A 144179-nucleotide genomic window follows, 5' to 3' on the forward strand; every position below is an offset into this window, starting at 1 on the left:
GTGCCCGGGATCTGAATCCAGGCTGCCAGCAGCAGAGCGCATGCACTTAACCGCTAAGCCATGGAGCCAGCCCAGAGGGATTATTTCTTGTTAGAAGAAAACATTTTCTAATGTTCTGCTGTAGATATATATGAGTTTTTAGTTTTTAATGATTATCTGAATATTTGATAATTGCTTTTGTAAACATAGTTGAACAAGTAGCATGATGTTACAAATCTGAACTTGTGGAAATCTAATGTATAGACTCTAATATATCTGTATTGCTGGACCCAGAGAAATTTCCAAGATATTATTTTTTTCTTTTTTTGGTGAGGAAGATTTGCCCTGAGCTAACAGCTGTGCCCATCTCCCTCTATTTTATATGTGGGATGCCTGCCACAGTATGGATTGTTAAGCAGTGAGTAGGTCTGTGCCTGGGATCCAAACCTGTGAACCCCGGGCCACCAAAGCTGGAGCGCATGAACTTAACTGCTACTCCACTGGGCCGGCCCCCATATTTTTCCTTTTTTAAAACAATGACAGCATCTCCCCCATGATTCTAGAACTGGATAAAATTTAAGGACTGTAAGTCTTTCCTAAACAAAAATTAGTCAAACTCTGCCCTTTAGCACTAAATTTCAAAACAGAGGTTATATCTATGTTGCCATACCCAGTAAAGTAAAAGGTTGTAGCTACCTAGTAAATGTAAAACTGTGTACCACTGGAAAAGAATGAAAAAAATACACCACTTTGGTCAATAATTATGAATTTATTCGGTAATTTTATAACTCTCTATTGGCCTATACTTAATATGTGAAACTAAGAGTTCATTTACGCAACAGAAAAAGTATAATTACCATGTTCATAAATTTTGGTTTTTTACATTTCAATTCCCAAAGCAAACTTCATTCAAGTTGGTAGTTCTTCCTTAACTGTGACATTCAGCAAGTGAAGCTATATTTTATTTAATAGAAATTTCAGAAGTCTTGAGAGAGAATTCATAACAAGTAACAAAACTCAGGTACTATGTTACTAACTAAAAATCTTAAATATTCAACAGAAGCGTCAGCTTACCATACTTGGGGAATAAAAGTCAAGAAAAACAATTCAGCAGTTTACTAAATTTTCTTCCCTGTCTGAGCCCTGACCCAAGTTCTGCTTTGATAAGGAAGACAGTACTTTAAAAAGCAGAGGCAACAGGAAGGAGAGTGTTACTTCAATTTTAAGGTTGCTTTTAAGTCAGAAGTTGCACTTTAAGTTCTCAATGTTTAGTTTAGATAAAACAACTGCAAAAACAGTGAAATCTGACAGTTGTACTAACTCCAGACACATCTGATCTCGAAACTAAACAAGTGACCCTCCATCAGCCAGGCCTGTAGATGAGTTCTGGTGCTTAGGGGCAGAGGGCAATCTAGTCAGGTAGGACAGAAACCCACATTGGGGCAGTTTTAAGGAAAATTCTGCCTGTTTAGGTTTCTGACACATTTTCTAGGACTCTAGCTATTTTTGAAAGTATCAGCAAACATTTGATAGGTTAATAGAGCTTATTGGGCTTAAAGGCTTTCCCCTCCCCAATCCCATGAAGTTACTTTGAATACTATGAATACAAAAGGCTATCCATTAAAACAGTTATATAACACAAAGTCCAATATAAATACACAATTGCAGACGTCGTTGTAGTTCTTTAGATTGTGTTTTCAATGAGATAGTGCCTTTAAATATGAGTTTCACAGCCGTCATCCACTACCATTCAGTCATCCATTTGTTCATACAGGCCTCCATTTAGTTCAGATAACACAGAGGTGGAGATGGAGAGAAATCAGGGGGGTGGGGGTGGGTGGATGTTGGGAGATAAGGAAAGGCAAGATTGCAGCTCTTGAACAGAACAGATGAGGAAAGAAAATAACAGTCTTGGGCCAGCAGAGGAGGAAAACCTTCCCTGTGGGCCTACAAAATGTGCCTGCCTGAGGGGCAGCTGGACACCCACAGCCCAATCTATCACGTACAGATGTGCGCCTACAGGCTGAGGGTTACATGCTCTCCTCTGTTGTTAGAGCAATTGACAGTCCTTTCCCACGGACAGCGCATTCTAATATCCATGACCACACGTAATCCTCACAGGCAGTGTGAGCAGTGTTCCCCGTTTTACAGATGAAGATACTGAGGCTTAAGGGAGACTGACTGGCCCAGGATCAGACAACCAGTAAGAGGGCAACAGAGGAAAGACTCAAACCCAGATCTTTCTTCAAATCAGGAGCTTTGTGCACAATCCTATGCAGTCTAATTAAGTTATTCAAGTCAGATTTATCACAGAACGTCAGAATTGGATAGAAGCTTAAAGCTTAAGTCTAGGCCTTTCATTCTATAGGTGTTGGAAAGGGGTCCTGATTTGCCCTAGCTAGCACGTAACAGACACGGGATCAGAACTCTGGTTTCTTGACTGTTTCCAGTCTTTCCACTCTACCATCCTGCCTCAAAATTAAAAGAAATACAAATGTTATACATACAAATTAGGGCACGCCAAAAGGTCACTGGAAATCACACAGCACACACCTATTCCTTTGAAACTCACCAGGAAAGCTGGTGGCGGCAACATCTCTATTGCCAGGAAATTTAAGGCCTTGGAGAAATGATAATAAGCACAGCCACAAAAACAGAGCTGCCGAGTAATCCATTCAGAATCGGCAGCCAGCCGGGGCACGTCATATGCCTGTTATGTTAAACTTATTAATAACTTTCTTCACAGAGAAAAGTCCTTATCCCTCCGTCCACTGCAGTTGATCACTAAAACTGCACGTCAGTGTGGTTCTCACCTGAAGCATATTTACAGGTGGGTTAGATGGTTGCATAAACAATCACATTTTAGAGCTTGCTTTAAAAGTAATGAGATTTTTTAAAAAACACCTAGACTGAGAATCCATCTACCCACCCAGCCAAGAACTGACAAAGCAGCAGTTACTGCTCTAGACAGATCTTCATGAGATTATCAGATAAATCTAAGAGACTTGCTGACATGACCTCTCAGGCACGCAGTTCTATCCACACGTAGTGAAGTCCTCCTGCCAAGTAAACTTGGCACTTCCATATAAGACACTTGTTTCCACAAACCTGTTAGGCAGGAAATTGTGTCAAATCCAATCAGTATGTACTATACAGAACAAACTCAGTTCTAAAGGATAATCAACACCCCAAAGGATATTCTGTGTTGGAGGAAGAGCTGTTGGGGGAGTTACAGTAGATGCTTATAAACATTTCCTGAGTGACTAAATGAACTAAATGAATTTTCCTGGCCCTTAGCAATAATCCTATGAGATTCCAGGAAGAAAACTAGCTTATTTATCTTCAAAGAACAACAATGAAATGATTCAATATGAATACTGTAATTCCGAACTTTGCCCCCTTCACTCTTGGCTTTTCGCCTGTGGAACTCCCCAAGTGGACACGAGTGACTGGGAAGCTCCCTGTTATATATGCATCACTGTTTCCAACTGTGCAAACTTAACCTTGTCAGCTTAGGAGCCCATGAAGGGAAAAAGTCTTGTAAGAGTTAAGTCTTACAACAGAAGGCAAAAAGAAGTTTTGAGGTTTAGGAGGAATGAGCGCAGGAAGTGGTGATCTACCCTGTGTATCTGGGGGTGAAGCTCTTTTCCCTCATCCTTGGATGGGGAGGGAAAAACCCCAAACACGCTGAGGCTGAGGGGAGCCAGAGCGCTGCCCCCGGTGCTCGGGCTTCACGGGAACCTAACCTCACGCCACCACCGAGCACAGCAGCCGCAGAGGGACGCCACCTCCAGGAACAGTTCCAGGAGTGACCTCAGGAATACACTATAAAAGATGGGACCTTGTTCTTTAAAAGTTCTACTTACTGAACTTTTATCACCTTCTAATGAAACCAGGGAAGATTTGTCCTTGTGTCAACTGTAACAACAGGACTTCTGACCATGTCATGCAGAACACATTTTTGACTGCAAGTCAAACACACCACAGAGCAGTCCACAGCCTGCATCTGGAGAAATCACATTCCCCCAGGGAACCCTTCTCTCCTCCGCAGCTGGGCGTCACCGCCCAGCCACAGTGAAGGCTCCTCCAGCTGCTCCTCCCCGGCTTTACTAAGGGGACTCCTGCAGTAAGCCCGCCGTGCTGTCCTGGTGGCTGGAGACCCTCCAACAACTCCGTGGCATGTCGCTGCCTACAATACACGTGCACGTGCACACAGTTCATCTTTTTAAGAGAACGTTGTCTGTGAGACCCAAGCTACCCTCACAGCCTCACAGGCTGTGTCAGGAATTCTGGTCAAACTCCTTGAAAAATACTGCTCAAAAACCAGGGATTTTCTAGGACTTCCTTTTCCAAGAAATAAGTGAGTTTACACTATTTTATTTGAAAACACTGAAATCTAATTCTGGAATGCTAATCCAATCAATACATCTGTGTATTGTATCAACGCGAATTTTTCAGTAACAACTCCAAAAATTTGTTTCCTTTTATATTATACTAACGTATATTTAAAAAAAAAAAATCTCCTGCCAACAAATTGGACAATCTAGAAGAAATGGATAAATTCTTAGACTGATACAACCTTCCAAAAGTGAACCAAGAAGAAATGGAGACTCTCAATAGACCAATCACAAGTAAAGAGATTGAAATAGTAATCAAAAACCTCCCCCAAAATAAAAGTCCAGGACCAGATGGCTTCTCTGGTGAATTTTACCAACGATTCACAGAAGATTTAATACCCATCCTTCTCAAACTATTCCAAAAAACAGAGGAAGATGGAACACTTCCTAAATCATTCTACGAGGCCAACATCACCCTGATACCAAAGCCAGACAAAGACAATACAAAGAAGGAAAATTACAGGCCAATATCGCTGATGAACATAGATGCAAAAATCCTCAACAAAATATTGGTAAACCGAATACAGCAATACATTAAAAAGATCATACACCATGATCAAGTGGGATTTATATCAGGGACGCAGGGATGGTTCAACATTCGCAAATCAATCAACGTGATACATCACATCAACAAAACAAAGAATAAAAACCACTTGGTCATCTCAATAGATGCAGAGAAGGCATTTGACGAGATATAACATCCATTTATGATAAAAACTCTCAACAAAATGGGTATAGAAGAAAAGTACCTCAACATAATAAAGGCTATTTATGACAAACCCACAGCCAACATCATACTCAATGGGGAAAGACTGAAAGCCATTCCTCTGAGAACAGGAACGAGGCAGGGCTGCCCACTCTCACCACTCCTGTTCAACATAGTACTGGAGGTTTTGGCCAGAGCAATTAGGCAAGAAAAAGGAATAAAAGGAATCCAAATAGGCAATGAAGAAGTGAAACTCTCACTATATGCAGATGACATGATTTTATATATAGAAAACCCTAAAGAATCTGTTGGAAAACTATTAGAAATAATCAACAACTACAGCAAAGTCGCAGGGTACAAAATCAATCTACAAAAATCAGTTGCATTTCTGTATGCTAATAACGAATTAACAGAAAGAGAGCTCAAAAAGATATTACCAGGGGCCAGCCTGGTGGTGCAAGTGGTTAAGTGCGTGTGTTCCGCTGCGGCGGCCCGGGGTTCGCTGGTTTGGATCCCGGGCGTGCACCAACGCACCACTTGTTAAGCCATGCTCTGGCGGCGTCCCATATAAAGTAGAGGAAGATGGGTGCGGATGTTAGCCCAGGGCCAGTCTTCCTCAGGAAAAAAGAGGAGGATTGGCATTGGATGTTAGCTCAGGGCTGGTTTGGATGTTAGCTCAGGGCTGGTCTTCCTCAGAAAAAAAAAAAAAAGATATTACCATTTACAATTGCATCAAAAAGAATAAAATATCTAGGAATAAATCTTACCAATGAGGTGAAAGACCTATACGATGAAAACTACAAGACATTATTGAAAGAAATTGATGATGACATAAAGAAACGGAAAGACATCGTATGCACATGGATTGGAAGACTAAACACAGTTAAAATGTCTATATTACCTAAAGCAATCTACAGATTCAATGCAATCCCAATCAGAATCCCAATGACATTCTTCACGGAAATAGAAGAAAGAATACTAAAATTCATATGGGGCAACAAAAGGCCCCGAATAGCTAAAGCAATCCTAAGAAAAAAGAACAAAGCTAGAGGCATCACAATCCCTGACTTAAAACATACTACAAAGCAATAGTAATCAAAACAGCATGGTACTGGTACAAAAACAGACACACAGATCAACGGAACAGAATTGAAAGCCCAGAAATAAAACCACACATAAACGGACAGCTAATTTTCGACAAAGGAGCTAAGAACACACAATGGAGAAAGAAAAGTCTCTTCAATAAATGCTGTTGGGAAAACTGGACAGCCACATGCAAAAGAATGAAAGTGGACCATGTGCTATCGCCATTCACAAAAATTAACTCAAAATGGATCAAAGACCTGAAGGTGAGACCTGAAACTATAAAACTCATAGAAGAAAATATAGGCAACACACTATTTGACATTGGTCATAAAGGAATCTTTTCAGATGACATGCCTACCCAGACTACGGAAACTAAAGAAAAAATAAGCAAGTGGGACTTTAGCAGACTAAAGAGCTTCTACAAGACAAACAAAACCAGAATCAAGATGAACAGACAACCCAACAGCTGGGAGAAAATATTTGTAAAACATATATCTGATAAGGGGTTAATCTTCACAATATATAAAGAACTCACACAACTGAACAACAAAAAAACAAACAACCCGATCAAAAAATGGGCAGAGGAAATGAAGAGACACTTCTCCAAAGAAGATATACAGATGGCCAACAGGCACATGAAAAGATGTTCATCATCACTAATCATCAGGGAAATGCAAATCAAAACAACACTAAGATATCACCTCACGCCCGTTAGAATGGCTATAATCACCAAGACAAAAAAACAACAAATGTTGGAGAGGATGTGGGGAAACAGGAACCCTCGTACACAGCTGGTGGGAATGCAAACTGGTGCAGCCTCTATGGAAAACAGTATGGAGATTCCTCAAAGAATTAAAAATAGAGATGCCCTATGATCCAGCCATCCCACTACTGGGAATCTATCCAATGAACCTGAAATCAACAATCCAAAGAGGCTTATGCACCCCTATGTTCATTGCAGCATTATTCACCATAGCCAAGAAGTGGAAGCAACCCAACTGTCCCTCGACTGATGATTGGATTAAGAAAATGTGGTATATATATATATATATACAATGGAATACTACTCAACCATAAAAAAAGACAAAATTTTCCCATTTGCAACAACATGGATGGGCCTGGAGGGTATCATGTTAAGCGAAATAAGCCAGAAAGAGAAAGACAAACACTGTATGATCTCACTCATATGTGGCATATAAACCAACACATGGACAGAGAAAACTGTATTGTGGTTACCAGGGGCAATGGGGGTAGGGAGTGGGCACAAGGGGTGAAGGGAGACACATATATGGTGATGGACAAACAAAAATGTACAACTCAAAATTTCACAATGTTATAAACTATTAAATCATCAATAAAAATAAAATTTAAAAAATCTCCTTAACTTTCAAGGCTTAAAAGTCAAAGAATTCCCTTTCTCTGGATCCCATAAGTCATAACTGTTATCATCCAGGCTCAGGACTAATTTTGTGTAAAACAATAAGCTTTTTAAAATCAAGTAACTCTCCTCTAGAACAAAAGGGCTCTGGGCCTCTGGCCAGGCCAGGCAGGGGAGCGCAGTAAGACTATGTAAGTCTCTTCCAACGAACTACCTGGAGGGAGGCGGGTCGGGGGGCTGTGTGAGGGACAGGAGTCTAAGCACGGTAATGGTCACGACTCCGTTTCTTCCCTCTCAGGGCTGTCAGACACTCTTGGGTGTCAGAAAGAACCACTCCCTGCGGGCAGAGACAGGTCTCAGCCCCTGGGAGAGACAGGTGGCTATAGTCCTGGCCGAGTGGGGGTGCAGACACAGGCAGTCAACCCTAAAAGCTGAGGCCACGTGTGAAACTCAACATAAAAGCTGCTTTGATCTGTAAACTTGCACTCACAAATACTAACCCTCAAAAGAGAAGTCAGTACATTTCTCAACAAGTCTTTTCAACAGTGATACGCAACAGTCTTCCCCTTGGAATCGGTGCTGTTAAACAGATATGTACTAAACAGCCATTTTCCAAAGCAACACGAGAGCTGAGGCCAGGCATCTGAGGCAGTTGGTGGTGGGGGAGGGGTCACACGGCTGCTCCAGGGAACACATGCATTAGGGTCTGACGAGGATCTTACTGAGGATTGAGTCATAGTAGGGACTGAAGACCATCTTGTTATAGTTGACCAGGCGAACAAATTTAATAGCAACTTCCTCCAGCTCTTTCTTAACCAAGCCCAATCCCCCGGGTGCCGTGGGCAGTGGCTTCTGGTGACCTGAGGCAAGGTAGGACCCTAAGAAGGTCAGGACTCGGACATCTGTGGTAGAAGAGAAAGCAGCTGGTTGTTTCTCGTTCAGGGTGACTTCACAAACTTCTGCTTCTGCTTCAGCTTTTAGCTTAAACATCACCTTGTTGGGAAAGTCTTCCTTGACCAGCCCTGAACCACATACTGTATCACCCTGCACGTCTGAACATTCCCCCATTTGTGTTGTCTCCTCCCCCTCCAGATGGCAGTTTCCTGATGGCAGGAACCATGCGCGTCTTGGTTGTCATTTTCTCCCCAGCACCCAGCACAGTGCCTGGCATGAAACCTGCCCCAGCAAAAGCTGCAAAGACATGTGGGAAGCAAGAACTAATGTATGAATAAACCAGGGGGATGAGAGTGCTAACAGGTTCTGCTCTCAGAGGAGCAAGACATGCTGAGACCGTCAGCCACCGTTGAAGACCACATACAAATGGGAGGAAAAATAAAGCAGGAGTTATAAGTTTAGAAAAGAAGATTCCAGGGGCTGGCCCGGTGGCATAGTGGTTAAGTTTGCACGCTCTGCTTCGGTGGCCTGGGGTTCACAGGTTTGGATGCTGGGCGTGGAGCTCCATACCACTTATCAAGCCATGCTGTGGCAGATGGCCCACATATAAAGTAGAGGAAGATGGGCACAGATGTTAGCCAAGGGCCAATCTTCCTCAACAAAAAGAGGAGGATTGGCAACAAATGTTAGCTCAGAGCTAATCTTCCTCACCAAAAAAAAAAAAAAAAAAGAAGAAGATCCCAGCACTGTTGGCTTGTGATCTATCTTTTCCTACTCTGCCCACAGGAAAGAAGCCTGAGCTTCCTTCTTTCATGCCTACAACGGGGGGCCATGGAGTCGGGGCATCTGCAACCCTGTCTGACTCCAGGGATGCTTCAGGCTGATGCTGGCTCAGCCACTGCCCTCAGCAATGCTTTTGCACTCTCCTGTGTATCTTCATCAGCCAAAGAAAAGTGTGTATGAGCCACACTTCTTGCAGATTTTATTACAAAAGCAACATCGACATTGATATTGAACGGGCTTTTTCAAATAACATGCCCACCTCCCGCCCTGGGGGACCCTCTCAGGTGCAAATGACTTACATCCTTGGGAACACCATAACACACCACAGAGAAACTGCTGACAGGAGGGGTCCGATCATCCTTGTTCCAAAGTTAGTTTGGTTTTCTAAGGTCCCCAGAGCTGGAAGCCTCACGCAGAAGTGGAGATCCTGGTACCATGCTACCCAAGCGCTGGTCTATACTCCGTCTATAACTGGCTGTTACTAAACAGCCGAGATGCAGGACAAGGAGCAGCCCGTCAGCCAGCGGTCTCTCTGCAGGCACTCTCTGGGATCTCAGCCAAGGTCAGGAAGAGTACCCTTGACGAGCCGAGGGCCCCCAGTACCTGCAGGAGGCTCCTCCGGAGCGACTCACAGATGAAACTGTGACCAACTCGGGGCTGGGATGGAATAATCGGATTTTTAAAAACCACTGATCCTTGTAACTCTTTTTTCATAAAGTACTTAAGAATAATAAAAAAAAATGTCAGTATTAGAAGCAGGCTTGTGCCCCTGGTGCAGCCTTCTACTCCAACCTGAAATCTGATAACTACAGATAATTCAGCTTTTGCCTGAAGCCTGCTAATTTTTCATTATAGTCATGCGCCACATAATGATGTTTCAGCCAACAACAGACCACACATACGACGGTGGTCCCAGAAGGTTAGTCCCAGAGAGCCTAGGTACATAATAGGCTGGACCATCTGGGTTTGTGTAAGCACACTCTATGATGTTTACACAACGACGAAATCACCCAATGATGCATTTCTCAGGATGTATCCCTGTCGTTAAGGGATGCATGATTGTATTTACATGTTGAACACCTATCTGGTTTCACAAAGAAGTTGAGGAAGGACTTCAACATTAATTAAATTACGCTAAAGATAAATCTGAATTTTTAAGATTAGATAAACATTGTATTCCTTGACCAACCAGCGAACAGAATTGTTCATCATACCACTGCTGTGATGATGGAAAGTAACAGCTGATATGGTGGAGTGTTATTTCCAGTAACAGCTCCTCTTTATTGGGTGCTCACGCTGTGCTGCCAGCACTATCCCCTGTCGTCTACTCAGCAGCCTTATAAGGTTGCTGGTATTGTCCCCCGTTTAGAGATGAGAAAACTCAAGTGTCATGTCACTTGCTCCAGGTCCACAGCGCACGTCTGTGAGGAGGACTGGCTCCTCCTGCACGAAGCCCGCTTCTCCTGTGCTCTCCGCCACCACCACGTTCCCACACTTCCCACACCAGATGGGGGCTTTCCCACACCAAGCAATTCTCGGTGACACCAGCTGGGTGTCCTACCCCTGTACTGAATTCCAACATCACCTGCAGACAGCATCAGACCTCACAGGTAAAGGGCTTGGTCCCACCAGACTGCCCCCACTTCAGATGCCAGTCACAAGTAGTAGGTCCCCAGGTGACCCAAAACTTCTGTCCAACTTGGCTAAAAATTGGAGCGTCCCATGATCTCTTCTCCCTCAGAATAGCTCACAGAACTCAGGGAAACACTTATGTTTACAGGTTAATTATAAAATAAAGGATGTGATAAAGGACACAGATGAACAGCCAGATGAAGAGACACACAGGGTGAGGTCTGGGAGGGTCCCAGGGGCAAGAGCTTCTATCCCTGTGGAGGTGGGGGGTTACGTGGACATGTTCACCACCTAGCAGCTCTCCAAACCCTGTACTTCTGGGATTTTTATGGAGGCTTCATCACAAAGGCACTTCTAGCCCCTCTTCCCTCTCTGGAGGGTGGGGGTGGGACTGAAAGTTCCAAGCTTCTAATCATGGCTTGGTCTTTCTGGTGATGAGCCCCCATCCTGAAGTTGTTCAGGAGCCCACCAAGAGTCATCTCATTAGAACAAAAGAGACCCCTATGACCCAGGAAATTCCAAAGGATTTGGGAGCTCTGTGTCAGGAACCAGGGTCAAAGACCAAATACTAGAACAAAAGATGCTCCTGGTGCTCTCGTCACTCAGGACATACAAGGGTTCTAGGAGCTCCGTGCCGGGAGCCGTGGGCAGAGGCCCATGGACGTGTGCTCTCACCTCACAGCACGGGGCAGGGCTGCAGACCAAGGCCTGTGATTCCACAGTCAGCCCCTCAGAACAACAATGGCTGCTGGTCACTCGTCCAAACCTTTAAATTGCCCGCATTGCCACGTGGTGATCAATCACTCTCCTCACTCATCAGCACTCCTAATCCATCAGAACCCTTCTCGATTTCTTCAGAGGGCCTGTCTGCCAGCCCACCTGATGACACAGCCCTGCTGCCCACCTTCCCCCAAACATACCCATGATCCTGCGGATGGGGTCGTCGGGACTGGCCACGGCCTGGATCTGGCCCTTGAGCGCGGTCTCCTTGTCCGTGGTGAGGGGGCTGAACCCACACAGGGCAAGGTGGCTGTTCACCTCTAGGCAGACTTTCTCCCCAACGCCACTCAGGGCATCCTCCAGATGGAAGGAGCTTGAGAGAGAGAAGGGAAAGGAGAAGCCAGGGAAGACAGGGCCTGTGAACGAAGCGCACATCCTCCTGGCTCACCCACACCGAGAGTCAAGGGAACCAGTGCAGGGCCTGCCGTGTCCAAAGGGAAAACATGCGCCCTCCTGCCCGCCTGAGCTCTCAGGCTGGGGACCCTGGCTGGGGCCCTCTCTCGCTCCCTCTCTGCTAGAAAGGACGGTGGGAACGGGAGGGCTCAGACTCTACCAGGACCAATGAACCCAAACCCTAATAAACTTATTAGCACCTGTGTGGCGAAACAATCGTGGAACTGACTTATGAATACCTTGAATACCTCTGGATCAAAACATAAGAAATCAGAAATTTTGTAGCTGTGAGACAGGAGTGGGAGAGAAACTTTTCATTAGATAGGCTTTTAATTTTGGAAATATGTCAGTGTATTAACTACTTTAAAAGAATAAGTAAAATTGAAATGCAAAAGTTAAAGAAAATCAGCACCTCGATTCCCGAGGTCCCCAGGCTTCCAGTGTCTGTGGGGAGCCCTGCTGCTGCGGGGACTCCAGGAGAAGGCAACTCTTTTGTACAGTAGAATCAGTGGGAGCAAACATGCAATCCCAGAACTCACTGCTGGTGCCGGCTCTGGGCCAGCTCCTGACCGCCAGGTGGACACAGCAGAATAGGGCTGGACTTCTTGGGCAGCGCTGCACAGGGGCCCCCCGCAGTAGCTTTGACAGAGCACTTCTCCTGGAGAGGGCACAGGTGACAGCCCGGGGCTACCCCTGTGCAAGGGCCTTAGCTCAGCAAACACCCTCCCGGCCTAAGTCCAGACTGTTGAGCCCTAGTCACAACATGTAGACACGCCCGTCATTGCCATGAACACAGGCACGCTTTGTGCAAACTCAGCAGTAAAATTCCTCCATTTTGAAAGGAGGAGAATGTTTGGGATATTCCCCTTGAAGAGTCCTCTGCATTGGACCTTGTCAGATACAGTGCTAGCTTAGAACCATTCAAAACCATTTCATATGCCGTAAACCACGTAAATCCCCTAATCTGACTTCACCGCAGGAGCAGTTACAGTAGCTGCCCTCAAACAAGTATGGACTAGTGCTGGTTGATGAAAGAACCCATTTATACCCAGCACAAAACGTCTACAAGCAATGTGCAAAGGCCAGAAGACTGTAATCCGAGTCTGCGTTCCGCACCTGCGGGTTCCGCACCCGCAGACTCCAGCAGCCGCGGGTCGAAGGCCCACAATGGTCCCCCCTGCGCTGAACACGTCTGCACTTTTCCTTGTCCTTATTCCCTAACCAATGCCGTATAACCACTATTTACATTGCATTTGTTAAAAAATTTTTATTTATTTATTTTTCCCCCAAAGCCCCAGTAGATAGTCGTACATCATAGCTGCACATCCTTCCAGTTGCTGTATGTGGGACACAGCCTCAGCATGGCCGGAGAAGCGGTGCGTCGGTGCGCGCCAGGGATCCGACCCCAGGCCACCAGCAGCGGAGCGCGCGCACTTAACCGCTAAGCCACGGGGCCGGCCCTACATTGCATTTACATTGCATTAGGTATTATAAGTCATGTAGAGATGATTTAAAGTATACAGGAGAATGTGTATAGGTTATATGCAAATACTACTCCATTTTATATAAGGGACTTGAGCATCCCCGGATTTTGGTAACTGTGGGGGTCCTGGAACCAAGCCCCACACAGATACCGAGGGACGACTGTACGTGCAACTCTGAGGACATAGCCTGTCTCTCACATGACCTTTCCCCAGGGACACACTGGCCAAACTGTTGGTTGTGAAAGCAATTCAGTGGGTAGCAACTAGTGTTTTGTTTTTTTTTAATGGAATGAGAATAGAATAGAAACATCAGGATGTATTAAGCATAGTTAGGGTAAGTTTCACTTTGTGAAGTTTTTATTTTAGTTGCATATGTGTCTAAGTGTGTACTAGGTCACAACAGAAAATGAATTTCTTGCTATGGGTCCTGGTCACAAATACTTGGAAGCCACTATCTGAGAGCCTTGCAAACCTTAGAGTTGACTCTAACTTTGACTGTATGGCTGTTAGTAAATTCCGCTGAGGTGAAGAAAGTTGGAGAGCAAGATTTCCTCTCAGTTCCTAGAGAGTGGTGCTGGATTCTGCCTTTCACTGGGAGACTCGCATTCGAGTCTGCTCTCTGCCACCCGCTGCCTCCCATCCACCCATCCCACTGCTCTCAGCCACTCACGGCAGATGCATATCTGTCAGCAGAATCTTCACAGTTGTCTTGAGTTTCTCGGCAAAGTCGGCCTGGCTAGAGACTCCTGGGGCTGCCATGCTGAAAGTGACCAGCAACACGGCCCCCAGCACGGTCAGGTGCCCCAGCTGCAGCTGGAGCTCTTGGAAGCGAGCCTGATCCATCAAAACCGTCTGTAATGAGCACAACAGGAATCATCCCTGAGCTGTCAATCTGGGCTGGCCAGCAGAGGGCGCTGGGGCCACACCCCACAAGCACCCCGACGTTCCCTCAGGATTTTCTAGTCATTTCAGAGCCATGGGGGAGTCATATGTGAACTCTCCTTCCATTGCACAGCCACTTCATCCTTAGAAAGACTGCAGTGGAGCACGCTCATTAAGAACATGAGACAGACGGTGTGTGAATCCAGACACCGTCATTCAATAGCAGCCTAACCTCAGGCAAGTTTCTTCAATGCTCTGAGCCTCATGCAAAACGGGGATTCCTACTTCACAGGGCTGTTGTAAAGATGCAAGAAGACTGCGTATATAAAGTGGCTGGCAAAGCCAACACTCCATAAACAAGAGTTCTATCGTTAGACAGGAAAGAGTAATCAGGTACACAGCTAGGGTGACCAACTCATCCCAGTCTGTCCCGGTTTTAAAATTGAAACTCCCAAGTCCTGTGACAGACCAGACAAGTCACTCCATCCAGAGTGAGCCCCAGAGGGAAGTGGGGAGAAATTCCTTGAGCACAGAGCATGCACTCGTTCATCTTGGCATCCCCCTCGGTACCTAGCACAAAGGAGGCTCTCAGGAATGGTAAGTGAATAAAGAAAGAGAAAAATAAATGGTAAGGAGAAAAAGTAGGAATGACCAATAACAACCCAAAGCCACTAGAAAGCAGTCCCTGAGTGAATTTCCACGACTGTGTCCCCACGTGAAAGACACCCCTGGGTCCCACCAGGCCCAAGTCCCCCGTGTGGGAGGAGGGAAAGGACAGTAGCAAGGCTGAGGAGATACGACTTCTGACCTCAGTTTTCACAGGTTAATCAAATAAACTTTCAGGACTTCTTCCTATAAGAAACTGACACACTAAACCAAGACATTAACAATTTGAGGTCTTAGCCTAGAATTCTTCTAAAGAAGTAAACCTATTTTTGAAGACTGAGACTCCTCTATCGGTAAACAAAGGTGCTTCAACAGACCCATCATCGGCCTCTTTGACCTCACTCTGTGACATGGCGGCCTCCTTGCTTTACGGCCTCCCAACGGCATGCTGTATTTGAGTTCACGATGCAAATAATTTGAGAGGATCAATTCTGAGAGCAGACATGAAAACATCAGCTTCCCCAGGCTATTTTGTAAGAGAAATGTCAGGCTGAGAACTGCCCTCCAGGAGAGAACACGCCCCTCTGCAGAAAGGAACTCTCCCCACCCCCACAATTCAACACCCTCTCTAGAGCCTCCTCTGGCACAAAACTGGGAACTCAGAGGCAAGAGGTGAAACCTTAGGCTTACAACGTCCTGAAAGGAAAAATAAGGAACTTAGATGAGAAAGACATTTAGAGAAGTAGCAGGACCTAAGGCTAGAGATAAGAAGCCTGAGTACCCTCAAAAAATATGGGGGAGTCTGCACACCAGACCAGCTATTTGCAGACAAATGGGGGAATCCCTGTTAGTCATCTCCTCTCAGGACTACTGCAGTTAGAAGTCCTTACTGTGAAAAACATGAAAAGAAAACAATACTGCTCCCCATGGAAGGGGAAGAAGTTTCTTCAGATAAAACTGAAGAGCAGGTCACCACTGTGGTTTTAATCAAAATGAATAAAAACAGGAGAGTAATTCAGCAGCACAAATTGGAAGCCCATACCTTGCTGGTGGGACTGTAAAATGGTGCAGCTGCTTGGGAAAACAATTTGGTAGTTCCTCAAAATGTTAAACTTAAGAGTCACTATGAGACCCAGCAATTCTACTCCTAGGTACATACCCAAGAGAACTGAAAATGTGTGTTCACACAAAACTCTGTACACAGATGTTCAGAGCAGCACAATTCATAAGAGCCAAAAAGTGGAAACAACCCAAATGTCCATCAACTGATGAACGAACAAACTAAATGTGGTCTAGCCATACAATGGAACATCATTCAGCCTTAAAGAGAAGAAATGCTGACACACAACTACAGCATGGATGGACCTTGAGCACATTACGCTAACTGAAATAAGCCAGGCACCAAAGGACAAAGACAGTATGATGTCACTCATATGAGTGACCTAGAGTCACCCAAGTCAGACACACAAAGTAGAATGGTGGGTGCCAGGGGCCAAGGGGGAGGAAGAATGAGGAGTTAGTGTTCAGAGAGTTTCAATTTGTGGAGATGGACAAGTTCTGATGATGGATTGTGGCGATGGCTGTACAACGTGTGAATGTGCTTAATGCCACTGAACTGTGCACTCAAAAACGTTAAATTTTGCTATGTATATTTTACCACAACAACAAAAAAAAACAACTAAAAAAAAAAAGGAATGAAGCACTGATACATGTTACACACAGATGAACATTATGTCTAGCGAAAGAAGCCTGACACAGAAGGCCAATATTGTATGATTCCGTTGATACGAAATGTCCAGAATAGGCACATCCACAGAGACAGAAAGTAGATCAGTGGTTGCCAAGGTTGGGGGGAGGGGGAAAGGGTAGTGACTGCTAATGGGGACAGGGTTTCTTTTTGGGGTGATGAAAATGTTCTGAAATTAAATAGCGGTAATGGTCACATAACTCTGTGAATATACTAAAAACCACTGAATTATACAAGTTAAAAGGGGAAATTTTCTGGTGTGTGAATTATATCATAACAAAACTATTATTTTTTAAGTTTAGCGGCACAAAAAGAAATGAGCAGTTGAACTAATCTGAAGCACTTACTTCAGGGAAAGGTCTCCGGAGGTGGTCCCATTTCAGAAGCTTCAGGTACGCATAATCCTGGACAGCCACAGGGTCTGGCCTGGGAGCGTCTCCGGAGCCAGCGGCCCCTCCCCCAGCTGGCAGGGCGTGTTTATGCTTCTGATTCATAAGGTCATCGGTGGCTTCTTCCAGCCACTGGGTGACAAAGTCCAGGGAATCTGTGGAAGACAAGGCTGCAAACATTACTTTGACTCTCAAGAGGGAGGTTCCCAGAGGGACTTCAGGAAGACGGTCTGGAGGTGTGGCGTAGGACAGAGCAGGGCTTGGGAATCGACAGAACTCAGTTCCAATCGCAGTACTGCCAGTTACCAGCTGAGTGATCTCAGGCACGTCAGGATCTGTCTGAAGAGCAGATGCTTTACTTTTTTTTATAATGCCAAAACAATATTTTATTTTTTAAATTTTTTATTTATGTCATGGTAGTTTATAACATTGTGAAATTTTAGTTGTACATTGTTTCTGAGTCACTGTATAAATGCATCCCTTCCCCCTTTATGCTCACTCCCCAACCTCCTTGCCCTGGTAACCACCAAACAGTTCTCTCTGTCCGTGTGTTGGTTTATCTTCCACATACGAGTGAGATCATGCAGTGTCTGTCTTTCTCTCTCTGGCTTATTTTGCTTAACATAATACCCTCCAGGTCCATCCATGTTGTTGCAAATGGGACAATTTTGTCTTTTTTATGGCTGAGCAGTATTCCCCTGTATATATATATACCACATCTTCTTTATCCAGTCATTGAAGATCAGATTCTTAATATAAAGAAACGTACAGCACCACTTCCTAGGCTCTTGTGAGGATTAACAAATAAATAAGACAGTGACTAGGAAGCACCTAGCCAAGGCCTTGAAGCATACAGATGTTCAACAAACCGTTGCTCTCTTCTCTCCCACCCTGACCAACACATGAGACGTGCCTGGAAGCTCTGATGACTCCTGCTGAGCAAGATAGCAAAACTTCTTGCCCAGAGACCGATGGGGAGACACTGGCTAGAGTTTCCCAGTGTAAAGTAGCCTCCACACTGGGGATGAGGCTTTTTCCTTGTCTAGATCTTAATCTCCTCTCAGTCTGGTTTACTCCAGGCCTGCAGAAGGTGAGCTCCAGAGCTCTGTCGTGGAACCTCAGTTGTCCTTCATCTGCTATCATTTCCTCCTACCTTTCTGAGCTGAGGAAAGCACCAGGGACTCTGAGATAAAAGAGAGAGATGAGGAGGTTCTTGTCCACAGTATCTGAGCAAAAAATGCCTCTCTCAGGTCCTGGGAGGTATTGCAGCTCTGCCAGTGGAGACTACCCTAAAACCAAGAGGGCAGCTAAGGTCATGGCTGGAGTCCTCTTCACTGCTGGTTCTGTCCACACACTGATCACACTGAGCTCTTGGTTTTGAGCTTCACTCTCCCGTAGCCTTCCGCAGACAGCATTTCCGTAACCCCCAGCTTGGGGAAACCCTGGCTTTTATGCTGTAAGAACCACTAGACTTGGAAGGGGTCGGGATGTAGCAACGCTTCCACTCCAGTGACGTCCTCACTGGGCCCGGCCTGGCACCAGGCTCACATACTAAGGCTCTACAGCCTAGAAAACAGCAATCCCAGACGTCTCCTGAGGGCCAGGACGATGCTGGTTAGGAAAGTGAGCTGTGTGGTCAATCAATTCTGGTCAAAAGTCTCTGAAAAGCTACTTCCAGGGGCTGGCCCAGTGGCGCAGTGGTTGAGTTTGTGCACTCTGTGTTGAAGGCCCGGGGTTCGTGGGTTCGGATCCCAGGCACGGACTTACACACCGCTCATCAAGCCATGCTGTGGTGGCATCCCACATACAAAATGGAGGAAGATGGGCACGGATGTTAGCTCAGGGCCAATCTTCCTCATCGAAAAAAAAAAATCTATTTCCATATCTGTAAAATGGGGTTAAAAAACAGTGCTGACCTCATGGGCTTCCATGTGAGGGTCATGTACAGTAATGCACACACACCCTTAGCACAGCCCAGGTGTGTCACGAACATGAGCCATCGTCTTTTACTGCTCCTCCTTTGCTCTTTCCTGATTCTTCCTGGCCCCAGCACCACCTCGATGTCTCTGTCGGGGGCTGGACAGACTCAGGACACTGCACTAACTATTCTGGTCAGGCAACACTGGAAATGTCCGTCCAGATGCTGACATTTCATCTTGTTACCAGCAAAGTCAGAGGCTACACAGAACTCGGAATAAATTGGACCCGAAGACCACAATTTACCCAGAACCTCAGCTGCCTGTGCAGAGACCAAAAAAAGCGCCTGAGAAATGCAACATTGTTTTGGATGCTATGGTCACCTGTTTTCTTGCAGTCATCTGAGAGGTTCATAAAAACGAGACTTTTTCTGGATGTGAAACCAGAGGATTTACGCATCTAGAACGAAGCAAACTGCAATTTCTTGATGCACTTCATAAGGAAGAACAAAGGGAATTAAACAGTCACAAGAAGTTTGTCATGATTTTAAAATTAATCCCAGAGGGGGGCGGAGTCAAGACAGCAGCGGAGGCAGACTCTGAACTCACCTCCTCCCGCGGACACAGCCAATTTACAACTACTCGTGGAAAAATTACCCGAGACAGAACTGAAAACTGGATGAGAGGAACTCCTGCAACAACGGACAATCCTAATTGGGGTAGAAGAGGCAGAGACTCCCTTCCGGAGAGGAAAACGCCGCCTTCACAAGCCGCCAGCTTCACGGCCTCCGGGAGCAGCTCACAGGTACGCACCCTCCCTGGAGGCGCGGGGCCCTGAGCCAGGGAGCGCCCCCGCTGTGGGCATTTTGTGGACCCAGCACAATCGAGACCAGCGGCATAATATCTGACTTTGCCTGCTACTAAAACATTGGGGAGCACCCCCAGAAAACCCGGTTCACAAAGAAACTAAAACTGGCTCTTAAAGGGCCCGCGCACAAACTCACCCGTTTCAGAAAGCATCCTAAAATCACCAGAAAGAAAGGTGCACAGTGCTTTGGTGACAAGAGACTCACCTAATAGGCCCTGAGTGCATCTCGGTGAGGGGTGAGACCTCTCCAGGGACTGGGACATTGGCGGCAGCCATTGTTGTGGCCTGGTGTGAGCGTGCTGACACAGACGCCATTGGAGTTCTCCCTGGGGCCTGCTAGCCCAGGGTCTGCTCCACCAGCTAGGGCACCGATTTAATCCAGCTCAGCCAGGGCAGGCAGCCCACCCTAGAGACTGGCCCCACCCAACAACAAGCCCTCAGGCAACGTGTGGGCCTGCATAGATTGGTGACTGGATTCTCTGCAGCCTGGCAACTGAGCCGACTTGAGCGGGGCAGGGTGTGCACAAGGAGCGGGTGGAGAGTGTGGGGCGGTGGCGGAGTGTGTGGGGCTCCCGCTGTGGAGAGACTGGGTCCGCTTGGGGAGGTCGGGGCGCTCACACGGGGCAGGACTGTGTTGATTGTGTGTGTGGACCTGTGGGCAACAGGGCTTGTCAGCTGCAGAAGACTTGTGCTTCTCAAAGACGCACATAGGAGGTTTGCCCCACCTTCCAAAGCCTGAAACAATTGGGTGTCCCTGTGCCTGAGGCCAGCCCCACCCAGCTGCAATCCTCAGAGAGCTGACAAGAGACATAATAGGCTAGAGGCTTGCAGCAATTGTAAGGCCCTGAGCCTAACAACCTGCCATACTGGGGGCCTACTCACTTAAAAGAAATACTGCAACACAAATGTGGTATTAGAACTTACAGCCAACTGTGCTGGGGTGCCCCACACCTGATAAAGAGACTGAAGGGCCCACAACAATTACAAGCAGCTGAGCATTACAACAGCTGGCCAGGAGCATAACTCAGCCTCCCTGGGCGCCTATAGGGAGAGCTAACAGGCCACAATAGAAGGACACACGTAGCCCACATAGGGGCCACCCCTGGAACATTGAGAACTGAGGGAAGCACACTGGAAGCCTCCTAAGGCATCACTTACATAAGGTCACCTATCCAAGAGCAGGAGACATAGCTGACCTACCTAATACGTAGACACAAGCACAGGGAAAGAGGCAAAATGAGGAGGCAAAAGAATACATTCCAAGTAAGGGAACAGGACAAAACCCCAGAAAAGGAACTAAGTGAAACAGAAATGAGCAACCTACCTGACAGAGAGTTCAAACTAAGAGTGTTAAGGATGCTCACTGATCTGGGGAGAAGAATAGATGAACTCAGTGAGAATGTCAACAAAGAAATGGAAGATATAAAAAAGAACCAATCAGAAATGAAGAATTCAATACTGGAAATGAAAAATTCATTAGAGGGACTCAAAAGCAGAGTAGAGGATACAGAAGAACGGATCTGTGAGCTGGAAGAAAGACTAGAAGAAATTACCCAAGGTGAACAGGTAAAAGAGAAAAGAATTAAAAAGAGTGAGGACAGTCTAAGGGACCTCTGGGACAACATCAAGCGCACTAAAATCCGTGTTATAGGTGTCCTGGAAGGAGTAGAGTGAGACAAGGGGGCAGAGAATCTATTTCAAGAAATAATCGATGAAAACTTCCCTAACCTAAGGAAGGAAACAGACATCCAGGTACAGGAAGCACAGAAAGCCCCAAACAAGGTAAATCCAAAGAGGCCCACACCCAGACACATCATAATCAAAATGTCCAGAATTAAAGACAAAGAGAGAATCCTAAAAGCTGCAAGAGAATGTCAAGTTACATACAAAGGAAACCCCCTAAGGCTATCAGCTGACTTCTCAGCAGAAACCTTACAGGCTAGAAGAGAATGGCATGATATATTTCAAGTGCTAAAAGGAAAAAACTTACAGCCAAGAATACTCTACCCAGCAAGGTTATCATTCAAAATGGAAGGAGAGATCAAAATTTTCCCAGATAAGCAAAAATTAAAGGAATTTGTCACCAAGAAACCAGTGCTACAAGAAATGTTAAAGGGACTGATTTAAGGGGAAAAGAGAAGACCACAAATAGGAAAAATTATCTATTTCCATGATTAGAACGTAATGGATACAAATGCACAAAAAAGAGGTTAGATATGATATTAAAAACATAAAAGGAGGGAGGAGGGGAGTTAAAGAGTAGAGCTTTCAGACACAGGTCAAACTAAAGTGACCATCAATTCTGCATAGAAGAAGTAAGGAACAGAGAGGACTACTAAAACACTGAGGAAAAAAAAAAAAAAGTTAAAAAATGGCAGTAAGTACACACTGATCAATAGCTACTTTAAACGTCAATGGACTAAATGCTCCAATTAAAAGGCATAGGGTGGCTGACTGGATAAAAAAACAAGACCCATATATATGCTGCATACAAGAGACACACTTCAGACCTAAAGATACTCACAAACTGAAAGTGAAGGGATGGAAAAAGATACTCCACGCAAATGGCAATGAAAAGAAAGCTGGGGTAGCAGTACTTATATCAGACAAAATAGACTTTCAAACAAAAACTGTAAAAAGAGACAAAGAAGGGCATTACATAATGATCAAGGGAACAATCCAACAAGAGGATGTAACACTTGTAAATATCTACGCACCCAATGTAGGTGCGCCCAAATATATAAAGCAATTATTAACAGACATAAAAACAGAAATAGACAGTAACACAATAATAGTAGGGGACTTTAACACTCCACTTACACCAACGGATAGATCATCCAAACAGAAGATCAATAAGGAAACATTGGCCTTAAACGACACACTAGAACAGATGGACCTAGTAGATATATACAGAGCATTCCATCCAAAAACCGAAGAATACACGTTCTTTTCAAATGCACATGGAACATTCTCCAGGATTGATCACATATTAGGCCACAAAACAAGTCTCCATAAATTTAAGAAGATTGAAATAATACCAAGCATCTTTTCTGACCACAACGGTATGAAACTACAAATCAACTATAGGAAGAAAATCAGAAAAGCCACAAATACATGGAGATTAAACAAAATCTACTGAACAACGACTGGGTTAACAAAGAAATCAAAGAAGAAATCAAAAAATACCTGGAGACAAATGAAAATTAAAATACGACATGCCAGAATTTATGGGATACAGCAAAAGCGGTTCTAAGAGGGAAGTTTATAGCGATACAGGCCTATCTCAACAAACAAGAAAAATCTCAAATAAACAATCTAACAATGCACCTAAAGGAACTGGAAAAAGAAGAACAAACAAAGCCCAAAATCAGTAGAAGAAGGGAAATAATAAAAATCAGAGCAGAAATAAATGAAATAGAGACCAAAAAAAAATAGAAAAAATTAATAAAACCAAGAGCTGGTTCTTTGAAAAGATCAACAAAATTGACAAACCTTTAGCTAGACTCACCAAGAAAAAAAGAGAGAAGGCACAAATAAGTAAAATCAGAAATGAAAGAGGAGAGGTTACAACAGACACCTCAGAAATACAAAAGATTATAAGAGAATACTATGAAAAGCTATATGCCAACCAATTCGACAATCTGGAAGAAATGGATAAATTCTTAGAATCATACAACCTTCCAAAACTGGATCAAGAAGAAGTAGAGAATTTGAATAGACCAATCACCAGTAAGGAGATCGAAACAGTAATCAAAAAACCTCCCCAAAAATAAAAGTCCAGGACCAGACGGCTTCCCTGGTGAATTCTACCAAACATTCAAAGAAGACTTAATACCTATCCTTCTCAAACTCTTCCAAAAAATTGAGGAGGGGGGGAAGCTCCCTAACTCATTCTACGAAGCTGACATTACCCTGATACCAAAACCAGACAAGGACAACACAAATAAAGAAAATTACAGGCCAATATCACTGATGAACATCGATGCAAAAATCCTCAACAAAATACTAGCAAATCGCATACAACAATACGTTAAAAAGATTATACACCATGATCAAGTGGAATTTATTCCAGGTATGCAGGGATGGTTTAACATTCGCAAATCAATCAACGTAATACACCACATTAATAAAATGAAGAATAAAAATCACATGATCATCTCAATAGATGCAGAGAAAGCATCTGACAAGATACAGCATCCATTTATGATAAAAACTCTGAATAAAATGGGTATAGAAGGAAAGTAACTCAACATAATAAAGACCATATATGAGAAACCCACAGCTAATATCATCCTCAATGGTGAAAAACTGAAAGCTATCCCTCTAAGAACAGGAACCAGACAAGGATGCCCACTGTCACCACTCCTATTTAACATAGTACTGGAAGTCCTAGCCAGAGCAATCAGGCAAGAGAAAGAAAGAAAAGGGATCCAAATTGGAAAGGAAGAAGTGAAACTGTCACTATTTGCAGATGACATGATTTTATATATAGAAAACCCTAAAGAATCCACCAGAAAACTTTTAGAAGTAATAAACGAATATGGTAAAGTTGCAGGATACAAAATCAACATACAAAAATCAGTTGCATTTCTGTACACTAACAACAAAGTATCAGAAAGAGAAATTAAGAATACCATCCCATTTACAATTGCAACAAAAAGAATAAAATACCTAGGAATAAACTTAACCAAAGAGGTGAAAGATCTCTACACCAAAAACTATAAAACATTTCTGAAAGAAATTGAAGAAGACACAAAGAAATGGAAAGATATTCCGTGCTCTTGGATTGGAAGAATTAACATAGTTAAGATGTCCATACTTCCTAAAGCCATCTATAGATTCAATGCAATCCCTCTCAAAGTTCCAACAACATTTTTCACAGAAATAGAACAAAGAATCCTAAAATTTATATGGAACAACCAAAGTCCCCGAATAGCTAAAGGAATCCTGAGAAAAAAGAACAAAGCTGGAGGTATCACACTCCCTGATTTCAAAATATACTACAAAGCTATAGTCACCAAAACAGCATGGTACTGGCACAAAAACAGACACACAGATCAATGGAATAGAATCGAAAGCCCAGAAATAAACCCACACGTCTATGGACAGCTAATCTTTGACAAAAAAGCCAAGAACATACAATGGGGAAAAGAAAGTCTCTTCAACAAATGGTGTTGGGAAAACTGGATAGCCACATGCAAAAAAATGAAAGTAGACCCTTACCTTACACTATACACAAAAATTAACTCCAAATGGATTAAAGACTTGAATGTAAGACCTGAAACTATGAAACTTCTAGAAGAAAACATAGGCAGTACGCTCTTCGACATCGGTCTTAGCAACATCTTTTCAAACACCACATCTGACCGGGCAAGAGAAACAATAGAAAAAATAAACAAATGGGACTACATCAAACTAAAAAGCTTCTGCACAGCAAAGGAAACCATCAACAAACGAAAAGACAACCTAACAATTGGGAGAAGGTATTTGCAAACCATACATCTGATAAGGGCTTAATCTCCAAAATATATAAAGAACTCATGCATCTCAACAACAAAAAAACTAACAACCCAATTAAAAATGAGCAAAAGACCTGAACAGACATTTCTCCAAAGAAGATGTACAGATGGCCAACAGACACATGAAAAGATGTTCAAAATCACTAACTATCAGGGAAATGCAAATCAAAACTACAATGAGATATCACCTCACACCCGTCAGAATGGCTATAATTAACAAGACAGGAAACAACATGTGTTGGAGAGGATGTGGAGAGAAGGGAAGTCTCATACACTGCTGGTGGGAGTGCAAACTGGTCCAGCCACTATGGAAAACAGTATGGAGATTCCTCAAAAAATCAAGGATAGAACTACCATATGATCCAGCTATTCCACTGTTGGGTATTTATCCAAAGAACTTGAAAACACCAATTTGCAAAGGTACATGCACCCCTGTGTTCATTGCAGCGTTGTTCACAATAGCCAAGACTTGGAAGCAACCTAAGTGCCCATCAAGGGACGAATGGATAAAGAAGCTGTGGTATATATACACAATGGAATACTACTCAGCCATAAGAAAAGATGAAATCCAGCCATTTGTGACAACATGGATGGCCATTGAGGGTATAATGCAAAGTGAAATAAATCAGAAGGAGAAGGTCAAATACCGTATGATTTCCTTCATTAAGTAGTAGATAATAACAACAATAAACAAACACATAGGGACAGAGATTGGATTGGTGGTTACCAGAGGGGAAAGGGGGAGGGAGGAGGGTGAAAGGGATAATTCGGTACATGTGTGTGGTGATGGGTTGTAATTAGTATTTTGGTGGTGAACATGATGTAATCTATGTAGAAATAGAAGTACAATGATGTACACCTGAAACTTTTACCATGTTATAAACCAATGTTACTGCAATAAACAAAAAATTAAAAAAATAAAATAAAATAAAATTAAATTAAATTAAGCCAAACCATATATATAATTTACACCAAACTGGTGGTTTCATGAAAAACACATTTACTTTAGAACTTTATTGTTCTTTTAAATTTCTATTCTTATATCCTATTTATATTTCTCTTGTCTCTCAATTAAGTTTTCTTTTCAAGTCCTAACATCTTGGGCTTTTCTGTCTTCAAATTAGACTATTCTCATACTAAATTTTAGTTCTGCTTTGAAAACAATATCATTTGCCACAAGCTACAGCAACTAAAATGAGCAGACGCAGACCACGAGAGAACACCACGCTACAAACATACTGGGCTGCTTCTCCAGAAGCTCCTGGAACTTCTTCCTTTCATATTCAACCGACTGCTGCATAAGGTGCGGCCTAATGCTACTGACCGCAAAGTTCGCCATGTCCACCTTCATTAGGTCCAGCACAGAAAAAATTGCCCTGAAAGACAGAGATAAAAGGATTCAGAACTGGGCACCTGTCAACATTGTTTTAAAGGAAAGAGATGAGCTGATTTGACATCGTCTTCTCATCTCAGAAATGTAGCAAAAAAAGTTAGAAAAATCATGAGAAAGTAGATTAAGAAAAACAAATTTAGAAAACAGAAACTTAAATAACGATGTGAAAAAACTAGTGTTTTCATATTTTTAAGCTGCTTTCTGGCCCCGCCCCTCCACCCCTTGTCCCCAAGCACGCGCAGTGCCCCTGGCGGCTGCCGAGACCAGAATGTGTTCCTGGGCTCTGGATCAGCCCTCACGCAGCCACAGAGGAGGACGGAGCCCAGGATCTGGGGTTAACGGCAGACAACTCACCACCTGGGGCCCCACTCTCACACAGGTTAATTCACTTTCCCAGGAAAGAAAGAAAATTAACTCTCTCCTTTCTCCTCCCCGGCTCTCTTAGTTTCAGGGTATGTTTCATGTTCTAGTTCTGGTGGCATAATTCCTAGTTCACATTCTGAACGTACCCAAGGGGCAGACCTGACCCGATGCCAAGGATGCCTTCAATCCTGCCTGTCACACACCATAACCACTCTCTCCACAGGTCAGCAGCTGCCCAGAGACCTACTTGCAGGAAGTGGTTAAGAACCCAAGGTACAGGTTTAGGTGTGGCCCTACACAGAAATAGGCACGGGATCAAATGTCCTCCAAGTCCCCTGACGCCCTCTGGGACTGACTGGACATCATAAGACAGAATAAACTCACCAGCACACAAGGTAATTACGTATGGGAACCGCTGCCCCGCCCCGCCCTCCCCGGTCTCTCCACCTCCCTCGGCGGTCTCTCCACCTCCCAAACACATGGGGCAGTTAGTCTTTCCTGGACGGCATTCTGCCTCTCCTTTCAGCATTCCCAACAGCTCCCTAAATCCACCTACAGGAAACCAGAGACACCGGAAACTGCCAACTGGCGGACCACCGACTGGAAGTAACTCAGAAACATGTTCTGTGCTCACACACAGTTTTTAAAAACCTCGATTTCCTGCTTCTCTTGAAAAATCAAAACATCTGGCCCTGTGGGCCCACATTCCATCATGGCCACAGTGACCTGGCACTAGGAGGCCACTGCTGCCTCCTTTCGACAGGTGTGTGCCCCCAGTCTGCCAGCCTCCCCAGTCCCTCCTCTTTCCAGTAGCAATTAGGCATTAGGAGTTAGGTTGAGTTTGCTACAAGCTATTTCCCCAGAGAACCCTCTTCCCAGGAATTCCTCATTCACCTTGGCTGGATTATAAACTCTTATTGACTGTTTTATTTCTAATGTTGAGCACGATGCCTAGCACATAAGAGGTGCTCAATAAGAGCTTGCTGAATGAATGAACAAATCAATAACTACTTTAGGAAGTCTTTTCAATGCTCTTTCTAAACTCTGAGGTATCAAATGCAGGGAATTTTTGTCTGCCATGAATACTGATATAATGATATCAAGAAAGCTGGAAATGAAAGCGAACTTTTTTGCCTATAAAACTTTTGTAAAGCAACTTGGTAACATGCAATGAGTCTTAAAACTGTTCATTATCCTCTGACATAGTAATCCCATTTTAAGAACCTATCTTTAGGAAGTAACCTAAAATACAGAAAAAAGTTTTGTGCACAAAGATTTTCACTGCAAGGTTAAAGAGTATATAATTATACATAATCTAATTGTCCATCTTAACAGAGAAATAAGTAATATCTATGCAAATGAATATTTTGCAGCCATTGAAAATGCTTATGGGGAGTTTAAAAAAATAATAAAGTTGGTTATTGTGAAAAATAATAACGGGAAACCTCATTTAAGATGGAATTGAGAGGCCAGAAGGGGGAGTGCCCATGCACTCCAAGTCAATTACAGGAAAGATAGTCAATTACAGACCCCAACAGAAGTCCTCAACAGGAAAGAATTGTTAATTATAGGGAGAAATGTACATTGCACCCCAAACAGAAATCGACTACCTCAGCAAGTCAGCCAATGAGAAACCATCACCATCCTGAACTCTTGCTTTTCTCCAATGGACTTTTGTTCCAAACAACCCCTTCCAAATTCCTCCTTTGATTGTTGGATTTGGCTATGGTCTGCATATCCCGAATTGCAATTCTTTGGCTATTCCCAAATAAACTCACTTTGCTGGTAAAATAACTGGCTGTTTTATTTTTAAGGCTTATGTTATAAAAGGGCAACACAAGACACCTGTGGTGTTGGGACTGTTCAGCATCTTAAACGTGGTGATGGATACACGAACTTAGGTGACAAAAGTGTATAAAAATTAATGTACATACACACACACAAAGGTATACAAGTAAAACAGAAAATTGAAATGAGATCAGTGGATCATATCAATGTCAATATCCTGGCTGTGACATACTACAGCTTTGCAAAATGTCACCATCAGGGAAACTGGATCAAGTGTACTGTATTATTTCTTACAACTCCATGTGAATATACAATTATCTCAATGACACTTTCAATTAAAGAATAAGTGAAATGATTAGCGTATAATGTTGGCAAAGAAAGTCAGGCCTGCAAGGCCCACCAGGAAGTCTTAGGTTCAACTGAACATTCAGACTTACAAGACTACCATAAGCCACAGGTCTGGCATCGTCTGTTCACACAGTTTGCCAACAGGGCAGCACCAAGCATTCCTCTTCAGCAAGAGTTACAGTATTGTGACTGACCAGGTGCCCTGAGAAACTCAAAGGTGGGTTTGGAAGCATTTTCCAAGTTGTTTTTTTCCCTTTTGTTATGTTAAGGAGATGCAACCACCAACCACCCTGAACCAGATCAAGCCCCACCATGAGAGCTACGCCCATGACCTTTGCTTCATTTTTAATGCTAAGTCTCCTCTCTGGGAGGAGCTTAGGCCTTGTTACCATAACCTGCAGAGTATGTGGAAGCATGTTTTCCAACTGAGCCTGTGCGGGTAAATACCCACCTTTCCCTTTTGAATATTCATTCCCTATCAGAAATAAAGGTCCTTGCTTCCCTTTGTTCGGGGACAGCCATGACTTTGGAAATGATTCCTCATGACCTCCTATTTGCTGCAAATACACTTGACTTTGTGAGACAACTTTTTTTAACTCATCAGGAGGCAAGCCCAGTTGGTTTGGTAACAGCATCAGCCAAGAGCAGACAACTCAGACAGGAGGGAGCCACTTGGCTTTAAAAGCCTCCTGTCCCAATATATTTGGTAACAACTCTATGGTTCAGCTTCTAGGGTCTCCACGAGAGGCATGCCGTTACAACAGTTACCCTACTCCACGTGCAAAGTATGGTGTCTCATCCAGTATTTATAGTTCATTATCATTCCTTTCAGTCCAGATGCAATTTACCAATTAGAAGTCATTTTCCCAGCAAGCAATGTTGCCTACCGACATTTTGATACATAACACCTTTACCTGTTTACAGGAAACAGAACGAAGCAGTTAACCAAAAATCTAAATTCTCAAGCAGCATCATGTCAATCCTTTGCCCATATTGGCATAAAAATTATATAAATTTCGGGGCCGGCCTGGTGGCATATCAGTTGAGTTTGCATGCTCCACTTTGATGGCCCGGGGTTCACGGGTTCGGATCCCAGGTGTGGATGGACGCACCGCTTGTCAAGCCATGCTGTGGCGGCATCCCATATAAAGTAGAGGAAGATGGGCACGGATGTTAGCCCAGGGCCAAGATTCCTCAACAAAAAGAAGAGGACTGGCATTGGATGTTAGCTCAGGGATAATCTTCCTCAAAAAAAAAAAATATATATATATATAAATCTCATCACAATTATATATATTTAAAAATAAACATTCAAAAGAAGTATATGGGCTATATATTAGTTAACAGTGTGGGAGATCAAGATTTGGCCACCCTGAAATCTATCTCTTTACCTTGGTTGTTTTTTCTGAGGACATTTGACCTCCCCCACTAACTGCCTAAAGAATTTGACATGGTAGCTCCTTCCTGGAACAGATCTATCATGATGGCTGTAAAGATAACGTAGGGTAAATGTTATAATAGGAAAGGCACCAACAAGCCCCTCTTATCAGAAGTTCTGTCTCTCTGGCCACATTTTCTGGATGACCCTGTGAAGAGTTGCCAGACAATCATTTACATTTATAAGGGAAATCTCCATTTGTAAAGGTATCTCCCTCTCTGTTTAGAGAAGAGAGGGGGATGAGCTCATTTTTAGTGACTTATCAATGTGGAAGGTGAGGCCTTGAGCTACATAATAAACCTTACTCTTGTTTACTGTGCTTTAGCGGTAATCTCCTGTAACTGACTCCCCCCACCCCCAAAATCCTCCTTTGTCATTGGCTGAAAATGATATTTAAGATGAGAATTTCTGCTATTGTGTTGAGAAACGCAGTGTCCCTGCTTTCTCCCATGTATACATGTTATTAAACTTGGTATTATTTTCTCCTGCTAACCTGTCTTGTTAATTATTTGGCCAGCCAGAAGAACCTTAAGGGAAAGGGCAGAGGGAGATTCTCCCTCTTCCCCCGACAGTTTTGGCGAGCCAGCCAGGAGCCACACTGGCTGGCAAGTTGCCTTCTCTGGCTGGAAGACCTGCCTTCTCCCTGGACTACTGCAGATGATGAGATACGGGAACGCCTGACGAAAGCCGGCAAAAGGTAAGACTTCTTACCACGTCAGCCTCCCGGAATCTCTATCTGCGGAGTCCGGCGGAAAAAAATGGTGAAAATTTTTTCTCTTTCTAAATTTAGATTGGCAGGAGAAAATATTTGGGAAACTAGTTTCTTGGGCTTTTAGTGACTCTTGGTTTAAATTTGGTAGAGTACTCTTGGTTATGATCTTGATCCCTTTTCCTCCCAGAGTAGTCTCTGTCTTGTTCTATGTCCTGAGAACTTGGCTTTGTGACCAGTGAGAATATTCTCCTTGGTCTCCACCATACGGAAGGTGCATTTACCGGGGTGCACCTTGGTGGCCGGTCGAGTAGACTGGGGTTCCGAACTGTCTCTTTGTCCAGCTGTGCCAAGCTCTCAGGGGAGTTTGTCATAAAAGGCCCAGTCCATAAGGGCTTTTGTCGTCTTAACCATCGTTGCTTGTTAGTGCTGGAAAAATCCCATTCCAGTATCGCCTGCCGGGTGTCACAGATTAGCAGGTCTGTGACGGGAGGCGTCCCACACTATTGTGGGAGACTGGAGACACCGTTTTCACTACACCATCCTTACCGCCTGTGCAACGAAGGTCTTTACTTTTTCTGAATATCTTTGGGAGTGAATTCTGTGGATCACGGGGGCTACATCATCTGCGCCCTCACCAGGGACGCCTCTTTGCGTCCGTGGTAGATTTATTCTAAGCGTGGAAAGTTACCTCCGGGTCTTTCCTTAAAAAGGCTTATTGGTTCGAGTCACTATTGGAATAAATATACAATTGAAGATCCTACTCGTCAATGGCCAGACGACGGATCCTTTGAATTGGGAAAACTTCTAAATTGGTGGGAAAAAAATGTTTTGAGTGCTCTCACATAATTGTTTAATTGGTACCTAAGAAAAAAGGCCAAAAAAAAGGAAGGGAAAAATTTGACTAGCCTTAAGACCTTGACTCAGGTTACAATTAAATTGAGAACATGGAAAAGTATAAGTGTTGATAAGATTATAAAGGTTGGAATGTTTGAGTTAATTTTATATAAAGAGGTTACATCAACTTTGCCTGAGTATGTTTTAAAATGTCTGACTGGGAATGCTCCCCTGGTCCAAAATTATAAGACCAAGACCTATTGATAAAAATTTTAATAATAACTATGTTTAAAGGTATAAGAGGTGATGAAATTTACATAAAATTTTGCAGGAAGAAAACTGATGTTATTTCTATTACAGAACTGGTTAACAAAAATAGTAATTTAAATGATGGCTAATTTTATCTGATGTCTTATAAAGTCTTATAGGCAATCTAAATAATTATTGGAAATAAGTAACTAAATAGTTGTGAAAAAGATAAACGTTGGGTAAACTTTAAACAATAATTATGTGTTTTGGTGGTTACAGCTTCCAAACTCTTTTTGGTGACTTAAAACTTGAGAGTTTTGCTAAGTTTTATGATAAAAATTCTCTGAGTATCATCATTTCCAAATAACATAAGATATTAGACATTGATTGCTAAATGTATGTTTGTCTACTTTTGACTTTTCATTACAGGAAAACTAAAAGGTGTTTTGGGTCTATTGGTAAACATGTGTTTTATTAAAAGATTGTACTATAAAGTAACGTTTCTAGAAGTTATGAAGTGTTCATAAATTTTCCAAGCCACAAGATACTAATGTAAAAGAAGTTTATAATTGTTTAGTTTTTACTTACAAATTGAGGTTTCTAAAGGTTAAAATTTCTAATTAGTATATATGATTAAAAATTAAGAAAAATTAAGAAAAATATGTCTGTGTACAAGGAAAGTAAGACGTACAAAGGTACAAAGAATGGAAATGTTTTGTTTGGTTGATTAAGAAAGATAAATTTGTCCTCAAGTACTAGGAGGGAAAAGAAAGACATGGGACAAATTCTGAATGTAAAAAGAAAGTTACAAAAGGTTTGTGGAAGAGGAATTCTGGAAAAGGAGTTTTTACATGGTCAAGTTGACTAAGATTGAAATGAATTTAATTAAGTAAATGAGTTGTAATAACAAAAGTAAGCTGGTACAAAATTATAATTTGGTCTTCTGTCTCTCAAAAGGATAATTTGCTTAAACTTGATAAAGAGGTTATAAAAGATTTTTCTTTACCTTTGAATAAGCCTACCAAAAAAAAAAAAAACCTGTTAAAATAATTTCCTGTGTTCAAAAGACTGAGGTCTCTCTATTAAGGCTTTTTAGACTGTTAATGCTCTGTTTGCTTTGACTGTTTATATTTTTGACAAGCTCCACCAAAATTCATATCTTAAAATAAGTCTTTTTTTCTTTGAGAATTTTCAAAGGGCCCTGGAACTTCTCAAAGAAATTTGCTCTCTTCCTATAAGGAGGAAGATACTAAACTTATTAGGCTGATTCAGTATGTTAAATTACATAGAAAACACTGTCAGACAAGTGATGATAAGCCTGCTTAGGTGCTATTATGTGGGCAAATGTTATTGACATAGGTGTTTTAAAATTGGATAACATTACTAAAATTCTGATCTGTCCTGGTTATCAGTCATAATTCTGGTTATTATTATTTTAAAGTGTTGTATGTCACAAAATTAACCAAATTTCTTTGGCAATTGCCATTTTGAGGTCTTGTTGTTTACAGACATTTCTTTGCTCTAACGCTTTTGCAAAATATGTTTCAACTTCAGAAAAATTCATGGAAAGGACTCTGATATTTACACTGGAATACAGGTTTCTGACAAACTTTCTGATCATAAAACTGAACTTGGTAAGAAATTACAGAAATCTGATGGAGAAACTGACTTCATGAAGCTGCTCACAGAAAGACTGGGATCAAGAATGGATTACACGGGACTGAATGAACTGATAAGGATGATTATAATTTTTATGATTTTTCATTTGAAGTACTGCTGAATTTTTAATGTTTTGTTTTTTCAGATTTAAGGAAAACTTTTTCTCTTTTCTCCTGAGCTAGCTATGACTTATAGCAATTTGGTAAATGATACTTTTGTAAGTAAAATTGAAATATTTATCTTTTTCTCTCTACCTGATCCCTCGAATTTAGAAACTCTTAGTAAGTGAGTATTGTTGTTTTCATGGCAATATAGTTATTTGCATAAGTTCAATAAAAATCTGTTCTCCTTATAACAGGACACAATTGGAAACACTGGTTATGTTACCAAGGCTGTGACTGGAACATCATATTTGCGATATAACCATACAGCTTTTGAGGAATGAAGATTGGACTTTATGGAATAAAGCCATGTGGAAATATTGGCCTAGTACCTTATGTTCCAAGCAGCACTTACCAGGATAAGTAAAGAATGTCACTTATCTGGCAGGTACAAGGAACCTCGAAATATTTTGGGGGAACCTCGGAAGAGAGGAATTCACCCAAATCTGTAGGTATTGCAGGCAAAGTCTGATGACAAAATCCTTGGCTTGGCTTTCCTGGCCTCGAGAGGCTTTTGAAGTTCAATGTGAGATTCCTTACAAAAAGTTCCAGCAAAGCAGATTTAAAAGAGCCTATATGATCAATTGCTATTCTTGCTGTACTTATGTAAATAATTGGGCCAACTCTATTGGAACTAGACTTATTTTGCAAACTAGTTTTAATTTGCTATCTTAATAAAAATGAGGGTGATTTTAGAGAGAAAAATTATATTTCAGTAAAAACTATAGTATACATTTGCGGATATTAGATCCTAGTTTTGTTAATTGTCTTTTAAGGTTTTTGTTTTATATCTGTTGACTGGACTAGATCCTGATTTCTTCTAGTCTCCTGAAATATCTGGCTACAGATGTCCAAACTAACATTTTTGATTTTTTTCCATCATTTTCATTTGGAATCACTGAGAACTGAACCTGCCCTTTTTCCTGAAGCCTTACAAACTGAAGCTGATGGACTTGATATAAACTTGAGATGACCTGACGACACCATCCGAGACATTTTAAACTGCAAAAGATGCTTTGACGCTGACATCTAAAATTCTTCTTCACTGGCTGTCCTCTGAACTCAAAAACTGCTTTACAACTTGCTCCAACCATTAACCTTGTTTTTCTTTTATAGAAATGCTTCTATTAAATACTTGATTGCTTGCTTCCACAATATAGGCGTAACCTTGAGAGCCCACCTGCATCACCACCTTCCAAAGGGAACTTAATTAAACTGATCTATTATCAGGACTAAGAAATGTGTTCAGTGAGATGAAACAATCTACCAACTCAGCTTCTGGACTATGAAACTTGTTTAAGTTTCAAAAGGACTGTGAAACTTTTAGTTTCAAAGGCGGGACTGTGGGAGATCAAGATTTGGCCACCCTGAAATCTATCTCTTCACCTTGGTTGTTTTCTCTGAGGACATTTGACCTCCCCCACTAACTGCCTAAAGAATTTGACATGGTAGCTCCTTCCAGGAACAGATCTATCATGATGGCTGTAAAGATAACGTAGGGTAAATGTTACAATAGGAAAGGCACCAACAAGCCCCTCTTATCAGAAGTTCTGTCTCTCTGGCCACATTCTCTGGATGACCCTGCGAAGAGTTGCCAGACAATCATTTACATTTATAAGGGAAATCTCCATTTGTAAAGGTATCTCCCTCTCTGTTTAGAGAAGAGAGGGGGATGAACTCATTTCTAGTGACTTATCAATGTGGAAGGTGAGGCCTTGAGCTACATAATAAACCTTACTCTTGTTTACTGTGCTTTAGCGGTAATCTCCTGTAACTGACTCCCCCCACCCCCAAAATCCTCCTTTGTCATTGGCTGAAAATGATATTTAAGACGAGAATTTCTGCTATTGTGTTGAGAAACGCAGTGTCCCTGCTTTCTCCCATGTATACATGTTATTAAACTTGGTATTATTTTCTCCTGCTAACCTGTCTTGTTAATTATTTGGCCAGCCAGAAGAACCTTAAGGGAAAGGGCAGAGGGAGATTCTCCCTCTTCCCCCGACAACAGCATTATATTAATGTTAAATTTCTCGAATGTCTTGGTTGTATTTTGATCACGTAGGAGAATGTCCATATTCTTAGGAGGTACTTGCTGAAATATTTAAGGGTGAAACTGATACTGAACCAAGTGGGCTCGCCTCCTGGTGAGTTAAATAAGACTCTGCACCAGTGGAAGTTGTCTCACAAAGTAAAGTGTATTTGCAGCAAATAGGAGGCCATGAGGAATCATTTACAAATTCATGGTGTCCCCGAACAAAGGGAAGCAGGAACTTTCATTTGGTTGGGGAATGAATATTCAAAAGCAAGAGGTGGGTATTCGCTTGCACAGGCTCAGTTGGAGAACATGCTTCCACACAATGAGGCCTAAGCTCCTCCTGGAGAGATCTTTGCATTAAAAATAAGGCAAAGGTCCTGGGCATTGCTCTTGTGGTGAGGCTTGGTCAGTTTCAGGATGGCTGGTGGTTACATCTCCTTAACACACAAAAGGAAAAGAAACAACTTGGAAAAACAGTTAATTGCTTCCAAACCCACCTTTGAGTTTCTCAAGGCACCTAGTGGGTGACAAAAGGTCACAAAGTCTGCCATTAACCTCAGAAGGTTCAGGGGGAAAAAATATACACATATGCATACATACTCACATATATATAAAAAGATAAAGCAAATTGACAGAATGCTAAAAACTGATGGATGTAAAGGATATATGAGTGTTGACTGTGCTGTTTTTGCAACTTTTCTATATGTAGGTTTGGAATTTTTCAAAATACAATGTTAAGGGAAACAAAACTAATACACATCAACATGATAACAGTGATTGTGCCTTTGGATGGTAAAATTATGGGTGAATTTTCTCATTCTTTCTACTTTTCTATATTTTACAAAATGTTTGCTTTTTATTTTTACTTATTTTTTTGGTGAGGAAGATTGGCCCTGAGCTAACATCCGTGCCCGTCTTCCTCTTTTTTGTATTTCGCATCCCACCACAGCATGGCTTGATGAGTGGTGCATAGCTCCACACCCGGGATCCGAACCTGTGACCCGCCCCCAGGCCGCTGAAGCAGAACGCACAAACTAACCCAGTACGCCACCGGGCCGGCCCCAAAATGTTTGCTTTTTAAATTTTCTTTTTAATGCATGAATATGTACACTTGAGGAAGTCTAAACTTGAAGACAAGCTCTGTATTTTAGGTGCACACGTGATGAACACAATTCCCATACCTGAAAAGGGGCACTATTTCCTTAATGTCCTTGAGTTTCTTCACTTCCTCATCTCGAGCAGGTGCACACAGTGTCCCCATCATGCCAATAATGAATTCTGCCAGCTTGGAAATGTCTAGGGCTCCATGCTCTGCCTCCTGCTTTATCAGATCCAGATCCAAGACTTCTCTTATCTGGTTTCTCAGTCTAGTATGACCAGGCAGCAAGAAAGATAAGAGAGTCTACAAGAGAGTACAGTAAAGTTCAATCAAAGGAGCTTAGTCAGACATCATCTCTGATTATATGTAAAGGAATTTACAACTATCCAAATAAGAACTTACCAATCATCACTATAATGTTGTACATACTTTAACCCCTTATTCAACAAATCTACAGAAAAACACATTTACAAATCATGTAGACTAGCTTACTTAAGCTGCCATTTAAGTGCTAGGTAGCAATCAACTGGACACAAGAAGAAAAAACTGTTAAAAGTGAGAAAAGGAACACACATTAATTACTGTGAGCCTGTAAGCCAACCACAGACGCCAATCTCCATGATATGCTCTTTCTCTGATGCTAAAGGTATTGCAGAAACAGTCCTGCCTTCCTCTGAATGCCTTCTCGATCCCACAGACTGAATCACTTTTTGGCCATTATAAATTGAAAATGTCCACACCTATTAAAAATTTTATAAATCACCTATATTTGGCAAAATATTTTAAAGAAAATTCTGTTTTCTTCAAAAAAATTTTTTTTTTTGAGGAAGATTAGCCTTGTGCTAACAACCCATGCCAATCCTCCTCTTTTTGCTGAGGAAGATTGGCCCTGGGATAACATCCGTGCCCATCTTCCTCTACTTTATATGGGACGCCGCCACAGCATGGCTTGACAAGTGGTGCGTTGGTGTGCGCCCGGGATCCAAACCTGCAAACCCCGGGCCGCCGCAGTGGAGCACATGCACTTAACTGCTATGCCACCGGGCCGGCCCCCGAATAATTCTGTTTTTAAAATATGAACCCTTTCTTCCCTTACAAGAGTAATATCTTTAGGTTATCATAGCTCGTTTGAAATTTTTAAAAAGGGCATTAAGCCAAAAATACTCTAAATCCACATTTCGGCAAGTAATTTAACTTCTTGATCCTTTGATTTCTTTAAAGTCTTCAGCCAAGTAACACAGAGAGGTTGAGGAAACACTCCGCACACCAGGCCAGCACTGCACGGGCTCGGCCCTCACCTCTTTGATCTCTCCAAGCAGTCTGATGGCATGGTCATAGGCTGGGGGGTCTTCACTGAGCTGGACACTCAGGCAATCCCAAAAAGCTTTATGTACAATATCCTTTACTCTCTTCTCCAAGCTGGAGGCAAATGAAACAAAAAAAAAAAGCAAAAACAAAATATCTGAGCCTCAAATCACTTTCAAAAGCACAAATTCTATGGGTTTAGGATGAGAAATTTTTAAAATAATTTGGATGAAGGAAAGATTTTCCAGACATACTTAAACCAATCACATACCTTATTTTTAGCGATTTATTTCAATAAGTAGCTCATTGAAAAGAATAACTTTCAACTAATTCGACAGATGACATTAGTCCGTGCCATATGATAAAAAGAATATTGGAAAGTTCAGAGCTGTTAATTTTTAGTTCCCTGATACCAATAAGTTTTCTAAGATATTTATGATTAAGTAGTTTAAGATAACAACTCAGCATGTATATAGGTTGCAAGATTTTATTTCCTAAAAATATACTATTCCCATGTGATATATGGGACAACTGCTTAATTAGGTACCAAACTATAACCACTTACATATAAAACCTCATTAAAACTAGTGTTTATGGGGGCCGGCCCAGTGGCACAAGCGGTTAAGTGCGCGTGCTCCGCTGCGGCGGGCCCGAGGTTCACCGGTTCAGATCCCGGCGCGCACCGACGCACCACTTGTCAGGCCATGCTGTGGCAGCGTCCCATATAAAGTGGAGGAAGATGGGCACGGATGTTAGCTCAGGGTCAGTCTTCCTCAGCAAAAAGAGGAGGATTGGCAGATGATAGCTCAGGGCCGATCTTCACAAAAAAAAGCCAAAAAAACCCCACTAGTCTTTATGTCATGAGAGCAAAACAAGTAATTCTTCATGATTAATGTGAAAAAGTACTATCTTTGCAGAACATACAAAAAATGTTTGCAAAGTCCTATTTAGAAGCCTCATGTGAGAGACACCACAGCTTGCCAACCCAGGAGCCATTCCTCCTTTGTTAACAGAATCCCAACGTTTTTCATGGCACTTCCACAATTGTAATGGGCAATGTTTTTTCTTTCCTATGATAATACATTTTAAAAGGTACACCTTCCAATCAACAGAGTTTTAGATTCAATATATGTGCCAGGCTCTGGGGATACGGAGAATCACGCACAGTCCTTGTCTTTGTAGTTTACAGCCTGGTGAAGAGCACAAGTAAACTGGCAACCACAGTACAATGTGGTAGTTACAACGAAGAAATGAATGAAACAATGCAAAGAAGACACAGATGAGGCAGCAAAATACTAGGGAGTAGGGAGAAGCTGACATGAAAGATTTCCACAGGAGATTTCCAGACCTTTGATGTACATTTTGAAGGATCAGTGGTTCTGAGATCCACTTTCAAACTCCAGTAGTTCTAGTATAAGGAATATTTTTTAGCAACAACATACAAAAGGAAAAATATATGTGAATATATTGACATCAAGTGAAGAAAACATTTCTAGAACTGGGAAATGGCAGTGTTCTACTAAACAAGATAACTCAGTAACCACCTTACCTGTCTTCTGGTAATTCAACTGGTTTAATCCGAAAGTTTCCGTTTACAACAATTTCATGGGCTAGAGCCATGTTAGTGACTCCTTTCGCTGTCTCTAAAAGTTCTTCCACCGTCACAAATCGAGGAGGACTAGCTGTAACAAAAACCCAACCTAAGTGATTTGCTTCTCTAGATTAGAATTGCTATTAAAGTAAGGAGAAGGCAGTGGTTCTAGTACCAGCTAATAATGTCAGTTACACCTCTATTTATGAAAATATTCTGGCAACTTCAAACAACAGAGTTTTACCTATTTCATATTCATGCTTTCTTTTAACCTAGCATCCTAAAAGCAGACATCATTTACAATACTCAAAACATCGGTTTTTCACTAAGACTGGTCAATGGAAGATGATCACAGTAAACTGAGACTTAGAAAAACTTTTTTTAAGTTACAGCCTATCAGTTTTCCAACAAGCTTAGGGTTTATCTTCCAATCTCTCTTCCTCCAGTGTATCCTAAACGAAGAAAAGGAGACACCAGATTTAAGAGCTCCTTTTTGCTCCCATCACTGTTGACACCTTGCTCCACACTAGCACTGTGCCACGAATGAACCTCCCCACATTAAAACAGCACTGAGTACTTGACGGTGTCAGGTGCTATTTACACAATGCTGAAACCACTACCCTGGCCACAGTTCTGAGACAGAACATGCGAGTTCTGCAATGGACCAATGAACAAATCAGAGGGTGGGTGACACAGAATTCCGCGGAGTGCAGGCCACAGAATCAAAACCTTCAGAGTCATCTCTGCTTCTCTCTTCCCACTGCCCCTTCTCCAGGTCCTGGAGCCTTGACTTCTGTAACAACTGCTGCCATCGCCTCCTAGCTCGTCTCTGCTCTCTTTCTTTAGATAAAGCTTGAGATTTATCTTCCAGAAAGTTCTCATACTCCCCAGGTGCTCTGAGCCAAGGAACAAAGAGTAATTCCTATTCTTAAAAAGTCTATGATCAAATACGTGCATTTTTTGGTATATCAATTATACCTCCACAAAGCTGTTTTTTAAAAAAAGTCCATGATAGTAGTTTTTTAGCGGCTATCAGAATCAGAGGGAGGGCTGTGAAAACAGGTTGCTGGCCCCCCTCTCAGTGTTGCTGATTTAGCTGGTCTGGGGTGGGGCCAGAGAACCTGCATTTCTCACAAGTCTCCAGCTGATACTGATGGTCCCAGACCCCGTACTTTGAAAAACACCGGCCTAGAAGGTGACTATATTAATTTTATGTGATAGTGATACGATCTGGGCTTAAAAAATGAGATAAATAACGTCACTGGTTTGCACAGGGTTTAATAGTTATAAAGATCTTCTTAGGTTAGTGAAAAGCTATTTTCCTCCTTATTTTTTCCTTTGCTCACTGAAAAAAGGAACCAAATCTAAGAGCTGGTCATATCCTGTCTCATAAAAATCTTTATTTGGTCACATAAGGGAAAGTCAGGAAAACTCACAAAATTCTTCTCAGCATTTCCAGAGAATATTAATAAAAATACTAAATAAACAATAAAATTTGCTTAATGGATATTGGTAAAATATAATAAATATCCAAAATCAAAGCCGAGATAGATCTTCTCAATTCTCAATATTATTAAGATGTCAATTTCCACCAAATTGGTCTATTGATAAAACGCAATCCCAATCAAAATCCTTTTTTGTTGAAACTGCTAAACTGATTCTAAAGTTTAAAAGGACATGCACAGGACGTAGAAAAGCCAAAACTATTTTGAAAAAGAAGAATAAAGTTGGAGGACTTATACTAAATGATTTCAAGACTTACTATAAAGCTACAATGAGGCCAGCGTGGTTTTGTCATGAAGACAGATATCCAGATCAACTGAACAGAGCAGAGGATCCAGACGCAGACTGACACAAACACACCCACGTGTGCATGTAGTCAAGAAGGGAAGATTAGGGTTTCTATCAAATGGTGCTGGAACAATTAGATATCTATGTGAAAGGATAGCCCTTCACCCTCACTTAACACGATAAACAAAAACTAACTCAAAATAGACTGCAGACCTAAACATAAAAGCTAAAACGATACAACTTCTAGGAGAAAACATAGGCGAAAATCTTTATGATCCTGGATTAGGTAAAATTTCTTAGATAGGATTAAAAAAGCTCAAAATATAAGAGAAAAAATTGATAAACTAGACTTTATCAAAATTTAAAACTTTTGCTCTGTAAAAGATTCTATTAAGAAAATGGAAAAGCATGCCACAGATAGGAGAAAATATTTGCAAAACATATCTGATAAAGGATTTTTATCCAGAATATATAAAGAGTTCTTATAACTAAATAAGAGAAGACAACCAATCAAAAGTGGGCAAAAGATTTGAAGAAACATTTCTCCAAAGTAGATATAAAAAATGGCCAGTAAGCACATGAAAAGATGCTCAACATCATTAATCATCAGGGAAATGCAAATGAAAACCACAGCGAGATACCACACCTACTAGAGTGGCCGAAACGAAAGAGACTGATCATACCAAGCATTGGCACAGATGCAGAACATCTGGAACTCTTACGCATAAGTGGTGGGAATGCAAAATGGCACAATCACTTTGGAAAACAGTCTCTTGGTTTCTTATAAAGTAAAATATAACTTACCACATGACCCGGCAATCCCACTCCCAGGTCTTCACCCAAGAAAATTGAAAACATATGGCCAAGTGAAGACTTGTACTCAAATATTAATGGCAGCTTTATTCAAAAGTCAAAACCTGAAACTAATCCAAATGTCTATCAGCTGCAGATTGGAGAAACAAATCATAGGATAATCATACAATGGACTACCACTCAGCAATAAATAAGGAATAAACTATTGACACATGCAAAAATATGAATGAATCCTAAAAGCATTATGCAAAGTGAAAGAGTGAGATACAAGACTATATATGAAATTATATAAAGGGCAAAATTATAACAACAGAAAGCAGATCAGTGGTTGCCAAGGGCTCGGAGTGGGGGGAAAAGATTTACTGCTAAGGGACACAAGAATTTTGAGGGGTGATGGAAATGTTCCAGCAGCTCATAACTGTGGTGGTAGTGATGCAATTGTAAATGTATTTGTCAAAACTCATCAAATTGCACACTTAAAATTGGTGAATTTTATTATGTACAAATTATACCTCAATAAAGTTAATGAAAAATTTTAAGGCACTCAGTAGCGATTTGATAAATACATACTGATTATTAAATTTCTTCAAGCTACTATTATCTGTTACCACTTATTAGAAAATGGAACTTCCACTGTGGTATATCAATGTCATGCATCAGGAGTTATTAAACTCCATCAAGTTCTAATCTCTTAAAAAGAAATGTAGAGATTGTCACCAGGGCTTCCAAGTTTTGTTTCAACCTTGGTTTTGCAAAAATATTAAAATGTCTGATCATCTTAAATTTATGAAAATAAAAGAAACACACCAAGTTCTCTCAGTAAATTTACTATTTTTCAACAATTTTAGGCATTTGGGTAACGATAAATGGACAGCGTTTATATGCTGCCTGGTCATGTAACGCAGTGGACAGAGCAAATCAGGAAGAAACTCTGCTTCCTCTAGTCTCTGTAGAGTGTGACCCTGAACGAGTCAGTTAAATCTCCCAGGGCCACTACTTCCCAATATGCAAAAAGGAGAGAAGAAGACTGAAGGATGTTCCATGAAAGATGAGACTCTTCCAAAGCCTAGGCAAGTGTGTTCTCAGTGTTTTGGGCATATTTGGGACTAAACAGCTTGTACCAAGTGCTGAGAACATCAGACAACCAGGAAGGTGGTGGTTTTCAGGAGCTGTCCAAGTTAGAGACTGCTTAGAATCAGACTTAATCATGAGGGTACCTGATCAAGAAAGATAAAAGCTACAATTCTAAGATATGATCAGGATGTGTTGCAGATCTACATACACAGGAATTACTCATTGCATGCTAATTATAGGGTTGTGGGGTGGGTTCTTTTGTTTTTGTGAAAGTTCTCAAATTTACCAATTTCATAAATGAGAACTTATAAAGATGCAATTTGGTGGGCAACCTGGCTTACACGCAACTTGTGAAGAGAACCTGAGTTGTCATGAGTGCCACGAAAAATGGTAAGGTTACATGTATGTTTCCCTGGAATTTATTTTACTACGCAATATAAAGCTTAAGTTGTTGCTAAATTCTGTTAAGAGAGTTTGTGCACTGATGACCTGTTAGAGAAACTGGAAACCACATTAAGTTAAACACGCCCTTTGGAAGGCTGGAGAACAGATTCCAAAACAGAACCAAGATCTAATTTAGAATGGTCCTACTCTACCTTTCTTTACTGAGGTATTCTGGGATCTGAGAAGTCTACACATTCTAAAGAGATGCTTCTAGTCACAAAAGTGGATGAACACTTACGGAGGGCAGATGGCAAACATCACCCAAACAGCTCCTACCCAGTGAGTCGGTGAAGCTTATCCACAGAACTTATTACATTGTGTGGAAACTTGGTCTTGTTGCTTTGTCTTTCTCACTCGACTGCAAGCTCCATCAGGACAGAGACCATGTGGGATGTGCCTGGTTCACTGCTAGGTCCCTGATACACAGTATGCACTCAATAGCCACTGACTGATTGACTGAATATAGGGACACTGTAATTCAAACCCTAGTCATAAGCTTTAGAAATGTAAGAGCTCAGTGTCATCCATTTATCTAAGGATGATGGGACCTACTAATTAAACTCACAAGGACTTTATATAATAAACCAAAACGCTAAATGGTAAATATTAACTGGAATAACAGTTGATGATTTTCATCTGAATACGGCATCTTTTACTGGTCAATGAGATGATTAAACACTAGAGCAGATAATGCTTTGTGAGCAGAGAATTAAAGTATACAGAAATAGATGATCTCAGAGGAGACATCACCGAGTTATAGTTACCAGTCCTTACTCTGAGGATCTCTCTGTTTAAGGAACAGATCATCTTTCAGAATCAAACCAACACCTCGGATTAGGCAAGGTTTTATCTCCACACCACCAAGCAATTTTCAGACACCAGCTGGGGGTCCTAACAATTCAACTCAATTCTGACGCTATATGGAGATAGCGTCAGATCCCACAGGTTAAGGGCTCAGTCCCACAAGACTGCCCCCACTTCAGACACCACTCATGCCAATCACAAGTCCAGGTTGTCACCTGTGAGTCTAACCAACTGGCTTTGTATGGGAGGTTCCCATGACCCCCTCCTTGGGTTCAATTAATTTGCTAGACCAGCTCTCAGAACTTAGAGAAACATTTTACTTACTAGATTACTGGTTTATCATAAAAGAACATAACTCAGGAAAAGCCAGGTGGAAGAGATGCATAGGGTGAGGCGTGGGGAAAGGGCACAGAGTTTCCATGCCTCTCCCAGCGCCCCTCTCCCAGCACCTCCATGTACTCACCACCTTGGAAGTGCAGGCTTCATCACATAGGCTTTTTTGATTAAATCATTGGCCACTGGTGACTGATTCTACCTTCAGCCCCTCTCCCCTCCCTTGAGGTCTGGGGTAGGACTGAAAGTTCCAACTCTCCAATCACATGGTTGGGCCCCTGGCAATCAGCCCCCTTCCTGAGGTTACCCAGGGGCTTTCCAAAAGTGACTTCATTAACATAACAAAAAACACCTTTATAGTTCTCATTACTTAGGAAATTCCAATGGTTTTAGGAGCTCTGTGCCAGAAATGGGGTGAAGACCAAATACATGTTTATTATAAATCACAATATCACAGTTACCAATAGCAATTCTACCCTTAAAATATTACTCTGTGGGCTGGCCCTGTGGTGTAGTGGTTAAGTCTGGTGCGCTCCACTTCAGCGGCCCGGGGTTTGTGGGTTCGGACCCTGGGCATGGACCTACAACACTAGTCAAGCCATGCTGTGGCGGTGACCCACATACAAAATAGAGGAAGACTGGCACAGATGTTAGCTCAGGGCTAGTCTTCCTCAAGCAAAAAAGAAAAAAAAAAAAGAGGAAGACTGGCAACAGATGTTAGCTCAGAGTGAATCTTCCTCACCAAAGAAAGAAAAGATTACTCTGTATTATAACTTGCAAGACTAAAGGTTATCTTTTTGCTATTTACATTTTAATTTGTTTAATTCCAGATGTGATTTCAGAGTTACTTTAAACTCAGGAGCTACACATGTACACAGTGTGGGTGAAATGTCTGCAGCCAGCTAATCCCCATTTTGTAAATGTATACTTATGTTCTGTGTGGGCAGTGATGCCTCCTGACCTGGTCCCGAGACTGCGGGGTCTTAGCTTTACCACTGGGGCCCACAGCCCTGTACCTCCCTATTACTATAAGGAGAAAGAGCAAGAAAGCCAGAAGGAAGATTTTAGGGCACCAATTTTAAACCTCATTTTGGTATGTACCTCTATGAGAATTTAATGAAAGCTTCCATGACCTTCTTCCTAGAAAAAAGAATATACACACAAATGTTGATACACTGTTTTTGGCTGTTTCTGGATTCCCTAACACTTGATCATGGGTCCCCAGATAAGTATTCTTGCCTTAAGGACATAACTACATACAATTTCAGATAATGTCATCTAGGGTTGGTTTGACATTAATTTGGAGTCATGCCATCAAACCGACAGGACACCAAAGGCAAGGCCATCCATCAAAGAATGACTAAGATCTACACCAAAGGTCCCCCTTTCTCAGAAACTGCGGATGATAACAGCATCGTGTTGGTCATCCACACCTACGGCACAGCAGGCAGTCTCAGTGTCTCTAATCGCAACAGACGACACGTTAGTAGCAGTAGTATTAACAACTAATGTTTATTAAGCATTTATGATGTGCCAAGCACTGTTCTAAATGCTTTACATGAATTCATTTAATCTTTACAACCATCCTAAGAGATAAGTGTATTTTCCTCATTTTAAAAATGAGAAAACAGAAGATTTCTAACTATACGTATTGGAGACAAGGCCTGACACATGCATTGTCCCTGAACACAATGAGACCTAGGAGTGTACTTATCAAAATCCATGTGACAATAAACCACAATAAAAGGGGGTCCGCTAATGTCTGCTATAAGAATACTATGTTGACTAATAAATTACCTGGGAAAGGCTTTCATAATTTTAAAGGAGACACACCTCAAACCCAAAAATGTTTGCCCTCCAAAGACGGAGAATTACTGATCATCTACACTCTAAAGAGACAGCATCAACACTGACATTCCTAGACTATGACACTCACTCTGAAAATTTTCATTTTTAGACTCACTTCAAAAAGGGTAAGTATTCTTAATAAAAGACATGAGTTGGGGCACTGCTGGGAATATATGCAGAAAGCGGCACCCCCGCATCTAGGAGGCCTGCTCCCCACCAGGGAGCTGAAATGACTTCTTCACACACTTTCAGCAAAGTGAATCCCCTCAACCTCATGGGAACTAAGCCCCCAGGCAGGGAAGTTAGATGTGGTGAACTCACTCACATTCAAAAATCGTTTTTTTCCTAACATACACCAACACAGTCCTGGCTGGAACCTGCCTCAGACTTTTCAAACACTTTTAATTAAAGCTGCGATTTGGGGCCGGCCCCCTGGCTTAGCGGTTAAGTGCGTGCGCGCCGCTACTGGTGGCCCGGGTTCGGATCCGGGGCGCGCACCAACGCACCGCTTGTCTGGCCACGCTGAGGCCGCGTCCCACATACAGCAACTAGAAGGATGTGCAACTATGACATACAACTATCTACTGGGGCTTTGAGGGAAAAAAAAAAGGAGGAGGACTGGCAATAGATGTTAGCTCAGAGCTGGTCTTCCTCAGCAAAAAGAGGAGGATTAGCATGGATGTTAGCTCAGGGGTGATCTTCCTCACAAAAAAAAATAAATAAATAAAGCTGCGATTTGCACTCCACCCTCCTATTTCTCAGAACACTTCAGAGAAACTGGAATGTCACAGAGGCTAGAGGAAGACAGCAACATTCTGGACATTATTCTAAAATCTTAATTTCTCATGGAATTGAAAACCCACAAGTGACTAGGCTGCCAGCTGAGAAACTGCTGCTCTTCTTAAATGCTAATTATTGGCAATGTTATCATATTATTAGAACCTAGCTCAGGGCCACCTGTACAAGGAAGCCTAATAAAAATATCATCTGAAAACAATGACAATATTGCTTCTAACCAAAGTCAGATTTGCTTACAGTGAGGTCTTTGCACTCTCTGGGTGCTGGGAGAGCCCGACTTTATTTTTTTCTGTAAAGCTTCTTCAGAACCTTCCACAGTATCTTCGAGGCCTTGTTCAGAATCATTTGATTTTGATTTTCCTGCTTCATTGATATTGGACTTGTCAAGGTTTTCAGACATTCTCAATTAAGTTTATTCACTTTCCTAGGAAAGAAAAAAAATGAACCAAAGTATTCTAGCTCTGTCATTAACTAGCAGTGTGACTCTGGGCAAATCACTTAATCTCTTTGGCTTTCAGTTTTCTCATCTGCAAAAGAAATGGGCTTGCTAAGATCTTATCCAGCTATAATATTCTACTTCAACGATTCAACAGATATCTGTAAAATCACACTTGTAATTGATCAAATTTATGGATCTGCACCCGAGAGAGAGAGTAAGAAGCTTGAATATTTCTGTCCCACTCCTGAGTACCACGCCACGAGAACATGGGGCCTTAAACTGTTAGAAGATAACACTATAAACTGCCTGCTTCTATTTTAATCAAAGGATGATTCAATTCTTAAATGCTTTACTTTCATTCCTAAAAGCTGACAGGAAAACTGTCAGCTTTGGAATACATGCTTTTGGAAACAATGCTTTTAATCAGGCTTCCAAGTGAATATACTGGGTTGAAGAGTTGGTTCCCTGATCTTACTATGTGGATAAGATACCTGAGATGACAGATAAAAGAGAGAATTTTAAGAAGAATGTGTGGGGCAAATATTTTTGTTAACTCCTTGCCAATCAGCAGGAAAAGATGGTGAGTAAAGTAGGAAGCTGCACACAACCATAATATATGCATTTGGGTGGGGTTTTAACTTTTCTAGCAGCTGATTAGAATAGGAATAATGTTTCCAACTAAGGGAGAAGACAGACACAATGTTTCCACATTTATAATACTAAAAATAATTAGCATTTGTACTATTAGCACTTGAAGGCCAGAAAACATTTTCATAAACACTATTTAGACTTTATTACACACCTGGAAAGTAATCCATGGATCAAAAGAAATGTCTACTGCTTTCAGGAGATTTGGCAGACTCTCTTCTGCACATTAGACAGAGGAGAACAATCACTTGACATAATTATCTGAAATTTCAGATACCTCCATTAAATAGAATTTAGTTACTGGAACTGACATTTTACTGAATCACAGTTACTGAATGACAGGCCTGTATTATTAATATAAAGGTTGCTTTAATATACTGCCCTTTTACCTTCCAACATCCTACTCCAGACACCCATCTCCTCTCTGTCCTAAATCCCATTTGGCTCTGAAAATGTTCCAAGACCCAAAACATAACATTACCAGCATATTCTATGAGAAAGGACAAACAAAAACACTTCTAATTTTATCCTCCTCAAACGCTGGGAATGAGCTCAGGAAGGATGAAGTAACTCACTCAGCGCAGTGAGGAGGAAAGGCAGGACTTCCAGGTCTCCAGCGCTCAGCTTAGCAAACTAACGCCATCCTTTTAAGATGTGGCTCAAGTCCCAAACTCATCAGTGTTTGCACCTTTCTCTGAACTCCTATAGGGCTGATGACTAGACATTTGGCTTTCATCACTGCCTTAAATCCAATTCAAAATATGCTTATTTAAATACGAATAGAAAGATGAGAAGGCATGGTCTAGAGGTGCAGAAAGACATGCTTACAAGGACACAGAGTGAGACTTAAGCCTTAACGGCAGTATGAAATCACTAAGGGAATATAGCAGAAAAACTAATTCCGACTGGAAGGAGGCTGGGATAACCTACCCGGAAAAGGTGACATTTGAGCTGGTCTTTTTGGAAAGAGTAGGATTTCACGCAATTAAAAAATGTCTGGAGAGAGAGAGGAGGTGAAAAAGGGGACATTTCACTCAAAGGGCAAAGTGAAGGCAAACGAAAATAAGTAGAAGTAAAGAAAAAGTGGCAGGTGATGAAGATGGAAAGACGGGTTGAGGCCAGAGTGTAAAATTGCTAGTTATTTTTAAAAAACTCTCCACCTAGATTTTTAACTTCTTAAAGGCCAAGACCAACCATATTCCCCGCATATGCTCCATGCGTGTAAGTCTATCCCCCAAAGAGATACCCACTAAGTATTTGTTGAGAGCTGTGTCATCTCTGTGATGTCAGTGTATGTGGGAGGGATGGGCGTTGGTCTCAGACATACCTGGGTTCCGAATCTGGCTCTTTCCTAGCTGTGAAACTTCAGTTTCCTCATCTGTAAAACGCAGCTATCTACCTCTTCGGTTTGGGGGAAGTTTAAACGACAGAGCGTGCCTAACAAGAGCTAGCACACAACGGGCTTCCCATAAACGCTAACTACAGCTGTGGGGCGACAGGACGCAGCGAGGAGCCATGCAGTTGCTTACGGTGTGCTCATTCACTCCACGACACCCGCCTGCTACGCCTGGGAGGGAACCGAGGTTGGGAGCTCCTCGCACTCGCGGTGAAGACCGTCTCTCCGAGCTGCACGCCGGGCCCACGCCGCATACAAGAGCCCCCCCGCAAAAAGGGTCTTCCAGCCAAAGAAGGGCTCTGCGCCGCGCGCGAGTCGCTCCGTCTGGCGCGCAGGGCCGCGCAGGGCAGGCCCGGACGCCGTTGTCAACAACTGTTCGGGCGGCGGCGGGGCGGGGCGCGCCCGAGCACGGCCTGGAGGCTGGTCAGGCCGCCCTACGCCCCGGCCGCCCGCCGTCCCTGCGGCGCCTCGCCTGCACCCGGCACCGCCGGGCCGACCGACGGGGCAGGGCCGAGAGGCCTCTGCGGCCGGCCTCGCCGCTCGGGGCGTGCGCCCTCCTGCCGCGCGGGCCGGGACCGGGCGGGGAGCAGGGCGGCTCCGCGTCCGCCCCTCCGAGGCCGCGGCCCTGGCTGCCCGCGCCCGCCGGCTCGGAAGGACGGCGGCCGCTCAGCGCCGAGAGGGGCGGCAGCCCTCTGCGTGGCGCCCGCCGCGAGCAGGGCGGCGCCATGTCTCCGTACGGACGGGCGGAGGGCGGGCTCCGCGCCGGCCGGGGCCCCGTGGGCGGCGCCATGCCTCCGTACGGACGGGCGAGCTGGCGGCGGGGAGGGACGCGAGGTCAGGTCACAGAAAGGAGCGGCGGGTCGGCCGCAGCCGCTGTCAGATGGCAGGATCACCTCGTGTTGCGTAGCGGCGCGGAGTACGTTCGGCGCTGCTGTGGGCTGTTAAGGTCACGCCCACCACCTGGGCAGCCGCGCCTCCCTTGGACGGCCGGGCCGGGTTCGGTTGAGGTCGTCTCTTATCTGAGTGACGGCCACGCTGTCCCTAGGAAGAGCCAGGCTTTAGTCCCGGGAAGACGAGGGCGGGGTTCCTGTCGGGGGGTACTCGGAGCGTTATGCTCTGGCGGGGACATGCCCCGCTCAGACGGCCGCTCCGAGGCTCCTCTCCCTCCGTCCCCGGCGAGGGGCCGTCGCTGTGTCGGCGCTGGGCGACTGGGGGCTGCTCCGAGAAAACCATGCTTGTCTCGGCCTGGAGCAGTGAGATAGCAAACTACACAGTAGGAATAGTTTTTTTTTTTTTTTTTTTTTTACATTTTTATTGATATTTTAATGGTTTCTAACATTGTGAGATTTTGGGTTGTACATTTTTGTTTGTCCTTCACCCCATATATGACTCCCTTCACCCCTTGTGCCCACCCCCCACCCCCACTTCCCGGGTAACCACAGTCCAGTTTTCTCTGTCCATGTGTTGGTTTATATTCCACATATGAGTGAGATCATACAGTGTTTGTCTTTCTCTTTCTGGCTTATTTCACTTAACATAATACGCTCCAGGCCCATCCATGTTGTTGCAAATGGGACGATTTTGTCTTTTTTTATGGCTGAGTAGTATTCCATTGTATATATATACCACATTTTCTTAATCCAATCGTCAGTCGAGGGACACTTAGGTTGCTTCCACTTCTTGGCTATGGTGAATAATGCTGCAATGAACATAGGGGTGCATAAGCCTCTTTGGATTGTTGATTTCAGGTGCGTTGGATAGATAGTAGGAATAGTTTTTGTGCCTAATCTTAAAAAATAAACTGTACGTGACTCTTTACTGTTCATTTGTAAAAATGCTTTAAGACAGAGCATAAGTCATGTATGCCTTAAACAAAAGGAAGGCAATAATCAAATCTCCTCCCTGTAGCCAATAAAACTTGTTAAATTTAAATAACTAGAACAAGATGGAGCGGAATTAGCGCGTTCAAACGCCACTTCTAAATAAATACGTGGGCAGTTATTCCCAAAGTATTGAAAGCTGAGCGCAATACAACACCCTCAAACCATTCACTAATGAGGGCATTAAAGTACGTATTACTCCTTAAGCACACACACACACTTCTCAGGTGAGGATTTAATTTAGGAGAAAAAAACCCTTAAGATACTCAACCGGAACTAAGATTCACGAAGAAAACATTCAGTTCTCACTCCTGTGTCCTGCCTAATGTGCCATTGAGCCTCCAGGTGAGTGGTTCTCAGCTCTGACTACACCTGAGACTCTCCGGGGGCCAGTGGTTCCCAAACTACCATCTGAAACTCCGAGGTGGGGAGGGGTGTTGCCAAGCAAAAGTTTTTAAGCTTGAGGGGTGATTCTAAGATGCAGTCAGGCTGGAAGACCTCCTTAGCCAGATCCACGCCCCCACCTCCACACCCCTAGTGAGAGTCCCCCACCTTCCTTGAAGGATTGATGTAAACAATTTTCATGTGTAGATAGGACACTGTGACAGTACCAAAACCCTGATTTGACTTGCAATGGCTTACTTGTAATCTTTTGATATACTTTGAATTGTTTCCTTTAAATATTAAAAACATATTGACACATGTTCCAGTCTGATTTTTGGCTGCAAGGACTGGAAACTCAGATTACCTCAAGGTAAAGAGAGTTCACTGCAAGGCTCCACAGCGAGTGGAAGGAGAAGGCTGGCAGCTGCTCTAGAGATAGGACCACTCTATCGTCTCCCCAGGACACACAGGATCTCTCATCACCTCTGCTGCTTGCTGCAGGCTACTTCACTCCTCTCTCTGCACTGGAGACTGGTGTTTCCATTTTCTTAGTTGTTGTTCCCTCATAATTTAGATTTTTCTATATAGAATTTGATTGGCCAAGCTGATTTTTGTGCCAAGTCAGTCTTATTTGCCTACAGGTAGGCTGCCCTTGGATCAGTGCTTAGCCATGGTCTCCTCAGCTAGGGTGGTGGCGAGCCTCACAGTCACCTAGGCATCAGGTGGATAAGTGGGGATGGGTCCCCAAGAGGGCATCATGGATGAGTGAATGAGGGCACACAGCAAACTACGGTAACAGATCTGGTGATGCAGGAGGGTTGCCCAAGGCATTCAGGAGAGCACCAGACCTGGAGTTTAAAACTTTGACAATGCTTGCAGTAAACATGACTGATTTTTCTTAAAACTTTATTCTATTCTTGCTTATGAAGTTATGATAATTTCCCTGAAATTATCATTCTATTAGAAAGTTGCTTCTTCCAGGACCATGAATATAACTAGGCAGTTAGTTCTGCCTTCCCCTGGAGAGATGTTAGTTTCGGTTGCCAAATAATCATGCTGTTCAATTATGTGCAAAATCAAGGATGCAAATCAGATAGTACACAAACAACTGCTCCGCCAACTATAGCCTCATCACAGTTTCAGTAGTTTCTGAAAACTTCCTCACACTTAAATCACGAACTATCTTCTCTTCCACTTCATTGTAAGGAGACCTGCCTTCCCTTCTTGCCTATGCAAAAAACAAACAAAAACTGACAGTTATTCCGTTTTTTTTTTTTTGTGAGGAAGATTAGCCTTGAGCTAACATCTGTTGCCAATCCTCCTCTTTTTGCTGCGGAAGATTGGCCCTGGGCTAACATCTGTGCCCATCTTCCTCTACTTTATATGGGACGCCGCCACAGCATGGCTGGACAAGCAGTGTGTTGGTGTGTGCCCAGGATTGGAACCCGAGAATCCCAGGCTGCTGCAGCGGAGTGTGCCCACTTAAGGGCCATGTCACCAGGCCGGCCCATCCCTGTTTTATTAGAATTGGTATTGTAGGTATATTATAGATATGAGTCCTCAACTTTCTCCGATTTGAAGACTACTCAGTATCAGTTATATCTTAGAAAATAAGACATGCTAGCATATTGGTGCATTTCAGTTTTCCCTCTCATTGAAAGTCTAAGTTTAAATAGATAAAATTGAGTCTCCAAATTTTAATTTTTTGGCTTTATTATTGTAAGGATGAACAATTTCAAATTGTTATTTTTTGGCTTTATTTTTGTAAGGATGAACAATTTCAAATTGTATTGTATTACACTGCTTGTCTATTTACCAAATATATCTTGACACTGCAGTAGTTCCAAAATAATCATTAACTTGGATAAAAAGTTGCCGAAGACTTTTAGATCTAATGACCAATTTACAAGAAATACAGGACACAGAAGAACATGACAAAGGATAGCACAGGCTTGCAATCAGCAAAATCCAGACTCTGGGAAACTCGAGAACAAATGACCAGGTTTATTCAACAACAGACAGAGACAGACAGAAGGAAGAGGAGCAGAGTGGAGAAGGGATAAAGAAAAGAACCTATAGATTTTTAAGGGACTTAAGCACATTAACCAATTGCAATTTATGGACCTTATCTGGATCCCTATTTGAATAAACTGTCAAAAGCATTTGAGATCAGAAAATTTGAACACTGACTGGATATTTGATGATATTTAAGGAACTGTGGGTTTGTATTTGATAATGACATTGTGGTTATGTTTTTAATGTCCTTGCCTTTTATCCATACACAGTGAAATTTTACAGATGAAGTGATAGGATGTTTGAAATTTGCTGGAGTGGGAGCAAGGAATGGGTCGGGGTATAGATTAAACAAAAAAAGACTGGCCATGAGTTGACAGTTGTTGAAACTGTATGATGGATAGACGGGAGTTCATTATTCTCTTCTCTCCGTTTGTATGTATGTTTGAAACTTCCCACAATACACTTTAAAAGATGAAGTTTTCAAAAGCATTGGGAAGTTAGATTTCTGACTTGTCTATAGTTTATGGTAATTAGCAAATTCACTTTATCAAAAGAGCCTAAATTTCTATCTTGTATCTTTTTTTTTTTTTGTGAGGAAGATCAGCCCTGAGCTAACATCCATGCCAATCCTCCTCTTTTTGCTGAGGAAGACTGGCTCTGAGCTAACATCTATTGCCAATCCTCCTCCTTTTTTTCCCCAAAGCCCCAGTAGATAGTTATATGCCATAGTTGCACACCCTTGTAGTTGCTGTACGTGGGACACGGCCTCAGCATGGCCGGAGAAGCGGTGCGTCGGTGCGCGCCCGGGATCCGAACCCGGGCTGCCAGTAGCGGAGCGCGTGCACCTAACCGCTAAGCCACGGGGCCGGCCCTCTATTGTATCTTTAAGGAGTACCTTTCAAGGTACAAACCACACTGCTATTAACTTATAATTACATACTTCCTTACTGTTTAATGCTTTCTTATGTAAAAATTGCAATATCCTATCATTTAAATTCCTATGATGTTCTATAAAGTATTGTGCACAGTAATTATAAATCGGCTCACTTAAGTCAATACTTAACAGCAATGCACCATCTAATACTCAGTTTCAGACATGAAAGGGTATACAAAAAAAGTTTATTAAGTACAGTTTCATATTTAGAAGAACATCTAAGATTAAAAATGTGATTGGACATTTAGGATACATAATTTATTCTTAAAATACACAATTTATATACAGACGTTAGAAACTCAGTGTCCAAAATACTCAATAAAGATATTTGGGTGACACTTATAGAACTGTCCTAGCAATTTTTTCTTCTCTTTGGCAGACAGTTTTGAATCTTCATCAATAGTTTTTAGTAAATTCAATAGCTCATCCTTGGTTGTCTTCTGTGTATGGTCAGAATAATCACTTTGATCAATTCTCTGGCAATAAATATATCCTTAAAGTTTAAAAGTAAAAAGTTCAGTTAATGAATCTATTCCTCAGATTTAACTAGAAAAATCAAGCAATATTGTTATATTTATATTTTTATTCCCCATTTTATAAAGTGCATTGACGATGCTAAGCACTGCTGACTTTCTAACCCTGATCAAGTGGCTTTTGGACATAAGGAGGCTCTCTGCTAAGTCTGGATAATTCTGAGGGGACTGTTGAGAGTTTAGTTGAAATTCAAGTGCAACTTACAGCAAAATACTTTCAAATAAAAACTAGGAATTTATCTTTGGAAGATCATCAAAATAGTATTTCTCAGATTACCTGTGTCTCTATTTGGATCTCTTCCCTTCTGAATGGCCACGAGCTTAACACTGACAATTTTATATAGCGTTCCAGGAATCTGAAAAAAATGAAGGGACATGGGACATTATTCAAACGCATTTTAATCTAGTAATCTATTACATAAGCTCAACTTAAGGACTTGCAGCGTTTTACCTTAAAAACATCTTCTTGATGATCCATTAAAAACAATACCAGAAGATCAGTTTTGCCTTTGGATAAGTTTTTATTGTCAACAATGGCTTTTGAGAATATCCTTTTCACAACCATTCGGTTGTCACTCTATAAAAACAAAAAACAAAATACACTCAATAGTATATATTTAAAGGGATAAGTTTAATATAAAAGAAATGTTAAATATTAATAGCTATTATCCATTTCAGCATACTTGATGCTGACAATGGAATAATTTGGCACGTGGGTCCTATAAGTATTAAGGAAACTGAATACAATTAACATTTAGACAAAAGACTTACTTCTTTATGTAATTTAAATTCAGAAGGATGTGCTGCAACAGCCATGAAATATAGCAGTCTTCTAAATTCTTCTCTATTTTGGGAATCCAAAAGCTTTACAAAGAGCTGAGTAGCTTCTAATGCTATTTCAGTCTTCCCATTCACTTCAGCCAAAAGAAAAAACTGCTTTTAATTTTGACCAAATGACTATATTAATGGGAACACAATTCAAGTTAAAGCTTAAGCTAAACAGTAAATTTATTCAAAGCTATTTTCAAAAGGAAAACAAAACAAAAAGACGAGAATTACAATGAATGACCAATACCATCAAGGGAGCCTATCCTCAGCTTGGCAACTAATACCCTAAGTCCTTGTCATATAATAATCGTAGGATGTTAACTCTAACTCTTGGCTTTGGAAATAAATTCCCAGCCTATGTTTTTCATTAATTCAATACATTTTGAGGTTACACTATGTGTACAGTACTGATGTAGCCAACTCTACCTGGGAAAAATACAAAGGATTCTCTGAAACCCCCTCTCTGTTTTCAACAAACCATGTGGACCAGTCTGGCTCACCGGCAGAGGGACAAAGCAGAGCGTCTGCCATGCTGAAGAGACTGCAGGGGGAATGGTGGTGGTGCTGGGGATGCCTTCTGAAGAAGAGAATTGCTACTCTGTGCTTAGTCACCTTCCAGTGAATGAGAACAGCCCTCTCCCGTGGCAACCAGAAGCTCCTGCACAACTGCAGAGTTTGTTAAAGCCTCTTTCCAAATGAGCCCTACAAGTTTTGGAATAAACATAACTTCCATGGATTAATCCAGATCCACTCCTAGCCTGAAGTAGTGTTATTTTGGTTAATTTTGAGGACAGTTAACTTTTTCCTGTTTCCTCCAAAAGAAATTCTAATACCCAGTAAGACCCTACTTACCCAAGAGTTCTGCAATTCCATTATGAACATCGCATAAGTGACATAATAGAGGCTCCCTACTACTGTAATGTTTGCCAATGACCTCAAACAGAAGTTCTTTCACAAGGTCTGTCCTATCTGGTTGCTCAGGTAAGTTTCTGCTTATGTTCACCACCATCTGGTCTGGAAGGTATTCCAGGCAGTCAATTGCTGCAGAGAGCCACTCATCTTCCCTATGGGGGAAAAAGAATTTAAAAAAAGCAAAGAATAACAGATATACACACAGCACTTAATTTACTAGCCATTTCAAGTTTGCCACCAGGATAAATTTTTATACACTTAAAGATATGTGTAATTCTTTTTTACATATAACTAGAGCATGTAAAAACAAAACAGAAGCTATCCACTACATTAAAAAGACATAAAAATTCAAACTCGACTCTTTAAATTTACAATGGAAGCCCAGAAACTCTAAGTTACTTGCTCAGGGTCCCAGGCAGGACTAGATCCCAGATCAGATCCTAGACTGGTATTTTTCTAGTAACAGTGTTGCTTACTTCAGAGCTCTGTGTATGATCTATCATCTCTCACTTTGGCTAGGAGAGAACGGAGGAAGATAAGGTAGGGTTTCAAAATAATTACCATTTCTAATAAAATGCCAGCTGGGTAACTTCAGAAAAACGCTACATTTCAAGAAATAAAGTGACTTTTAATATTCAATTTGTTAATATATATAGTTGTTTTAAAAAACCCAATTGTGTGCTCTACTGCTATGGACTCAGGACAACTAATTGTGCCACCGCCCAGGTGCATCATCGTGGGCAGGTCACTTTGCTCTCTGAGCATCAGCTTCCTCAGGTTATAAGATGTGGCTAGCAAATCTTTAAGGTCACTTCTAGCACAATTTCTGATTCTGTTTTTAAAATTTAAGGTAATTATAAAATGTTTTCACATGTTACTTTAGATGGTAGAAATGTAATTTAAATTCTTGTAGACTAAGCTTCCTATTATATATGCAGAGTTCAATAACTGGTATGTTATTGAACATACCAGTTCTCACATCAGGTTTTCCACATCATGTTTTAAGCCACCTTTTGACAAGTTATAAGGAACACAGAACACTTCCTTAAGGGAAAAAATCATAATCACCTGAAGTTAAGCCTTCAAACCTTAAGATTTATACTCAGGAGAATGGTAGTCAGAAGTGAGAGCAACAGTTACTTTCATTATATTTCTTTAATAAAACTAGTTAATTAAAAATACGTATTTAATAGGCATTCTAGAGGAGTATAAGAGCATTTGTAGTTAAAGGATTCTAAGAATTTGCCAAATCTGTTAATTTTGTTCCAGGTCCCTTTGAAGACCAGACAGCCCTACATTTCAACAAAGAAGATGGAGCATAATCATTTTCTTCACTTGATGTGCAAGTAAGTTATACGTGAAACAAAAATGAATATGAAAAATAATAAAATTTAAATCTCTTTTTCTAATTTTGACCAAGGTAGTTTTGTTCTTCACTTTCCCAAATACTGATAATATCAACTGACGATATGTATGTGAGCCTATGGATGGAAGAATTCAACAAATTATTTTAAAACCATTATGTATAATCTTCCTACAAACACACACAAATTATTTCATGCATTTTCACATACTGAGAATCACTATAAGCCTTGAGAATCCGTCGATCCAGATAGTTACTGTGGTTGACCAAGTCAGGCTGCCTCTTAGTTTGAGGAACTTTGGGTACAATCTCTTGCTGTTTGAGTAAGGAGTCAAGAAAAGGAAGGTCTATAAGTTGTAGTAGACGCCCAATTGTTTCTTCTCGCCATACTTCATTAATAACTACACAGGAAAAATGACAAGGCGAAAAGTAACGATTAATATTTACTAAATGCTCACCACAATATATGTGTAGGCAGGTCTAAGCTAGTAAGTTTGTGGCTAAAAAAAAAAAAGAAAAGGAAAGAAAGAGAGAGAAAGAGTCAACCTTATGAAGTGGTTTCTTATAACAAAGTAAAACAATTCAAGATTTGTTTAAAGTGCACGGGAATAGACTTTGAACAACAGGAATTCTTTTCATTCTTGTGCTGTAAAAAGCAATATGGCAGAGATAGGAGATCAAGTCATATAACATGTCAGCAAGGACTTTGGAAGAAAGAATGATTCATTCAATCCGAAAACTGGTTTGAAACTATTGGCTGCAGATGATTCCACTCAGGGTTTCCACAACTGGTGTGGGGGAGGGAAGGTGGAAATCAGTCATTAAGTTACATTCCATTGCCACAGACAAGGAAGAACACAAGAATTCTGTTAATGTTTTAATGTAATTTTCAAATTTTTATTTAACCTAATAAAATCCTAGGGAAAGAAATATCTGAGAGCATGTTTTAAATAAAAAATCTGCATGCAAAACATTTCAGATTTGAACCTCTGCCAGCTGATAGGACAAAAGTCAGTGTTCAAGAATTGCAACACTGATCTATTTGTTAAAGATAATAGACCTCTGTTAAAACTTAATATAAACAGCTTTAATACAGTGTGCTCTTTCTTCGTGCTTTGAATATTTAAATTCTAATAAAGGCTAAGATTGAAAACTCTGAAATCGCTGTATCTGAAGTTGGTCGTCTACTACTTACTGGCAGCAGCTTCAGCGTACCTTGTGGAGACAGAGTTGCAGAGATGCTGACATGAGGGGAGTCGGCTGGCTTTAAACTCAGGTTTGCCCACAGATCCTCTAAACTCGCCGATTTGATATCAGATGACTTAAATAATGTATCTGCATGCCTAAAATTAATTTATTTCATAAATTAATGTTTATTAGTAAGCCCACAGAAATATTTTAGTATTTGAGAGCTAGGAGTTCCTAGAAAGTTTATGTATTTCAGAGCAAAAAGACAAGAAATGCAAATTCTAAGAGTGGAATAAAATACAGAAACACCCCACCCTCTTTCTCAAGCCTAAATATACATACTCTAAATAAATTCTCCTTTGAACATTTAGATTTAAGTAATTCAATGACTAAAATTTTAGTCTCCAATTTTAAAACATAATCAAACTTCATTATGCTGTTTTTATCACTTATCTCCATTTCTGGGGCATTCTTTAGTGGACAGTGCTCATCATTTTCCAAATGCAGATCTACAATCCTTTATCCACAATTCTGAAAACCCAAAAAACTCTGAAAGATCTAAAATTTATTCATAACTCCTGTGACGACGAAACCTGTCCTGAAACCCCCATGGCCTTTATTTATCCCAGCTGGTAGAAATGTTTTCTTTACTGAAGAAATATTAATGTTTGATGACCAGATGCTTTCCCAGATCCCTCTCGGAGTGTTATCTCACATGTATGTACAAAATTACCTTTCTAAAATCTCTGAAGTTCCAATTCCTAAACACGCCTGGTCCCAAGAGTTTCAGATAAACCATGTGGACCTGCATCTGGAAAACTGCTGACTGTGCCTTATGTTATTCAGCTTTCCCTCCTACATAGAGAGGTGAATTTTATTGTGTTTTAAATATAGAGTTTTAAAATATTTGAGAGTCTGTTCACTAAAATTCTGACTTTGGGTCAGATCTGAAGGATAAAAGCTTCCGTTACACGGTCACCTCTACAGTTTAGCTGAGGGGAACAAAAGGGAAACGTTTTTTTTCAAGACAAATAACTCAGTTCATTATGTACTTACCACCTACATCCATTTCAACCACTGGGCTCTACAATTCTGTCCCCCAGTCTCCCTTTAAATGACGCCCTCTTCTCCACCACTGCTGCTTACTTCACCCCCATCTGCAGACTGCAACACTACAACAGATTCTTAACTAGCTCTCCCCATTAGGCTGACCACACAGCTGCCAGGATGACCTCTCTAAAATACAATCTCATCATGTGCAAATCTTTCCGGGGCTTCCCCCACACCTGTATGATCAGGTGCAAACTCCTGAGCATGTGCTATGAAGCCCTCTGGGTGCTGGCCCCTCAAGCCTTTCATCCTTCACATCCGCCATCTTCTGGACTCCAGGGATAGATGCCCTGCCTGCCCGCCTCCACTGCTCCGTTTTCATACCACTTTGTGTATAAACTCTTTAACATTCTTTACACTATAATTGGAACTTGAAGCAGGAAAATCAAAGTTTGTTGACTGTTTCTACTAAATATAAAATATGAATAAACAAGAATTCTAAGACATACGAAATTTAAAAAAGTTCACTGTACTTGAACAAATTTACCCACAGACCCAGATTTTAGCCTAATTCATTGTTTCAAAAGTAACACAAAGCCAGTCAGCATCTCATTAAAGAGCAGACAAAATCCTGCCACTATCCCCATGATCACTGACATGAGACACTCACTTGGAAGGTAAGCACAGTGTGTTCTCTTTGCCTGACTGACTGTCTTGGTTAGCTATCGTTGTGAATCTATAAAGGCTGCAACTACTGTCTTCAAATGTAGGTTTTTTGTCTTTTCCAAAGACTTTGGTTGGAACGGCTTCAAATACTTTGTAGTCCATAAGTGCTTGACACACTCTCACCACTTTGGCCCGAGGAATATCTACATCACCAAAGTATTTATTCTGAATTAGGTGAGAAAAAATGACATCCACAGCTTCCGAGCCGACAAAGCAGTCATTGTGTCTCTTCAAATGGTGCCTTCGTCTTTTCACCTCCACTTGTGTTTGCAGAGTGTTTATGATGCTGCTCCATACATACGTGGCTCCAAATGGCCTCTGGGCCACACTGAAACCTGGGATGGGAAAAATCGCAGGGTAACTTTGTTCATTTGAAATAAGGTCTAAGCAATCCTTAGGCAAAAAGTGGCAATTTCTGAAGTTATTAATAAGGAACAATGAGGAGGGCAGCTTGTTACTTAAATATAAATTATTAATAGCAATTCATTTAAAAATTTAGTGCCTACTATATGGTAAATACCGTTCTATGTGCTAGGATTCAACAGTAAGCAAAATGAAGTCCCCGTTCTCATGGACTTACAGTTTTGGGAAGATACAGACAATACGTATGTGATAGACCAATGCTAAGAAGAAAAATAAAGGCAGGTAAGGGAGAGAATTCTATTTTAGATGAGATGTCAGGAAAGACCTCTCTGACAAGGTGGTATCTGAGCAGCAGCCTGAGTAAAACAAGGAAGCAAGCCATGCAGATATCTGGGGAGAGAGCAAAGGCCCTGAGGAGGGAGTGTGCTCTGCCAGCAGAACAGAAAGGAGTCCAGCATGGCCTGGGTGGGTGACCAAGAGAGAGGACAGCAGGCAGTGAGAGCAGAGAGGAGTGGAGATGGGGTTTGAGGTGGGGGGCGCTGCAGATCAACTAGGAGCTTGTGGCAGTTACCAATTATGTGCACGGAACTCTATTAAGTGCCTTACATAAATGGTCTCATTGTCATAATCTTCAGCCATCTGAGGGAGATATCATCTCTATTTGAGAGGTGGAAAACAGATTCACAGAGATTAAGTGTAACTTCCAGACATCATATTGTAAGAGGTGGGATATATACAGCTAAATAATAGGGATTTGGCTCATGGCCTATATGATTTCAAATTTTCATTTCTCAGTCAGATAGACAGATACAGGTCCAGTTACAGATACACACACTCACAATGGTTGCTGGAATAAACTAATATTTTTAAAGCTTCCTATTATGTAGGCTTGTGAGGTAAGTACTTTGTAAGCAGGATAAACTAACAGTTCGGTTCCTGCCCAATAGGAGCTTACAGCCTATTGCAAAGATAGGAAATGCACAGAAATAAAGCAAGAATTTAGCCAAACAGAAAAGAAAGAAAATACACTTTCAAAGATTTCTTACCATATTTTTCCTCAGTTTAATAAACTGATATTTGGCAAAACTACAAAGAAGGAGAAAAAATTAAAAGGAGAGAAAATGGACCTTAGGGTTTAGAACGCTGATGGAACTGGGTCTAGCTAATCATCAGCATGGTGGCTGGCTGGCTCTTTTTACAGAGACAGAGCATGCCTTCTTGTGTGTTACACTTTTCAATGATCCTCTGAATATTCAGTGCTTCTACTTTTTTAAGCCCCCATTTTTCTTAAGTATATTACCTCCTTATTTTTAGGATATTTTGGCAGAGAAATTGAAAAGATATCACTTCCCTCAAGCTAGTCTAAAAAGGAAAACAATATGCATCAGTACAATGGTGAGGAGTAAGAGGCATTATTATAATTACAGACACTGCTACTTGAAATCACCTGCCTGCTTTTTTAGAGAAAACAGAATGTGTAAGATGAGAGCAAAGGTAAGTTCCTGGAGGACATCACACTTCCACTCAATGCACTCGAGTCATACATTTTAAGTAGGTCATTTGGAATTTCATCTTTTGTGTTGCAATAAATATAAGGAGTGTAGTGAACCATTACACTGTATTCTCTTATAGTGTAATTTTATAGTTAATGTAGCTTACCATGAAAATTACTAACACACATATGCAAAGCCCTTTACTGTTTATTTCCAATACCAAAAGTAGGTGGGCAATTTATCATCTACCCACTATTAAAATGTTAGTTTAAAATAATCAGCAAGATTTTTAATTATCAAAATTATATTTAAAATTCAAGATATTTCATAATCCCCTATTAAACAAAGGAGGAAAAATTGATGCCAGTTTTCCAAATATCATGTGAGCAGTTTTAAGAATTGAATTATGGAGAATCAACTAGATAAATCAAGCTAGAACTAGATTTACCACTGGTACAATATTTAGTCTCCACTGAATACACTGAGCCAGAATCAGGCGATTGATGGAATCTCAAAATACGTCCAGGTCATTCCTGGTGCCAAGAACTGTGGAGTTGCTGTAATGTTTCCAACCACAATGACTAAATAAAAGGAGTGTTAATTAATATTTTTAACTTCCTAAAATATCAGAGATTATAGCTGAGATTTAAATGAATTTAATGTTTGCTCTTTAGTCTTTTTTCAAATCTTCATTATATTATTAATAATAGCTAACATTTGAGTACTTAAAATATTGACAAGCTCTGCCTTCTCTCATTTAATCCTGTTAAACCTCTGAAATAGTTATTAATAATCCTATTTTGAGGAAATTGAGGCTCAGTGAATTAAACAAACTTGCCCTCAGTTACACAGCTAATAAATACAGACTAGCTGTTCCTGGTACTTAAATATAACTATATTGAAAGTCAGCCACGAGAGAGTTTTACATTAACCTTTCATTGAAGACTTGAAGTGAGAGAGCTTTAAGTGAGCCAATGAGATCAACAGAAACAAACAACTTTAAGATTTGTGAGCCCTTAACTAAGCTATTTAAAAACACTTAGTAGTCATTACCCCTAAAATAAGGTAGGATATCATAAATTCTAGAATATATACTATCCACAGTACACAGGGGTAAGACAGGAAAGGAAAATAAGCAAGATTCAAACTTGTAGAGGTCAGATTGCTTTTTTTGTGTGTGAGGAAGATCGGCCCTGAGCTAACATCTGCCAATCCCCTCTTTTTTGCTGAGCAAGACTGGCCCTGGGCTAACACCCGTGCCCATCTTCCTCCACTTCATATGGGACGCCACCACAGCATGGCCTGACAAGCGGTGCTTCAGTGTGCGCCCGGGATCCGAACCCCAGGCCGCCCGCAGCGGAGCACACGCACTTAACTGCTACGCCACGGGGCTGGCCCCCAGATTGCTTTTTAAGTACCAGTGAAACAGACTTCTGGGCTTGTGATAATGTTAAAAATGAAACAGGTAAGTCATAACAGTCAAGCTACAAGTAGGTTAGCATACAAATCCTAAAAGATAAGGCCGAGTCACTTACTAATTTGTGACCAGTAAGACAACTGAAGGGGGTGAGAGAGAGAGGATAAACAACCCCAAGGACGTGGAAAAGGCTAAAACCAGATTTCCCCATATTAACTTGCTGCTTAAATATGGGAGATCCGGAAGTTTTGCAGGCTGGATAACACAGTATAAAAGATTAAAGAACAGGTTAGAGCAGGACAGCAGGCACCTGTGAGCCACACAGTGTTTCCAGAGTCCTCCGGCAGGATACACTCCAGCCCTTTCAGGTCCCCTCTGTTCTCACTGACCATTAATTCCCAACCATTGCATCCTGAGATATTTCCCCTCAAGCATCACTACCCACAGACCCAAACTAGCTCCTGTTCATACAGATACTTTAACACACAACACATCCTGGAGTTGACAAGTCAGTGTGCCAAAACCCACACCAGGATAACCTGTTTTTTTTAATGCTGACTTCACCAGTTTAACACAGATCCCCCACAGGCTGGTTTGAAACGTGTTATTTATCATTATCTAAGAGCTGAGATGAATAGTGGTAGAGCAGACCATGGCCCAGTAAGATGAATTACTGTGCTTTCTAAACAGGATCCAAGAGACCGGAAGTACACAATGAAAGCTTTTAAGTCTAGCAATCAGAATTTAAGCTTCAGCCTGTCCTCAAACCTCACTTGGATATGAGCTGGACAATTCTTTAAAAGTCATCACTACCTACATCTTGATGCTTCCTTATTTACATTTGGTCAAGCGTGTTCTAAAAGCATCGTGTCCAAAGGGTCAGAGTCTGGAGACCAGCTGCGATAATCCTGGATAAGAGAATTAACCTCTATGGTTGGTTTCTTCATTTACTGATTCAAGAGTTGAACACTATGTTTCAGGTCTAAACTGCTGACTATAGGATCTTAGAGACTGAAATTATACTTCTCTCCAGTGAGATACAGACATTGAACACCAAATAAAATATGGTAAGAAAGGAAGCCTAAGAACAAATTTGACCCTATCAGATAAGAAGCCTTTTGGAAGGTAGCCTAACAAGAGGCTGACATGGTTTTAAAATAGATCTATAACATACTACACATGCTCTTAAGCACCATATAAATCTAGGATAGTTAACATTCATTTTCCAAGCAGTCTCATCGTTATCTGCTTGAAAACAATAGCTATTCTTCAAAAGCAAAGACCTGCCCTTTGCGTGTATGTCTGCCAAAAAAATTTACCAACAATAAAAAAATTAAACTTCCAATATTGAACTCTGATATATACATTTGTACTGCTACTAACAATCCTCTTCACTTCTAAAAATGCACACTAAATAATCAAGTCATTACACTAATAACTTCCTACAAATCAAGTCGTAATGCAGACCTGTCAAGAAATTACATTTACTCAGCAGTTACAAGGGGCCGTCAGCATCAACCGTGGCCCTGCTGTGAAAGCCTACCTGAGGGCAAAACAATTCTATACTCACTTCAAATAATGAGATTATAGTAACTTCTGAGAAAATCAATATACACATTATAAAACTGGCTCCCAATGTGAGGTAAACATACACACAACATTATTACTAAAACATTCTACTTCTAAATGAACATGTAATAACTATTTTCATTCTCAGGCTTTATACTGGCTCCTCCAAAAAAAGAAAAGAATTCAGATAGCTCCTGTTAGGCAGTTTTCCATAAAACTTGAAGAAACAGTGAGTTAGTGCCTTATTTCTTCCCAATTTCCTTATAGTTTGCAGAAGTTCAAATTATGTAATTGCCTTATGCCTAACATAATACAGTTAATTATTCAATACTTGTTGAAGATTATTGCCAACTAGTAAAAAATTTTGAAGAAGGGTTAATGCGGTGGTTCTCAGTGGGCGATTATACTCCCTACCGGACATTTGGCCATGTCTGGAGAAACTTTTGGTTGTCACAAGCTGAGGAGGGGGGAGTGCTCTGGCATTTAGTGGGCAGAGGGGCCAGGGACGCTGCTAAACATCTTGCAGTGCACAGGCCAGCACCCACAACACAGAAAATGTCAACAGTGGCCAAGCCAGAAGCCCTGGCTGACTGAATACTGCTCACACATGCGAACCTGTGTGGGCACAGCAGGCACGGTGCTTGGTTCCGTGAGATCCAACAGTAAGACAAGAGCATGGGGTCCGGAGTCGCAGAGACGTGGGTTCCATGCTTGACTCCATCATTTACTCACAATGCAATCTGGGGCAAAGTGCCTAACTTTCTGTCACAAAACAGAGCTAATTCCACTTCTCTCAATTACTGAGAGGATCACACGAGACAATACATGTATGGCTAGCACAGGACATGGCAATGAACACATGTGCCACTAAAGAGAGGGGAAACCGCCACGACCTAGAAGAGCCCAAGGAGACACGGACTCGGCGTGGTGTAACATCCTGGATGGGGTCTTGGAACAAAGCAAGGACGTTAGGCAAAAACTCAGGAAATCTGAGTCAGGTACAGACTTTAGTTACTAATCACATCAATATTGGTTCATTGTGACAAATGTACTATACTAATGTAAGATGTTAATACGGGAAACTGAGTGAACGGCATATGGAAACTCTATGTACTAACTTCGTGACTTTTTGTAAATCTACTCTAAAATTTTAAAAGTTTATTTAAAAAGTAAAAAGGGGGGCCGGCCCAGTGGCGCAAGCGGTTAAGTGCGCGCGCTCCGCTGCGGCGGCCCGGGGTTCGCTGGTTCGGATCCCGGGCGCGCACCAACGCACTGCTTGGCAAGCCATGCTGTGGCGGCGTCCCATATAAAGTGGAGGAAGATGGGCACAGATGTTAGCCCAGGGCCGTCTTCCTCAGCAAAAAAAGAGGAGGATTGGCGGATGTTAGCACAGGGCTGATCTCCTCACAAAAAAAAAAAGTAAAAAGGGAGGGGATCTTCTTCTTCCTTCCTCTGCACTAAGAGGACACAGTCCTCACCCTCAGAGAGTTTGTCTTTTACCTATCCCTACCACCCGGGTGATGATGGCAAGCTCTGAACAGGATTCAACCAAATAAAGAGCACTAGCAGATAAGAAGACAAGATGTGACATACACCAGAGCATTTAACTCTTCATCACAAAGTAACAAATATATAAATCCTAAATCATTTAGGATTTAAGAGAATTTTATTTAAGAATGTTTTTTCAAGAGGTTTTAAAATATTATGCAACAGAATTGTCAAGACAAAGGAAAAGGACTACATGTATTGGACATTAAAAACCTCATGAAAATACATAATGTTGAGAACTGTATTTTGGGCATTAAAACTAGGCAGCTGTGACTGAGTGAGAAAAACTTCGTATACATGGATACCCACATTGCAACACTCTTACAGCTTACTGGTTTGGGGAGTCCAAAGTTTGTTTTCCTCTTACATGGCACTAGAGATGTCCTGCTGAAGACTGAGATTGCTTCTGAAAAGAAGGCTGCAGGCAGGAAAACTAAGTAAAATAAATCTCGACTAATAAGAACAATTAAAAAATATGTTAAGAGAATTATCAATAAAAGTAGGCATTGGCCCCGGCTTGAATTCACAGAGATTAATGAGACAGCATATGGGAAGTACTTTGAGCTCCCTGGAAAGGTGATACCAGGTGAATTCAACGAATTAGGTTACAGTATCCAGGGATAATGGGAGAACATACCACTTTCTTGTTTATCTAGAGTAAAAGACAAATGTCTTCGAAGGACTTGTTGAAGGTTAGCATACAGACTTTCTTTCTTCTGCATAAATCAGGTCCCTGGTAGTTACAGCCCCTTTTAAGGTATGGAAAAGTTACTGATAGGTAGAGAAACAAAAGTACACAGCTGCTGCCAGAGCACACGGATACGGAATGGCAAGGAACCAAGACCTGGAGGCTTCTATTACTGTACTAACTAGGATGGTGACAAAGCAGCTATAGGGTGGAAGACGGATGAACAAATGCTAGCAGGCAGGGTTCCAACTGCAGCAAGCAAAACAAATGAGGAAAGGCAGTGGGCCCTTCTCCGCCCACTCACTTGTGGTGCAGGACCCAGGTCTTTTCCTTGGGTTCAAATCTGATAACCAGCACTCAACTCTTCCCTCCAAGAGTCATCAACTCTATTTTGAATATATATTCCCTTACACCATCTAAGAACCTGTTCACAAACAGCCCAAAGCTCAGAATTGGTATTGCAGCTGTTACAGAAGACAGAGTGCCATGTTTTTAATCATGTAAAATTTGGGAATTTCTTTCACTCAAAAAGTGAGCCTAAAGATTTCTCAAGACTGTTTCCAATATCACTTGATTTTAAATTCCCAAATGATGTATTTCCTTTCTCTTCACAATGTAAAACAAGGAGAAATTCTGAATGTAGCCATCATGTGTTTATCTGAATCCTTCCAATTGAAGCGGAAAAAGTCAATATTACCATCCTTAGAAAACTACAAATGGAAGGTAGTTCTCTATCACAATTTATCATCAGCATTTTGAAGATTAAAAGAAGCATCAGTAATTCTAAGTCAAACACAAGACTGTGGCCACTGAGATGCACCCATCTGACCGAAGTCAATTCAGCGACCACTGACACCTTGAGGAAGGAGTCACAGTGTCACGGGTTGGTGTTTTACAAACGAAAGACTTCGTCAGAGAGGGAACCAACACCCCACACTGTGGCTACATAAAGGGCGAAAAGTTCTAACTTATCTAAAAGGAAGAGAAAAGCTGTGTTACCCAAATAGCTTAATTCTATTTACTGAGATGTAGATATGCTAGTCAGAATTTTAGAACTGATCATCCAATTCCGTTCAATTGTTTGGACATTTAAAGAAACCAAGATACTAAGCAAACTGCCCCCAAGATATTATGAAGTGCTAGCAGAACTCACCGTCTCTCATAATGCCATATAGCAGTTAAAAAAAAGTCAGACACTTCTATCCACTGAAATACTGCTTATCCAGAAAGTATAACTAATAAATACTTTTTATGCCAAGTTCCTGCTAGTAGAACTTACTATAACAGAAACCTCTCCTCACTCCCAGAAATAGTCCGGAGAACATAGTGGGCAAGAGGGGGACTGGGCCCCTGACCATGCCGTGGGGTCAAGGTCTGTGGCTGAGGCGGGGGCCAAGAGCTGTCTTTGTCACCATAACCAAGTGGAGCGCGTCAGGAGATCCACTCAGAGCGCCTGGCCCGCAGCGGGCACACAGACGAGCGCTCAGACGCGCGCGGTGAAGTTCAGGTTCGGGTAACTCAGGGCACGGCCGGATGAGAGCGGCCGGGTCCGCGGGCTGCTGCCCACCTGCGGGAGAGGGACCGACCCGCCCACACGGCGCGGGCGCCGGCTAAGTGCCCACAGCTGCAAGGGGCTCGCGGAGCCGGCTGTACCGGGGGTCCCCGCCCCGCGCGAGAGCCGCAGCCCGAGTCCCCCGCCCCGTGACCCCACCCGCCCGGACGGGGTCCTCAGCACCTACCAGGAGGCCTCTGCGCCGCGCTGTGCAGGGCCGCGAGGTCCAGCGCCGCCACCTTTTCCCGCACTGTGGCCATGGCTGCAGCCGCCGGGCGCCAGCTCCTCCGCCGCCGCTCCAAGTGCGCGCCCGCGCCGCGGCCTCCAGTTACCCGGCCCGGGACGGGCGGGGCTCCGCAGGCTCCGCCCCCAGGCTCCCCCGCCCCGCCCAGGCCCCGCCGCCGCGCGCAGCACGCGCCGGTCACGTGTCCGCCCAGCCGAGGGGCACAGGCCTCCTGCGGGCGAGGAAAAGGGGCGGGCCCCGCGCTTAGGGCCTACGCGGCCGGTGCGGATGCGAGCGTGGCGCGTGGGGCGTGTTGCAGTGCGACGGTCCTTCCTTCTGCGCCCGCTCCGCGCCCGCGTCCGCCGCTGCTCAGCAGCGCCCGGCGCCGGCGGGGTCGTCGCCGCAGGTCGGACCAGCTGCGTGCAAACCGCGTCCCCCCGGAGGATAGCTTTGGGCCTCACTTGTGACGCGGGGGTAGTGTTAGTGCCCACTTCACGGAGTTTGTCATGAAGATTACACGATTACATGTTCAGAATCTTAGTAGTGGGTCTGGAACATATGTGTTTAAAATTGTGTCACGCTGATAAATGCATCGGGCTTTTCAAGTTGTAAAGAACAAACAAATCTTTATCTGGCCCAGGAGAGCAATGTCCAGAGGTTCCAGTCAGGAGGGCAGCTGGCTGGCCTTAGGGCTGGCTGCCAAGGAAAGCGGTGCCGCGTCTAAAGTCACTCTGGGTCGGGTGGTTGGGGACAGTTTCCTAGAGAAGGGGAGTGAGGGCGAGGAAAGAAGAGAGGGAGGGGTGGCTGGTAACGGGAAGTTGAGACGAGGGAATCCAGGGGCACAGTGCCTGGGGCACCTCTGGAAAGATGAGTGACCTGACAGAACGATAATTCAGTTGCCAGATACTTGCTCGTTTTTTCAAATTTGGGAGTTTTGCCATCATTTAAAACCTTTTGTACATAAAATAAATGTCTTAGAAGGAGGATGTCTTCCTAGAAGGAGGTTATAAATTACAATAAGTGGGACCTCATTAAGTGGGAACTCATTAATTAGCTTATTGGAAGATGCTCCTACACGTGGTTGTTTCAGAGAGTACATCCTAAGAAGAATACATACATGTGGTTGTTTCAAAAGATAAGCTGTGACCCCAGGGACCCAAGTTTAGTGAGTGGGACAATTGCTGTTCCTAAGATTTAGAAAAGGCTGCCAACAGGTTTTTAAAATGTGCTTTCTCGCCCTAGTGGTAGTAAAGCCCGGCCTCACTTCTGTTCGAAGAATAAATGTGCTTTCTCCCCCTAGTGGTAGTAAAGCCCGGCCTCACTTCTGTTCAAAGAATTTCGTTTGTAATTTCTCAGTTAGTTATTGCTCACAGGAGATAAGATACAACTGAGGACCGGTTATTGCTCACAGGAGATAAGATACAACTGAGGACCGGTTTCAGACACCCAACACTGGTTAACTGTAGTCTGTCCCAGGCTGCACAACTGAATGAACGCAAAAGTCCATCCTCACGACTTGGGAGGAAAAAAGCTGATCCTATTTCGGAAAACAAATCTTGACCAACGCTAATATTGGGTCTTTTGAAAAAGGTCACCTCAGTGACCTTTTTGATAATTGATAGAACATTTCAAAGAATTTTTGCCAGCTTGTGCTATATTTGTCTATCTCACCTGAAATGCTGTTATTTCCTCTTCTCTACGTAAGGACCTTCTGTGCACCCTGGAGGCCTAACGCAGCTCCACCTTCTTCACTGACAGATTTTTCCAGATTACACTGATGTAGTCCTTCTTTGACCACGAATGGCACTTAGCATATTACTATGTACATATTACTATGTAGCGCCCCCTCCCCCCGGAAATAGATACTACCTAATTATTTCACTACACACATTTTGATTACCTAACAAAATTGGAAAATTGTTCAGGGCACAGAGAGCATTTTAACCTTTCAGATTTCTTTCAGTATTGGTAGTGTTGGACACATGATAGGTGTCTTAATTATCTTCATCAAAATACAGAGCTTTAAAAAAAAATCAGCTTCATACTTTTTAAAGTTTAATGTTTGGGGACCTCTAGTGAAAAAAAACCTCGTAAAATATTCTTCTCATATCTAGCAAGTTATCATCATCACTTTATGACATGAAAGGAAATTTTTTCCATCCCTTTCTGATTAAGCCGGTGTACTGCTGCACAGCCAGCAGACTTTTTCCTTTCTTTTCTGTGCTGTAAAACTACCAGCAGCATGCACCCAGGTTGTAATTTTTGCAGTTTTTTTTCCCCACTTAGCACTTTGAAATCACTTTTATTGATTATTTCTCAAACAAGTCAAGCCAATATTCTGTTTAGCATGTGGGAAAACTTCACTTTATCTAAACTTGTCTAAGCCAGTCAAGAGATGGGAAACAGAATGGAAGTTTATGATTCACTAATCTGTTCTGGTGCAATCCTAGGTCTACACACAAAAAACCCCACCCTAAAGCAACCAACCCACACTTTCAGTTTCTCTAGCAATGTCAATCAATAATGAGGAAAAATCTTTTGGAGTTTTTAAAAACAATTTTGTTGTTAAGGTGGCAATTTAGTGCCACTTTTTCATTTTTAAATCATTGAAGAGTGTAATTTTTAATTTTCCACCTCAAATTTTGGCCAAATCAAATTTCTGGGTCTTAACCAAGGCTCGCCCCACAAAAAATTGCCATAGTAGACTGTGTTTAGGAAATTTATCCATCTCAGGTTCACTCCTATTTTTGGTGCCAAGTGGTGGGGGAAATGAGGAGGAGGGCACTGAAAACAGAAGGGAATTAAAAACTGTTTTCTGAAAAGAGTCTGAGGCATGAGTTATAAATTTGGTGTGAACTGCAGTTAGCAAGTTACCTTTCCCAGGGGTCTTTCTATTTTAATATTAATTTTTAATAGAGTGCAGCCAGATTGTCCTCCATTAAAGGAATTTTGAGCAATAACACATTACATGATGGATGTATCTGGGGGACAAAAGAACCTTGATAGGAGACAGCCTTGAGGCTGACATTTTAAATGATGATTGGATATTATAGGGTAAAAAGGTTCATAATTTCTTTCTCTCTCTCTTTATTTTATTTTTTCTTTGTTTATTCATTTATGCTATTACAAAGACTTAAAAGCTTGAAGGATAAATATACACCATACTGAAAATATCCTATTCTGTTCCCTAAGAAGATTTTCCTCAGAGGCAGTTTGCATTATTTGGTATAGATTCATGTCAGTTCAAATGAGTGCATTTAACAGATTTGAAGCCATCTGCTCATAATTTTGAAGAAAAAATTAGATTTGCATGTCCTTAGAATGGGCTTTTAGAGGAGACCTGAGTCTATGAGGACTTTATACTCTAAAAATCACATTCTAAAAAGGTTTTTTTACTGGTAATGGTTTCTACCATTACGCACTTAAAAAAAATAGAGGTCATAATAGTTTATAACATTGTGAAATTTCAGTTGTACATTATCATTTGTCAGTCACCATATAAATATGCCCCTTTACCCCTTATGCCCACCATCCAACCCCTTTCCCCTCTAGTAACCACTAATCTGTTCTCTTTGGCCATATGTTAGTTTACCTTCCACGTATGAGTGAAACCATACAGTGTTTCTTTCTCTGTCTTGCTTATTTTGCTTAACATAATACCCTAAGGGTCCATCCATGTTGTTATGAATGGGACGATTTTGTCTTTTTTTTTTTATGGCTGAGTAGTATTCCATTGAATATATATATCACATCTTCTTTATCCAATCATCAGTCAGTGGACATGGGTTGCTTCCAAATCTTGGCTATTGTGAATAATGCTACAATGAACATAGTGGTGCATAAGTATCTTTGAATTGTTGATTTCAAGTTCTTTGGATAAATATCCAGTAGTGGGTTAGCTGGGTCATATGGTATCTCTATTTTTAACTTTTTGAGAACTCTCCATACTGTTTCCCATGGTGGCCACACCAGTTTGCCTTCCCACCAAGAGTGTATTCGAGTTCCCTTTTCTCCACATTCTCACCAACATTTGTTATTTTTTTGTCTTGGTAATTATTGCCTTTCTAACCGGTATAAGGTGATATCTCAATGTAGTTTTGATTTGCATTTCCCTGATGATTAGTGATGTTGCACATCTTTTCATGTGCCTATTGGCCATCTGTACATCTTCTTTAGAAAAATGTCTATTCATATTCTCTGCCCATTTTTTAATTGGGTTCTTTGTTTTTTTGTTATTGAGTTGAGTGAGTTTTTTGTATATTTTGGAGGTTAACTGCTTGTCAGATATATGATTTGCAAATATTTTCTCCCAGTTGGTGGGTTGTCTTTTCGTTTTGTTCCTGGTTTCATTTGCCTTGCAGAAGCTCTTTCGTCTGATGAAGTCCCATTTGTTTATTTTTTCTTTTGTTTCCCTTGTCCAAGTAGACGTGGTATTCGAAAAGATCCTTCTAAGAGTGATGTCAAAGAGTGTGCTGCCTGTATTTTCTTCTAGGAGTTTTAAAGTTTCAGGTCTTAGCTTCAAATCCTTGATCCATTTTGAGATAATTTTTGTGTATGGTGAAAGATAATGGTCTACTTTCATTCTCTTGCATGTGGTTGTCCAGTTTTCCCAACATCCTTTATTGAAGAGTATGAAGAGTCTCCATTGTATGTTCTTAGCTCTTTTGTTGAAGATTAGCTGTCCATAGATGTGTGGTTTTATTTCTGGGCTTTCAATTCTGCTCCATTGATCTGTGTGTCTGTTTTTGTACCAGTACCACACTGTTTTAATTACTATTGCTTTGTGGTATATTTTGAAGTCAGGGATTGTGATGCCTCCAGCTCTGTTCTTTTTTTCTCAGGATTGCTTTAGCTATTCGGGGTCTTTTGTTCCCTCATGAATTTTAGGGTTCTTTGTTCTGTTTCCGTGAAGAATGTCATTGGGAGTCTGATTGGGATTGCACTGAATCTCTAGATTGCTTTGGGTAGTATGGACATTTTAACTATATTTATTCCTCCAATCCATGTACATGGAATATCTTTCCATTTCTTTATGTTATCGTCGATTTCTTTCAATAATGTCTTATAATTTTGATTGTATAGGTCTTTCACCTCCTTGGTTAAATTTATTCCTAGTTATTTCATTCTTTTTGTTGTGATTGTAAATGGGATTGTATTCTTGAGTTCTCTTTCTGTTAGTTAATTGTTAGAGTATAGAAATGCAACTGATTTTTAAAGTTGATTTTGTACCCGGCAACTTTGCTGTAGTTGTTGATTATTTCTATAGTATTTCAATGTATTCTTTAGGATTTTCTATATATAAAATCATGTCATCTGCAAACAGTAAGAGTTTCACTTCTTCATTGCCTATTTGGATTCCTTTTATTTCTTTTTCTTGCCTAATTGCTCTGGCCAAAACCTCCAGTACTATGTTGAATAAGAGTGGTGAGAGTGGGTGCCCTTGTCTTGTTCCTGTTCTTAGAAGGATGGCTTTTTAGTTTTTCACCATTAAATATGATGTTGGATGTGGGTTTGTCATATATGACCTTTATTATGTTGAGGTAATTTCCTTCTATACCCATTTTATAGAGAGTTTTTTTTTTTTTGTCATAAATGGATGTTGGATCTTGTCAAATGCTTTATCTGTGTCTATTGAGATGATCATGTGGTTTTTATTCCTCATTTTGTTAATGTGGTGTATCACATTGATTGATTTGCAGATGTTGAACCATCCCTGTGTCCCTGGTATAAATCCCACTTGATTGTGGTGTATGATCCTTTTAATGTGTTGTTGTATTGGGTTTGCCAATATTTTGTTGAGGATTTTTGCATCTATGTTCATCAGCAATATTGGCCTATAGTTTTCCCTCTTTGTGTTGTCCTTGTATGGCTTTGGTATCAGGATGATGTTGGCCTCATAGAATGTGTTAGGGAGTGTTCCATCTTCTTCAATTTTTTGGAATAGTTTGAGAAGGATAGGTATTAAATATTCTTTGAATGTTTGGTAGAATTCTCCAGAGAAGCCATATGGACCTGGGCTTTTATTTTTTGGGAGATTTTTGATTACTATTTCAATCTCTTTACTTGTGATTGGTCTATTCAGGTTCTCTATTTCTTCTTGATTCAGTTTTGGGAGGCTGTATGAGTCTAAGAATTTATCCATTTCTTCTAGATTGTCCAATTTGTTGGCAAATAGTTTTTCATAGTATTCTCTTGTAATTCTTTGTATTTCTCTGGTATCTGTTGTAATTTCTCCTCTTTCATTTCTAATTTAGTCCATCTGGTCTAGTGTTTCATTTAATTCCAGTATTTCCTTGACTTTCTGTCTGGATGATCTATCCATTGATGTAAGTCAGGTGTTAGGGTGCCCTACTATTGTTGTATTGTTGTTAATCTCTCATTTTAGGTTTGTTAATAGTTGCTTTATATATTTTGGTGCTCCTATGTTGGGTGCATATACATTTATAAGTATTATGTCTTCTTGGTGGAGTGTCCCTTTTATCATTATATACTGCACCTCTTTGTCTCTCATTGCCTGTTTTATCTTGAAATCCACTTTGTCTGATATAAGTATGGGAACACCTAGTTTCTTTCATTTGTCATTAGCTTGGAGTATCACCTTCCATCCCTTCACTCTGAGCCTGTGTTTGTGTTTAGAGCTGAGATGTGTTTCCTGGAGAAAGTATATTGTTGGGTCTTGTTTTTTAATCCAAGCAGCCACTGTGTGTCTTTTGATTGGAGAATTCAATCTATTTACATTTAGAGTGATTATTAATATATGAGGGCTTAATGCTGTCATTTTATCACTCACTTTCTGGTTGTTCTGTATTTACCTTGTTTCTCTTCCCATGTATTTTGGATTACCAATTCAGTTTGGTAATTCTGTATGCTGGTTTTCTCAGTTTTCTCTTGATATATCATTTGTGTCTCTGTTCTGATTATTTGTTTAGTGGTTACCATGTGGTTTGTATAAAAAATCTCATAGATGAGATAGTCCATTTTCTGATAGCTTGTTATTTTCTTATTCTAAGCTGATTCCATCCCTCACCTCTTCCCCAAGTTATGGTTGTCACAACTTATTCCATGTTGTGTTGTGAGTTTGTGGTTTAAATGACAGGATTATAATTATTTTTGATGTTTTCCTTCCCTTTATCTTTAATGTTACGATTATTTGCTAACCTGTTCTGATAGATAGCTGCAATTTCCTGATTTTGTTTGCCTATTTATCTCCTTGCTTAAGGCTTTGTAAACTCTTTCCTTTTTTTTTCAGGTATGAGGGCCTTCTTGATCATTTCTTGTGGGGGGGCGGGTCTTGTGGTGATGAACTCTCTCAGCTTTTGTTTATCTGGGAATGTTTTTATTTCCCCATCATATCTGAAGGATATTTTCACTGGATAGAGTATTCTCAGCTGGAAGTTTTTGTCTTTCAGAATTTTGAATATATCATTTCACTCTTTCCTGGCCTGTCAGGTTTCTGCTGAGAAATCAGCTGAAAGCCTGATAGGTGTTACTTTGTAAGTTATTTTCTTCTTCTTTGCTGCCCTTAGTATTTTTTCTTTGTCTTTAACTTTTGCCAGTTTTACTACTATATGCCTTGAAGAAGGTCTTTTTACATTGATATATTTAGGAGTTCTATTAGCTTCTTCTACTTGTATTTCCAGCTCCTTCTTCAGGTTTGGGAGGTTCTCAGCTATTATTTCTTTGAACAAGCTCTCTTCTCCATTCTCCCTCTCTTTTCCTTCTGGAATATCTATAATCCTTATGTTGCATTTCCTAGTTGAGTCAGATATTTCTGGGCAAACTTCTTCATTTCTTGTTAGTTCTCTCTCCTCCCCCATCTGAAGCATTTCTATATCTCTGTCCTCTAAGCTGCTAATTCTGTCGTCCATAATATCAGATCTGTTATTTAGGGATTCCAGATTTTTCCTTATGTCATCCTTGTGTTCTTCATCTCCAACATTTCTGATTGGCTTTTCTTATAGTTTCAATCTCTTCTGTGAAGAATTCCCTCTGTTTATTAATTTTGTTCCTGATTTCATTGAACTGTCTATCTGTATTTTCTTGTAACTCATTGAGTTTTTTTATGATAGCTATTTTGAATTCTCTGTCATTTAGATTGTAAATTTCTGGATTTACAGGATTGATTTCTGGGTACTTGTCATTTTTCTTCTGGTCTGGAGTATTAATATATTTCTTCATAGTATTGGAAGGCGTGGATTTGTGCTTTCACATAGTGATAGTATTCGGTTGCAGATTCCACCAGCTGCCACTTGGGGGGTGTCAGGAGCTGTGTATTCTGAGCCCACCACATCCCTGGTGTCTGTAGCTGCTGCTTTTCTAAAGTGTGCATGGGTGCTTTGGCAAACTGGCTGAGCTGGAGTGCCAGGCAGGGGGAGGGGCACTTCCTTTTGCGTGCATGATCCTGGGGATGTTCTTACTCTGCCCTTGCTATTTGCTCTTCTGGGGTGCTGGCTTGATGAAGGCACCCCCACAATAGCTTGGCCTCTTCTGTTGGGGCTTTCCCACTGGCTGTGTGGGAACTTGGAGAGCGAATGCATTCCTGCGGAGAGCTGCCCCCGCTTCTTTTCTCAGAGCTGCTTGCCCATGGCCCTGCAGCCTGGGTTGCTGTTGGGGAGGGAGAGGAGATCCCCTTATCTCCTACCACTTCCTCCTGGGGGTCCAGTACCTCCACCTTCAGACGTGTGGCTGTGTGGGTCTCTCAGATGTCTTTTGTGTTGTGCGAATGTCCTCTGTTGGTTTATGAATGTCCTTTTCATTGTATCTTGGGGGAGTATAAGGGAAGAGCTCTCTCTGCCATGATGCTGATGTCACCTACCATTATGCACTTTAAAAAAATGCAGATTCCTGTCCCCCACCCCACTTTTTGATTTCCTACTTCTGGGGTGGTGTCCCTGAGAATCTCCATCATTTTAGAAAATAAATCATTTTTAACATGCACCCCTGATAATTATAATGCAGAATGTCAGAGAACCACATTTTGAGAAATACTCCTCTAACACCTCATAATGTTTCCTTTTACTGACAGGATTTGTTTCCTAGGATGTGAGTCCCTTGACAGCAGGGATTTTTGTCTTTTCACTGCTGTATCCTCTGCACTGAGTTCAGAACATGCTTCAAAATTGGCTGTCAACAATTTTTGTGAATACCTGAAGAAATAAAATATTTCAGATGCAGTAAGTATCAATCAAAAAAATACATTCAAAATATACAAATTTCTGTATATGTAGTATACTTGATATAATGGTGTATCCTAAGATTTTTTTAAAAGAAGCATAAAAATTTTAATGTAAACTTCTGTACAATTTATCTTGGATATTTAAGTCATAGAAGACTGAGGAATAAATTGGTGTTAATAATGAATTGCCCATCATGTGATTTCAAATACAGGACTTTTAAGTTCTCTTATTAGTTAAAGACTGTGGGTGCTGTGAAAGAATTAGTATAAATCATGTGTACCATGAGTATTTTGTGGAATTATTCCAGTTACCCACAGTCCACTCCGTTTGTTCTTTATATAAACCATAAATCAACAATGAGCCTTCTCATGGAGTGATGAAATACATTAAACAGTGGTTTTACTCTTTCATTCTATACAAATTTCAATTAATTAAAACTAATATATATCATTACCAATATTTAGATTGTAATAATGTCTGTAATAAAATTGTTTGACTGTTTTGGGCTGGTAAACTAATAAATACAGATAAACTATGACTATTGTTGTCATAGTTTTACTGATGTCCCCAGAATTTGGCTGAGATTGACTGTTTTCTCTTTTACAAATAGTTTCTTTTTCCCCCCACAAAATAGATATAGCTTTATTTATCTTCTGAAGTAATATGTACAAAGTCCAAAAAATTACCTCTGAATATTTAAAGCTATAAAAATTTTCAGATTCATAGCATTTAATTTCTCTAATTAAAAAGGAATAATTCAAGTTACCATTCATATATTCCCCAAGAGTCAACATCTGGTTAAGAATAGCTTTTGATGATGGCCACAAGATATAAAGAAAATACAAAGCTGTGGACTTGGCTTCCATGACACTGAATCTCTCCTGTCTCACTGGTTGTTACTCCTCAGCCTCCTTTCCTCTTCTTCTCTCCACCTACTAATGTTCAAGTGTCCCTGATCTCAGTCTTTTGTTCTCTTCTCTATTATTCACTCTCTCATCCAGTCTCATGTTTTTAAAAACAATTTGAGGACTCCTAAAATTATATCTCTACTCTAAAAATTTCATTAAAACTTCAGTCTCACTTATCCTTCTGCCAAATCTGCATCTCCCCTGGGATGTCCAGGAGGCATCCCAAGCGTAGCATGTCCAAAACCAAATTCTGAATCTTCCCCCTCTATATCTGCTGCACATGAACTTCCTCCAGCTCAGGTCATGGCAACTCCAACACTTTAGTAGCTCAGGCCAAAAATCTTGGAGTCATCTTTGACTTCTCTCTTTCTCTCACACCCTACACCCAATTCATGAGGAAATCTGTTGGCTCTATTTTCAAAATATAACCAGGATATGACCATGCCCACTACCTCTGTTCCTACTACTCTGGCCTGAGCCACTATCATCTCTTACCTGGATTACTGAAGTAGCTTCCTAATTGGTCTTCCTGCTTTTCTCTTGGCCCCCACCATTCCAGCCTCTTTGAACAAAGCAGCTAGAGTAATCCTTAAAACATGAGTCAGATTATGCCACTGATTAAACCTCTGCAGAGGCTACCCACACTCCACCCTTCCATCATTCTCGTCCAGCCATGCTAGTTCCACCTGTTCTGTTAACATGTCAGGCACATTCGTACCTTAGGGCTTCTGTACAGCTGTTTGCCTGCAGTACTCTTTTCCCAAATAAACGTGTGGGTAACTCTCACATATTCTTCAAGTTTTGGTTCAGATATCACCTCTCAATGAGGACTTCTTAACCATCCTGTTTAAATGCTGCAGTCGTGACCACATCTCCCACAGCTATCCCTCAGCACTCCAGGTCCTCTTTATCCTGGTCTGTCTCTCTTTTCCAAATTTCTTATCCCTTTCTTTTTTTATATATATATTTTTCCCCCAAAGCCCCAGTAGATAGTTGTATGTCATAGATGCACATCCTTCTAGTTGCTGTATGTGGGACTTGGCCTCAGCATGGCCTGCGAAGCGGTGCGTCAGTGCGTGCCCAGGATCCGAACCCGGTCCGCCAGCAGTGGAGCGTGTGCACTTAACTGCTAAGCCACGGGGCCATCCCTCTTATCCCTTTCTAATACACATACTTACTTTAAAAAAATATTTGTTGTTTACTGTCTGTTTCCTCCCTCTTCTCCAATGTAATCTCCATGTGGGCAAGATTCATTGACATATCCCAAGCCCCTGAAACAGTGTCTGGCACACAGTAAACACTCAATGAATATTTGATGAATTAAGAAGTGAGAAGTAGACTTTATCCTCCTTGCTTTAGGTTCTCTTATTTACATTGCAGAATTGTCCCCTATGCTGCATTTCTATTTTTTTTTCCATCCTTGAAAGAGGTCTATTCAAATCTAATATTTTCTTAAAAACAGGGAAAGGATCCTTCTTGGATCTCCACATCATCCACTGTTGTGTTGTTGACTACCTTCTCTCCAGTCTTTAAGCAGGAGAGCTCATTGGTGTAAATTTACATGACTAGGTCTATAACCCAACAGCCCAAGAGTTTCTTTTTTGTGTTTGGTGAAATCTCTGTACCACAGTCAACTTTCTAACATTTTATTTGGTCCAGCTCCCACTCCATGTACACAGGGTGACTGTATTCAGTGACTTTCCTATTGCAACTTCCTCCTAGGTGGGGAAATACCACATCACATGCTGGCTTATGTTTGATGTGGGAGTGTTTGCCCTGAGGTCTTCCAACTCCTGTGGCTTTCCAAGGCCTTTTAAATGTGGGGAACGTGTTTCAGTTGGACTGCTCCCCTAAAGTCTTGTGACCTATCTTTTCCTTCACTCTTTATTTCTCTGAATTAGGGGTTGGATTCTGCCAAGATCTCCTCTACAAGCATACCTTGGAGATATTGTGGGTTCAGTTCCAGACCACCACAATAAAGCTTAGATTGCAATAAGGTGAGTCACACACAGTTTTTGGTTTCCCAGCGCATATAAAAGTTATGTTTACACTATACTGTAGTCTATTAAGTGTGCAATAGCATTATGCCAAAAAAACAATGTACATACTTTAATTGAAAAATACTTTATTGCTAAAAAATACTAGCCAGCGTCTGAGCCTTTAGCAAGTTGTAAACTTTTTGCTGGTGGAGGGTTTTGCCTTGATGTTGATTGCTGCTGACTGATCAGGGTGGTGGTTGATGAAGGTTGGGGTGGCTGTGGCAATTTCTTAAGACAACAAAGTTTGCCACATTGATTGTCTCTTTCTTTCATGATCGATTTCTTTGTAGCATATGATGCTGTTTGATAGCATTTTACCTACAATAGAGCTTCTTTCAAAATTGGAGTCAATCCTCTCAAACCCTGCCACAGCTTTATCAACTAAGTTTATGTAATAGTTTAAGTCGTTTGTTGCCATTTCAACAATCTTCACAGCATCTTCACCGGGAGTAGATTCCACCTCAAGAAACCACTTTCTTTGTTCATCCATAAGAAGTAACTCCTCGTCTGTTAAAGTTTTACTGTGAGCTTGCAGCAATTCAGTGAAATCTTCAGGCTCCACTTCTAATTCTAGTTCTCTTCCTATTTCCACTACATATCCAGTAACTTTCTCCACTGAAGTCCTGAACCCCTCAAAGTCATCCTTGAGGATTGGAGTCAACTTCTTCCAAACTCCCATTAATGTTGATATTTTGACCTCTTCCCATGAATTATGAATGTCCTTTTTTTTTCCTCCCCCAAAACCCAGTGCATAGTTGTGTATTCTAGTTGTTGGTCCTTCTAGTTCTTCTATGTGAGCCACCGCTACAGCATGGCTACTGACAGACGAGTGGTGCGGTTCCATGCCCGGGAACTGAACCTGGGCTCCTGAAGCAGGGCATGCCAAACTTTAACCACTAGGCTGTCAGGGCTGGCTCCATAAATGTTCTCTTTTTGTGTGTGTGATGAAGATTGGCCCTGAGCTAACATCCATTGCCAATATTCCTCTTTTTACTGAGGAAGATTAGCCCTAGTTAACATCTGTGCCCATCTTCCTCTATTTTGTATGTGGGATGCTGCCACAGCATGGCTTGATGAATGGTGCGTAAGTCTGTGCCTGGGATCTGAACCTGCAAGTCTAGGCTGCTGAAGTGGAGAACACGAACTTAACCACTATGCCACTGGGCTGGCCCTTCTGTGAATGTTCTTAATGGCATTTAGAATGATGAAACCTGTTTTCAATTTACTTTGCCTAGATCCATCAGAGGAATCACTACCTATGGCAGCTATAGCCTTATGAAATGTACTTCATATATAAGAAGACTTGACAGTCAAAATTACTTCTTGATCCGTGGGCTGCAGAATGGATGTTGTGTTACTGGGCAAGAAAACAACATTAATCTTGTTGTACATCTCCATCGGAGCTCTTGAGTGACCGGGTGCATTGTCAAGGAGCTGTAATAGTTTGAAAGGAGTCTTTTTTTCTGAGTAGAAGGTCTCACCCATGGGCTTAAAATATTCAGCCAACTATGTTGTAAACAGCTGTACTGTCATATAGGCTTTGTTATTGAATTTATAGAGCACAGGCAGAGTAAATTTAGCATAATTCTTAAGGGCCCTAGGACTTTTGGCATGGTAAGTGAGCATTGGCCTCCACTTAAAGTCACCAGCTGCATTAGCCCCTAATGAGTGTCAGTCCTTTGAAGCTTTGAAGCCAGGCATTGACTTCTCCTCTCCAGCTATGAAAGTCCTAGATGGCATCTTCCTCCAATATAAGGCTTTCATTTACACTGAAAATATGTTGTTAGCCACCATCATGAATCATCTTAGCTAGATCTTCTGGATAACTTGCTGCATTTTCTACATCAGCACTTGTTACTTCACCTTGCACTTTTATGTTATGGAGAGAGCTTCTTTCCTTAAATCTCATTGACTAACATCTGCCTTCTTTAAACTATTCTTCTGCAACTTCCTCGCCTATCTCAGCCTTCATAGAATTGAAGAGATTTGGGACCCTGCTCTGGATTAGGTTTTGACTTAAGGGAATGTTGTGGCTGGTTTGATCTTCATTCAGACTACTAAAACTTTCTCCATATCAGCAATAAGGCTGTTTCACATTCTTATCACTTGCATGTTCACTGGATAGCACTTCTAATTTCCTTCAAAAACTTTTCCTTTGCATCCACAACTTGGCTAACTGTTTGGCCCAAGAGGCCTAGCTTTTGGCTTTTCTCAGCTTTCGACATGCCTTTCTCACTAAGCTTAATCATTTCTAGCTTTTGATTTAAAGTGATAGATGTGCAGCTCTTCCTTTCATTTGAACACTTACAGGCCATTGTAGGGTTATTAATTGTCCTAATTTCAATATTTCTGTGTCTCAGGAAATAGGGAGGCCAGAGGAGAGGGAGAGAGATAGGGGAATGGGTGGTCGGTGGAGCAGTCAGAACACACACAACATTTATTGATTGTTTGTCATCTTTTATGAGTGCAGTTCATGGTGCTTCAAAACAATTACAATAGTAACATCAAAGATCACTGATTACAGATCACCATAACAAATATAATAATGATGAAAAGTTTGAAATGTGAGAATTACCAAAATGTGACACAGAGATGCAAAATGAGCAAATGCTGCTGGAAAGTGGTACTAATAGACTTGCTCAATGCAGGATTGCCATAAATCTTCAATTTGTAAAAAAATGCAATATCTGTGAAGTGAGATAAAATGAAACACAATAAAACGAAGTATGCCTATATTTATTTACCATAGCAACATCCTGCTTTCTTTGGAAGAGGAGTTGAATGTCATCTCTGGTGTCTTTCTTTAATCTCATCTCATTCAACACTCCGTTTAGCAGAATTTTTAAAATTTTGGAGCATTTGGATCATACCTACTTATTGATGCAGATTTTTCCCTTTGTTTTTAAGTTGCTTTGCCCTTTTCAGTTGTAGTTTTGTAGGAACCAGTTATAAATTTGTACTTGCAAGTCCAAAGAGCATATAACTTAATAGTTACCACTAGAATGTGTACAAAAATTTTCCACCTCTTTTGCTTTTGGAAATAAGCTCCCTAAATGATTTTAGGATGCAACCAGATCTGGGGACTGCTGAAATTGATGGTCAATGAGGCTTATATTTAGGATTTTGATAAAAGGTGAAACCTTGTGCTGACTGCAAATGTACCCGAGACCTTAAGCAGCATCCTCAATTGGTCACGACTTAGCTGCTTTTTTTCTAGTAGTTCATTTTTTTTCAAAAGCAGAGGACATGACCCAAAATATCAGGATACTGCAGACACCAAATTATTATCACTGCCTGAGAGGTGTTTCAAATTAGATTTCTTTCCTCATAATTTTCCAGTGTTTGAAGGGAACCATTCTTTCTAGGATTCAATGTCTACTACCATAATTTCATTAGATCTTAATTATGGGATCTAATCATTTATTCATTCAAAAAATATTTGTTGATATCTTACCATGTGCCAGTACCAGAGGTGGATCCAGGTTCTGCGAGGTCCAAAATTTGTTGCAAATCTGTGGGACCTCTTTAAAAAAAAAAGAAGGAAGAGAAGGGGAGGAAAAGGGAGAGGGGGAGGGGGAAGAGGGGAACAATACAAAACTGTAATTTCAAAATTATGTACAGACTTCTGTTTCTGGGAAGATGGACCAGAAGTATATTTCCCTATTCCTCCTCCTAAGTACAACTAGAAACTCTAGATACTAAAACAAACATAAGGAGCCTCTGCAGGGTGGAGACAAGAAGGCAGACCGGCTAGGGGCCTTGGGCCCCAGGAATGACATGGTGATGAGTTTTCTTTTTGCCTCATATATCCCAGATTTAGAGCTGAAGAAGCCAGCAACCTGGATACAGCAATGGACACAGACAGAAAAGCCCCAACAAAAGCCTGCTTTCTCTCACCAGAGAAGTAGGAAGACTTGAAGGTAGAAGGACTTGTTTCTAGTCCTGGCTCTGCCTTTATATACTGTGACTTGGTAAACACTCTCTCTCCAGCTCCCTGTTGTCAGCCAATAGCTAAGTCCAAAATTATGATTCCAAATTAGGAGAGGATAAGAATAGTGTTTTAAGCCAAGTTTACTTTTCACTGCTTAGAATAGAAATAATTGCACATTGTAGAACATTTCATATTAAAGAAATGTATAAAGAAAAATCCCACCATCCAGAAGCAATCACTGTTGACATTTGAGGGATTTTTAAATGTTTTTAAAAATAATGCGTGTATTTTATGTATTTGAGACTCTACTGTATATAAAATTTTATATTTGCGGGCCAGCATAGTGGCATAGCTGTTAAGTATGCGCGCTCTGCTTCGGCAGCCCGAGGTTTGCAGGTTCAAATCCCAGGCACGCACCTACGCACTGCTTGTCAAGCCATGCTGTGGCATGTGTCCCATATAAAGTAGAGGAAGATGGGCATGGATGTTAGCCCAGGGCCAGTCTTCCTCAGCAAAAAAAAAAAAAAAAAAAAAAAAGAGGAGGCTTGGCATTGGATGTTAACCCAGGGCTAGTCTACCTCACACACACACAAACTTTTATATTTGCATATTTTGTTTAATGCTAAAAGATATTAAAAACCTTTTATAAACATTTTTATAAGCTAAATACTCTTTTATCACATAAATATACCAAAATTCACTTAATCATTCCATTATAAAATTCCTAGTTTTATTCTAATTGAAACTATTTTTAAAAACCTTCATTCATGGCAACTTATATTTAGCCTTTTGTGACATTTATATGCATATTACTTTTATTTTATTTTTTTTGTGTTTCTAACTACCTTTTCCCCATATCTGATTTATTATTATTTTTAAAATTTTTTGTTTATTGCAGTAACATTGGTTTATAACATTGTATACATTTCAGGTGTACATCATTATACTTCTATTTCTGCACAGATTACATCATGTTCACCACCCAAATACCAATTACAACCCATCACCACACACATGTGCCGAACCATCCCCCTTGTCCTCCTCCCTCCCCCCATCCCCCCCAGCAACCACTAATCTGAACTCCATCTCTATGTGTTTGCTTATTGTTGTTACTATCTACTACTTAATGAAGGAAATCATACAGTATTTGATCTTCTCCCTCTGACTTATTTCACTTTGCATAATACCCTCAATGTTCATCCATGTTGTCACAAATGGCTGGATTTCATCGTTTCTTATGGCTGAGTAGTATTCCATTGTGTATATATACCACAGCTTCTTTATCCATTCGTCCCTTGATGGGCACTTAGGTTGCTTCCAAGTCTTGGCTATTGTGAATAACACTGCAATGAACACAGGCGTGCATGTATTTTTACGCACTGGTGTTTTCAAGTTCTTTGGATAAATACCCAGCAGTGGAATAGCTGGATCATATGGTAGTTCTATCCTTGATTTTTTGAGGAATCTCCATACTGTTTTCCATAGTGGCTGCACCAGTTTGCACTCCCACCAGCAGTGTATGAGAGTTCCATTCTCTCCACATCCTCTCCAACACATGTTGTTTCCTGTCTTGTTAATTATAGCCATTCTGATGGGGGTGAGGTGATATCTCATTGTAGTTTTGATTTGCATTTACCTGATAGTTAATGATTTTGAACATCTTTTCATGTGTCTGTTGGCCATCTGTATATCTTCTTTGGAGAAATGTCTGTTCAGGTCATTTGCCCATTTTTTAATTGGGTTGTTAGTTTTTTGTTGTTGGGGTGCATGAGTTCTTTATATATTTTGGAGATTAAGCCCTTATCAGATGTATGGTTTGCAAATATCTTCTCCCAATTGTTAGGTTGTCTTTTCGTTTTGTTGATGGTGTCCTTTGCTGTGCAGAAGCTTTTTAGTTTGATGTAGTCCCATTTGTTTCCTTTTTCTACTGTTTCTCTTGCCTGGTCAGACATGGTGCTTGAAAATATGTTGCTAAGACCGATGTCAAAGAGCGTACTGCCTATGTTTTCTTCTAGAAGTTTCATAGTTTCAGGTCTTACATTCAAGTCTTTAATCCATTTGGAGTTAATTTTTGTGTATGGTGTAAGGTAAGGTTCTACTTTCATTTTTTTGCATATTGCTATCTAGTTTTCCCAACACCATTTGTTGAAGAGACTTTCTTTTCTCCATTGTGTCTTCTTGGCTCCTTTGTCAAAGATTAGCTGTCCATAGATGTGTGGGTTTATTTCTGGGCTTTCAATTCGATTCCATTGATCTGTGTGTCTGTTTTTGTGCCAGTACCATGCTGTTTTGGTTACTACAGCTTTGTAGTATATTTTGAAATCAGGGAGTGTGATACCTCCAGCTTTGTTCTTTTTCTCAGGATTCCTTTAGCTATTCGGGGTCTTTTGTTGTTCCATATAAATTTTAGTATTCTTTGTTCTATTTCTATGAAAAATGTTGCTGGAACTTTGATAGGGATTGCATTGAATCTATAGATTGCTTTAGTAAGTATGGACATCTTAACTATGTTAATTCTTCCAATCCAAGAGCACGGAATATCTTTCCATTTCTTTGAGTCTTCTTCAATTTCTTTCAGCAATGTTTTATAGTTTTCTGTGTACAGATCTTTCACTTCTTTGGTTAAGTTTATTCCTAGGTATTTTACTCTTTTTATTGCAATTGTAAATGGGATTGTATTCTTAATTTCTCTTTCTGATACTTCGTTGTTAATGTATAGAAATGCAACTGATTTTTGTATGTTGATTTTGTTTCCTGCAACTCTACCATATTCGTTTATTACTTCTAAAAGTTTTTTGGTGGTTCTTTAGGGTTTTCTATATATTAAATCATGTCATCTGCAAATAGTGACAGTTTCACTTCTTCCTTTCCAATTTGGATCCCTTTTCTTTCTTTCTCTTGCCTGATTGCTCTGGCTAGGACTTCCAGTACTATGTTAAATAGGAGTGGTGACAGTGGGCATCCTTGTCTGGTTCCTGTTCTTAGAGGGATTGCTTTCAGTTTTTCACCATTGAGGATGATATTAGCTGTGGGTTTGTCATATATGGCCTTTATTATGTTGAGGTACTTTCCTTCTATACCCATTTTACTCAGAGTTTTTATCATAAATGGCTGGTGTATCTTGTCAAATGCTTTCTCTGCATCTATTGAGATGATCATGTGATTTTTATTCTTCATTTTATTAATGTGGTGTATTACGTTGATTGATTTGCGAATGTTAAACCATCCCTGCATACCTGGATTAATCCCACTTGATCATGGTGTATAATCTTTTTAACATATTGTTGTATGTGATTTGCTAGTATTTTGTTGAGGATTTTTGAACATCATCGATGTTCATCAGTGATATTGGCCTGTAATTTTCTTTTTCTGTGTTATCCTTGTCTGGTTTTGGTGTCAAGGTAATGTCAGCTTTGTGGAATGACTTAGGGAGCTACCCTTTCCTCAATTTTTTGGAAGAGTTTGAGAAGGATAGGTATTAAGTCTTCTTTGAATGTTTGGTAGAATTCACCAAGGAAGCTGTCTGGTTCTGGACTTTTATTTTTGGGGAGGTTTTTGATTACTGTTTTGATCTCCTTACTGGTGATTGGTCTATTTGAATTCTCTATTTCTTCTTAATTCAGTTTTGGAAGGTTGTATGATTCTAAGAATTTATCCATTTCTTCCAGATTGTCCAATTTGTTGGCATATAGCTTTTCATAGTATTCTCTTGTAATCTTTTGTATCTCTGAGGTGTCTGTTGTAATTTCTCCTCTTTCATTTCTGATTTTACTTATTTGAGCCTTCTCTCTTTTTTTCTTGGTGAGTCTAGCTAAAGGTTTATCAATTTTGTTTATCTTTACAACGAACCAGCTCTTGGTTTTATTAATTTTTTCTGTTGTGTTTTTAGTCTCTAGTTCATTTATTTCTGCTCTGATTTTTATTCTTCTACTGATTTTGGGCTTTGTTTGTTCTTCTTTTTCCAGTTCCTTTAGGTCTGCTGTTGCATTGTTTATTTGAGAATTTTCTTATTTGTTGAGATAGGCCTGTATTGCTATAAACTTCCCTCTTAGAACCACTTGTGCTGTATCCCATAAATTCTGGCGTGTCATATTTTCATTTTAATTTGTCTCCAGGTATTTTTTATTTCTCCTTTGATTTCTTCATTGACCCAATTGTTGTTCAGTAGAATTTTGTTTAATCTCCACATATTTTTGGCCTTTCTGTTTTTCTTCCTATAGTTGATTTGTAGTTTCATACCGTTGTTGTCAGAAAAGATGCTTGGTATTATTTCAATCTTCTTAAATTTATGGAGACTTGTTTTATGGCCTAATATGTGATCAATCTTGGAGAATGTTCCATGTGCATTTGAAAAGAATGTGTATTCTTCGGTTTTCAGATGGAATGTTCTGTATATATCTACTAGATCCATCTGTTCTAGTGTGTCATTTAAGGCTAAGGTGTCCTCATTGATCTTTTGTTTGGATGACCTATCCATTGGTGTAAGTAGAGTGTTAAAGTCCCCTACTATTATTGTGTTACTGTCTATTTCTTGTTTTATGTCTGTTAATAGTTGCCTTACATATTTAGGTGCTCCTATGTTGGGTGTATAGATATTTAAAACTGTTACATCCTCTTGTTGGATTGTTCCCTTGATCATTAAGTAGTGCCCTTCTTTGTCTCTTGTTACAGTTTTTGTTTTAAAGTCTATTTTGTCTGATATGAGTATTGCTACCCCAGCTTTCTTTTCTTTGCCATTGCATGGAGTATCTTTTTCCTTCCCTTAACTTTCAGTTTGTGAGTGTCTTTAGGTCTAAAGTGTGTCTCCTGTATGCAGCATATATATGGGTCTTGTTCTCTTATCCAATCAGCCACCCTATGCCTTTTAATTGAAGCATTTAGTCTATTGACGTTTAAAGTAGCTATTGATAAGTATGTACTTACTGTCATTTTTTAACGTTTTTTTTTCTGGGTATTTTAGTAGTTCTTCTCTGTTCCTTTCTTCTTCACTTGATCTCTTCCCTTGTGGTTTGGTGGCTTTCTTTAGTATTATGTTTGGGTTCCTTTTTCTTAGTTTTTTGTGTATTTATTATAGGTTTCTGGTTTGTGATTACCAAGGGGTTCATATACAGTAACCTATGTATATCCTATATATAGTAATCTATATTAAGTTGATAGTCTCTTTAGTTTGACCTCTATCTGAAAGCTCTACTCTTTAACTCCTCTCCTCCTACAGTTTATGTTTTGGACATCATATCTAACCTCTTTTTTGTGCATTTATTTCTGTTACCCTCTTATTATGGAAATAGATAATTTTTCCTATTTGTGGTCTTCTCTTTCCCCCTTAGGTAAGTACCCTTAGCATTTCTTGTAGAACTGGTTTCTTGGTGACAAACTCCTTTAATTTTTGCTTGTCTGAGAAACTTCTTATCTCTCCTTCCATTTTGAATGATAACCTTTCTGGGTAGAGTATTCTTGGCTGTCAGCTTTTTCCTTTTAGCGCTTTAAATATATCATGCCACTCTCTTCTAGCCTGTAAGGTTTCTGCTGAGAAGTCAGCTGATAGCCTTATGGGGTTTCCTTTGTATGTAACTTGTCTTTCTCTTGCAGCTTTTAGGATTCTCTCTTTATCTTTAATTCTGGACATTTTAATTATGATATGTCTTGGCGTGGGCCTCTTTGGGTTTATCATGTTTGGTGCTCTCTGTGCTTCCTGTACCTGGATGTCTGTTTCCTTCCTTAGGTTAGGGAAGTTTTCAGCAATTATTTCTTGAAATAGATTCTCTGCCCCTTTGTCTCACTCTTCTCCTTCTGGGACACCTACAACATGGATGTTAGTGTGCTTGATGTTGTCCCAGAGATCCCTTAGACTGTCCTCATTCTTTTAAATTTTTTTTCTTTTATCTATTCAGCTTTGGTGATTTCTTCTAGTCTTTCGTCCAGCTCACTGATCTGTTCTTCTGTGTCCTCTACTCTGCTTTTGAGTCCCTCTAGTGAATTTTTCATTTCCAGTATTGTATTCTTCATTTCTGATTGGTTCTTTTTTATATCTTCCATTTCTTTGTTGTCATTCTCACTGAGTTCATCCATTCTCCTCCCAAGATCAGTGAGCATCCTTAACACTCTTTGTTTGAACTGTCTGTCGGATAGGTTGCTCATTTCTGTTTCATTCATTTAGTTCCTTTTCTAGAGTTTTGTCCTGTTCCCTTACTTGAAACGTATTCCTTTGCCTTCTCATTTTGCCTCTTTCCCTGTGCTTGTGTCTAAGTATTAGGTAGGTCAGTATGTCTCCTGATCGTGGAGAGGTGACCTTATATAAGTGATGCCTTATGAGGCTCGGCCGTGTGCTTCCCTCTCCTCACCCATTCCAAATGTTCCAGGAGTGACCCCTGTGTGGGCTACATTTGTCCTTCTGTTGGGGCAGGGTTGCTCTTCCCGTAGGTGCCCAGGGAGTTTGAGCTGTCCCCCTGTCTAGCTGGTTGTAATGCTTAGCTCTATGTAGTTTTTTTGGCCCCTCAGTCTCTTTATTAGGTGTGGGGAGCCCCAGCACAGTTGGCTGCAAGTTCTAATAGCACATTTCTGTTGCAGTATTTCTTTTAAGTGAATAGGCCCCCAGCATAGCAGGTCCTTAGGCTCAGGGGCTTACAATTGCTATAAGCCTCCAGTGTATAAGTCTCTTGTCAGCTCTCTGAGGATTGCAGCTGAGTGGGGCTGGCCTCAGGCATGGGAGCACCCACTTGTTTCAGGCTTTGGACAGTAGGACCAATCCCCTATGTGAGTCTTTGAGAAGCGCAAGTCTTCTGCAGCTGACAAGCCCCACTGTGCACAGGGTGACACACACAGTCAACACAGTCCTGCCCCACATGTGTGCCCCAAACCCCTGAAGTGGACCCAGGCTCTCCAAGGCTGCAGCCCCACACACTCCACCAATATCCCACACTCTCTACCCACTCCTTGTGCATGCCGTGCCCCACAGAGGTGGACTCAGTCACCAGGCTGTGGTGAATCCAGTCACCAATCTATGCAGGCCCACAAGTTGCCTGAGGGATTGTTGTTGGGTGGGGCCAGTCCCTAGGGTGGGCTCCCTGCCCTGGCTGAGCTGGATTAAATTGGTTCTCTAGTGGGTGTGGCAGAGCCTGGGCTGGCAGAGCCTGGGCTAGCAGGCCGCAGGGAGAACTCCAATGGCGTCTGCCAGCTTCTGTGTCAGTACGCCCACATCAGCCCACAACAGTGGCCACTACCAATGTCCCAGTCGCTGGGGTGGTGTCACCTCTCACCAAGATGCACTCAGAGCCTATCAGGTGAGTCTCTATTCACCAAAGGACTGTGCATCTTTCTTTCTGGTGATTGTAGGTTGCTTTTGGAGACTGGTGAATTTGTGCATAGGCCCTTTAAGAGCCAGTTTTAATTTCTTTGTGAACCAGCTTTTCTGCAAGTATTCCCCAATGTTGTTACTAGCAAACAAAGTCAGATATTATGCCTCTTGGCTAGGTTGTGCTGGGTCTAAAAAATGCCTATAGTGGGGGCGCTTCCTGGCTCAGGTCCCTACTCCTCCAGGGGAGGCTGCGTACCTTTGGGCTGCTCCAGGGCAGCCATGAAGCACTGTGGTGTGTGAAGGTGGCATTTTTTTCTCTCCAGAAGGGACTTTCTGCCTCTTCCACCTCAATTAGGATTGTCATTTGTTGCAGTGGTTCCTCTTATCCAGTTTTCAGTTCTCTCTCAGGGATAATTTTTCCACGAGTAGTTGTAAATTGACTGTGTCTGTGGGAGGAGGTGAGTTCAGAGTCTGCCTATGCTGCCATCTTGACTTCTCTCCCTTGTATTTTGTTATAGCAGCTAATAGGTTGGTGCTCAGCAACCAGTCATAGTGACTGCATAGCTCAGCAACCTCTCATCTTTCTCATTTGGATGGCAGAGTGTTGGTTAATGAGCAGTATGGGTATACTAAAAGAAGGCAAGTTTTTGTTTTGCAATATTTTTTGAATGGTGCTTTAATACATAATCTTTTTCATAGTGAATTGTTTGCAAACTCCTGTGATAATGTTAATGTATTTTGCATTAGCACTGGCTGTGAAAAACCTTAACTTCCTGACTTCTACTTAAGTCAAATAACATTATCTTATAATAAACTCAATGGAGGACTGGCATTGAAGAGACCTTATACTGATTGGCCCATTAACAGTTTTTAAGTATTGATAAAGAGTCTATGTAAACAAGATTAATTTTAAAAATTCATTCTAAAGCCAGGTTCTTTCTGTTAGGTTATTGCTAGTGATTTGTATTCTCCCACCTCACTGCTTAGAGACACCTGCTATCTGATGATAGCCCATTCACCTCCATAGATTAAATGGAAATTAGTGCTAAGATGTGTTTCCTGAAGGCAGCATATTGTTGGGTCTTGGTTTTTAATCCATCCTGCCACTCTGTATCTTTTGATTGGAGAGTTCAATCCATTTACATTTAAGGTAATTATTGATATATGAGGGCTTAATGTTGCTGTTTTGTCACTTATTTTCTGGTTCTTTTGCATTTCCTTTGTTTCTTGTTCCATTTGTTTTGGACTGCCAATTCAGTTTGGTTGTTTTGTCTTATGATTCCTCTAGTTTTCTCTTTGTTTATCATATGTGGTTTTGCTTTGATTATTTGTTTAGTGGTTACCTTAAGGTTTGGGCAAAAAATCTTGTGTATGAGATAGTCCATTATCTGATGGCCTCCTATTTCCTTATACTAAGTCAATTCAGTCACTTTCCTCTTCCCCTTCTAAGTTGTTCTTGTTATACCTTATTCTATCTTGTGTTGTGGCTGTGTGTTTACAGTGATGAGGTTAAATTTATTTTTGGTGAATTTCTTCCTTTGATCTTTGAATTTAGTATTTAAGTGGTTGCTAACCTATTCCAGTAAAGATCTACTATTTCTCTGATTTTGTCTACCTACTTTTCTCCTTCCTCCAAGCTTTGTGTTCCCTTTCTCTTCTTTTTTTCAGGCCTGAGGGCCTTCTTGAGTATTTCTTGTAGTGGGGGTCTCGTGGCCATGAACTCCCTTAGCTTTTGTTTATCTGGGAGAGTTACTATTTCTCCATCATATTTGAAGAATATTTTTGCTGGATAGAGTATTCTTGGCTGAAATTTTTTGTCTTTCAGTATTTTGAATATATCATTCCAGTCTCTTCTAGCCTGAAAAGTTTCTGTTGAGAAATCCGCTGAGAGCCTGATGGGAGTTCCTTTGTATGTTATTTTTTGTTTTTGTCTAGCTGCCCTTAATATTGTTTCTTTGTCGTTGACCCTGGCTAGCCTTACCACTAGGTGTCATGGTGAAGGCCTTTGTCTGTTAATATATATAGGTGTCCTGTTGGCTTCGCTTACTGGTATTTCCTGCTCCTTCCCCAGATTTGGGAAATTCTCAGCTATTATTTCCTTGAATAGGCTCTCTGTTCCTCTTTCCCTCTCCTCTCCCTCAGGAATACCTATAATTCTTATGTTACATTTTCTAATAGAGTCAGATATTTCTCGGAGTTTTTCTTCATTTCTTTTTAGTCTTAGTTCTCTCTCCTCTTCCATCTGGAGTATATCTGTATTCCTATCCTCTAAAGTGCTAATTCTTTCCTCCATATTGTCAGCTCTGTTCTTTAAATATTCCAGATTCTCCTTTATCTCCTCCATTGTGTTCTTCATCGACACCAGCACTGATTGGTTTTTCTTTATGATTTCAATCTCTTTTGTGAAGAAACTCCTAATCTCATTGAATTGTTTGTCTGTGTTGTCTCGTATTTCGTTGAGTGTTTTTATGATAGCTATTTTGAAATCTCTGTCATTTAGTTTATGGATTTCTGTGTCTTCGGGATTGATTTCTGGGTGCTTGTCATTTTGTTTCTGGTCTGGTGATTTCATATATTTTTGCATTGTGGTTCCTGTGTTGGTTTTGTTTTTCCTCATCCTGGAAGTCTCTGGTTGCAATTTCCACCTGCTGCCACTGTCTGGTGGTAAAGGGCTGTGTAGTCTAAGCCCCCTGCACTCTGCCCCAGTTTTTCTGCTGTGATCCGCAGTTGTTTTTTTTTTTTTTTTCCCCTCTGGGATCCACGGTTCTGGTCGTTTGATCAGGTCTGCCGCGGATCGCTAGGTCTGGTCTGGTCAGTTGAGCTGCAGAGTCTGGCTTGCGGGGAGGGGGAAGATCTCTCTTTTGCCCTCTGGGTCCCTGACATGGGAGGCTTTTCGTTTGCCCCTCTTTATCCGCTCTCTGGGGTGCTCAGATGTTGATGGTAGCCCTGTGGCTCCTCTGAGTCCTCTCTGCGGGAGTTTCCCACTGGCTGAGAGAGTCCAAAGAACCACGGTTTCCCCCCCGAGGGCCGTCCCTCCCCCCTCTCTGGGAGCCGCTGGGACCAGGATCGCTGATCTGATGGGGAGGGAGAGGAGTTCTCCTTACCTCTCCCCACTTCCTCCGGGGGCCCAGCACGTTCCTCTCTCAGATGTGCGGCAGTGTGGATCCCTCCGCTCTAGGTTTTCACTGTCTGGGATTCCGTTGTTGGTCTGTGACTGTTGCTTTTGTTGTATCTTGTCAGGGGAAGAGTTCACGGGAAAGCTCACTCCGCCATGATGCTGACGTCACCCATGTCCGTTATTTTTTATTCTATGTCTTAAATGATTTGCATTGTTGCCTTATTCTAAATACTTTAAGGAGCTAAATTAAAGAACGTTTATATTTGATTTGGGTAAAAACAATAAACTCTCCATGCATCACAGGTAAGTTATATGTAAAACATGTTATTTTTGCAAAGAAATATCTTGACTCTTGATTAACATCACAAAATATATAAGATTTAACAATAGATAGATCTAATGGTAATGATATCTTTTTATTTGAAGCCAGTCAGCTTTAAACTATTCATGCTAACTGATGAACAGATATATACATAACCTAAAATTATGAATAATCCAGATTGCTTTTATTTCACTTTGGAATGTGCTTTTTAATTTTCATTTAAATATGGGTATCTCTGAAATCTAGGAAGGTCACACCACAGAAAAGGGCCAATCCATATCCCTAATCTTTTTTTTTTGTTTGTTTATTGCAGTAACATTGGTTTATAACATTGTAAAAATTTCAGGTGTACATCATTATACTTCTATTTCTGCATAGATTACATCATGTTCACCACCAAAATACTAATTACAACCCATCACCACACACATGTACCGAATTATCCCTTCTACCCTCCTCCCTCCCCCCTGCCCCTTTGGTAACCACCAATCCAATCTTTGTCCCTATGTGTTTGTTTATTGTTGTTATTATCTACTACTTAATGAAGGAAATCATACGGTATTTGACCTTCTCCCTCTGACTTATTTCACTTTGCATAATACCCTCAATGTCCATCCATGTTGTCACAAATGGCTGGATTTCATCGTTTCTTATGGCTGAGTAGTATTCCATTGTGTATATATACCACATCTTCTTTATCCATTCGTCCCTTGATGGGCACTTAGGTTGCTTCCAAGTCTTGGCTATTGTGAATAACGCTGCAATGAACACAGGGGTGCATGTACCTTTACAAATTGATGTTTTCAAGTTCTTTGGGTAAATACCCAACAGTGGAATAACTGGATCATATGGTAGTTCTATCCTTGATTTTTTGAGGAATCTCCATACTGTTTTCCATAGTGGCTGGACCAGTTTGCACTCCCACCAGCAGTGTATGAGAGTTCCCTTCTCTCCACATCCTCTCCAACACATGTTGTTTCCTGTCTTGTTAATTATAGCCATTCTGACGGGCGTGAGGTGATATCTCATTGTAGTTTTGATTTGCATTTCCCTGATAGTGATTTTGAACATCTTTTCATGTGTCTGTTGGCCATCTGTATATCTTCTTTGGAGAAATGTCTGTTCAGGTCTTTTGCCCATTTTTTAATTGGGTTGGTAGTTTTTTTGTTGTTGAGATGCATGAGTTCTTTATATATTTTGGAGATTAAGCCCTTATCAGATGTATGGTTTGCAAATATCTTCTCCCAATTGTTAGGTTTTCTTTTCATTTTGTTGATGGTTTCCTTTGCTGTGCAGAAGATTTTTAGTTTGATGTAGTCCCATTTGTTTATTTTTTCTATTGTTTCTCTTGCCCAGTCAGACATGGTGTTTGAAAAGATGTTGCTAAGACCGATGTCGAAGAGCGTACTGCCTATGTTTTCTTCTAGAAGTTTCACAGTTTCATAATCCCTAATCTTGTGACCCATCCCGTGTTGGGAACTGAAAGCTTGTTTTACGCTGATGTCAGGAGTTAGTAGAGAGAGATTTATACCTTTTTCTTTATGCTTTTTCATATTCTTTGACTTTTTTTTAAACAACAAGCATGAGTAGCTTTATTATCTTTCTGGTTATAAAAATATTTCCATATGGAAAACAAAGGGTAGAAGTATCCTCTTTCACATATTCCTTGAGAAGGGTCAGGTTCAATAATAGAGTTTAGAGAGCTTCTCTGAGATACAAAGTACATTAAAAAATACTGATAAAAAGAGTCTTATAGTAACAAGACATTAACAAAGCAGTGTTCGATTAAGTGCTATCATTTAGGCTTGCATATGGATAATTTGAATAATGATTATTTTCTAAAATATTTTGTGGAAAATTCTAAAATGAACAACAATTTTAGCAACCAATGGAGAACAAAACAGGGATGTTACAGAATTTTGAAACATTTTTTGATAGAGATCATTGATTACATAAAAGATTTATTTTTGAGCTGCGTAAAATAAATCAAGGAATAAAAAGTAACTGCTTTTACAACCAAAACTAATTAAAACATTGCAAATATGCTGAAAATATTTTTTTTGCTGACAATATTTTTACTTGAAATACTTAATATTTTGAAAAATTATATGATGCTTAAAGCAGAATGTTATTATTCTGAAAATTAAAGGATCAGTCAGGACAAACTCCTTTTTACCCATTCAAGAGTTTATATAGATAACAAAAAATATCTTGATATTAGCAATCACTTCTAGCTTTGCACTGCAGATCTTCTGCCACTTATGGAGTTACATCTTGATAAACCCATGGTAAGTTGAAAATATCATTAAATTAAAAATGCATTTAATACATCTAATCTGCTGAACATCATAGTTTAGCCTGGCCTATCTTCAGTGTGCTCAGAACACCTACAGTTGCCTACAGTTGGGCAAAATCATCTATAATTTTATTTATTTATTTATTTCCCCCCCCAAAGCCCCAGTAGTTAGTTGTACGTCATAGCTGCACATCCTTCTAGTTGCTGTATGTGGGACGTGGCCTCAGCATGGCTAGAGAAGCAGTGCGTTGGTGCGCCCCTGGGGTCCGAACCCGGGCCGCCAGTAGTGGAGCGTGTGCACTTAACCGCTAAGCCACGGGGCTGGCCCAAGGGCAAAATCATCTAACGCAAAGCCTATTTTTAATAAAGTGTTGAACATATCATGTAATTTATTGAATACTGTCCTGAAAGTGAAAAACAGAGTGGTTGTCTGGCTGCAGAATGGCTGTAAGTGTGTCAGTCATTTACCCTCGTGATGGCCTGGCCCCCTGGGAGCTGCCTCTGTCCAGTGTCATGAGAGAGATCACAACACATATTGCTAGCCCAGGGAAAGATCAAAATTCAAAATTCGAAGTATGGTTTCTACTGAATGCATATTGCTTTCGCACCATCATAAAGTTGAAAAATTGTAAGTCGAACCATTATAAGTTGAGGACCATCTGTATTTTCAAATAAAAATTAGAAAGGTGACAATGGATTTATACTTCTTTACAGATGTAAAAGGGCTAAAAGAGTTGTATCTTAGAGAAACACTTAAGTATTTTCTGATATTGTCAGCTGAGGCTGTATAATTCATCAAATATTGACTTAATCATTTAAGAAAATGATGGGTGGACCCTATACCATTTGTACCTTGTTGCTTTGTTTAGGACTGTATAATATGGTGTGTGTTGTGTGGGGAATTCATAACATGATGATTCTTTTGGATACAATACTTCAAAAAAAATACTTAAAAAAAAACTCCAAACATTCTGATTTTGTTGTCTTAAAAATTGTTTTTATTTTAATGATCTGAGTTAGTAACAGATATACAAAATTGTCTTTCACATTTCCATACACTGTATTATGGACCACTTAAAACTTGGTTTTGTGGTTTCCTTGTATTCCTAACTTCAATTATTGTCACTTACAAATAAAGTCTGCAAAAATATGTAATTGTGAACACAGATGCAAAAAGTTGTGCATGTAAGTTACTGCACAACCAGTAGTGTACATTGTTCATTTGTGCAGTTATGTGTCAAACAGCTGACACAGTTAGCAGCAGTTATCCTGGGATATTTCACTTTATTTGAAAATCCTTTTTGAGAAACAAGTGGAACTACAGTTTAAAACAAAAACTGTATTCTACAAATACAATAAAATTTACAACTTGTACATTTGAAGCAACTTTTGGGACCCAAAGCTGATTCAATAACTCTGCTGCTATATTGGTTTTATGAGTATATTTACAAAGTCATAGGTTGGAAAATAACTGCTGTAATGAAAATAAATATACATATTAAAAGGAAAGTTAGGGGCCAGTCCCCGGCCTAGTGATTAAGTTTGGCATGCTCCACTTCAGAGTGGGTTCATGGGTTCGGATCCCAGGCATGGACCTACACCATTTGTCAGCCATGTGTGGTGGCAACCCATATACAAAATAGAGGCAGATTGGCATGGATGTTAGCTCAGGGCTAATCTTCCTCAAGCAAAAAAAAAAAAAAAAAAAGAAGAGGAAGATTGGCAACAAATGCTAGCTCAGGGCAAATCTTCCTCAACAAAATAAAAGAAGGAAAATGAGACTTTAAAAAATGTGAGGAAAGCTCTGAAAACAGTAGTAATGTATGATTCATCTATAATTTTAATTTTTAAATTTTAGAAATTTAAATGTAATCAGAACATTTTCTAAGCCATTTTAATTTTTTTCTCATCTTAGCAATGTTTTCTATTTGATAGCATAGAAAAATGGACAGTTTCTATTGTTGACTTACTAATAATTCACAAATCATTATAAATTTATGACTTCATTAGAGGACCAAATAAGCAGAAACTGGGTTATCACACAAATGAGAACATGGAGGCCACCTCTCCAACCACTAATCTGAACGAGAAATAAACACCAACAAAAAGTGATTTTTTGTATTAAATTATTTCCAGATATCTGTGGGTGGGAAAATCCGGTCTTTCTTAAAAATGTTTTCCTGGTTGTGGCAGCATGTGATTTACCTCTTTAACTCAATTTACAACCTAAAGTTATTTCTATATTATAGATTTCATACTCCCTGGCAAGGCATGTGAATGCTAACCAGCTAGGTATTTATTCAACTTCATGCCAAGAACAAACTTATGTATGGTTGTCATAATAACTGTCCCACTTTTCTCTGAGGCCTGGGTTTGATGTCTATGACTATGCTACATGGATCACATGAGAGAAGAGCATGCAAAACATCTGGGTATCCTCCAGGCAGGGTCGTAGACTCAGCCTGTGATGTTATGAAAACACTTTTACTAAAATAAATACAACTGCAAACAGTTTGAGGGCAACTGCAGTGGAAAAGAAAATGGGTTATTTTCTATAGGAAACATCTCCATTTTCTAACAGCCTTGTCATGAAGAAAATGTTGGAAGTGATTTCCAACATGTACTTCAAGAGTTACCTAAATGCAAGATGGCTTTTAAAGATATTTAAACCATCAATGATTCAGGAAAGTAAGCTGGGGGAGTACTGTAAAAACATGGACTTATAACACTACATTAGAAAACCTAGTTACCTACTCTGCACTTTGGAAATGAAAGAAATCAATTCGGTCCAGAGTCAATATCAGAAAGAAATATGACTGCTTCCTACTCTTCTCCACTTAGCAAAATTAATTTTATGATGCTTTCACTGCTGATATTCTCTCATTTGAGATATGCAAAATGAGTCTAATAAAGGTTCTTTTGTTTTCAAAATAAGCTGCTTAAACAGTGTTTTTTTTTTTTTTTAATTTTCAGAAACGGAACATTAACTCTTGAGAGAAAATTCTATTATTGAGTATCTTGTCTAATGGCAGGTACAAGGATTGTTGGATTAAGGATTATTGCTTTTAAAAAGATAACCATCAGAAATAAATATGTAATTCTTTGCCAGTTTATTGAGGTTTTAATTATAAGAAGTTGGCCTAACTCAAAATCAAGACAATAACAATATCCACATACTCACACCTTATTTGGGCCTTGAGCAGTAACACTGCTTTCTTGATAGGACTAGAGGCACTAAAGGGTGGTAAAATAAACAAAAGTATGATGATTCTTTAGAATCCTAAAAAAGACAATCATGTAGAAGGACACTAGTAAATCTTTTTCTCCAACAAATAAGGCATCCTGTTGGCAAACACAAATAAAACACAACGTCTTGTAGGACGTAATGCGTTCACTGTCTCAGCTAAACTACTGGAAACACTAGCTGCCAAACTAAAGCTCCAATAGCCTGTCTAAAGTTTGGAAAGTCACCCGAAGGAGAGCTCTGCCTGTTCCAGTTCTCAGTGTTAGGGAAGCCGTATTTAACACTTCATGTACTCTAATTATAAAGTTTATTCTTCAAAATGTATAATGTGGTTAGATTTTTACTTAACAGATCAGTTAATCAAGTGCTAGCTTAGTAAGAAATTTATTTTCATGAATCAGAAAATTACTGCAGAGTTGAACACATCCCCATTTATAAAGTGAAACTAAGTCGAGTACTGAATGGCTATTCTGGATAACCCTGAAGCAAATCTGTATAAACAGAAAGGATTACCTCAAGATGGAATTCACAATAGAAATTCAACATATAACTAAATAAGATTTACTGAAAATAATGAAAATTGTAGTACAGATACATCAAACATAATTATAACCACACTTTCCTTGTGAAAAATACAACTATTAGTGAAATAAAATGTACAATTGAAAATTTTTCCAAAGGAAAATACTTTTCTTTGAGATAAGGAAAATAGTATGTTATTATTTTTTTCATCACAATTTAATTCAACAAAAAAGTAATTGTAGAATTGCACCAATTCCACATCCAGTTTCCTGAACCTGTTAAGAGTAAAAGCACAATGCAGTTTCTGGATTTTATATTTTAAATGGATGATATTCTCATAGAGAATGTCACTTCACACCAGCTCTGTTTTCATAATGTACAATACTTGCCATGTTTTGGCCAGACATGAATACAATCATAGGCTTTCTGCCCCCTTTCTTTCATTCTGGGGTTTAGTCAAAGTCAGAAAGAAATAACCAAGTTACTTAAGTGTTGTCTCTCTAGCAATAAAGAAAAATTCTATTTAGTGCATGCTTCATCATTTGTCAAAAAATATTTCTGAAAATAAAACTTACCCAATGGTTTACAAAATAGAAAAATCATTCGTTAGGATACAAATGTGGTGGGATTTAGGTCCATTTCCAAAGGACTGACTTCCTCAGTGGCACTACTGTCCTTTAGCAGAGGTCACGATGCCAGTTCCCTGATCAGAGCCGGCGCGCCTGCAGGAGACCACTGCTGACATCCAATGAGACCCTAGATCCTCTCCGACTACCCCCCTCCGCCATTTCCTTAGTGCTGTAAAGTAGACGGAATTTTTGTGGAAATGTTAGGAACATTTCTGCTGTACACGATTTAGGCATTCTCCGGGTTTTTCAAATATGTCTTCGATCTGTTTTACATTTTTCATACAAAGTTGAACAATATCATCCTGTCCTAAATCTTCACGTTCTTCCTGTGCAGAAGAAATCTAAAATAAAGAGAATTGCCACATTAGCTTGTACTTACCACTTTATAAGCTCTCCTAAGGGCTTATTGTTTCTATATCCTGAAGGAAAAGAGGATTTATTAATTCGCCTACAAGTACTGATCTTTTTTTCAAAATCCACCCCTGGAGAATAATTATTTCATATAAATTTAGGTGAAGTCTAATCTTATCATTTTTTGGCTCCATGGGGGGCAGGGAGGAAGGCTAGGAATAGTGGTTCAAACCTTCTCAATTCCTTTCAATTGTGTTAAAAGCTGAATGGCAAATTGGGGGGTCAATTCTGCATTTCAGAACATTGTAAAAGTAGTCAACATACTTTACATGACCATCTTCACTTTCTCCTTTGCTAGATAGAGGTTAGATTTATGAACATCTTTCCATACCAGACCGTTATCATATACATCAGGTATAGCCTTGAGCCAACTTAACCCTTATTAATTAAAAAACTGATAGTGCTGGTCAATAAAGGTAGTAATGTCTACAGCCACTTAACCTCTGAGGAAATTAATTCTTATATCTCATCCACAAAGTGGTATTATTGTCGTACATAATTTCTAAGCAACTTAAACTATGATACTTAAAAGTTCCAATTAAATGTTAACTATCATTTCTTCAGACCAGGGCACAAAACCTCCATTTTTGTACAATTAAGTGGGCTGAGGCCATTCTAGTGATAAAGAAGACAGCGAGCTGTCAGAGCAGCGACTGAAGTGAATTAAAGCAGGATCGTTGTACATTCTGAGAGAAGAAAATGCAATAAAGGACCATTTATGATGGCAATGTAAAGCAAGCAATAACAGCTTAAAAATGTTACCACTTCCAGCTCCTATGAGAGGTGATAAGCCTCAGATCAATCCGAGCACAACACATAATAGAGAGACTCCAAACAATAAATCTTCCAGTCATTATTTACAGGAGAATATAGACACATCTTTTTAAACACTTCTCTTTAAAACACTAAAAAATACTATAGCTAAGTCTTCCAAAATTTTGGAAAAACATATATTTCTTTTTTAAATGAAAAAATAATTACCTCATCTTTACATATCAGATAAACATATTTATAATGGTGAAGTGAATGATACAGAGAATAGAACTGCATTTTCTCTGGGTTAAAAGCAAACTCCTATATGAAGAAAAGAGTTTATATTCATGGAACATCTTAGCTAAGAATACCTTTATGAAATACTAGAGTAACAGTCTCAATGAAAATCTTAAAAATGACTTATATGATTAGATGTTAGCTTGTATTAATATGGACAAGAGGCTTATTCAAAATGAGAATTTAAATTGTATTTTAAAATCTTCATTCTTCATCCTGAATATAAACATACACTATTTAAAAAATTAAAACATTATAGAAAAATTCCAACATATAAGATATATAATAAAACAATCCTATAATCTCTTGCTTCAGAGATAAACAAAGCTAACAGCATGCTCTATATTCCCCCATATTTACCCCCATGTATAACATGGATTAATAACACTAATTTTATAGTGGAAGTGAATCATACTATACATATTGTTCTGCAATTTTATTTTTTATATCTTGTTTTTTACCTGACTAAAACTTGAATATCTTTCTATTTAATACACATACTCCCTCCCCAATATAAATTATATGATTTTTGACCATTTTTCACTGTTGTAGTCCTATACTTAGAACTGTATTTGGCACACAATAGGTGCTCAAAAATTTTTTATTGAAAGAGTCTATCTGTTCTTTTTAAAAATTACGTAGTATTTATCTGGGTGGCCATTTATCCAGTCTCACGCTGGTGATGCAGAATGAGATTGCTCTTATGAACAGTGATGCAATGAACAAAGGTAGACGTTTTTATGCATTTGTGAATGTGTTTCTATAAAATACATTTTTGATGTGGAATTTATATGCTGCTAACCTGTTTTCTGGAAAGGATATAATTTAGACTGTTTGAAAAGGAATGAATTCTAATTTTAATAATTTTGCAGATATGGAATCAATATTGAATTTTATGGAATCTGTGCATGCTCAGTTATCTGTATGCACTTTTATTTAGTGATAAAAACTATGTAAAAATATAAATACAAGCACAGGATGATTCCTTGCTTATTAGTCTATTTAAAAAATGTGTGAGGGAGGGAGAAGTCAAGATGGCAGCATAGGCAGACTCTGAACTCACCTCCTCCTGTGGACACAGCCAATTTACAACTACTCTAGGAAAAATTACCCCTGAGATAGAACTGAAAACTGGATGCAAGGACCTCCTGCAAAAAATGACAATCCTAATTGAGGTGGAAGATGCAGAAATTTCCTTCTGGAGAGAAAAAAATGCCACCTTCACAAGCCACAGCACCTCACAGCCTCCCGGGAGCAACCCACAGGTCCGCAGCCCTCCCTGGAGGAGTGGGACACTGAGCCAGGGAGTGCTCCCGCTGTAGGCATTTTGTGGACCCAGCACAATCCAGAGGAGTGGCATAATATCTGACTTTGCTTGCTACTAAAACATTGAGGAGTACCCCCAGAAAAACTAGTGCACAAAGAAACTAAAATAAGCTCTTAAAAGGCCCAAGCAGAAACTCACCCATTTCAGAAAACAACATAAATCAGCAGAAAGAAAGGTTCACAGCCCTCTGGGGAAAAGAGACTCACCTGATAGGCTCTGAGTGCATCTCGGTGAGAGGTGAGACATCTCCAGGGACTGGGATATTGGTGGTGGCCATTGTGGTGGACTGGTGTGGGTGTGCTGACACAGAAGCTGGCAGACACCATTGGAGTTCTCCCTGTGGCCTGCTAGCCCAGCGTCTGCCACATCCACTAGAGTACCGATTTAACCGAGCTCAGCCAGGGCAAGCAGCCCACCCTAGGGACTGGCCCCACCCAACAAGTCCCCAGGCAACTTGAGGGTCTGCTAAGGGAGCTGCCTGGACTCTCCACAGCTTGGTGACTGGGTCTGCCTCTGTAGGGCAGGGTGTGTGCAAGGAGTGGGTGGAGAGTGTGGGGTGGTGGTGGAGAGTGTGGGGCTCCTGCCTTGGAGAGGCTGGGTCTACTTCAGGAGATCGGGGCACACACACAGGGCATGACTGTGTTGACTGTGTGAGTAGACCTGTAAGCAGTGGGGCTTGTCAGCTGCAGAAGACTTGTGCTTCTCAAAGAGTGACATAGGGGGTTGGCCCCACCTTCAAAAGCCTGAAACGATTGGGTGCTCCCATGCTGGAGGCCAGCCCCACCAGGCTGCAATCCTCATAAAGTTGACAAGGGACCTAAAGGCTAGAGGCTTATAGCAATTGTAAGCCCCTGAGCCTAACAACCTGCCACACTGGGGCCCTACTCACTTAATAGAAATACAGCAACAGGAATGTGCTATTAGACCTTGCAGGCCAACTGTGCTGGAACACCCCACAACTGATAAAGAGACTGAAGTGCCCACAACAACAGCTGAGCATTACAACAGCTGGCCAGGGGCATAGCTAAGCCTCCCTGGACACCTACAGGAAGTACAGCCCTGCCACAACAGAAAGACATACTAGCCCACACATGGGTCACTCGTGGAACATTTGCAATTGGAGAGGAGAGGGAAGCACACTGCCAGGCCTCCTAAGGCATCACTTATATAAGGTCACCTCTCCGAAAGCAGGAGACATAGCCAACCTACCTAATACATAGACACAAGCACAGGGAAAGAGGCAAAATGAGGAGGCAAAGGAATATATTTCAAGTAAGGGAACAGAACAAAACAACAGAAAAGGAACTAAACGAATGAAACAGAAATGCGCAACCTACCCAACAGAGAGTTCAAACAAAGAGTGTTAAGGATGCTCACTGATCTTGGGAGGAGAATGGATGAACTCAGTGAGAATGTCAACAAAGAAATGGAAGATATAAAAAAGAACCAATCAGAAATGAAGAATACAACACTGGAAATGAAAAATTCACTAGAAGAACTCAAAAGCAGAGTAGAGGATACAGAAGAACAGATCTGTGAGCTGGACAAAAGACTAGAATAAATCACCCAAGCTGAACAGATAAAAGAAAAAAGAATTAAAAAGAGTGAAGACAGTCTAAGGGACTTCTGGGACAACGTCAAGCACACTAACATCCATGTTATAGGTGTCCCAGAAGGAGAAGAGTGAGACGAATGGGCAGAGAATCTCTTTCAAGAAATAATTGCTGAACACTTCCCTAACCTAAGGAAGGAAACAGACATCCAGGTACAGGAAGCACAGAGAGCACCAAACACGATAAACCCAAAGAGGCCCACACCAAAACACAGCATAATTAAAATGTCCAGAATTAAAGTTAAAGAGAGAATCTTAAAAGCTGCAAGAGAAAGACAAGTTACATACAAAGGAAACCCCATAAGGCTATCAGCTGACTTCTCAGCAGAAACCTTACAGGCTGGAAGAGAGTGGCATGATATATTTAAAGTGCTAAAAGGAAAAAACTTACAGCCAAGAATACTCTACCCAGCAAGGTTATCATTCAAAGTGGAAGGAGAGAGAAAATGTTTCCCAGATAAGCAAAAATTAAAGGAGTTTGTCACCAAGAAACCGGTACTACAAGAAAAGCTAAGGGGACTTATTTAAGGGGAAAAGAGAAGACCAAAAATAGGAAAAATTTATCTATTTCCATGATAAGAGAGTAATGGATAAAAATGCACAAAAAAGAGGTTAGATATGTATCAAAAACATAAAATGTGGGATGAGGGGAGTTAAGGAGTAGAGCTTTCAGACAGAGGTCAAATTAAAGAGATTATCAACTTAATATAGACTGTTATATATGTAGGTTACTATATATGAACCCCATGGTAATCACAAACCAGAAACCTATAATAAATACACAAAAAACTAAGAGAAAGGAACCCAAGCATAATACTAAAGAAAGCCATCAAACCACAAGGGAAGAGAGCAAGAGAAGAAGAAAGGAACAGAGAAGAACTACTAAAACACAAAAGAAAAAGTTAAAATATGGCAGTAAGTACATACTTATCAATTGCTACTTTAAATGTTAATGGACTAAATGCTCCAATTAAAAGGCATAGGGTGGCTGACTGGATAACCAAGACCCATATATATGCTGCATACAAGAGACACATTTCAGACCAAAAGACACTCACAAACTGAAAGTGAAGGGTTGGAAAAAGATACTGCATGCTTGATTATATTTTGTGACAACACAAAAAAAGAAAATTACAGGCCAATATCACTGATGAACATCAATGCAAAAATCCTCAACAAAATACTAGCAAATCGCATACAACAATACATTAAAAAGGCTATAGACCATGATCAGGTGGGATTTATTCCAGGGATGCAGGGATGGTTCAACATTCGCAAATCAATCAACGTGATACACCACATTAATAAAATGCAGAATCAAAATCACATGATCATCTCAATAGATGCAGAGAAAGCATTTGACAAGATACAGCATCCATTTATGATAAAAACTCTGAATAAAGTGGGTGTAGAAGGAAAGTACCTCAACATAATAAAGGCCATCTATGACAAACTCACAGCTAATATCATCCTCAATGATGAAAAACTGAAAGCTATCCCCCTAAGAACAGTTACTAGACAAGGATGCCCACTCTCACCACTCCTATTTAACGTAGTATTGGAAGTCCTAGCCAGAGCAATCAGGCAAGAAAAAGAAATAAAAGGGATCCAAATTGGAAAGGAAGAAGTGAAACTGTCAGTATTTGCAGATGACATGATTTTATATATAGAAAACCCTAAAGAGTCTACCAAAAAACTTTTAGAAGTAATAAATGAATACGGTGAAGTTGCAGGATACAAAAGCAACATACAAAAATTGGTTGCATTTCTATACATTAACAACGAAGTAGCAGAAAGAGAAATTAAGAATACAATCCCATTTACAATTGCAATAAAAAGAATAAAATACCTAGGAATAAACTTAACCAAAGAGGTGAAAGATCAGTACACTGAAAACTATAAAACATTGCTGAAAGAAATTGAAGACGACACAAAGAAATGGAAAGACATTCCATGCTCATGGATTGGAAGAATTAACATAGTTAAGATGTCTATACTTCCTAAAGCAATCTATAGATTCAGTGCAATCCCTATCAAAGTTCCAACAACATTTCATAGAAATAGAACAAAGAATCCTAAAATTTATATGGAACAACAAAAGACCCCAAATAGCTACAAGAATCCTGAGAAAAAAGAACAAAGCTGGAAGTATCACACTCCCTGATTTCAAAATATACTACAAAGCTATAGTAACCAAAACAGCATGGTACTGGCACAAAAACAGACACACAGATCAATGGAATCGAATTGAAAGCCCAGAAATATACCACACATCCATGGACAGCTAATCTTCGACAAAAGAGCCAAGAGCATACAACGGGGAAAAGAAAGTCTCTTCAACAAATGGTGTTGAGAAAACTGGACAGTCACATGCAAAAAATGAAAGTGGACCATTATCTTACACCATACACAAAAATTAACTCCAAATGGATTAAAGACTTGAATGTAAGACCTGAAACAATGAAACTTCTAGAAGAAAACATAGGCAGTATGCTCTTCAACATTGGTCTTAGCAACATCTTTTCAAGCACCATGTCTGACCAAGCAAGAGAAACGATAGAAAAAATAAACAAAGGGGACTACATCAAACTAAAAAGCTTCTGCACAGCAAAGGAAACCATCAACAAAACGAAAAGACAACTTAACAATTGGGAGAAGGTATTTGCAAACCATACATCTGATAAGGGGTTAATCTCCAAAATATATAAAGAACCCACACATCTCAAAAACAAGAAAACTAACCACCAAATTAAAAAATGGGCAAAAGACCTGAACAGACATTTCTCCAAAGCAGATATACAGACGGCCAATGGCCACATGAAAAGATGTTCAATATCACTAACTATCAGGGAAATGCAAATCAAAACTACAATGAGATTATCACCTCACGCCCGTCAGAATGGCTATAATTAACAAGACAGAAAGCAACAAGTGTTGGAGAGGATGTGGAGAGAAGGGAACTCTCATACACTGCTGGTGGGAGTGCAAACTGGTGCAGCCACTATGGAAAACAGTATGGAGATTCTTCAAAAATGTAAGGATAGAACTATGATCCAGCTATTCCACTTCTGGGTATTTATCCAAAGAACTTGAAAACATCAATGCATAAAGATACATGCACCCCTGTGTTCATTGCAGCGTTATTCACAATAACCAAGACATGGAAGCAACCTAACTGCCCATCAAGGGAAGAATGGATAAAGAAGATGTGGTATTTATACACAACGGAATACAACTCAGCCATAAGAAACGATGAAATCCAGCCATTTGTGACAACATGGATGGACATTGAGGGTATTATGCAAAGTGAAATAAGTCAGAGGGAGGTCAAATACCGTATGATCTCACTCATTAAGTAGTAGATAATAACAACAACAAACAAACACATAGAGACAGAGATTGGATTGGTGGTTATCAGAGGGGAAGGGGGCGGGGGGAGGACAAAAGGGATAATTAGTCACATGTGTGTGGTGATGGTTTGTAATTAGTATTTGGGTGGTGAACATGAGAAGATGATGTAATCCATGCAGAAATAGAAGTATAATGATGTACACTTGAAATTTATACAATGTTATAAACCAATGTTACCACAATAGACCCCCCCCCCCAAAAAAAGTGTGTGAGCACTCACTGTCTGCCAGACACTGCATCAGGTACTGGAGACAAGCAAAGACTAAGACCGAGTCCCTGTTCCTTAAGCCAGAGCTGCTCATTCTTGCCTGAAAAAACTCTACAATTAACAGCAGTATGGTAAAATATTTGCTTGTTTCAATGTTTTATTTTATTTTATTTTATTTATTTTTTTGTGAGGAAGATTAGCCCTGAGCTAGCATCCATTGCCAATCCTCCTCTTCTTGCTGAGGAAGACTGGCTCTGGGCTAACATCCATACCCATCTTCCTCCACTTTATATGGGATGCTGCCACGGCATGGCCTGATAAGTGGTGCGTCGGTCTGCGGCTGGGATCCAAACTTGTGAACCCTGGGCCGCTGCAGCAGAGTATGCAAACTTAACCGTTATGCCACCAGCCCAGCCTCTGTTTCAATGTTCTAAATAGGAATTATACTAACAACTGGAAAAGGTATAATTACATCAATCAGCATAGACTTACTTGTGCAGAATTAGCAGTTGCTTTAGTCCTTAGAGTTTTCATGTTATAAGCTTTGCCATTCATTTTGATTTTAGAAATAGCAGATCCTCCATCTTTTGCTTTAGAGTCTTGAGGAATTATTGTTAGTTCAGGAAAACTTTCCAAGGCATTCTTTAAACTAAAGCAAAAATAATTGGCATCAGAAGAAAACTAATCTAAATTACTTCCAGCTATTCAAAATTTATTTTTGAAAATATAGAAATATATACATATATGTATATATACATACACAAATATATGTGAGGGGTACTGATGGGGTGTGGTAAATATATACAATATACACATACATACACATACACATGTGGAGTGTTAAACATGGCCACATATTCTTTGTGGCTCCTCCCTTCAAGACATGGGATCTATTTCCCCATCCCCTGAATCTGGGCCAACCTTATGGCCTGCTTTAAGCAACAGCCTGTGACACTGTGGGGAACCCCAATGAGGCAGTGTTCTTTTGAGTCATGCCTCTCTGGGTTCAAGGGTGGGGAAAGAGGGACGTATATAAGTTTCTTCAGAGCTCTACCAATTAAGTCACTGATAACACCTTGAAACCAAGCCTTGCTATGAAGAATTCATCTGATCCGGGATAAGGATGAGAACAGAGCAAAACAAGAAGCTTTGTACTGCTTCTCTAGCTTCACCGCTTCTCTTGTTTCTTTTGACCACAAGAAAAGCAGTTGTGAGATGAGTCCAAAACAGCCTGATGAGTTTTCTGAGCACAATGACATAGTAGTTACCACTGATAATTTAGTGGCCATATGGCAGAACCAATTCCAGTCCATTCTTTAAAACCGCTGGCATATTTATATCCTCACCTACTTGGCAAGTCATGCTGACATGAAAAGCTACAAACAATAACTGAATGATATTTGCAGCTAAATTTAACTAGTTTGAATATTGTTTTAAAAAATTAAATTGAACTACCAGTACTATTTATTATTTTGACACTAAAAGGGTTCAAGTGCTCTCATTATATTTATTTTTTCCTCATTGTGTTTATTATTCAGAATCTAGTTCTCATTTGATAAACTCAACTGTTTTATAAACAGTTACAACCCTCAAGGCCACTCTTTTCCAAACTCATGTATGAGTTCCTGAGCACCTGGTAATGTGACCTCCAAAACAGTGCATTTTTTAACACATAACCTAATTTTTAAAGATATAAGTGTAGGAGGGAGCTAAGTTTCATTTAATAGAAACAATAGAATTTTTGGCATTTCCTACAAGAATGAGCTGTCAAAAATTTCTAACTCTGTTCTCTTTCTTAGATTATTTGTGCTTTTATTATATACTTTGGTGCTTTCCATATAAAACATGCCCAGGGCTTGAAAAATTTTGGACCCAGAATTACTATTTACAAGAAATGGAATTTAAAGACAAAAAATGGATTCTAAATTTAGAGACAATGAACAAGAGGTCAATGGAGATGAAAGGAAAAAATGTAAGTCATCTTTCTGATAAGGATGAGATTCTAAAGATGATTGAAAGTACATGGATTTCAGAGGAAAACAGAACATCATAAACTTCAAAAGGCTTTAGGATTCCTAAAATTACCAAGCTCATCATGGGAAATGGTGCCAATTTTTTTCTAAAGAATAGGAAATCTTTAATAATTTACCATTTGTAATATTTTATATTAAATAATTATAAAATTTAATACTGTGTGTGTATTTTGGCTTTGAAGTGCAAATTGCTGGAAATGAAAATTATCAAAATTAATAACTGTAATTTCAAAATTAGAATTCTGTTTTTTCTGTGAAAATAAGAATAAGAAAACTAATTTTTCAGTTGTTCATCATAAACCATTGAATAAGCTTTAAGTATATACTGAGTCCATTAAATTCCAAGTGGTGGCTTTATTTTAATATAAGTTATTGGAGAACTGGTTTGACTGTTCTAAGATGGTTAGCACAAACTGGTCATTTTTAAGATTTAGTAAATCTTTAGAGAGCACACATCTAACAAAATTCTCTTGTCTGCAGAAAACATGGTATTTCCCAAAGGAATATTTCATTTGAAGACAACAAAGTGGAAAATACTGGGCAAGGAGTCAATAGATCAAATTCTTAGTACTGAGCTTCTTACTAGCTTCTGAGTTTTTTTTCCTCTGCAAGTGCATGTCAGTGAAGAACATAGGACTGCGAGTACAGGTTGGTGTCATTTAACCTCAAACTTAATCTTAGAGCCTTAATTTTCGTCTAGCACAAATGAAGTCAATTTTCATTTTTATGTGGAGTTCAAATAAAATCGGAATGTGAAGAAGCTATACAAATTACACAAAAGAGTTGAAAACTTAGATACATACAAAAACCTGCACACAGATGTGTATAGCAGGTTTATTGGTAATTGCCAGGACTAGGGAGCAACCAAGATGTCCTTCAATAGGTGAATAAACTGTGGTACATTCAGACAATGGAATATGATTCAGCGCTAAAAAGAAATGAGCTATCGAGTAGTGAAAATACATGGCAGAACCTTAAATGCATGTTACAAAGTGAAGGAAGTCAATCTGAAAAGGCTACATACTATATGGTTTCAACCATATGACAGTCTGGAAAAGGTATAACTATGGAGACAGTAAAAAGATCAGTGGTTGCCATAAGTTGGGGGGAGAGAGGGATGAACAGACAGAGCACAGAGGATTTTTAGGGCAGTGAAACTACTCCGTATGAGGTCATAATGAGGGATTCTTTTCATTATATATTTGTCCAAACCTTAGAATGTACAAAACCAAGAGTGAACCATAATGGAGATTTAGATAATGGGAGAGGTTTTTCATGTTTGGGGACAGGGGTATGTGGGAACTCTCTGTACTTTCTGCTCAATTTTGCTGTGAACCTAAAACTTCTCTAAAAAATAAAGTCTATTAATTAAAAAAAGCTATACAAATGTATAAAAAACTTCTCCCAAGGTAGGTATAATCAAATGATTCTAGATGTTATACTTTGAATAAGAAAAGCTGGAAAATTTTTGACTACTAAGTAACTTCTTTCACAACTTTTCTGAATTTAGATTAGCTTATTGTTGTTCTGTATTTCTGATAACACCAAAACCAATTTATAGTGCCAAGATATATTAACAGACATAATTATATATATTTTCTACCATTATTTGAGGATTAATTTTTCCTCAGATATTGGATAAATCAGGCAAGTAAAGGGAATTTTGGTAACTGTGCTCGGAAAAGGTCAAGTCTAATTATAGATGAAATGTGAAAATTTTGAAAAGGTTTAAAAGAAAAACAATATTGGAATATGGTAGTTGAAAGGAAGTATTTTTGAAAACATTTGGAAATTATTATATGAAAGGAATACTAGATGAACTTAAAAGCCTGAAAATTGAGTTTAAGCAGAGAAAAGTAAATGATTAACACTAAGAATGTGCTTAATAAAATAAAAAAAAGCTAAACAGACTCACAATGAACCAAAATAAAATTTTTATTGGGTGAAAATTTTATAAAATTGAGAATGATTTTCATGAGTTTTCCTTCCTATAGTGCTTAAGTCTATGATTGCCACTGAGTTTTGCTAATAAATCATCTGAAGGCAATACCTTGAATGACTGATCCAAATGAAGATTCAAAAGAAGTCTCTTTCAGTTATCATTCAGTATGCTATTTTTTTATATGAGGCAAAAGTAGCTAATTTAAAACAAGATAAAAATTTACTGTAACAAGATAAACTATCCACACAAAAATTTGTTAAAATCCAAATTTTCTTAAAACGTTAGTATATTAAGACATTAAATTGATTACCTTATTTAAATTTTTGCTTTTAAAATATTGGACATGGAGCTATCTGAACAAAAGCTAACTTGAAAAATAGGTTTACAATAACAAGTGAGAAAGAAGCAGTGCAGTATGATGAAAGGATGAAAAGTCCTGCCTAACCCTGTCTCTGCCACCAGAATTGATTGATGGCACTATGTGACCAGTGGGCAATCGCCTCACTTCTCCAGACCTCATTTACCACCTGAACAACAAGAGAATTACAAAATATGTTTATATAACCTTATAAAATTTTATAAGATATTGAGTATGATAGTCTTAATTCACTGTAGTTTGGCGCAAAGAAAAAGAAGGGGAAGAAAAATGATCAAAATCCAGTTTCAAAAACACAAGGGAAGAATCAAAATATTTTTTTCAGAAAAGGGGAGATTAAAAGCATGACAAAGATCCTACCCAAAGCTTTGTGCTTTCTTTTTCACCCCATGAAACTTTAAGCTCTTTTAGGAAAAGCACATTCAGAGTGTAAGTTAATTACTTTTGGTGCTGTATTAACTATTTTAGGTTACTAGACTATTTCTTAATTTATCAGTATAATACTATTTTGTAACACTAATTACCTTTAATGAGCTTTAGGAAAGTGTATATGTAATCCTCTGAATCTGGTTACTGATTTCATAGCTGAATAAAATGACTCTTTATACATTTGGAATATACAACACACAAGCACAGTGAACAGCAAAAGAACACCTCCTCTAATTGAAGAAAAAGTCCTTAGTGAGGAATGCTTTCTAAGGTCACTACAACACACATGATAGTTTTCTTTTATCTTTCTAGTAATGATTAAATCTATTTAAATACTACAAGATTTTACATTTCACAAAAAAAGTTTTAAACTTTTGTGAATTATTTTTAAATATAACCATTAAAATCTTTCTACCTTATATGAAATGGAGAGAAATCAGAAAACAATGATAAGCAATAGAAAACAAAATCATTTAAAACACAACTGCCCGGAACATCATTACTAAGAGATGTTTTTCTTATGGTGCAAGGAGTTTTGATTGACAGAGAAAACACTTAAGGGCAAAAATCCTGACCTGGGGAACTGACTGTTGGGTTTTAATCATAATTATTCTACCACTAACTTGTTCTATAACTTTAGGAAATACATTTAATCTCTTTGAACCTTTGTCTACAAAATAAGTGTTTTAAACTAGGTAATATCTAACTCCCCTTCCAGCTCTACATGACCTTAAAATGATTGATGTACAGACTACTATCTCTGATTATATGGTAAAAAAACAATCTACCAGAAATGAGAAGACCTTGGACTTTAATCCTTTCTCTGCTACTTGCAAGTTGTTGGTTCTTAAGCAAGTCACTTAACCTCCTTGAGCATCACTGTCTTCATCCACAAAATGGCTGTCTAAACTGTTCTGGATTAAAATAGAATGATGTATGTCAAAGTGTATTGAAGTAATAAAACAATATATATTTTTAGGTATTGCTACTGAAGTATATTGTTGCTGACTATTCTTTGTTACTATCTTTTGACCTTATACTTATATAACTCATTTTAATAGAAGAAGAGTGATGGAAACTGGCTCATTAATCCTTTCATTCCTCCTTTTAGTTGTCCCTGGTGAATGCTACAGTAGCTGAAGGGTAAATATTAGTGAGCAACATTAGATATATGAATTACCAGTTTATTTCATATATCAATTTTGTCCCTATTTTACTATCAGAAAAAAATACTAAAGGAAGAGTATAAAGGAATATTAGTGAATATAACTCAATGTGTATTTTGTTTTACTACTAATTTGTTACAAAATAACTACTCTGTGATGTATCTTTTACTGAACACAAATATACAATTTTAATCTTTACACCACTAATATCTGGTTTATCTTTCCAATTATGAGAAACTAGAATATATTGATATCTGAAGCTTAAGGGGGTGAGGAGAGGGTAAAATGGGTAAAGGGGGTCAACTGTATAGTGATGGATGGAAATTAGAGTTTGGTAGTGAGTACACTGTAATATATACAGGAGTTGAATGATAATGTACACCTGAACTTATATAATATTATAAATCAATGATACCTCAATAAAAAAACAAACATCTTGGGCCGGCCCCGTGGCTTGGCGGTTAAGTGCGTGCGCTCTGCTGCTGGCGGCCCGGGTTCGGATCCCGGGCGTGCACTGATGCACCACTTCTCTGGCCATATTGAGGCCACGTCCCACATACAGCAACTAGAAGGATGTGCAGCTATGACATACAACTATCTACTGGGGCTGTGGGGGGAAAATAAATAAATAAAATAAAAAAAAACCAAAAAAAATCTTTATAAAATTTGTTCTTATACACCTCACTACCTGCCTCAGAAAATGGATATCACTTCCACTCACTGAAATAACACTGGGCTGAGCACATCTTGACAGTAGCATTTTTAGAAATATTTTCATGAGAAGTATCATTAAACATTTCACTATATGCATTACAGAATGGTGATCACTTCCATTCATTGAAATAACAGTGTGCATAACACATCTTGACAGTAGCTTGTTAGAAACATCTTTATTATATGTATTCTTAAACACTTAGCTACACATATTACAGAGTGGGCATCACTTGATTCACTGAAATAACACTGTGCTGAATGCATCTTTCAAGTAGCTTTTTAGAAACTTCTTTATTAACTATGTTCTTAAACATTTCACTACATGCATTACAGAGAGTATCACCTCCATTCACTGAAATAATACTGTGCTGAAGGCATCTTGCAAGTAGCCTCTTAGAAAAGAGCTTTATAAGTAGTATCTTTATACACTTCACTGCAAGAAGTATAATGGATATCACTTCTATGCACTGAAATGACACTGTATGGAATGCATATTGCAAGTAGGTTGTTAGAAACATCATTATAAGTGGTATCCTTAAGCTCTTCACTATAAGCATTGCAGAACGTGTATCACTTCCAATCATTGAAATAACATTGTGCTGAACACATCCGGCAAGTAGCACTTTGAAAATATCTTTACAAGAAAAGTTTTTAAACACTTCACTACACGCATGACAGAGTGGCTATCACTTCCATTCACTGAAATAACACTCTACTGAACACATCTTGCAAGTAGCTTATTAGAGATGTCTTCATAATAAGTGTCCTTAAACAATCCACTACAAATTTTACAGAATGTATATCACTTCCATTTACTGAAATAACACTTCATGAACACATCTTGAAAGTTACTTGTAAGGAATGTCTTTATAAGAAGTGTTCTTAAACACTTCAACACAAACATTAAATAATTGGTATCACTTCCAGTCACTGAAATAACCCTGTGCTGAATGCACTTTGCAAGTAGCTTGTTAGAAACATCTTTATAAGCATAACATCAGCATCTCAGTGTCTTTAGATGCTTCCTTTGTCTCTCTTTTTTAATATACAATGAGTAAAACATCTATAACTCAACAAAGTCTCCTTTGTCCAACACACCAGGATTCTGGATAGATACACACATTGGTACATTTGAAGGGGGTGGATTGGAGCTCATAGAGTAGGCAAACCAGGGGAACAGTGGAGGTGGTGTATACAGTTCTGGCTCCCTGCTATGGTGGCTAAGCCAGATGCCTGTAGACCCATAGAACATAGTAGCAGCAGCAGCAGCAGCAGCAGCAGCAGCAGAGACAGCACACGATCCCTACCTCCCAGCTGCATGGGTGCCTGTGCCCACAGTGTACCAGGCAGCTTTGGAGGTGGTGTCCCACAATGCTGACTCCCTGGCTGTGGCTCAGAACTCAGTAGCAGCAGTGGAGGCACTGCACACGTCTATGGCCTTCCAACCACAGCAGTTGCAAGGAATCAGGCAATAGCAGAAATGGTGCCTTGTGAGCCCAGCTACATCCCCAACCTCCCCTTCCCCCAACCATAGTGGTGGTGCTTGTGACCCAGATGACCATGGACACAGGGGAGGTATCTGTGTCCTGGCAGTGAAGCCAGTGATTGCAGTGACACCAGCAATAGCAAGGCATCAATGATCCCCAGAGATGCAGGTGGCAACAATGAGGGCACCAGTTACACTCCTAATTGAGACAGTGGAGGAGGAAATCTCAGGTAAGAGAAACCAAAAACTGATGCTATAGTGCCACCTACTGAAAAACAAAAGAAAAGCCTCTAATCACCAACTCATTGAGTAGTTAGAATCGAAACAAACAAAGCTACACCTAAATAAGAAAGTGATTGCTACAACAAACATGCCAGCAGAGGAATAATTCATCAAGCACCAGAAAAAACCATGGTAACATGGCATCATAAAAACCAAACACAAAATATGGAAGATTGTAATCTAACTGATAAAGAATTCAAAATGGATGTCATGAATAAACTCGAGCTACAAAAAAACCTTAGAAAGGCAGTTAAATAAGCTCAGGAATAAAATTAATGAACAGAAGGAATACTCTATCCAAGAGATTGAAACTCTAAAAAAGAACCAAACAGAAATTCTGGAGTTGAAGAACTTACTAATGAGATGAAGAATGCATTAGAAAGCATTGGAAATAGAACAGACCATATGGAAGAGAGAATTAGCAAGCTTGAAGACAGAAACCTAAATATGATGCAAGTAGAAGAGGAGAGAGAACTAAGACTTAAAAAAAAAACATAGAAATTCTACAAGAATTATCTGACTCCATTAGAAAGGGAAACATAAGGGTAATGGATATCCCAGAAGAAGAGAGAGAGAAGGGAGCAGAGAGCTTATTTAAAGGAATAATAGCTGAGAACTTCCCAAGCCTGGGGAAGGAAGTGGAAATTCATGAAGCTAATAGGACACCCAATTTTCTCAATGCAAAAAGACCTTTTCCAAGACACACTATAATAAAACATCAAAAGTTAATGACAGGGAAAGAATTTTAAAGACAGCCAGGGAAATAACACAATAACCTACAAGTGAACTCCATTGGGCTATCAGCAAATTTCTTAGCAGAAACTCACATAAGCCAGGAGAGAGTGGAAGGATATATTCAAAATATTGAAAGATAAAAACTATCAGTCAAGAATACTCTATCCAGCAAAATTATCCTTCAGATATGAAGAAGATATTAAGGCTTTCCAAGACAAACAGAAGTTGAGGGAGTTCACTGACATTATGCCTGCCTTATAAGAAATGTTGCAAGGAGCACTCTTACTTGAAACAAAAAGGCAAAGTTTTACAAAACTTTGAGCAAAGTGATAAATAGACAGACAGAATCAGAAAATTGCAACTCTGTATCAGAATAGGTTAGTAAACACTTATTATAACATAAAGGTTAAAGGGAAAATATGCATTAAAAATAACCATAATGAGCCAGCTCTGATAGCCTACTGGTTAAAGTTTGGCAGGTTCTGCTTTGGGAGCCTGGGTTCAGTTCCCAAGCATGGAACCACACCACTCATCTGTCAGTAGCCATGTTGTGGTGGTGGCTCATATAGAAAAACTAGAAGGACCTACAGCTAGAATATACAATTATGTACTGGGGCTTTGGGGAGGGAAAAAAAGAGAGAGAGGAAGATTGGCAGCAGATGTTAGCTCAGGGCAAATCTTTCCCAGCAAAAAACAAAAAAACAAACCCCCAAATTAGAAAACAACAACAACAAAAAACCCAAACAAACAAAAAACAAAAAACCCCACCAAATTTAAATAAAAAAAAAATAAGATTGACGTCAGCATCATGGTGGAGTGAGCTTTCCCATGAACTCTTCCCCAGATAAGATACAACAAAAGGAACAGTCACAGAACAACAACGGAATCCCAGACAGTGAAAAGCTAGATTGGAAAGATCCACACTGCCGCACATCTGAGATTGGAACGTGCTGGGCCCCCGGAGGAAGTGGGGAGAGAGGACTCAGAAGAGCCACAGGGCTACCATCAGCATCTGAGCACCCCAGAGAGCAGATAACGAGGGGCGAACAAGAAGACCCCCACGCCAGGGTCCCAGAGGGCAAAAGAGAGAGCTCCCCCTCCCCACAAACCGGATCCTACAGGTCAACCAACCAGACCAGACCAAGCAATCCGCGGCAGACCAGATCAAGCAATCCGACCCGCGGATCACAGCGGAAAAAAAACCAAAGCAAAACTGTGGATCGCAGCAGACAAACCGCGGCAGAGCGCAGGGAGCTTAGGCTACACAGCCCTTTACCACAACACAGTGGTGGCAGGTGGAAATTGCAACCAGAGATTTCCAGGATGAGGAAAAACAAAGCCAACACAGGAACCACAATGCAAAGATATATGAAATCACCAGACCAGAAGCAAAATGACAAGCACCCAGAAACCAACCCTGAAGACACAGAAATCCATAATCTAAATGACAGAGACTTCAAAATAGCTATCATAAAAACACTCAAGGAAATACGAGAGAACACAGACAAACAATTCAATGAGATTAGGAGTTTCTTCACAAAAGAGATTGAAATCATAAAAAAAACCCAATCAGTGCTGATAAAGATGAAGAACACAATGGAGGAGATAAAGGAGAATCTGGAATCTTTAAAGAACAGAGCTGACAATATGAAGGAAAGAATTAGCACTTTAGAGGATAGGAATACAGATATACTCCAGATGGAAGAGGAGAGAGAACTAAGACTAAAAAGAAATGAAGAAAGACTCCGAGAAATATCTGACTCTATTAGGAAATGTAACATAAGAATTATAGGTATTCCTGAGGGAGAAGAGAGGGAAAGAGGAACAGAGAGCCTATTCAAGGAAATAATAGCTGAGAATTTCCCAAATCTGGGGAAGGAGCAGGAAATACCAGTAAGCGAAGCCAACAGGTCGCCTAAATATATTAACAGACAAATGCCCTCTCCACGACACCTCGTGGTAAGGCTAGCCAGAGTCAATGACAAAGAAACAATATTAAGGGCAGCTAGACAAAAAAGAAAATAACGTAGAAAGGAACTCCCATCAGGCTCTCAGCGGATTTCTCAACAGAAACTTTACAGGCTAGGAGAGACTGGAATGATATATTCAAAATACTGAAAGACAAAAACTTTCAGCCAAGAATACTCTATCCAGCAAAAATATCCTTCAAATATGATGGAGAAATAGTAACTCTCCCAGATAAACAAAAGCTAAGGGAGTTCATGGCCACGAGACCCCCACTACAAGAAATACTCAAGAAGGCCCTCAGGCCTGATAAAAAGAAGAGAAAGGGAATACAAAGCTTGGAGCAAGGAGAAAAATAGGTAGATAAACTCAGAAAAATAGTAAATCTTTACCAGAATAGGTTAGCAACCACTTAAATACCAAAATCAAAGATCAAAGGAAGGAACTCACCAAAAATAAATTTAACCTCATCACTGTAAATGCAGAGCCACAACACAAGATAGAATAATGTATAACAAGAACGACTTAGAAGGGGAAGAGGAAAATGATTGAATTGACTTAGTATAAGGAAATAGGAGGCCACCAGACAATGGACTATCTCATATACAAGATTTTTTGCCCAAACCTTAAGGTAACCACTAAACAAATAATCAAAACAAAACCACATATGATAAACAAAGAGAAAACTAGAAGAGTCATAAGACAGAACAACCAAACTGAATTGGCAGTCCGAAACAAATGGGACAAGAAACGAAGGAAACACAAAAGAACCAGAAAATAAGTGACAAAACAGCAACATTAAGCCCTCATATATCAATAATTACCCTAAATGTAAATGGATTGAACTCTCCAATCAAAAGAGATAGAGTGGCACGATGGATTAAAAAGCAAGACCCAACAATATGCTGCCTTCAGGAAAAACATCTTATCACTAAAGACAAGCACAGGCTCAGCATGAAAGGGTGGAAGACAATACTCCAAGCTAATGGCAAACAAAAGAAAGCAGGTGTTGCCATACTCATATCAGACAAAGTAGACTTTAAGATAAAACAGGTTAAGAAGGACAAAGAAGGGAAATATATAATGATAAAAGGGACACTCCACCAAGAAGAGGTATCACTTATAAATATATATGCACCCAACATAGGAGCACCAATGTACATAAAGCACCTATTAACAAACATAAAAGGAGACATTAACAACAACACAATAATAGTAGGGGATCTTAACACCCCACTTACAACAATGGATAGATCATCCAGACAGAAAGTCAACAAGGAAACATTAGACTTAAATGAAATGTTAGAGCAGATGACCTTAATAGATATATATAGAACATTCTATCCAAAAGCAACAGAATATACATTCTTCTCAAGTGCACATGGAACATTCTCAAGGATAGACCATATGTTGGGACACAAAGCAAGTCTCAATAAATTTAAGAAGACTGAAATCATATCAAGCATCTATGACATGAAACTGGAAATCAACTACAAAAAGAAAGCTGGAAAATTCACAAATACGTGGAGACTAAACAACATGCTACTGAACAACTATTGGATCAACAAAGAAATCAAAGGCAAAATCAAAAAATACCTGGAGGCAAATGAAAATGAAAATGTGACTTACCAAAATCTATGGGATGCAGCAAAACTAGTACTAAGAGGGAGGTGTATAGCAATACAGGCCTACCTCAAGAAACAAGAAAAATCAGAAATAAACAATCTAACATTACACCTAAAGGAACTAGAAAAAAGAAGAACAAATAAAGCCAAAAGTCAGTATAAGAAAGGAAATAATAAAAATCAGAGCAGAAATAAATGAAATAAACATTAAAAAGGTAATAGAAAAAATCAATGAAATGAACAGCTAGTTCTTTAAAAAGAGAAACAAAATTGACAAACCTTTAGCTGGACTCACTAAAGTGAGGTGAAGGCTCAAATAAATAAAATCAGAAACAAAAGAGGAGAAATTACAATGGATAACATAAAAATACAAAGGATTATAAGAGAATATTATGGAAAGCTATATGCCAACAAATTGGAAAACCTAGAAGAAATGGATAAGTTCTTAAGATCATGCAACCTTCCAAAACTATATCAAGAAGAAATATAGAATCTGAATAGACCAATCACTAGAGATATTGAAACAGTAATCAAAAACCTTTCAAAAGCCCAAAATCCAGGACCAGACAGCTTCTCTGCTGATTTCTACCAAACATTCAGTGAAGACGTAATACCTGTCTTTCTCAAACTCTTCCAAAATATTGAAGAGGAGAGAGGCTACTTAACTCATTTTATGAGGCCAAAATTGCTGTGGCTTCATAACTAGACAAGGACAACACAGATAAAGAAAATTACAGGCCAATATGCCTGATGAACATAGATGCAAAAATCCTCAACCAAATATTAGCAAACTGAATTCAATAATACATTAAAAGGATCATACACCACAATCAATTGAGATTTATTCCAGAGATGCAAGGATGGCTCAATATCTGCAAATCAATCAGTATGATACACCACATTAACAAAATGAAGGATAAAAATATTATGATCATCTCAATAGATGCAGAGAAGACATTTGGCAAGATTGAACATCCATTTATGGTAAAAACTCTCAATAAAATGAGTATAGAAGGAATGTACCTCAGCATAATAAAGACCATATATGACAAACCCCACAGCTAACATCATACTCAATGGTGAAAAATTGAAAGGTGGCACTCTAAGACCAGGAACAAGACAAGGATACCTACTTTTACCACTCTTATTTAACATAGTATTGGAAGACCTAACCAGAGCAATTATGCAAGAAAAAGAAATAAAGGGGATCCAAATTGGAAAGGAAGAAGTGAAACTGTCACTACTTGCAGATGACTTGATTTCACATACAGAAAATCATAAAGAGCCCACCAAAAAACATTTAGAATTAATAAATGAAGATAGTAAAGTGGCAGGGTACAAAATCAACATACAAAAATCAATTGTGTTTCTATACTCTAACAATGAAATAGCAGAAAGAGAAATGTAGAATACAATCCTATTTAGAATTGCAATAAAATGATTAAAACACTTAGGAATAAATTTAACCAAAGAGGTGAAAGATCTGTGCACTGAAAACTATAAAACATTGTTGAAAGACATTGAAGAAGACACAAAGAAATGGAAAGCTATCCCATGCTTATGGATTGGAAGAATTAACATAGTTAAAATGTCCGTTCTTCCTAAAATAATCTACAGATTCAATGCAATTCCTATCAAAGTCCCAATGACATTTTTTACGGAAATAGAACAAAGGACCCTAAAATTTATATCAAACAACAAAAGACCCTGAATAGCCAAAACAATCCTGAGAAAAAAGAACAAAGCTGGAGGTATCACACTCCCTGAATTCAAAATGTACTGCAAAGCTACAGTAATCAAAACAGCATGGTACTGGCAGAAAAACAGACACACAGATCAATGGAACAGAATTGAGAGCCCAGAAATAAATCCACATATCTATGGACAGGTAATCATGGACAAATGAACCAAGAACAAACAATGGAGAAAGGAAGTCTCTTCAACAAATGATATTAGGAAAAGTGGACAGCCACGTGCAACATAATGAAAGTAGACCATTATCTTACACCATACAAAAAAATTAACTCAAAATGGATTAAAGAGTTGAATGTAAGACTTAAACCAGGAAACTTCTAGAAGAAAACATAGGCAGTACACTCTTTGACATCTGTCTTAGGAGTATTTTTTTTTTTTGTGAGGAAGATTAGCCCTGAGCTAACATCCGATGCCAATCCTCCTCTTTTTGCTAAGGAAGATTGGCCATGGGCTAACATCCATGCCCATCTTCCCCTACTTTATATGGGATACTGTCACAGCATGGCTTCACAAGTGGTGCATCAGTGCATGCCCAGGATCTGAACCTGAGAACCCTGGGCTGCCACAGTGGAATGTGCACACTTAACCGCTACACCACTGGGTCAACCCCAGGAGTGTCTTTTTGAATCTCATATCAAACAGGCTGCTCAGCCTTAGGTCTGAATGGTTGGACCAGAGTCAGATATGTGTGCATTATGTGCTCCCCACAGGGCCCCTATAACATCACTGCTGGTCAATCACAGGATTCTCACCTGAGTGCCTATTTGGCAATGACATATGCCCCAAGTGGCTTATGAGAATTATCTGGGGGAACTGATGGATTCTTAGTGGATCCTTCCTGAACAGACGTCAGAAGCTTCATGTAAATGAGAGAAAGAAAAGTATCCTGTCACCCCCTTCCCTGTTGATCAAGGTTTGCTTCCTGAGTGGATGAAGAAAGAGTTCTGTGCAGGGGAATGTCCTGTGGGGTTCCTTAGGGAGGCGAAGTCTTTGCCTTTGCCTTGGTTCCAGCCTGGGGCCCAGAAATTCCAGGGGGTCTGGGGCAGGCAGGAGCCACTCAACAAGGCTGCCAAGACACCTGTCCCTCTCCATCCATGGCTCAGCCCTGGACATACCTTGAGAGCTCAGAGCACAGGGCTCTGGTCAGTCACGGGCCTGGGTGTTAGATGAGGACAGCTGGAACAGGGCCTCTGCCTGGGAGGGGCAAGAGGTCTTTCCTCTGTTGGACCCTGAGCAACTCACTGCCCCACGTTGTGCCTCTGTCTCCTCATCAGGGAATTGGAGAGAGATGATCCTGTGGTCATGGCCTCACAGGGTGGGATGAGGTAAAAGGGAGGAAGGGAATGTGTTGAGCTTTATGCCCTGCTCCACCTGGAGGGGTGAGGGGGGAGCAATGATGACAGTCATATGCCACTGAATCCTCAGGAGAGCCTGTGAGTTAGGTGGAGTTCTCACGCTTTCCAGATGTGGAAACAGGCTCAGGGAGGCCAGGACACAGGCCCAAGATCAAACTCAGAGTGAGAGTTGGAGCTGGGCTTGTTCTAGAATCATTACACGCTGGAGGACAGAGTAGCATTGGTACCAGCTGACTCGAGTCAGATGCCGAGGTTAGCTGTGCTAGGAAGAAATGTGGCGAAGGGAGTATGGCCTCACTGACCTTGTCCTCGACTCTAGCAGGAGCGGCCCTCCAAGTTTGCCTCCCCAGAGATAAACCCCCAAAGACTCCAGGAGAAGTAGCAGCAGCAGGTGAGTGTGCCTGTGGGGGAGGGGCTCCAGTGTCAGAGGGAAGGGTCTCCCCTCCAGCTGGAGGCCTCAAATCAAGAGCATAGGGCCCTTCCTCCTACAGCCCTACTTCCTGGGACCACAGTGCCTGAAATCTTCCATTAGAAGTGAAAAGGAGGAGAGAGTGATGTCAGCATCATGGCAGAGTGAGCTTCCCCCATTGAACTCTCCCCTTCTAAGACACAATAAAAAAGACCTTCATATTCCAACAGAAGCTATTCACACAACACAGTGGGTGTCTGAGGCATCCAGGCAGATGTACACCTGAGGACTGAGGTGCCGGAATCCCCAGAGTAAGTGGAAGGAGGTAAGAGGAGCTCTCCCTTCCTTCCCCAAGGACAGCGAGCCTGAGACTGAGACCACGCTGCTTTCAGAGATGGGGGGAGGGGCTGGCTTTCTGTGGGAAAACTGGCCCTCTCCAAGACCCCTCACAGCCCATGGCGAATCCCCTAAGGAGGGAGCAGAACTGCTGCAAGGGTACTTTTGACAAGCTAGACCCTCAGGGGAGCAGAGTGACAATGAGGCAAGAGACCTCTGAGATCAGGGAGATGAAAGTAAATGCCCCTCCCCTCCCCACCTGCCCACCTGGTGCATCAGCAACCGTACCCTGCCCCAAGAGGCAGCAGTCCCCAGGTGTCTGGGCCCCACCAGTGGTGGGGCATGCCTGCACCCCCACACCAGTGGCGGCAGCAGCTCAAGTCCCACTGTGCCACAGTCCCAGTTGCTCCAGTTGGACCATGTCACAGCCCCAGCGGCCCTGGCTCCACTGTGCCATGGCCCCAGCTCCTTTGGCTCGACTATGTCCTGGCCTTACCTGCATTGGCTTGACTGCACCCCACACCCAGCTCCTTCAGCTCCACTGCCCCCCCAGCTCCAGCTGCTTTGGTTTGGCTGTGCTCAGGCTGTAGCTGTCTTGGAGCCAGCAAATTCAGCCCAGCTGCCCTCCAGTTCCAGCTTCTTTGGCCCGGCAACACTCCAGCTCCTGCTTCTTCAGCCCAGCCATGCTTCAGCTGCAGCTGCTTCAACCCACTCACACCTGAGCCCCAGCTGCTTTGGCCTAGCTGTGCTCCAGTCCTAGTTGTTCCCATGCTCCAGCTCCAGCTGTTCCCATGCTAACCCCCAGCAGCCTCTGCTCAGCCAAGATCATACTGCAGATCAGCCACACTTCAGCTCAGCCATGCCTCAGCTGACTAGAGTGTCAATGGATTGAGGTGGGCCAGAATACACAGCGCTTGACCCCCTCCCAGTAGAGGCAAGACGAACTGTGACTACATTTTCAGTATGAGGAAAAATAAGCCAACTCCGACAGGCACTAAGCAAAAATATATTAAATTTTCAGACCAAAAGGAAAATGGCAAGCACCCAGAGGTCAACCCAGAAAGCACAGAAATGTATAACCTTAATGACAGAGAATTCAAAGTAGCCATCATAAAAAAGCTTAATGAAATACAAGAAAGCACAGATAGACAATTCAATGAAATCAGGAGTTTCTTCACACAAAAGAGATTGAAACTATAAAGAAAAACCAATCAGAAAACCTAGAGATGAAAAACACAATAGAGGAGATAAAGACAAATCTGGAAGCCTTAAGCATCTGGGCTGACAATATGGAGGAAAGAATTAGCAATATTGAGGACAGCAATCCAGAATTGCTCCAGATGGAGGAGGAAAGAGAACTAAGACTAAAAAGAAATGGAGAAACTCTACGAGAAATATATGACTCAATTAGGAAACCCAACATAAGGATTATAGATATTCCAGAGGGAAAGGAGAGGGAAAAAGGAGTAGAGAACGTGTTCAAAGAAATAATAGCTGAGAACTTCCCAAACCTGAAGAAAGAGCTGGAAATACCAGTGAATGCAGTAAATAGATCTCCTAAATATATCAACACAAAAAGACCCTCTCCAAGGCATATAGTAGTAAAGCTGGCAAAAGTTAATGAAAAAGAAAAAATATTAAGGGCAGCTACACACACACACAAAATAACGTACAAAGGATTTCCTATCAGGATCTCAGCCTATTTTTCAACAGAAACTTTACAGGCTAGGAGAAAAGTAGCAATGATACATTCAAAATTCTGAAGGACAAAAACTTTCAGCCAAGAATACTCTATCCAGCAAAAATATCCTTCAGACATGATGGAGAAATAATAACTATCCCATATAAACAAAAGCTAAGGGAGTTCATTGCCACAAGACCCCCACTACAAGAAGTGCTCAAGAAAGCCCTCATGCCTGAGGGAAAAAAGAGAAAGAGGATTCAAAGTTTTGAACAAGGAGGAAAATAGGTCGACAAAACCAGAAAAATTTCAGCTCTCTATCAGAATAGATTAGCAAACACTTAATTATAAAGGGAAAGATCAAAGAAGGTAAGCACCAAAAACAAATATAACCTCATCATGTTAAACACAAACTCAGAACACAAGAAGGAATAAGATGTGACAACAATAACTTAGAAGGGGAAGAGGAAAGGGATTGAATCGACTTAGTCTAAGAGAATAAGAGGCCATCAAAAAATGGACTATCACATCCACGATATTTTTTTATACAAACCTCATGGTAACCACTAACCAAAAAACCAGAACAGAGTCACACACGATAAAGAAAGAGAAAACTAAGGGAACACCCATACAGAACTACCAAACTGAATTGGTAGTCTGAAACACATGGGATGAGAAACCAAAGAAATGCAAAAGAACCAGAAAAGGAGCGATAAAATAACAACAATAAGCCCTCATATATCGATAATCGCCTTAAATGTAAATGGAGTGAACTCTTCAATCAAAAGACAGAGAGTAGTGGAATGCATTAAAAAACAAGACCCAACAATATACTGCCTCCAGGAAACACATCCCAGGTCTAAACACAAAGACAGGCTCAGAGTGAAAGGATGGAAGACAATACTCCATGCTAATGGCAAACTAAAGAAAGCAGGTGTTGCCATAGTTGTATCAGACAAAGTTGACTTCAAGATAAAACAGGTAATGAGAGACAAAGAAGGGCAATATATAATGATAAAAAAGACACTCCACCAAGAAGAAATATCACTTTTAAGTATATATGCACCCAACACAGGAGCACCAGGGTACATAAAGCAACTATTAACAAACCTAAAAGGAGACATTAACAACAACACAATAATAGTAGGAGATCTTAACACCCACTTTCATCAATGGATAGATCATCCAGACAGAAAATCAATAAGGAAATAATGCACTTAAATGAAAAACTTGATGAGATGGACTTAATAGATATATATACTCCATCCAAACACAGCAGATTATATATTCTTCTCAAGCACGTAAGGAACATTCTCCAGAGCAGACCATATGTTTGGAAACAAGGTATGATTATATAAATTTAAGAAGATTGAAATCATAACAAGCATCTTTTCTGAACATAACGCCATGAAGCTAGAAATCAACTACAAGGAAAAAACCAAGAAAGTGACAAAGTTGTGGAGACTCAACAACACGCTACTAAACAACCAATGGATCATTGATGAAATTAAAGGAGAAATCGAATCATATCTGGAGATAAATGAAAATGAAAATACACTGTACCAACTCATATGGGATTCAGCAAAAGTGGTCCTGAGACGGAAACTCATAGCAATACAGGCCCACCTTATCAAACAAGAAAAAGCTCCAATAAGCAACCTCAAACTGTGCCTAACAGAATTAGAAAAAGAAGAAACAAAGCCTAAAGTCAGCCAAAGGAGAGAAACAGCAACAATCAGAGCAGAAATAAATGAAATTGAAATAAAAAAAAGTAGAAAGGATCAATGAAACAAAGAGCTGGTTCTTTGAGAAGGTAAACGAAATTGACAAACCCTTAGCCAGACTCACCAAGAAAAAAAGAGAGAAAGCTCAAATAAATAAAATTAGAAGTGAAAAAGGAGAAATTACAACAGATACCACAGAAATATGAAAGATTATAAGAGAATACTATGAAAAACTATATGCCAACAAATTGGACAATCTAGAAGAAATGTATACATTCTTAGACTCATACAACCTCCCAAAACTGAATCAAGAAGTAATAGAGAACCTGAATAGACCAATCACAAGTAAAGAGATTGAAAGAGTAATCAAAAACTTCCCCCAAAATAAAAGTCCAGGACCAGATGGCTTCTTTGGAGAATTTTACCAAACATTCAAAGAAGATTTAATGCCTATCCTTCTCAAACTACTCCAAAAATAGAGGAAGATGGAACACTTCCCAACACATTCCACGAGGCTGACATCGCCCTGATCCCAAAGCCAGACAAAGACAATACTAAGAAGGAAAGCTACAGACCAATATCCCTGATGAACATAGATTCAAAAATCCTCAACAAAATATTGGCAAACTGAATATAGCAGTACATTAAAAAGATCATACACAATGATCAAGTGGGATTTATACCAGGGACACAGAGAAGGATCAACATCCACAAATCAATCAATGTGATACACCACATTAACAAAATGAGGAATAAAAACCATATGATCATCTCAATAGATGCAGAGAAGGCATTTGACAAGATCCAACATCCATTTATGATAAAAACTCGCAACAAAATGGGTATAGAAGGAAAGTACCTTAACATAATAAAGGCCATATATGACAAACCCACAGCCAACATCATACTCAACAGAGAAAAACTGAAAGTGATCCCTCTGAAAACAGGAACAAGACAAGGATGCCCACTCTCACCACTCTTATTCAACACAGTAACTGGAGGTTCTGGCCAGAGCAATTAGGCAAGAGAAAGGAATAAAAGGAGTACAAATAGGCAAAGAAGAAGTGAAACTCTCACTGTTTGCAGATGACATGATCTTATATATAGAAAACCCAAAAGAATGCATTAGAAAACTATTAGAAATAATCAACAACTACAGCAAAGTTTCAGGGTACAAAATCAACTTACAGAAATTAGTTGAATTTCTATATACCAACAATGAACTAACAGAGAACTCAAGAAGACAATCCGATTTACAATTGCAGCAAAAAGAATAAAATTTCTAGGAATAAATTTAACCAAGGAGGTGAAAGACATATATAATGAAATCTATAAGACATAATTGAGTGAAATCAATGATGACATAAAGAAATGGAAAAATATTCCATGCACTTGGATTGGAAGAAGAAGCATACTTAAAATGTCCATAGTACCTAAAGCAATCTACAGATTCAATGCAATCCCAATCAGAATCCCAATGACATTCTTCACGGAAATAGAACAAAGAATACTAAAATTCATATGGGGCAGCACAAGACCCTGTTATGAGAGGTTTGGGGATTTGATCAGAGACATAAAAGAAACTTTCCACTCCAAACAAATGGACTGAAGGTATATTTTTTTATATAGAGGATAGTAAAGACGATAGTCTGCAAACAGATCCAAATAGGTCAAATAATAGGAGGGCAAAAACACCAGCTCGACTGGAAAGGGAAAACATCCACATCGGCTGAGATAGCAGCAGATTTGAATAGGTCATATAATGAGAGGGAAAAACATCAGATCGATCGGAAAGGGAAACACCAGATCGACTGAAGGGAAATGAAACAAATCAACCGGAAAGAGAAACACCAGGTTGGCCGAAAAGAGAACACATGAGATCAATTACTTCACAATAAATCAATTACTCACAACATCCATGCCCCACTGCCAGGAGAGTCCTGTCAATCGACATGGCTGGGCGGAATCACACGTCTTGGGCAAGGCGTCCCTTCCACAGGTGGAACTCTCGCTGGGTCTCAGTCTCCAGCAGTTTATATAAGCAGTTACAGAGTTTACAGAGCAAGCATTCAGTGTTCCCATGCACAAATGGTTATCAGTGGCGTTCGTGCACTGAACACCGCCCCCTGCCCCGGCTATCGTCCCAGCCCAGTAGTTGTGTACATGCATTGTTTACCCTGCTTATCCTCCCAGCCTGGCACAGATGGCCAGTCTGCCCCAGGCTGTGGTGCCTGAAGGGCCTAGAAATTTTTACTCATTGCAACTATCTCCACAGGAGAAGGGCCAGTTCTCACCACGCAGAAAGCAGCTTTTATATTTCTTTTTGTGCTGGTGGCTGTAGGTCAATGGAGCAGCCAAACGTGGCTATACTCATGTCAAGACAGACCCCCAATAGCTAAAGCAATCCTGAGAAAAACGAACAGAGCTGGAGGCATCACAATTTCTGACTTCAAAACATACTACAAAGTGATAGTTATTAAAACAGCATGGTACTGGTACAAAAACAGACTCACAGATCAATGGAACAGAATTGAAAGCCCAGAAATAAAACCTCACATCTACAGGCAGCTAATCTTTGACAAAGGAGGTAAGAACATACAATGGAGAAAGGAAAGTCTTTTCAATATATCATGCTGGGAAAACGGGAGAGCCACTTGCAACAGAATGAAAATAGACTGTCTTCTTTCACCATACACAAAAATTAACTCAAAATGGATCAAAGACCTGAAGGTGAGGTCTGAAACTATAAAACCCCTGGAGGAAAATATAGGTAGTGCACTATTCATCATCAGCCATAAGGGGATATTTTCAAATTCCATGTCTACTCAGACAAGGGAAACCAAGGAAAAAAATAAACAAGTGGGACTTCATCAAACTAAAGAGCTTCTACAAGGCAAATGAAACCAGGATCAAAATGAATAGGCAAACCACCAGCTGGGAAAAAATATTTTCAAACCATATATCCAACAAGGGATTAATCTCCATGATATATAAAGAACACACACAACTGAACAACAAAAAACCCAATCAAAAAATGGGCTGAGGAAATGAACAGACACTTCCCCAAAGAAGATATACAGATGGCCAATAGGCACATGAAAAGATGCTCAACATCACTAATCGTCAGGGAAATGAAAATCAAAACCACACTAAGACATCATCTTACACCTGTTAGAATGGCTATAATCACCAAGACAAAAAAGCAGCAAATGCTGGAGAGGATATGGAGAGAAGGGAACTCTCATACACTGCTGGTGGGAGTGCAAACTGGTGCAGCCACTATGGAAAACTGTATGGAGATTCCTCAAAAAATCAAGGATAGAACTACCATATGATCCAGCTATTCCACTGCTGGGTATTTATCCAAAGAACTTGAAAACACCAATGCATAAAGATACATGCACCCCTGTGTTCATTGCAGCGTTATTCACAATAGCCAAGACATGGAAGCAACCTAAGTGCCCATCAAGGGAAGAATGGATAAAGAAGCTGTGGTATATATACACAATGGAATACTACTCAGCCATAAGAAACGATGAAATCCAGCCATTTGTGACAACATGGATGGCCATTGAGGGTATAATGCAAAGTGAAATAAGTCAGAAGGAGAAGGTCAAATACCGTATGATTTCCTTCATTAAGTAGTAGATAATAACAACAATAAACAAACACATAGGGACAGAGATTGGATTGGTGGTTACCAGAGGGGAAAGGGGGAGGGAGGAGGGTGAAAGGGATAATTCGGTACATGTGTGTGGTGATGGGTTGTAATTAGTATTTTGGTGGTGAACATGATGTAATCTATGTAGAAATAGAAGTACAATGATGTACACCTGAAACTTTTACCATGGATAAAGAAGATGTGGTATATATACACAATGGAATACTACTCAGCCATAAGAAACGATGAAATACACATTCTTTTCAAATGCACATGGAACATTTTCCAGGACTGATCACATATTAGGCCACAAAACAAGTATCAATAAATATAAGAAGACTGAAATAATACCAAACATCTTTTCTGACCACAACAGTATGAAACTAGAAATCAACTACAGGAAGAAAATTGGAAAAGCTACAAATATATGGAGATTAAACAAAATGCTACTGAACAATGATTGGGTCAATGAAGAAGTAAAAGAATAGCTGGAGACAAATGAAAGTAAAAATATGACATGCCAAAATTTATGGGATACAGCAAAAGCAGTTCTAAGAGGGAAGTTTATAGCAATACAAGACCACCTCAACAAACAAGAAGAATCTCAAATAAACAATCTAACAGTGTGTCTAAAGGAACTAGAAGAAGAACAAAGTCCCAAGTAAGTAGAAGGAAAGAAATAATAAAAATCAGAGCAGACATAAATGAAATAGAGACTAAAAAAATAATAGAAAAAATCAGTGAAACTAAGAGCTGGTTCTTTGAAAAGATAAACAAAACTGACAAACCGTTAGCTAGACTCACCAAGAAAAAAAGGGAGAAGGCTCAAATAAATAAAATCAGAAATTAAAGAGGAGAAATTACAATGGACACCTCAGAAATACAAAAAATTATGAGAGAATACTATGAAAAGCCATATGCCAACAAATTGGATAATCTAGAAGAAATGGATAAATTCTTAGAATCATACAATCTTCCAAAACTGAGTCAAGGAGAAATAGAGAATTTGAATAGACCAATCATCAGTAAGGAGATCAAAACAGTAATCAAAAACCTCCCCCAAACCAAAAGTCCAAGACCAGATGGCTTCCCTGGTGACGTCTACCAAACATCCAAACTAGCCTTCTCAAACTCTTCCAAAAAGTTGAAGAGGAGATGAAGAGTCCTAGCTCATTCTATGAAGCCAACATTACCCTAATAGCAAAACCAGACAAGGACAACATAAAAAAGAAAATTACAGGCCAATGTCACTGGTGAACATCAATGCAAAAAATCCTCAAAAAAATACTAGCAAATTGAATACAGCAGTATATTATAAAGATCATAAACCATGATCAAGTGGGATTTATTCCAGGGATGCAAGGATGGTTCAACAGCTGAAAATCAATCAATGTGGTACACCACTGTAACAAAATGAATAATAAAAATCACATGATCATCTCAATAGAGGCAGAGAAAGAATTTGACAAGATACAGCATCCATTTATGACAAAAACTGAATAAAATGGGTCTAGAAGGAACGTACCTCAACATAATAAAGGCCATATATGACAAAAACACAGCTAATATAATTCTCAATGGGTAAAAATTGAAAGGTATCCCTCTAAGAATAGGAACCAGACAAGGATGCCCACTTTCACCACTCTTATTTAACATAGTATTGGAAGTCCTAGCCAGAGCAATCAGGCAAGAAAAAGAAATAAAAGGGATCCAGATTGGAACAGAAGTGAAACTCACCATTGGTAGATGACATGGTTTTATATATAGAAAACCCTAAAGAATCCACCAAAAAACTTTTAGAAATAATAAATTAATATCGTAAAGTTGCAGAATACAAAACCAACAACCATGAAGTAGCAGAAAGAGAAATTAAGAACACAATCCCACTTACAATTGCAACAATAGAGTAAAATGCCTAGGAATAAATTTAACCAAAGAGGTGGAAGACCTGTATACTGAAAACTAAAAAATATTGTTGAAAGAAATTGAAGAAGACACAAAGAAATGAAAAGCTATTCCATGCTCTTGGATTGGAAGAATTAACGTAGTTAAGACGTCCATACTTCCTAAAGCAATATGCAGATTCAATGCAGTCCCTATCAAAGTTCCAACAACACTTTTCACAGAAATAGAACAAAGAATCCTAAAATTTGTATGGAACAACAAAAGACCCCAACAGCTAAAGGAATCCTGGGAAAAAAGAACAAAGCTGGAGGTATCACATTCCCTGATTTCAAAATATACTACAAAGCTATAGTCACCAAAACAGCATGGTACTGGCACAAAAACAGACACACAGATCAATGGAATAGAATTGAAAGCCCAGAAATAAATCCACACATCTATGGATAGCTAATCTTCAACAAAGGAGCCAAGAACATACAATGGATAAAGGAAAGTCTCTTCAATAAATGCTGTTGGGAAAACTGGACAGCCACATGCAAAAAAATGAAAGTAGACCATTACCTTACACTATACACAAAAATTAACTCAAAATGGATTAAAGACTTGAATGTAAGACCTGAAACCATGAAACTTCTAGAAGAAAACATAGGCAGTAAGCTCTTTGACATCAGTCTTAGCAACATATTTTCAAGCACCATGTCTGACCAGGAAAGAGAAACAATAGAAAAAATAAACAATAGAAAAAAATGGGACTAAATCAAACTAAAAAGCTTCTGCACAGCAAAGGAAACCATCAACAAAAGGAAAAGACAGCCTAATAATTGGGAGAAGATATTTGCAAACCATACATCTGATAAGAGGTTCATCTCCAAAATATATAAAGAACTCATGCATCTCAACAGCAAAAAAACTACCAACCCAATTAAAAAACAGGCAAAAGACCTGAACAGACATTTCTCCAAAGAAGATATACAGATTGTCAACAAGCGCATGAAAAGATGTTCAACGTCATTAACTATCAGGGAAAGGCAAATCAAAACTACAATGAGATATCACCTCACACCAGTCAGAATGGCTATAATTAACAAGACAGGAAACAAGTGTTGGAGAGGGCGTGGAGAGTAGGGAACTCTCATACACTGTTGGTGGGAGTGTAAACTGGTACAGCCACTATGGAAAACAATATGGAGATTCCTCAAAAATTTAAGGCTAGAACTCCCATACGGTCCAGCTATTCCACTGCTGGGTATTTATCCAAAGAACATGAAAACACTGATGCGTAAAGTTACATGCACCCGTGTGTTCATTGCAGCATTATTCACAATAGCCAAGACTTGGAAGCAACCTAGGTTCCCATCAAGGGATGAATGGATAAAGAAGATGTGGTATATATACACAATGAAACACTACTCAGTCACAAGAAACGATGAAATCCAGTCATTTGTGACAACATGGATGGACCTTGAGGGTATTATGCTAAGGAAATTAGTCAAAGGGAGAAGGTCAAAACCGTATGATCTCACTCATTAAGTAGTAGATAATAACAACAGCAAACAAACACATAGAGACAGAGATTAGACTGATGGTTACCAGAGGAGAAGGGGGGAGGGAGGAGGGCAAAAGGGATAATTAGGCACATGTGTGTGGTGATGGATTGTAATTAGTATTTGGATGGTGAACATGAGAACATGATGTAATCCATGCAGAAATAGAAGTATGATGATGTACACCTGAAATTTACACAATGTTATAAACCTATGTTACTGTAATAAACAAACAAAAATAAATAAATAAGAAGAAAACACAAAGAAACGGAAAGATATTCCGTTCTTTTGGATTGGAAGAATTAACATAGTTAAAATGTCCATACTTCCTAAAGCAATCTACAGATTCATTGCCATTCCTATCCAAGTTCCAATGACATTTTTCACAGGAATAGAACAAAGAATCCTAAAATTTATATGGAACAGCAAAAGACCCTGAATAGACAAAGGAATCCTGAGAAAAAAGAACAAAGCTGGAGGTGTCACACTCTCTGATTTCAAAATATACTACAAAGCTATAGTAACAAAAACAGCATGGTACTGGCACAAAAACAGACACACAGATCAATGGAATAGAATCAAAATCCCAGATATAACCCCACACATCTATGGGCAGCTAATCTTCAACAAGGGAGCCAAGAACATACAATGGATAAAGGAAAGTCTCTTCAATAAATGATGTTGGGAAAACCGGACAGGCACATGCAAAAGAATGAAACTAGGCCATTATCTTATACCATACACAAAAATTAACTCAAAATTGATTGAAGACTTGAATGTAAGACCTGAAACAATGAAACTTCTAGAAGAAAACATAGGAAGTATGCTCTTTGACATCTATCTTAGCAACATATTTTCAAGTACCATGTCTTACCAGGGGAGGGAAACAACAGAAAAAATAAACAAACGGGACTTCATGAAACTAAAAAGTTTCTGCACAGCAAAGGGAACCATGAACAAAGTGAAAAGATGACATAACAATTGGGAGAAGATATTTGCAAAGCATATGTATGATAAGGAGTTAATCTCCAAAATATTTAAAGAATATATACATCTCAGCAACATAAAAACTAACAACCCGATTAAAAAATGGGCAAAGGATCTGAACGGACATTTCTCCAAAGAAGATATACAGGTGGCCCACAGGCACATGAAAAGATGTTCAACATCACTAACTATCAGGGAAATGCAAATCAAAACTGCAATAAGATATCACCTCACACCCATCAGAGTGGTTATAATTAACAAGATAAGAAAGCACAAGTGTTGGAGAGGATGTGGAGAAAAGGGAACTCTCATACACGGATGGTGGGAGTGCAGCCACTATGAAAAACAGTTTGGAGATTCCTCAAAAAATCAAGAGTTGAACTACCATATGATCCAGCTATTCCACTGCTGGGTATTTATCCAGAGAACACGAAAACACAAATGCATAAAGATATATGCACCCCTATGTTCATTGCAGCATTATTCACAATAGCCAAGACTTGGAAGAATTAATGGAAAATAGGTAAAGTATTTTAAACTCCTTAAAAATGATTGAATTTGATATTGTGGCAGGAATTTGATCATTATTGGTTTAATTGGTTGTTTCTGTTTATGGATATATTCTAGACAATGGGTCAGCAAACTTTTTCTGTAGACCATAAGACGGTAAATATTTTAGGCTTCATGAGCTGTGCAGTCATTGTAATATGAAGGGAGCCATAGACAATATACAAATAAACAAGGTTGGCTGTGTTCCAATAAAACTTTACTTTAGAACACTAAAATTTGACTATCATACAATTTTTTTCTTTTTCTTTTTTATTGATGTTTTAATGGTTTCTAACGTTGTGAAATTTTGGGTTGTACATTTTTGTTTGTCCATCACCATATATATGACTCCCTTCACCCCTTGTGCCCACCCCCACCCCCACTTCCCCTGGTAACCACAGTCCAGTTTTCTCTGTCCATGTGCTGGTTTATATTCCACATATGAGTGAGATCATACAGTGTTTGTCTTTCTCTTTCTGGCTTATTTCACTTAACATAATACGCTGCAGGCCCATCCATGTTGTTGCAAATGGGACGATTTTGTCTTTTTTTATGGCTGAGTAGTATTCCATTGTATATATATACACCACATTTTCTTAATCCAATCGTCAGTCGAGGGACACTTAGGTTGCTTCCACTTCTTGGCTATGGTGAATAATGCTGCAAGGAACATAGGGGTGCATAAGCCTCTTTGGATTGTTGATTTCATGTTCGTTGCATAGATTCCCAGTAGTGGGATGGCTGGATCATAGGGCATCTCTATTTTTAATTCTTTGAGGAATCTTCATACCGTTTTCCATAGAGGCTGCACCAATTTGCATTCCCTCCAGGTGTGTATGAGGGTTCCTGTTTCTCCACATCCTCTCCAACGTTTGTTGTTTTTTGTCTTGGTGATTAATAGCCATTCTAACGGGCGTGAGGTGATATCTTAGTGTTGTTTTGATTTGCATTTCCCTGATGATTAGTGATGTTGAGCATCTTTTCATGTGCCTATTGGTCATCTGTATATTTTCCTTGAAGAAGTGTCTCTTCATTTCCTCTGCCCATTTTTTGATCGGGTTGTTTGTTTTTTTGTTGTTCAGTTGTGTGAGTTCTTTATATATTATGGAGATCAACCCCTGGTCAGATGAATGTTTTGCAAATATTCTCTCCCAGCTGGTTGGTTGTCTGTTCATCTTGATTCTGGTTTCATTTGTCTTATAAAAGCTCTTTAATCTGATAAAGTCCCACTTGTTTATTTTTTCTTTAGTTTCCGTAGTCTGGGTAGGCATGTCATCCGAAAAGATTCCTTTAAAACCAATGTCAAATAGTGTGTTGCCTATATTTTCTTCTATGAGTTTTATAGTTTCAGGTCTCACCTTCAGGCCTTTGATCCATTTTGAGTTAATTTTTGTGAATGGCGATAGCACATGGTCCACTTTCATTCTTTTGCATGTGGCTGTCCAGTTTTCCCAACACCATTTATTGAAGAGACTTTCCTTTCTCCATTGCATGTTCTTAGCACCTTTGTCGAAAATTAGCTGTCCGTATATGTGTGGTTTTATTTCTGGGCTTTCACTTCTGTTCCATTGATCTGTATGTCTGTTTTTGTACCAGTACCATGCTGTTTTGATTACTATTGCTTTGTAGTATGTTTTGAAGTCAGGGCTTGTGATGCCTCCTGCTTTGTTCTTTTTTCTTAGGATTCCTTTAGCTGTTGGGGTCTTTTGTTGCCCCATATAAATTTTAGTATTCTTTTTTCTATTTCTGTGAAGAATGTCATTGCGATTCTGATTGGGATTGCATCGAATCTGTAGATTGCTTTAGGTAATATAGACATTTTAACTAAGTTTATTCTTCCAATCCACGTCCATGGGATATCTTTCCATTTCTTTATGTCATCATGGATTTCTTTCAACAATGTCTTGTAGTTCTCATTGTATAGGTCCTTCACCTCCTTGGTAAGATTTATTCCTAGGTATTTTATTCTTTTTGATGCAATTGTAAATGGTTTATCTTTTTGAGCTCTCTTTCTGTTAGTTCATTATTAGCATACAGAAATGCAACTGATTTTTGTAGATTGATTTTGTACCCTGCAACTTTGCTGTAGTTGTTGATTGTTTCTAATAGTTTTTCAACAGATTCTTTAGGGTTTTCTATATATACAATCATGTCATCTGCAAATAGTGAGAGTTTCACTTCTTCATTGCCTATTTGGATTCCTTTTATTCCTTTTTCTTGCCTAATTGCTCTGGCCAAAACCTCCAGTACTATGTTGAACAGGAGTGGTGAGAGTGGGCAGCCCTGCCTCGTTCCTGTTCTCAGAGGAATGGCTTTCAGTCTTTCCCCATTGAGTATGATGTTGGCTGTGGGTTTGTCATAAATAGCCTTTATTATGTTGAGGTACTTTCCTTCTATTCCCATTTTATTGAGAGTTTTTATCATAAATGGATGTTGTATCTTGTCAAATGCCTTCTCTGCGTCTATTGAGATGATCATGTGGTTTTTATTCTTTGTTTTGTTGATGTGATGTATCGCGTTGATTGATTTGCATATGTTGAACCATCCCTGCGT

General features: G+C 40.0%; 2 protein-coding genes across 10 annotated transcripts; both read right to left on the minus strand.

Annotated features, from left to right (window-relative positions):
• Nucleotides 1–718: 718 nt before the first annotated feature.
• On the minus strand, nt 719–51418 carry TCP11L1 (t-complex 11 like 1). Of its 9 annotated transcripts, none has more exons than XM_058527197.1 (11): nt 50936–51417; nt 49561–49625; nt 48557–48743; nt 40373–40505; nt 38817–38937; nt 37601–37821; nt 26679–26815; nt 17095–17306; nt 14183–14364; nt 11776–11948; nt 7377–8448 (listed from the first exon to the last, which is right to left on the minus strand). In XM_058527197.1, the coding sequence occupies exons 3-11, from the start codon at nt 48717–48719 to the stop codon at nt 8246–8248; spliced, it is 1545 nt and encodes a 514-aa protein (XP_058383180.1). In that variant the 5' UTR covers nt 48720–48743; nt 49561–49625; nt 50936–51417; the 3' UTR covers nt 7377–8245. The 9 variants fall into 9 exon arrangements, with proteins under 9 accessions (XP_058383183.1, XP_058383180.1, XP_058383179.1 ...); XM_058527196.1 differs by having other exon boundaries at nt 50734–51417; XM_058527200.1 differs by lacking the exons at nt 7377–8448; nt 49561–49625 and adding an exon at nt 719–2792 and having other exon boundaries at nt 50936–51415.
• A 4764-nt stretch (nt 51419–56182) lies between these two features.
• On the minus strand, nt 56183–71537 carry DEPDC7 (DEP domain containing 7). Its single transcript, XM_058527203.1, has 9 exons — nt 71434–71537; nt 62561–62951; nt 60868–60995; nt 59864–60053; nt 58230–58441; nt 57321–57463; nt 57001–57126; nt 56827–56905; nt 56183–56509 (listed from the first exon to the last, which is right to left on the minus strand). Exons 1-9 carry the CDS (start codon nt 71504–71506, stop codon nt 56316–56318), a joined length of 1536 nt encoding a protein of 511 aa, XP_058383186.1. The 5' UTR covers nt 71507–71537; the 3' UTR covers nt 56183–56315.
• Nucleotides 71538–144179: the final 72642 nt, after the last annotated feature.

This window comes from Diceros bicornis, chromosome 31 (assembly GCF_020826845.1).
Source record: "Diceros bicornis minor isolate mBicDic1 chromosome 31, mDicBic1.mat.cur, whole genome shotgun sequence".
NCBI classification, from domain to species: Eukaryota; Metazoa; Chordata; class Mammalia; order Perissodactyla; family Rhinocerotidae; genus Diceros; species Diceros bicornis.

Excerpts from the sequence above, each read along its gene's own strand:
- TCP11L1 (XM_058527197.1), bottom strand. The coding sequence starts at position 48,719 with ATGTCTGAAAACCTTGACAAGTCCAATATCAATGAAGCAGGAAAATCA. Across the intron at positions 26,816-37,600 it reads GAAATAGTGCCCCTTTTCAG|GGCAATTTTTTCTGTGCTGG; the intron begins GTATGGGAATTG and ends TCTGTCTTTCAG. Across the intron at positions 8,449-11,775 it reads CCCCATCCGCAGGATCATGG|ATGTCCGAGTCCTGACCTTC; the intron begins GTATGTTTGGGG and ends CTTCTACCACAG.
- DEPDC7 (XM_058527203.1), bottom strand. The coding sequence starts at position 71,506 with ATGGCCACAGTGCGGGAAAAGGTGGCGGCGCTGGACCTCGCGGCCCTG. Across the intron at positions 60,054-60,867 it reads TGCAACTCTGTCTCCACAAG|TTATTAATGAAGTATGGCGA; the intron begins GTACGCTGAAGC and ends TTTCCTGTGTAG. Across the intron at positions 58,442-59,863 it reads AAGGCTTATAGTGATTCTCA|GGAAGATGAGTGGCTCTCTG; the intron begins GTATGTGAAAAT and ends TTTCCCCCATAG.